The 132,251-nt window shown below is 37.9% G+C and overlaps 6 protein-coding genes and 2 long non-coding RNA genes across 17 annotated transcripts; 3 read left to right on the top strand and 5 right to left on the bottom strand.

Moving 5' to 3' along the window:
• The first annotated feature begins 17,665 nt into the window (after positions 1–17,665).
• glra2 (glycine receptor, alpha 2) lies at positions 17,666–33,113 on the top strand. 7 transcript variants are annotated; one of them, XM_028024188.1, is made up of 10 exons: positions 17,672–18,402; positions 19,040–19,161; positions 22,826–22,853; positions 22,930–22,997; positions 25,521–25,744; positions 27,368–27,450; positions 27,547–27,684; positions 27,808–28,022; positions 29,948–30,097; positions 31,679–33,113. In XM_028024188.1, the coding sequence occupies exons 2-10, from the start codon at positions 19,132–19,134 to the stop codon at positions 31,949–31,951; spliced, it is 1,209 nt and encodes a 402-aa protein (XP_027879989.1). In that variant the 5' UTR covers positions 17,672–18,402; positions 19,040–19,131; the 3' UTR covers positions 31,952–33,113. The 7 variants fall into 7 exon arrangements, with proteins under 7 accessions (XP_027879985.1, XP_027879988.1, XP_027879984.1 ...); XM_028024187.1 differs by lacking the exon at positions 22,930–22,997 and having other exon boundaries at positions 17,671–18,402; positions 22,786–22,853; XM_028024183.1 differs by having other exon boundaries at positions 17,671–18,402; positions 22,786–22,997.
• Positions 33,114–39,084: 5,971 nt separating this feature from the next.
• Positions 39,085–47,880, bottom strand: fancb (FA complementation group B). 2 transcript variants are annotated; one of them, XM_028023964.1, is made up of 9 exons: positions 47,690–47,880; positions 46,577–47,586; positions 46,140–46,295; positions 45,962–46,051; positions 45,204–45,332; positions 41,937–42,109; positions 41,017–41,438; positions 40,696–40,936; positions 39,085–39,810 (listed from the first exon to the last, which is right to left on the bottom strand). In XM_028023964.1, exons 2-9 carry the CDS (start codon positions 47,483–47,485, stop codon positions 39,402–39,404), a joined length of 2,529 nt encoding a protein of 842 aa, XP_027879765.1. In that variant the 5' UTR covers positions 47,486–47,586; positions 47,690–47,880; the 3' UTR covers positions 39,085–39,401. The 2 variants fall into 2 exon arrangements, with proteins under 2 accessions (XP_027879765.1, XP_027879766.1); XM_028023965.1 differs by lacking the exons at positions 45,204–45,332; positions 47,690–47,880 and having other exon boundaries at positions 46,577–47,683.
• Positions 47,881–47,906: 26 nt separating this feature from the next.
• Positions 47,907–69,065, top strand: mospd2 (motile sperm domain containing 2). 2 transcript variants are annotated; one of them, XM_028023966.1, is made up of 16 exons: positions 47,907–47,948; positions 48,099–48,308; positions 48,387–48,444; positions 48,836–48,991; positions 50,382–50,468; positions 51,442–51,596; positions 52,450–52,510; positions 52,662–52,700; positions 52,790–52,914; positions 54,265–54,438; positions 60,917–61,032; positions 66,143–66,236; positions 66,352–66,448; positions 67,006–67,126; positions 67,598–67,700; positions 68,508–68,660. In XM_028023966.1, exons 2-16 carry the CDS (start codon positions 48,276–48,278, stop codon positions 68,658–68,660), a joined length of 1,572 nt encoding a protein of 523 aa, XP_027879767.1. In that variant the 5' UTR covers positions 47,907–47,948; positions 48,099–48,275. The 2 variants fall into 2 exon arrangements, with proteins under 2 accessions (XP_027879767.1, XP_027879768.1); XM_028023967.1 differs by lacking the exon at positions 47,907–47,948 and having other exon boundaries at positions 47,971–48,308; positions 68,508–69,065.
• On the bottom strand, positions 66,834–67,591 carry LOC114148587 (uncharacterized). Its single transcript, XR_003596300.1, has 2 exons — positions 67,260–67,591; positions 66,834–67,153 (listed from the first exon to the last, which is right to left on the bottom strand). It is a non-coding gene; the product is annotated as an uncharacterized LOC114148587 (long non-coding RNA).
• A 2,744-nt stretch (positions 69,066–71,809) lies between the features above and the next one.
• LOC114148586 (ankyrin repeat and SOCS box protein 9-like) lies at positions 71,810–78,353 on the bottom strand. The gene is made up of 7 exons (XM_028023972.1): positions 78,148–78,353; positions 77,983–78,062; positions 76,124–76,231; positions 75,664–75,814; positions 74,969–75,103; positions 74,355–74,546; positions 71,810–74,255 (listed from the first exon to the last, which is right to left on the bottom strand). Exons 1-7 carry the CDS (start codon positions 78,230–78,232, stop codon positions 74,104–74,106), a joined length of 903 nt encoding a protein of 300 aa, XP_027879773.1. The 5' UTR covers positions 78,233–78,353; the 3' UTR covers positions 71,810–74,103.
• Positions 78,354–78,432: 79 nt separating this feature from the next.
• gpr143 (G protein-coupled receptor 143) lies at positions 78,433–92,674 on the top strand. Of its 2 annotated transcripts, XM_028023970.1 has the most exons (11): positions 78,433–78,536; positions 79,689–79,773; positions 82,983–83,244; positions 86,429–86,538; positions 87,608–87,702; positions 88,048–88,140; positions 89,469–89,578; positions 89,681–89,789; positions 90,577–90,694; positions 90,786–91,041; positions 92,111–92,674. In XM_028023970.1, the coding sequence occupies exons 3-11, from the start codon at positions 82,989–82,991 to the stop codon at positions 92,206–92,208; spliced, it is 1,245 nt and encodes a 414-aa protein (XP_027879771.1). In that variant the 5' UTR covers positions 78,433–78,536; positions 79,689–79,773; positions 82,983–82,988; the 3' UTR covers positions 92,209–92,674. The 2 variants fall into 2 exon arrangements, with proteins under 2 accessions (XP_027879771.1, XP_027879770.1); XM_028023969.1 differs by lacking the exons at positions 78,433–78,536; positions 79,689–79,773 and having other exon boundaries at positions 82,868–83,244.
• On the bottom strand, positions 80,457–82,299 carry LOC114148588 (uncharacterized). The gene is made up of 2 exons (XR_003596301.1): positions 82,083–82,299; positions 80,457–81,053 (listed from the first exon to the last, which is right to left on the bottom strand). It is a non-coding gene; the product is annotated as an uncharacterized LOC114148588 (long non-coding RNA).
• A 425-nt stretch (positions 92,675–93,099) lies between the features above and the next one.
• On the bottom strand, positions 93,100–119,543 carry tbl1x (transducin beta like 1 X-linked). The gene is made up of 15 exons (XM_028023968.1): positions 119,047–119,543; positions 101,374–101,488; positions 100,785–100,930; positions 100,072–100,291; positions 98,535–98,667; positions 98,253–98,394; positions 98,096–98,159; positions 97,886–97,983; positions 97,505–97,565; positions 96,716–96,837; positions 96,570–96,644; positions 96,357–96,484; positions 95,947–96,112; positions 95,761–95,862; positions 93,100–95,040 (listed from the first exon to the last, which is right to left on the bottom strand). The coding sequence occupies exons 2-15, from the start codon at positions 101,429–101,431 to the stop codon at positions 95,014–95,016; spliced, it is 1,542 nt and encodes a 513-aa protein (XP_027879769.1). The 5' UTR covers positions 101,432–101,488; positions 119,047–119,543; the 3' UTR covers positions 93,100–95,013.
• Positions 119,544–132,251: the final 12,708 nt, after the last annotated feature.

The following is a 132,251-nucleotide window of genomic DNA, read 5'->3' as shown; positions in this document are numbered from 1 at the left end:
GCTCTGCTTCATGCTTATCAAACTTGCATTTTGTCAAATTGTTTTTGTGAACTTTGATAGTCTTTGAGTAAAAGATTAGTGAGAGTCACATTTCATTTGTTGTAGAAGATGTTTATGGTCAACATCTGTTTGTTGCTCTGCAAATGCATTGCATCCCTTCAGTGGAAGAATTGTGGTGGCCAACTCCAGCAGCTTGAGGGGGGTGATGAGCATGTAAGCAATGGTTGAGATGAGCTAATACAATTTCTTAAACCTTAAAGGTCTGGGCTGATGCCAGGAACAGGATGTAAAGGTAACTCTAGACTATTTTTCTCCCCTGCAGTGCTTACTATTAAATGACCATGGTTTGAGATGCACGAGAAAATTATTTTCACATTCATTTTCAGAATGAAAATCACATTGGAGTAGCATGATTTAAGCTTCACTCTAACACTGGAAAACAAAGCAGCAATGTGACAATGCTGTTGGTGATAATTGGGTCACTGCAACTCATAATAAAAAGAAAAAAAATGTTAGTTATACACAAAACACAAAGGAAAGAAGGGTAGCTTGGGGCATCTATTGAACTGCCATGAAAATATGGACCAGATACAGGTGAAAAATAGTTCTAAAGTTGCCCAACACAGAGAGGACTGTACATTAATTAATGTTAACAGATGCAAGCTGAATATCTGGACACAGGTTTGTGTTTGGCAAAGTTGGTTCTTCTGAAAAATTGATGATTCTCAGGTTGTGTGTGGGCGTGTGGGTGTGTGTGTGTGCGGAAAAACAACTTTTTTGTAGCTATGATAGCAGACTTAGACAATAACGTTATGCTGCCATCTAGTGGAAAATAAAATACTCCCTGTCAGACCTTTTATTGCAGTCCTAAATACATTTAATAATAATAATAACAACAAAAAATAATAACAATAATAATAACAATTATTTTATTATTATAAGACTCTGAGGTAAAATTCTGCACATCGCTGGTTCCTCAATTCCCCAAATTGAAGTAGATACTTGAATTAGAAAATATTTCAAATGTTTTGAGAGAAGTAAATGGATTGGCATTTGTATTTATATGTTGTGTTACCTATATCTAATGTCTTATTTTACCATTTTTAATTGTTGAGCTATATTTAACTACAAATACTGTAATGTTGAGGCTTGTATTTTTTAGTAGTAACTGGAAAATCAGCAGAAAACTGATTCTTACCATGGATTTTTGGATAATTTTTACAGTGATAAGTCATTTTGTTGCAGTTATTATCCATTCATATAGCTTTCTGGGATTGTGACTGAAATATGCTCACAAACAAATTGCACTCAAACTGTTAAGATGTTGTGTTTAGTAACTGACTCATTCTGTATCATGACTGTCAAAGACACATTTTCTATTGTTTTGACATATGCATTATTATATAAATCTTATTACCAAAATAGGATATTACTTTAACCCTAAAAGAATGGCACAGAGTTTAGTCAAACAAAGTGGATTCAGCTCCGAGCAGCAACACTCTTGAATCATCTGAATCAGGAATGAAAGCCCGAAAAAGTGTTTGCAACCGTAATTATTAAGAATCAAACTTTCAACAACTTTAGTTATCCTAGAAGTATTCAGCGGTGTATGATACATTTGCTCATATTGTTTTTATGCCAACAAATTACACTGACAATTGAAATTCAATACAGCTCTTTTAAATGCTTTGTCATTTCTAGCATCAGTTCATGGATAACAGGTTTTTATCCACAAAGTTTGAACAACAAACTTTGTGGATTGTGAACAATTTACAAAGCAAATAGCACAAGTGGTGGTTAAAGATAACGCATAGGTAAAACAAGTGTGAGCAGTTTGAACTCTGTGCTTTGGGTCTCCATTTTTATAGCTTTAAAATCTAACTACGACCTACCAGAAAAATAAATAAAAGACATAAAAGTAACATTATTAGAAATAAAGCCTCACAGCAGTGTTAGCGGTGAGGCGATATTTAAAGTAGGTGGAATTATTCATGACTGTATCAGGGAGGAATTAGCTTTGGGAAATCAGCAAGAGGTTAGCTGCAGATTCACTCAAAGACAAAAAAAGTAGAAAGTGTGTACATAAATATGTACTGAACTAATTTGTGATTAATTGTTAAAAAAGAAAACTGTTCATTCTTAAAAATAAAAGATGGCAGGAATAATTTGAAGCAATAAATTCTTCACAGCCAGAAATAATAAACTATACCTTTTGTTGATGTTTCCTTTCTCTTTTTGGGAAGTCACCAGTCATGCAGGTTGCTCATTGTCTTATTTTACCTTTTTCTCCTACATTATTGTTTCATACAAAGATTTGTTTCCCCATTGAAAGTAATTTGCATGAATCTGAATAACTATTGGAAGATTATCCCCTAAATGCATTCATAACTCTACATTCAAATTCGGGCAAATTGTGTTAGCAGAGAGTCGGCAGTCTATGTGCTTTCAGTGGCTTTGTGAATTAGATGACTGGGTATGCATTTACATAGCGCAAATACAATCAAACAAACTGGGTAAACAGTTTAATAAAGATCTAATAAATTTAATAAAGGAAGCCAATTATATATTATCAAAACATAGGAACTACTAAATAGACAAATAAATCTAAAATTGTATAGATACTGTTGGACTAAAAACAAATTCAATTAAGATTAATTAAAAACTAAATACATTTCTGGCATCAAGAAACAAAATCAACACTATTTTTTTAATCAGAAATTAAAACAACTTCACTCTAATAAAACTAAATCAAATATGAAGAAAAAGAACAGGCAGAGGTCAGTAGAAGTAATAAATAGAGAAAACAAAATTAAAAACTGTGAATATGAGGATGACCCAAATGCAGAAAGACAACAAGCAGCATCAGTGTAAAAAAGTAAATTTATTAGAAACTGAAATCCACTAAAAAAGTGCAAATAGAGGAAAAATCGAGTGAGGAGGGGGTCTCTGGATGTCCCTTTACCAAGAGTCCAGAACAAAGCAGGCTGACCTGAAGGTCATCCTAATGATTCCCAGGCAGATCTACAGGACCCAGACAAGACATTTCAGAGGATGACCTCATCCCACAGGAAGAGATTCTGATGCTTTGGGGCAGCTCTGTAGCTGCTAGATTAAAGAGTTGATATACGGTGTACATGTACCAGTGGAATAATAGAATACAAACCAAAGCATTTCTTACTCAGAAATGAAAAAGCAGATACCACACCAACTCAAGAATCTACTATAAACACAAAATGGGAATGCTGAATAACTGAAATGGTGGATGCAGAGGGTGTAGCCCTCAACAGCAGTTGCCTTGGGGTCAATTCCCAGTCTCAGGCCATTTGCTGATTGTCTATTGTCTCTCTTCACTATTTCCTATCCAGCTACTGTTAAATAAATATCACTAGAGTCTGAAAAATCTGATGCCTCCCTTCCCTCTACTTCCCCCACGAACATGAAACCAACGCCACAAAAATTAATTTCTGACAGATCTTAAATTTGTTTTCTGAAAGATAGCAATTCTGCTCTGTTGCTTTCTATATAAAAATAATAATATTTGAAGAACATTATTAAAATAAAAAGCTTGATCAAAGTGCAAGAACAGAATATATATGAGTAAAATAGTGGGGTAAATTTTTTGGAGTGTGAGCATTTTTCCAGGATTTGTTTCAAATAACACAATACTAGTTGGTTATTATGGAGAGCCACCTGCTGGCAAACCAATTAGATTTTCTAAATAATTCATTACTTTTGTATCTTTCATTATCACTGCAGATTATTTTTCCCTCTGGAAGTGAAACTGCCAGAATCTAATTTCTTCCTGGTTTCCGAGAGCCACACTGTATAGCTGTGTGCTGGCCAAAATCAATGTATTGAACTGCCAACCATAAATATCTGTTATAACAAGAAACCTTTGTTATATTTAAAGACAAGGAAGTCAAAGTGAATTGTAGCACCATTCAGGTTTTATAAATAATAAATCACATCATCCATTTACCAGTATACCTAATTGCACCCACCAGCTTTGGATATAATTGTTGCTGCACAGCAAATACAGGTATTTATTTGTAATTTACATTGGTGATTTCTTTTATTTGTGATTTTGTTTAATGTGGTAGAACAACACAAAGAAGAACAGGCTTGTGTGGGAAGGAGAAAAAAGACATTAATTATTATTATTTTTTTATTATTATTGTACAAGTGTGGCATGAGAAGATGGTGCTGTGGCCAAGCAAGACCAACATATTACTTACTGTCCTGGATTTTAAAAAAAAACTAAAACCACCCTGAACACACAGTTCCCACAGTAAAAGCCAGAGTTTAGGGGAGAGACAGATGGTGCTTAATAAATAATAATTAATAATAAGAGAAATCCTAGAAGAAACCTGTAAAAGGTTGCAAAAGACTTGAGACTGACGGTTTTTCACCCACAAGATAAGGAACCAAAACACACGAATCTACAATGGAATGGTTTATTCATGTGTTAGAATGGTTCAGTCAACTTCTAGATTTAAACCTTGTAAGATTTAAATATTGATGTTTGCAGATATTTTCTGTGATCGAGCTTGAACTATTTTACAAAGATGAATCCTAGAAACATATTCTCGGAAAGACTTGCGTGAAAAAAGTGGTTCTGTTAAGTTTGGGGACTTTAATACATATGTAGGCCACAGTTTTCTGATTTTAATTGTAAAAATACATTGAAAGTCATTATCCTTTCCTTCATTGCTATGTGCTATACATTGTGTCGGTGTATTACATAAACCCCCCCAGAATTTTGTGGTTTTACTGACAAAATAGTGACTATTAAATGCACAATTCAGTTACGAATTATGTCCCTTTCAGCAAGCAAGATGTAATTCCCATTAGTTTTGCACTGGATATTGCCATCAGGCTCTCACTTCTTGTTGTCTCGCTTGGAAAGAGAAACCACCGTGAATTTTATTAACACATTGTGGAGTTTTGCTTTTACACTATTTGTTATTTAGGTTGACGACGCTGTTTATGCATTCTAGCCTGCAGCTCCTTCGCATCGTGGGGAGCTGGGCTCTCACATTCATAACAGTGTGGTAGATTCCCATTTGCTGACCTGGTAGGAGCAAAAAGCCATTAGCAATTTTAATTATTTTACCAGACGCTTTTGAATGCTGCACTGATTACAGTTTTATAGTATATGTGGCTACTTAGAAAACACATTCTAAAAAAAAAAGTCAAATATCACATTTTATTTCTGTTGTCCTGCTTGCTTGGAGGAGTTGGTCATATTCCCAGCTCCACTATATTAAAAATACAGGAGCGCAGCCTACTGACAAACACCCAGGAGGTTCTGTTTCATTAGAAAACAGACCCAACAGAGTTGAATGCAATGAGTTCATCACTGAGGCTCACCCTTATCGATCTACACTCAATACAGCAACACAGTGACAAATGTAGACTTCTCAGGCATGTCAGAGGCTCTCAGATAAAGTGTTAAGTACAAACACAATTTTTTAGGTTTTGTTATTTTTGTTGCAACCTATCATTTCTAAACATCCATAAGTGTAATTTTACCGTCTCTTTCGAATGCATACGCCAGTCACCCCTGTAATGGGCATGATGTTAAATATGCATTATTTTCATTGTTCTGTTTGGGATGGTTTGTTTTTAGGTCAGTGTTCTTATACTTTCTGCAGTGCTCTTCCAGCAAGCTGCAGCGGAGTGATGTTTTGCTGTCAAAGCAGCTCTCAGGATGCCATCAGTGACTCTCTGATCATGTTGTTCGCTCAAGAACAGATGAGGGTTTTGGTTGTAACACTGCAAGACACAGTGCAAACATAGGCTCAGTGAAAATCTTATTTTAGACTTTTTAGATGTATTTGAATCTGTGACTAAAATGGGACACTGAGTATGTACAAAACAATGTGCATCTTTTGATAATCAAATAAATCTCCAAACTACAAATATAGCTCAAAGAATTAGATTAGGTTTACGTAGTTGTAAAACATTTTTTCTGTACGTCGAGCATGACACAACCTCAAGGTGATTTGACAATAAAGGAAATGTTTATAAAGCAGATGATTAAAAAACACAGCTAAGGCCTGAATCTCACATAAAATCTTTTGGAAAGGATTATCTATTGATACCTAATGTGAGAATTACAACAAAGTGAAGCATCACTTTCATATTATGGTTCTCAGTAGTGTAACAATTGTCCTGAAGATGTGAGTTTACACATTCATAAAAGCAAACCAAGATAAATGTATTTGACATTTAGATTAATTTCATTTTATTCATTGTAATAAGTTAAATCTTTGAATTTTACTATTATTAGATGTATTCTCTCTTGTTTTATTGAAATAATTTGAACATTCATGATGCATCTATTTATAATGTATTGTACTTTAGTGTATTGTATTTCGCTCATGGTAGTAATAATATTGGGAGATAATGTTTTAAAATTTTATTCAAAATTGCAATATGTATTTGTTATTATTTTAAGATTTTACTGTATATTTTTGTATGCATTCCATTTTGCTTGCTTATTTTCACATTGAGCCTGTCATTTCTAATAAACAAAAAAATATGTTTTTAGATGTTAAATTTTAAATGTGAAAAATGTTACTGTATTCTCTGAAAAATCCATAATCATTTATAATGTATGCTTTGTCACTTAGAACAAGCTGACAAATATGTTGTTTTTTAATGTTTTGTTTATTTTCATGAACATTGATATTTTTAAACCAGAGAAACACAATGCCCTGGTAAGTACGCATGTAAAACATGTTACATATGAAAAGAGAAAAGGCATGCACTTGTTTATGACATCATTTTCTTAAAGATATTAAGTATGAGAAAGAAGAGGAAAATTTTAAAAGACCTGGGAACAAAAGGTAAAATATTGAGCTCTCTTCTTGGTCTTCTCTTTTTTTTTTGACTTTGTTAGCTGTATTGCTATTTTAATTGACTTCATTTGTTCAAACCTGCATAGTTGGACATTTCAAGCCAACTACATATGCATCTACCTGCAAGAGGACGGCCCTCAAAATAAAACAGAGCAAAATCCTTTTTTTCCTGGTTGACATTTTAATGCAGTGCTGCTGTACATCGCCTGACATTGTGCATTTTGAGATTATCCTCCTTTGAAACCTGCCAGATCCTGGCGGGCTTTAGATTATTGACTCAAGCCAAAGGAAACTGAACCTGATTGCTACTCTGCAGCTTGATGAGAATAGCTCCAGCCAATCAATACGTCCATTTGTAAGGTAAACTCTAATTGGAAATTGTTGCCATTTGCATCTGAACTCAGAGCAGAACCGGCGACTGACACAGCGGAGCCAGAAAGTGCTCATGGCAAAAACCAGATAAGTCATTTGTTATCTCCCTCATAAAGAAAAATCAAACAAATTCCTCAGCTTATGTGTCTCCCTGTTTCCTCAATATATAGCCGGTTTAATTGTGTTCGCCAGCTGAAACGCTCTCAGCTTTTGAGGTTTCGTTCGTCATCAGAGAAATACAGCTGCTCCAATCCGCTTATCAATGTGTGTCTCTGTGATGTTCCCATGGAAACTGTGTTTACTGCCCCACAGTGTTCTAAAAATGGTTCCAAAAATGATAAGAGAGCTGGTGAGAAGACAGGAGCAGAGAGATGTGATGAACAGTGACAATGACTGACACTTTGACAGCTCTAAACCACTGCATATTGTCTTTGTTAAACAAGAGTTTTTACTCGCATTATTTAGACTCAAAATTATTTTCTCATCACAGTCCAACTAATTTTGTAAAGGGTTTAAGAAATTAGTCCACTAGAAATATCTTTTCCACTCGACTTTATAAATCTTATTGGGAACTTGGCTCAATAGGCTTTGTTAGCGGATGAGCACAAGCTAGAACTACAAATTGCAAATCGAAAATGAGATTGACCTCATGTCGGCCTATGCTCAGTATGAAGTCTAAATAATGGGATAAAAAAAAAGTCAGCAAACGTCTTCATTTAAAAAAAATTGTCTTGAACAAGAAAATGCTTTATATGTGTTTCTTTTTTTGTTCCTGTAATTATTGTTACTAAATGACTATGAAAACAATGTGTTAAATGTGTTTGGAATTTTTAAGTATATCTTCTTTTTCAGCAATAAAAACAGATATGTGTATGTAAATCATGCAAATGTAATACAGTAATGAGTTCATAGATGACAGAGTTTCCCATGTTCCCATGGAAATGGCCCTTGGGCTAAATTTATTGAATAATATTAATTCGAACTTTAAAAAAAGAAAATGTGTTTATTTTTTTAATAGCTCTTATCATTTGGTAACAATCGTTATCTGAATTTCTGGATTATACTGCTCCTTAATGTTTTATTAGTCACAAAGCAAAACATTTTTAGATTATAATGGTGGAAATGCTTTTGCTTTTGATAAGAGAAAAGACGGGGGTGTTTTATTTTAAATTGTGTCAATTAAAGCTCTGACCTCTGAATTATAAAGAGGAAAAAATACAACAGATGTGGCAGCTGTTAAATAACCAGGCAATTTAAATGTTTTACAGTTTATACTCTACATTTATCCACAGACGACTTTAAAGGGGAAAACCTTTTAACTTTATTTTGATCAAATGTATACTGTACTGCTGACTGGTACATAATTCCATTTTTACTGTGCTTTGCAAAAGTATTCATGAACTTTGAGAGGCTTTACATTACCTAACATTACAACATATTTAATGTATTCTACTTGGATTGTGTAGGGACTGCATGCGAAAGACTATACAATAGCGCATGATTAATGAAATAGAAAGAAACGGATGTATGGTTTACAGATGTACTTAGATCTGACAAATGTGACATGCATATGTATTTAGCTCCCTTTAATTCACACATTAAAAGAAATAAAATCTGGTGCAATCAATTGCCTGAAAAAGTCAGTTTTGAACATCTCACAGAGCACTTTTCAATATGCCTCATGAAAACGGAACGGCTGAAAACCATGCAGTACATGGCCATCTGCAGACTGACTGACCAAGTAAGGAGAATATTAATCACAGAAGTAAACAAGAGGTTATGTGCTTCAGGAGAGCCCTAGGCGGGTTAACCTGTTAACAGAAAGACTTGTATGGCGGTAAAAAGAAAGTCACTGTTAAAGGGAAACTAGAAGAGGTTCTTTTGACAAAACAAACATGTTGAAGAAGGTCACAACATTGACAATGTAGGGCAAAAATTTAGCTTTTTGGCTTTATGCGAAATGATCTGTGTGGCAGAAAACTACCATGACCGACTGCCCTCAAAGTGACATATGGTGGTGAAAGCATCACACTGTGAGGATGCTCTTCTTCAGCATGAACAGGGAAACTGATCAGAGTAAACAGAAAGGTAGTTGAAGCTCGATGTAGGTCAATACTATTTAAAAACTGTTGGATCCTGACTTGAGACTGTTCACCTTCCAAATACTATTAACATACAGCCAGAATCACACTAGAAGATTTGTTAGACTGACCCAGTCAAAGTCTATTAAGCATTTGTTCATATCTGCTCTCTGTCCAAAATTATGGAACCTAATCTATTTTACAAAGAAGAATTGGGGAGAAATTAGATTTTAGACATGCAAAGCTGGGAGACATACTGTATGCATGTCAAGACTTACAACTCTATAGTGGGTTTATAAATATTCACTCATAGGACATAATAACTTGTAAAAAACGAAAAGAAGAACTAAGGCTGGTCCAATTCCTAAAATATTCATACTGCATCTGCGTCTACATGAGCACTCAAAAGTGTTTCTTTTAAAATCCCAGCATGAATTTGTTACTGGTATTGATTTTTTTTTTACTGAAATCTTATGATCCCTTGTATAACTGTATCAAGAAGAACAAATTACAGCAGCTTGATTTCCAGTTTTATAGATCAAGCCCAGTTTTCCCCTTTGTCAATGTAAATACATCCATTTCATATCTTTGTGCTCCCATCTGATTCTTCCATTTTATACTTGTAAACAAACCATTTTTAATACATTTACTTAATGCATTAAAGTAAATGTAATGCATGTAATGCAACTTATTCAAATAAACTCTGCATGCATAAGTTTATTTCTCTGTGTAGGTAAATACTTTCATGCTGTTATCAAGCTCAACAGTGACAAAAATGCACATTCTGACATGTAATTTAATTTAATTTTACAACATTTTATGAAACCTTTGTATTCCACCCCCAACCTTATAATCAGGATAGCGGCCTCCCTTGCCGCTATTCTAACGTCAGTAATAACAAATATTTGGAGAAGATATTGAATAACATTTTCTTGTGGAAGTCTGAAGTTTAATAATACCAGTTAATTTTAGCAGAGTTTGAGCAACTTTGGGTGGCTAAACTCTGTGATTACACAGTAGAATAATGCCAGTCTTTTCATTGTCAGTGTTCCTATTCTTTTTTAAATACATCACTTTATAAAAAGAAATGGCAACAAAATAATATCCTATGTCCCAAATGCATTTACTAAGTAAAATCAATTGCAACACAGAAGGGCATAAAAGTGTGTAAACTAATTTAGAGTTGAATCATGCCACATATTTAGTCATGAGACACTGATATTCACCACATCTCAGTCAGAAAGCTGAAATATGCCATTTTAAATGTTTAATGAATTTAATGTGTCTAAGACGGATACCAAGTCACTTTCTGTATGAATGGATCAGCTGCTTTCTTAAATTAAACCAGCTTCATTTGATTGCTACAGCCACCTTTAATGTGTCCCTTCATTAGACAAGCAGCACTCTAAATAATTTCATGCAAACATAACATATCATATGTTCAACCTACAAGCTTTTTGACCGGCTCCCTGCACATACTCCACTGTATGATATGAACCATGATGTCCATCAGCTTGTTTTTACACAGCTGTTTGGCTAAGGAACCATTTATATTTGAAAGTATTACTCGTGAGATGATTTTCCTCACCACAGTAATATAGATGTGTAAATTCAACAATTATAAATATTTACCAGCGTACTCTGCATTCTGGAGATTAGTTTTTCCATTAGTATCTTTATTTAAAATAAAATGCTGCACAGCTAGTGTCCCTCTTGCGGGTAATTGGTCCCAAAACACACATCTAAGCTCCTCTGAAAGGGGCAAAATAAATTGATGGAAACCAGTTAAGCAATTGAATTGCATTCAGTCTTCAACGCATTCTTGCATCACTTTGACAGCTGCACAGCGAGACAAGCCTGCAAGCTACAAATAGATAAACTGTTAGCCAGTGTCAACATGGAAGCAGACGCTGGCTGGATATGAAAAAATGATGTGCATTTGTGCTTCTTTTGGGGTTTGGGTGACTGCACAGACACGGCAGCTCAGGGGAGACGTCCCAACATGAAGAAATGTGACAAATTTGCTGTCGCTTGAACAATAATTGCTTAAACAGCTGGACAACATTGTTAAGTGCATAAGGTGATTTTCTTTTTTTGCATTTGTTTTGGCATTGCTTATGTCTTTTTTAAGCTGCAGGAATGTGCAAAGACTGGGTGGATGTGCAGGATGTATGGGAGGTCTAGACAGAGGATCAGTGGTTTTTCAGTGCTCGGTGATGAGGAAAGGCTTTGTGACTGACAGAGCGCTCCCACTGATAAGGGAGAGCTGTGATTGGCAGATGAGCCACAGTGAAGACCACCACAGCTCCCATCCATTTAGCCTCCAGGAGGAACACAGCGAAAAAAGCACCAGCATCCCCATAAGCTTATTGGGTGTGCGTACACCTTGTGCTCTCCATGACCTTACTGCTTCAGTGCTGCATCTAGAAAACAATCAAAAAATATTGAACATATGTCTCTGTTGCAGCTATGATGTAAGAGCTGTATAATCTAACCGAGTTTATCGTTCTCTTGTGTGCCACAGACGCCTGAAAATAGCTTCATTTTGCCTCGACAGAGAGCTTATGATAATTGCATTGGGGGTTTTGGCACTGGGCTGCACAGTGGCGCAGTTGGTAGCACTGTTGCCTTGCAGCAAGAAGGTCCTGGGTTCGGTTCCCGGCCGGGGTCTTTCTGCATGGAGTTTGCATGTTCTCCCTGTGCATGCGTGGGTTCTCTCCGGGTACTCCGGCTTCCTCCCACAGTCCAAACACATGACTGTAAGGTCAATTGGTTTCTCTAAATTCTCCCTAGGTGTGAGTGTGTGTGTGCATGGTTGTTTGTCCTGTATGTCTCTGTGTTGCCCTGCGACAGACTGGCGACCTGTCCGGGGTGTACCCCGCCTCTCGCCCGGAACGTAGCTGGAGATAGGCACCAGCAACCCTCCCGACCCCATTAGGGACAAGGGTGAACAGAAAATGGATGGATGGATGGTTTTGGCACTGGAGGATTCTCAAATCCTCCCCGACTCTTTAAAAATTCCTTCATTAAATCCCGCACATTCATCCATTCCACCTCCACCACATATTACTGCTCTGTATCCCTGCTAGGCCTAGGACCAGTTCCATGAGTTGAGTTATAGAGCAAAAAAAGTCATTAAGTAGGATAAAGATACAAAGAATCGATGGAGCAATGGATTCTCTGCAGCTTTCAATTGTCTCCAGTCCAGTACACAGGAGCATCAGGGTGTTAAAGCCTTCTTATTGTTTCCAGGTGAGCTCTCCGATCCGTCAACAACCTCCCAGTAACTGAGCAGAGATCGATGACTGTTCAGCTGTTTTGTACATACAGCATATGATAAATTTTCTTCAAACAGAAGCTGCTGGGATGACTTCAGCTATGAGAAGTACTTTTTTTTTTTTTATTACGTCACTACAATTACAACTGTAATGCCCTGTCACCTTTAGTATGTTGGCTCTATTCTCAGTCAGGTGTGAGAATCTACTGCAGTCGGACTAAATGCAACAGGTGAACTACTGTAAGTTATTGGCATTCAAAATGTGAATTTTAAATATTTAGAAAAAAACCTCTAAAATGTAACATTTGAAACAGTTCTTTGTGATAGTAACACTCTACTGCAACAAACATGTTTTGTGCAGTGTCTTAAGCATTCTTTCTTTTTTGTTATTTTTATTTTTACCAATGTTTTGAATTATTAATACATTACTTTGTATCCATCAACTAATTTGTACATTAGTTGATGGATTAATTCTTCCACCTGAGCTGTGGCGCTCGGAAGCTTCTCCAGTGTTACCATAGACCTCTGGGTTGCTTCTCTGATTAACTGATCTTGTTATGTCACATCATGCATAATAAGGTTAAGTTACACTTTTATGTTTTCTATTTAACTAGGGGACTTCTGGTAGCTTTGAGTTTTGAATTTTGAGTAAAGGGGTTGAGCACAGGTTGTCACAAACTTCAGATTTTAGTCATTTTGCTCCTGTTTCAAAATTATGCGCAACTTTGTGTTGGCCTATTGCAGAAACCCTAAAAATACAATGAAGTTTGAGGTTGTAACTTGACAAAAAGTTTTCAATGCATGAGCACTTTATCAAGCCACCACATTGTGTAACCAAACTACCTATCCTTTTTTTGTGGTGTGTGGGCAGCTCCATAACATGCTAAGATTTTAATAGCTATGTGAGAATAGACAAGCACTTCCAGTTGAAAGAATAGCTGTGCTTTTATTCCCTCCTTTCACAAAGAAATAGGAAGGCAAGCATCCATCTCTTCCCTCATTAACACACACATTCAACTTGTTCTTCTTTAATTATTTGACCCACCTGGCCCGAAGTCTTTCCTCATGGAAACTAATGGCCAATTGAAGCGCCGGTGGGCTGTCATGACACAAAGATGTGCCAACTGCAGCTGTCTTAGAAAGGAGAATAAGGCACTTGGGTGCAAAGATGACTGTCTCTTATCAGATAGAAATGTATTCATTAGAGAAGATTTCTGGTTTTAAATATGTTATTTTTGCCATCGTCCTGACACCGTGACATTTGAGCCATCTACACATAAAGATGGTGACGGTGCTGCCCCACATAACTGGCAAGATAAGGTTTGTTTTTTTAATCAAAAGCAAAGAATTTGTTGAATAATTAACTTGGGCATTAAGCATTTATGCTTGGGAACATGCCTTAGAAGAAGCAATGCTCACAGCTTCTGTTGACACACAGATGTTATATCCCCATATGAGGTGAAAAAAATCCAACATTTTCAAGCATGAGAGCCATTCTGACACTTGTAATTCTGTCAGAGAGAGGAAGATTACTTCACCTCAGGCAGGGATGATCTGCTAACTGGACAATAACCAAGAATCAGGCTGAAACGTAATGTTGCCCGGGGCATGTGACAGCGGTGAAGCATGAGAGGTGTCAAGAGGAGTCTCACAGCACAATGCTTGTGGTTGGGTAGTTATGAATGAAATTATGATTCCCCCCCCTCAGTTCTCTCTATAAACTGCCAGGTTAAAAACAATTCAACTTGGGTTATGTTGTTTCCTGGGTTGTTTCAACGTCTGTTTAAACACAGCTCAATGTTTTATTTTTTAATACTAAAAGGTAGGTTTGAGGAACTAACATTAAATCAAGCAAAGAGTGGTATGAAAACAAGAACTCATAAGCAAAAAATATTCATTGGTACATCTTCTATTTCTTCTGTGTTCTTGTAGGAGAGTCTCTCTGTATGTGCCAACAACTGTAACTATGCCTCCGCAAAATTCTTTCATTATTTCTATCTAACTTATTATGAACAAACAGTTGTATTTGTAGTGGAAAAATGTTTCCCTATTAAGCCTTTTAAATCATTCTTAAGAACAATTTACTCTTGATTTACTATGCTTCTTCTGAAGAAGTAAAGTTTCTAGTGTAAGCTCACAGTTCCTCCAGGTTTTTGGTAATTGTTGCTGCTGCTAGTCTGAAGGAGCTGACTGCCGAACGTGCGGGGGAGAGATGCTCTGTGAGGTGAAAGAGAGAGTCTCCCTTGGCAATCATTCAGGTTCAAGGATTTCTCAAACAAGCATGAAAGAATCAAAGCAACACTCCACGTATCATTTTGATAAGAGAATAACATTATATCATTGCGCAAAGGTGAAAGAAAAAGTCAATCTTTCATCCCCCTTTTACAAAACCTTATAACGCTAGTAAATTTAAAGACTAGTCAAATGGATCAATTGAGTCAATCAACATTTTACATGTTTACAGACTCAGCAAGACAGAAGCATGTGGCACATATGGGAGTGGAGATTTGATTGTGAAAACATTGAGGAACTTGCAGAACCAAAGGTTAAACAACTAGAAACCACGGGGAGAACAAAAGCAGAATGCAGCGATGAGCAATGAAACCATGGAGATCAAGTAGGTAGGAGGAGTGATAATAGGCAGAGAAACCAGGTGAGAACAGTCAACACAATGCAGAGCAGCTGGAGGAGAATGCAGGGATCTGAGGGGAGGATGACTAATAGGAGAGGCTGAACGGAAACACATCGAACTATTTCAGACTTAAAAGTCAGGCTCACTTTTAAGAGTTAGTTCTGACTCAAAATTCAGAACTAATTCTGACTTAGAATCAGTAACTTAAAAGTCTAAACCAAAATGCACTGAGAATAAGACACAAGAAAGAACATAAAGTTATATATATTATTTTTTAAATATGGTATATTTACTGAATGCTATAATATTGTACATTTTTATACTGACCGACACCTTTAGCTAATAGTTGCTACTAAGCTGAAAGATGCTTTTTTTTGTTGAAAACTGAGAACACTGAGTGTTTGGTGTAAACTACCCAACACCTGTCCAAACAGCCTCAGCGTAACATCAACCTAGAATTTGGGTTGAAGAAATAACCAAGCAGTCATTGTGTGTGTAACTTTAGCTGCTTCCTCCACAGCACATACGTGTTTGTGTGGAGTGACTCATTCACGCCTGTGGTCCAAGAAGCCTCTGAAACCCACTCATATTCCGAAAACTGTCAGCTCTCACACCCAACCTCAGTATTGATACATCAGGTTTGCATGCATACAAACTAGAACTAAAATTACTTAGTCTCTGTGATGGTGGCCCACTAAACCTGAGCTCCTCCAGCCTGAGGCTTCTGCATATTTCCTGTCGTCTGCATCAGTGACAGCCAGTCGGCTCTCCTCCGTCTCACTCTGGGAGGCCAACCTTTTAGCATTTCCAGCGATGTGCCTTGGAAATCTGTTTCCAGGGCAACTGGAGTAGCAAATACTCTCAGAGTGGCTTCTCACTGGTGTGTTCTTTGTTTATACCACACATATATATATCTGTGAGGATGCCTTGAATCATAGCACAAAAAGGGCCACAATCCAAGACATTCATAATCCGACAAATACATATTTCCATGATGGATGAAATAAAACTATTATAAATTCATTAACTAATTTTTTTAAAGTGTCAGTCTTTATAGAAAGGAGCTAAATATGCATGCATGAATGAATGAATGAATGAATGAATGAATGAATGAATGAATGAATTGACTTTCTGTCAAAATCATATATCTTACTTAAGGGCTTAAAGATGTTAAGTTTAAAAAGTCAATTATCAAATAACTCAAAAGGTATGTCAGATAGACTGTGATAAAACTGGCTATACGTTTAAACTAGTCAGCTTGTCTATAACCAGGTTAGCCTTGCTGACAGATTGAACACATTTGCAATGCACCACAAAACTGAATTCATGAAAATTAGCAGGTCTCCTTAAAATGGCTGTGCATTTTGTTTCAATGTTCCCATTGTGTTCCACATGGAAAGCTCAAAAATGTTATTATTACTTCTCCTAAAAAGTAATATGTAACATATTGGTACTATTACAAGATCACTTTATCCTTAAATCTGCCAGAGGTATGAATAATTTTGGTCTTAACTCTGTCTGTGAGGGGTTGGGTGAGATTTTTGTGTGAATTTGCACTGAAGATCTCTTCTGTTATTGTTTTGTGACCCTTAAATTACTCCATCAAGTAAATTGTAATATCACAGAAAGAAAATATAATTTAAATAAATACAAACAATAGTTTTGAATTATTTGCATCTACTGATGCTACTCAAAACAATTTGCCCCAATGTAGAAACGTTATTGCCCCTTATAATAAATCATGAATTGACTATAATTGATTGTGAGTGCACATTGTGTACAGTAAGATACAAAGACATACTTTTCAGTGTTAGCATTTCTGAGTATGAAATCGTTTCTATGACGGTTTTATGTAATGTAAAATATTCTGATAATATGAATTCTTTGTTTTCATTAGTTGTAAACTGTGACAATCTAACTTAAGTTAAATGAAATACATACATCACCCGTGTACAATTAATCTATATAATCTGATTTCTACTTGTTGAATTTAATATTAGTTTTCAATCATTTTCAAGTTTAATGACATAAACCTCGATTAATGTCAGTGTGTGGAGTGAAGATGAGAGTGGGCTCCGAAGTGAAATTCTGTGAAACCTTTTCCAATCTCTGAACACTCTAATATAGGAGTGAAAAAAAATGCATGGTTTGTAGAAAACACAGTCAAGGACGGAGTCAGAGCGGCCAGTCAATCCTCTGTTATAGTGAAAGCCCCTGGGAGCAATAACTCACCATTCAATCTATGCACCTTTGAAATACAAACATTGTAAGTGAAATCGACAAAATCCCCACTCACAATCAGCAAAAATTCTTATCTTTACTTTGACCTGAAAACGCGAAATATTCCCTCAGAAAGACGTTCAGTTCTGATACGCGGATGCGCGCACGGAGTTTCCCTTTCAAAGCAATCACACGAGGAGGGGGGAAGAAATTCAGCATTTAAAAGTGCAAGCGTCAATCACCATGACACACACGCTGGAGGCAATTTCCCATACAGTCCTGGTGATTACCTCGCTCCTTTATTAGATTTATTCGAACTCAACTCACGTTCGTCACTTTTAAATGCCTTGCGCCTGCGCGTAAAGAATCCGGGAGCTGTCCAAGTGCTGAACTGAAAGACGAAAAAGAAAAAAAGAAAGAAAAGGCGTTCCTCTCTCATTCCTTGACAGCCCCTCTCACCTGAAAACGGTTTCACTTCATAGATGCCAGCAAGCCTGGAAGCAGGTCGAAGCTTTTTTAGATCTCAGTCCACCGCCTAAAGAGGAGCTGCAAGTCGACGCATCTTGGAGTTAACATAATTTCGACGGTTCTTTTATTTTTATTATTTTTATTATTATTTTCCCCACCCCAAGGACTGATGTTTCTCCACGCCTTTGCTTCGGGCAGTTTGATTTTGTGCGTTGGAGTTTTTCTGTGAAACTGAACTATGATCTTTGGCCGCTTTGAGGAATGTCTCCCGCGTTTCTGCGTGACCCGAGACAGCCCAAACGCCAACGACTTGGTCAGGAGGAGAACGGCGTTGTTCCCGTCTGGATTATGTGTTTGACTGATGTGAACCATATGGAAGAAATAGAATAGAAAAGTGAAGCACATGGGGAAACCACCGGGAATGAAACAATCCTTCTTTAAGGTTTTTGCAGCTATCTTCACATACTACCTGGAGATGAGCAACTTCAGGTAAGAAATTAGATATTTGTTTTTGTTTGTGTTTTTATTATTTTATTTTGAAGTAAAAAAAAAAAAAGGCGGTAATTATTTGAAATATTTAGAGTAATTTATTTTCTTTAACCTAATTTAGCTAAACTATTTGACGAACTAAAAATGATAAAGCATAATATAATGTTATTTGTTTAGTTTGATTTTAAATTTTTTGAATCTTTAGAATTAAATCTGACTTTTGTGTTGTTTTGTGGGGGCAATTAGAATTGCATGTAAAATTGTAATTCTTTGAGGCTTGTTTTTGTTTGGTTGAAAATGTACACTGAATGTTATTTAAGCACCTAATCGTATTAATTGCTGAGCCATCGCTGCAAAATTCTTGCTGCTTCCACCTGCATGTTTATGCATCTCTGTGGGAATCTCGTGTTATGAACAGATTAGTCCTGTTTTTGAAGGGAAATCACATCTGATAGCTTAATATACGTCTGTGTGCGTGTGTGTCTGCAACTCACATGTTTTCTGTGCGCGCCTCTGACTCCCAGGCAGCTCCTGGGCTACACCGATAAGGTTTAACACCTGCTTTCTGAGCTGCGACTTCTTTCTGATCAAGTGTTTTTTTTTTTTCTCCCTCCCGTTCACCATATGTGCTTTCCAGAGCTGTGGTCGCCAAGGAGTACGATTCCAGGTCCTCCTCCAGCATGTCTCCATCAGATTTTCTGGACTCCTTAATGGGTCGCACGTCCGGGTATGATGCACGAATTAGACCCAATTTCAAAGGTTTGTTCACAATCAAATGAGTCTCCACGCACACACACATTTCACTTCCCACATTTTGAGAACTATAAATAGCCACAGAAATGCCACTGTAAGTGTAAACACTAATCTTTTTAACCAGTGACGTACTGGATGCTATCTGTTGCCAAGGAACTGGGCTACAAGCAACTTGGAAGCAACAATCAATCACTTCAATTAACAGTAACAGGGGGGACCCTGCTTAGATTTAATCACAGTCCACACTGTGCCACTTAATGATGGTTTTCTTATCTGAAAGCTGTCTAAAATTCAATATCCACCTTTATTAAATGTGAGATCAGAATCAGGAGCTGTAAATATCCCAGCAACACAGAAATAAGACAAGTTCTCACTTCAGACAGGGATGCCACCATGACAGGCTAGACAATTGATGGTGCCCCAGTGGCTAGACTGCAGGCTATGCAGACCTCCTCTGCTGTTGTTGTTGCTTTGATGCTGAGGACACACTCAGCTTCTGTCATTAGAATGGTTTTGAGTGAGCAAAGGTTTCACTTAAGGGGCTAAGGCCCACTCTTAGCTTCTGGGGTCACCTGGGAGGTTGCTTGTTACAGTCCATGGACTCCAGTAGGTAAAGCAGCTTGAAAATATAGGAAGGGGAAAAGCACAACAATCCATTGTCTATACCTCAGTTTTCTTGCAAGGTCACAGGGGACTGGTGTTTATCTCCAGCAGTCATTGGGCAAGAGGTAGTGTACCATCTAGACATGTCACCAGTCCATCACAGGGTCACAATATAGTACCTCCCATTTTTCTTGGAATTTTTACGTCACAGATAAACATATAGTAGCAAATTATTGAGGTGGAACTAAAATCATACAAGCCACATAGTGTGGTCCTCTTTTTTAAAATAATTGTCTTTTAATCCAATACCACTTAATACAATTCAGTTCAACCAACTATCTATAGTAAATAGAGTCCACCTGCATACAATTTCATCTCAGCACGGATGCAGTTGTTTTGTGAAGACCTCCGAGGTTATGCAGAGAACATTTGTGAGCAACCAGCATAATGAAGAACAAGGAATATATCCGACTGCTCAGGGATTAAGCTGTTAAAGAAGTTTATAGCTGCAAGCTTTAAAAGTTACAATGGAATAGTTTAAATAAAAGCGTTTTAATATGGCTACTCAAAGGCCAGACTTGCTTCCAATAGAGAATCTCTGTCAAGACTTAAAATTTGTTGATAACACCATCCAACTGAGCCTCAGCTATTATGCTCTGAATATGGTGGAAACATGTTTAGCATTTAAAAGCACTGATCTGTTGATGGTATAACAGAACATATACGCACAGTTGCAAATGCAGTGAAAGTTGGTCTTGCCAAGTAATAACTCAAGTTAGCTAAGCACTTACTAAATGATTTCACACATTTCAGATTTTTAATTGTTTGTTTTTCTTCTTGACTATTATTCACTATATTGTGTTTGTGTATGACATAAACTTTGAATAAAAAGCATCAGTTTTTAACTGAAAAAACGTGAAAGAAAGTATGAATATTTAATTTCTGTATGCCATATATTCTTTGTCTGTTAGAGAAATCTGGCATATGTCAAGATTTCTGTGACACATATTATATTTTTAGGTAGTATTGATACATAAAACATCGACTTTGCTGATTTAACCTGGTTGTTTTAATGCTAAAAGATGAATGGAAGTGAGAGCAGGGATCTCTCTCTGTATTAAACAGATAGAGCTTCACATGTTACAGTCAGAAAACAAACAAATCCACATTAAGCGGCTGTGCTGTAAACAGTTAGTTTTTGCTCATGAACCTACTAGATGTACTTTGCAGAGTGTCGAACTGTGTTTCTAAAAAGGCTGACCTAGATTTCCATGCCGAGTTTGTTATGAGGAGCTGCTGCCAGTTACCTCTTTTTGCTGTAAAAATGTGGAAACTTGACAACAAACAGAGGCAAATATTAATACAGAGAGCCATGAAATATTGATGTGGAAAACACAGGGGAAAGGCAGTAGGAAGAGCTTACAACTTCACTTATCAGCTTGGGGAGAAATATTTGCTGTGACTTGTAATGCAAGTCTTGCAAAGATATTTTAGTTTAGGGAGCTGTAGAGAAAAACTACCCTCACTATAGGAGTACATAAGATAGATTCCCTTATTCTGTTAAAAAGAAAAATGTTTATTTGATGGTTTAGAATTTAAGCATGACCTTTCACTATCAAATATATTTGATTTATTAATTTATTACAAATGAGCCTTTTGATGTGATTTGGACATTCTTGTATATTCTTGGATGTTTTTTTCCTGATCATAACCATCTTATATTTACAGCACCAATGAGTACCTCAAGTATTCACTCCTCTTGCAATTTCTTTTTTATGCTATAACCACAAACTAAATACAATTTATCTGGATGCAACGTGACAGCATGTTGGAAAGAAAACTAGTTCATAGTTAAAAATTTGTTACAGATATACTGTATATATATATATATATATATATAAAAAAATCAAAATCTGGTGTGTATTCTTATTAAGCCCCCTTTCCTCTGATACAAATACGCTGTATAACATACTCTACATTCAATTGCCTTCAGAAGTTACCTCATCAGCAGACAGAGTCCACCTGTTTGCATTTTCATCTCCACATCGTTGGACAAGCCCAACAAGTGAAGCATTATTCAGAGAAGCAGCCATGTGATCCACTGTAATTGTGGAGGAGCTGCAGAGATCCACAGCTCAGGTGGTAAATTCTGTCAACAAGGCAGCTGCTAATCATGCCCTCAGCAAATCTGGGCCTGATGGAGGACAGGCAAGAAGAAAGTCATTGTTTAAAGAAAGTCCTTAGAAGTCCCTTTGAAGTTTTTTAGAAGCCAATAAAGTGGTCAAAGCAAACGTTTGGAAGAGGGTTTGCTTGCGAGATGAGACCAACACTGAACTGTGTGGCCTACATGTATAATATATGTATGCGTGATACAAAACTCTCTCTGCATACCACTTAAAAGAGGCAGTATTGTGTTTTCATAGAAACATTATTTGGACAACCATGTATCAATTTCCTTTTACTTCACAGCTATGTGTTGGTCCATTACATAAAATCCCAACAAAACACATTAATGTTTGAGGTTATAATGTGGCAAAATGTGATAAGGGTGTGAATACTTCTGCAAGCCTCTGTATTATAAGAACAGCTTCTTTTTCATGTCCATGGAAACTTTGCTGATCAGATAATTCACTCCTCAGCTGACACATCACTTTGTGTGTTTGCATGTCTTTGACTCTGTGTGCATGAATCCTCTATTCAATGTGTTACCGACAAATTACCCCTAAAGGATTACCTCCATTAGACATCATTTCAAACATCATTACGCCAATGCTAATAACCAGTCATAATGTTAAGTTTAATTTTAATTGCTCTTGCCAAACATTGAGCCCAAAAAGCAGATGTAGTTTCACATGCAACTTGCCACCACCCAGATAACATACAGAAGACTGCTTGTTGTATTGATGCATGTTTGAATACACAGCAAAGCAGCAGCCCGAAATTCACTCTCACCTCAAAGGCCCTGCTTAAACATGTGTTTAAAGGCTTTGTTTCCCCCTGTCATGTCATTGTCATTCCATTTCACAGGTCCTCCTGTAAACGTTACATGCAATATTTTTATCAACAGCTTCGGCTCTGTCACAGAGACAACGATGGTGAGTTGTTTTGGATTTTATATTGATATCTTCCCTGTCCGATTTGTGAATGTGTTATTTATTCCTCAACCTGCAGGTCCACCAGTTAATGTTACCTGCAACATATTTATCAACAGCTTTGGTTCAATAGCAGAAACTACTATGGTGAGTGGCGTGTTGTGCAAAGCCCTGACCTCTTCTCTGGAATCCAGATTGAATCATTATGTTTTTGCCCAGTGCTCTTTTGTTTTTTACTTCAATTCATGCATCTTTTATGATCATCACTGACCCAATTGACGGGTTAAGTATTGATTTCTGTCCCCATGTGGCCCTTTGTAAACATGTTTGATCAGGCCTGAACTCCAACAAACTCAAACAAGTAATTTAGTTTGAGCGTAATCAATAAATAGCAGCAGGAGGTAGGGGGAATTTTAAACTTTGTACTAAAGCATCCATTTGTCAAATGGGAAAAAAACATAGCATCTATGAGAACATGTAAACTAATCAAGATCAAAGGACACATAATGAGAGATAATAACCACTTAGATAGTAAATGGAAAATGTTAATTTGTGCAGGGAGCGGAAAGACGCGCAACTGCCAGGGAATTACACAGCCTCAGACAGGCATGGCAAATACTTGGAACCGCCAATATGCTGATGAAATGTCAAACAACATAAGGGCTTTTCATCATCATGACATATCAATTACTCTGAGCAACTGAGCTTTCTGACAGTTCATGCTACTTACTGTAGTATCAGAGCTCCACTCATCCAGCTGTACTAATTCATCATTTATTTACCTTCTTTAAATGCTAATTCTGACAAGAAACCAATGAAAAAGGTCAGTTTAGGTCAAATTGTAACACTATCTGATCAAGAGAAGACATGTTAGGATGATTAAGACTCCATTGACACCTCGATGATGGATGTTCTGATGCAAAACATGTTTTTAGAGTTATGCTCACTCATTGATCTTTCCATTAATTGTTCAGTGTTGTGTTCCAATGTTGCAAAATTGTGTTTGATGAGAGGAAAATAGTGTACGTTTTGAAGCTTCACTAAATTAAAACGTGTGCTTCTTAATGTGGAAATTATCTATTTATGATTTATTTTGTTTCTTGATGATGAATGATAAATGATGATTAGTCTGTCAACTTTGCATGAATCTTATGATAATATTGAGCTTTCAGTGAAATGCTTAATCTGCTCTTTATTCTGAATGGGATCATTATCAAAAAAAAACTCTTAAAAAAGTGATTCTTAAAAATAAAAATAATTTGGGTTCACATGTTGAATTTATTGAGGGCTTTGTCTAAGCCATATGATAGACTGAAACATAAATACACACTCATGTTAATATCTGGTAAAATATTGCCCCTCAACAACATGAGTATTGTTGTCATCAACAAGCTCGTATAATTTTATCTGTATCTTTGAATAATTTTGAAGATTAAACTGCAGTCAGATGGACCGGATTTCTAGTAGAAATGGTGAACGTAATTTATTTTGGCTGATATTGTGGCACAGAATAAAGTTTTAAGCATTGTCTGCAAATTGTTAAAAAGATTGAAATTCTGACCATTCCTCAAACATATTGCTATTCCTCTTCACAAATATCTGTTTGTTTGGGACCTTCGTCTTGTTAGAATACCTTATGATGTCCGAAGTTCAACCATCTAGCTGTTCATTTAAAGTCTAGTTGAGGAATCAGGAGATCATTTTCCTCCTTTCCTATTCGATTCACTTTGAATGACGAACAAGTTTCACTGGAAGCAAACCAACCACTCATTTGACCCCAAAACATTTTTTTTCCAGAACGCATCTGTTTTCTTAACGATGGTATAAAACATTTGAGCTTTTTTGATTCATGAGTTATTTCAGAACACCTTAACCATTTTTTTTATATATTTGAGTAATTTTTCAGACTTGGTTCAGGTTGGTGCATCCATATTCCTTGACATGTCCAACTTACAAACAGCTTCCAAAAAGAATTTCCAAATTTTCCTTCATAATTAAGCTATCACTTCTAGAGATTTTCCATTTGTTATTTTTATTCGATTAACCAGTATTTTTTATTGCACTAATGAGAAAATATCTGTGGTTTCCAATCGTGCTCACTAACTAAATAAATATTTTGGTGAATGTACATATACTATATATATATATATATATATATATTAAAATATTTAACCTGGGTAGATTAAAGAAAATGACTTGTAAAACTAAACTTGTGAACCCAAACATTGTTTTTCAGAAATGATTCCACCCTGTAAAATGATCCAAATAAATAATTTTCTATGATAGGATGTAAACTTTCAAACAATATATTGATCTGTGTTTTGAGTATCTGTACATTTTAAATTAAGATAAACAATTTGTGATGTAAATGTGGACAGAGTGTGTTAATGTGCATATTACATAGTTTAAGTGATACATAATCTTTGGTATGATTTCCTGCTTTCCTGATAAATTCCCTTATTTATCAGTGATAGAAACATATTTTCATGTATCTGACCATTTAATCACTGTAACTATTATTATGTTATCATTATTATAATTTTTCTAGATGAAAAAGAGCCACATTAAAACAAGATAATGTGCGACTGGTATTTTCATCGTCAGCATGCATTTCTCTCAGCCCCAAATCGCTCCGCAGCAAATATGCAAAGCTGCTTGTGGTCTCTGCAGGATTACAGAGTGAACATCTTCCTGCGGCAGAAGTGGAATGACCCACGGCTGGCGTATAGTAAATACCCAGACTCCTCGCTCGACCTGGACCCTTCCATGCTGGACTCCATATGGAAGCCAGATCTTTTCTTTGCCAACGAGAAGGGGGCTAACTTCCACGACGTCACCACGGACAACAAGCTGCTGCGCATCTTTAAGGATGGAAATGTGCTTTACAGTATCAGGTGAAGTGGAGTAATTTTAAATATCAGAACTGTAAAAAGTACTCTGCATTGCTTTACAAATGTACACATACATGTAGACTTTCCATATTTCGCTGTGTTTACGCTTCAATGAGTTTTATTTGGATTTTATGTGATAAATCAACCAAAGACTTGAGACTTGGGGAACAGCCCAGTCAAAATCCAAATAATGTGTAGCAAGACATAAACACTGGTGTTCACAGACTCTATCAACTTTGAAAGGCTGGAGTTATTTTGCAAAGGAAGATGTTTCTGAATGTACATAGCTGGTAACGATCCAAATTTGCAAGTTTAACTGATCTGAAAGCTGGGTGTAGAGAGGGAGTCTAAATGTAAATACACAAAATGAATTTTTGATTTTTATTTATGAAAAGATAGAAATCATTATGCATGTTTCTTCCAATGCACATTTATAATGTACTTAATGTGGGCAATCATAATCCTAAAATACCAACGAAATGCATTGAAGTCTGTGGTTTGAATGTAACAAAATGTGGAGAAGTTTAACAAATATAAAAACCTGCAAGCCACATGAAGCCCCCTCCACCTTAGAACAGAATCTAGTGAGTTAAAGTACATAGCTGTTTTACTTGGACATTATTACAGATTTCTGTGTATTTCAACCTACTATTCCCAAGAGTTGATCAACTGTTAGCAGTTACAACTAATTTAAGTTTTAGTTGGAGTTTCAGAGTTCTGAGCAAAATAATGAACGATCCAAACCTTTATAAGCCAAAACCTCCATACGTTTCACCAGAAGACATTCAGTTATTGCTTTTCTTAAATGTCCTCAGACTTCAAAGACTCTAGATGTAAAGCATATCATTTTAAATTGATCTTATCTGTTATGTTCACTTCTTTGAAATACTCTAATATGTTGAACATCAGTCGATTTCTAAGGCAAGACAGTCTGTTTTTATTCATATTATTCTTTCATTGAAAAGAGCTCAGATTGAAAAAGGCAAGTTCCTCTCAGGGGCTTTGAATGAAAATCTAAATGAAAAGAAATGAGTTTTTTTTTCTTTATTTTTGCCTCTATGCACAGAATAGCTTAGAGACTACACTGTGTGTGACATTTAAAGGGTCTCTCGGCTTTAACTGTAAACATAGTCCAGGTACAAGACTTGAAAACAGGTTACCTCTTATTTCAATACAACCTCTGCCACGTGCACCATTCAATTTCTTTCAGCAGAGATGCAATGTAGCATAGATCAATTTTGAGTCCATTTGGAGAGCAGCTCAGGGCTGAGTGATGCACAGGTGCAGCGGTAGAGTAGGTGAATGAGAGAAATGAAAGGTGGTTAACCACACTCTTCAGTCGGGGGGGAGAAATGACAGAGTGGGCAGACTGCCGACCACAATGCATCACTGAAACAATAAGTTGCAGTAATGAAAGTGTGATGGGAACCCGTTGAAGGGAATCCTATGAGATACAACGGAGGTTCTCACCGGACCCAATACAGAGATTGCAAAAAAATGTACGGACAGTAATGTGATTCTTCAATCTATTGTCAAATCATGTGTTGGGGCCCTAGTTCAAGATTTCATAAACACATTCGGCCAGACCCGCCTTGTTATATAATATGTCCTTCTCTTATACAACAGGTTGACTCTCATTCTGTCCTGTCCGATGGATCTGAAAAACTTTCCGATGGATGTTCAAACTTGTACGATGCAGCTGGAAAGTTGTGAGTATTTTATGTTTTTCTTATGTTATTTTCTGGACTCTTCTGATGGAAAATCTGCTCTTTATCTAAACTCCTCCCATCATTTATTACCTTCAGTTGGCTACACCATGAATGACCTGATTTTTGAGTGGCTGGAGAACGGCGCGGTGCAGGTGTCAGAGGGACTCACCCTGCCTCAGTTCATTATGAAGGACGAGAAAGAGCTGGGCTACTGCACTAAGCATTACAACACTGGTCAGAAAACATTTTAAGTTTTTAATTTTAAGACATTTTTTAACTAAACACTCCCTGTCTAATTAACCTAACCTCTCTGAATTGCATTTGTCTAATTGAATTACATTTGTTCCCATGCTGCAGGTAAATTCACCTGCATCGAAGTTAAATTTCACCTGGAAAGACAGATGGGCTACTACCTGATCCAGATGTACATTCCTTCACTTCTCATTGTCATCCTCTCATGGGTGTCGTTTTGGATAAATATGGATGCTGCTCCTGCAAGAGTGGCATTGGGCATCACCACTGTGCTTACGATGACCACTCAAAGCTCTGGCTCGCGAGCTTCTCTTCCAAAGGTACAATTACATTTTTCTCTCTGACCATCTCAAGTAACATGCAGCATGGCAGATCTTATATTTCAGTGCAAAATGTCATTCAGAGGTATATAAAGGTTTCCAGTAGAACATGTAGCTGTAGTACACCATCTTGCTTTCATACTCCTGAAACTCCTTTCCCTGTATTTAGATCCATTCATCTCAAGAAAAGCATCCCCATAACATGCTACTGCCATCACTATGTTTTATGATTGGGATAATGTGTTCACGTTAATGGACAGTGTTTATTTGTCGCCACATTTAAGGCCAAAGGGTTGCGTTTTGATGTCTTTTGACTAGAGCACATTCTACTTGCTTGCTGTTCTTCCTACGTGGCTTGTGGCAGTTGCTTTCTTTTTACCACTTCTCCATGAAAGCCAGTTTTGTGCAGTTCACAAGTGGTAGTTGTTTATGAACTGATTTCTAACCCCCACCCTTGCCCCTCTGAGGTTCTTTGCAGCTCTTCCAGAGTTGGCCTCTTGATTGCTTGTCTGATTAACACTCTCATTGTCTGACTTGTCAATAGAAGAAGCCGAATACATACTCTCGTGGAAATATTTTAACACATCATGAAATAATGGTTGTCTAAAAGAAGGGAGAACAAAAATTGAAGAAATGAAAGTCTAATTTGCTTAGAAATAATAATTGTAATTAATAAAATAATAATCATTGATGTTTTGATCACTGAAAAGTCAAAGTAATGTGACAGTCATGGTCGTGATAAGCATATGGAAACCTTTCCATGGTGTTTATGTCAGATCACTGAATTTTACCAATCAAGCAATACTGATGTTTTATGAGTGTTCTATTTTTACAAAAAATATCTAAGTAAAAAAACACATTTTAAGTACCTTTCAAAACAAACCTCATAAAAGGCTTCAACAAAAAAAAAGCATGGAGTTGCTGCATGTGAACTTAAGCGTGTAATGGATAGATCAATTGCACTCACCATATTTTGTCTTTATTTTAAGTGAATGTTGATGGCACTCAAAACTATGGCAGCAATGTTTCAGAAGAGAAGCTCTCACTAAACTCAAACACAAACACAAATCAAATATCAATGACGAAATAAAATAACTAATAAATGCATATTCTATTCAAATGACATGGCTGTCTTTAATCAGAAACAAGACTATAATGATTGTACTCCTCATTCAATGTACCCTGAAGTCAACATCACAATTGGTTTTGCATGATTGTCACAGAGACCATGTATGCATTACAAACAGCAGAGCAACACTGCAAACGCCTATTTTCAATTATGGAAAGCAGGCACACACTCACTGTGAAGAGTCCTCCAGCACAATGAGTTGGATCTCAACGATCAATCAATCTCATTATTATCAAAGGCTACAGTCAGCGTCATGAAAGACATAAAAAACACAGACATGCTGATAAATATTTCAAGAGGAGCTTTTGAGAGCTTTGACTCATGGAAACAATAACTCAGTGTGCCTTTAAGGGTCCTCGGATTTCTGAGTTGCTTTCTGAACAATCCATTCAGTGTGATGAACAGCAGAGGTCTCAGGGATGGGAAGGAAAAACTACAAACTCCATGCTTAACTTTCCAAAAATTACAGCTCAAAACCAGCATTAAAGGTACAACTGATTATGTTTCTATTGTTATGTGCCAGTCTAACACTGACATTAACAGCAACCAAGCAACTCTTCCAAGCAAACACTTGAGAGATTTACCCTTAATTACATTTATTTGAATGACACATTTAGCTAACAAAATGTGTAATAAACTTTGCAGTGCATCAAGTCAATAAATAAAGGAAACTGATTTAAGTGTCATAGCTGGATTACAGCTTGAAGTGAAATCAAAAATTCATGCTGCATTTGATTTGTGAGTTGATGCTGTCACCTTATTGGGTCTAACAAAGAAAATCTGTTTTGTCTCTCAGGTCTCGTACGTGAAAGCCATTGATATCTGGATGGCTGTGTGTCTGCTCTTTGTATTTGCTGCATTGCTAGAATATGCTGGGGTTAATTTTGTCTCCAGGCAACAGAAAGAGTTCCTCCGCCTGAGGCGAAGACAAAGAAGGAATCACAAGGTAAGGTTTCAAAGATTTCACAAGGCTGCTGTTTGCATAGGACACTTTTAGTGCACACCAGTGCGACTTTGTGGCTCCGTTTTCTTTTCCATCTACATACCAAAATCGCCTTCAAAAAGTAAGAAAAAGTATTTCGAAAGCAGGTGCAACACGACTTCATGGATGTATGTACATCTGAAAGAGCGGGCCAACCCCATTTAAGCTACAAAAAGAAGAGGTCTATGTAGCAAAAAAAGGCACAAATTTACCGGACATTATACCAACAATCAGGTTAATACCCTGGCTCTACATGGCCCAAAGACGTGACTTATGTGCAGATCTTAATCAGACCTTTTGAATAAATCACAAAAGCACCTTGTTGTTTATTTTAAAAACATAATCCTTGAATAAGGCTACACATTTGTTGGTCTAATTAATGGTTTATCTGACAGCCTGTCACTCTATTCAGAAGTTTGTAACTTAAGATAGCAGTTTTAGCTTTAGTTCAGTTAGCACAAACACCTTTAGATTTGGCATCGTTCTTTATTTGGCTTTTTCTGTAAAATCTTTCATATTATTGATTTTTCCAAAGATCCAGAGTTTTATAGATATAGAGTTTTTCACCTGAGAATATTTTTAGAATTCTGTGACACAAAGTATATTAGTAATTATTTATTTGCTTTAATACATCGTGAGTAAATTGTGTTTGAAATTGTGTCTTTCTTTATGAAGTAAATAAAAAGCGATTTGCAAGGTTTGGTAAAGGTTGAGCAATAGGGGGCACTCATAACAGGAAATAAATATAAGCAAAAGCAACATCAAACTTTTTGAGTTAAAAAGTTGGAAACTTCTAAGCCTTAGACATTTTAAAGAGCTTACTGCAAAATAAACTTAAACTGACTTTATGATTAATTTAGCTAAGAACAATTTAAACACTTAGTGGTACTCCTATACCAGAGAGCATATGACATTCAGCCCAAGATAGTTAGGCATTATTAAGCATAAATAAGGGAAAAGGGAGAGTTATGTCAAAGTTTACTTTGCTGTAATGCAGCAGCACTGGGAACTCTATACCTTTCTATACCCTTATGCCACATTCAAAACTTGATAAGTAAGTGATAAATTAAAATCAGTGTCTTTACTGTGAGTGTGTCTAGTTCACACAGCTGTTCAAATATTAATCAAATGACATAAAACTTAATTTCTCTATGAAAGAAGGTTGTTTACCGAAAACATTAAAGTAAACATTGAGCATATGCAATTACTAGAAAGCTGCTGACATGCCCTTCAGCCTCCATTCTGCGCTTTAGTACAACTGTAGAAAGTTGCAGGTAAATGTCAAATGGAAGATGCGTTGCGCTATTATTGTTTGGTTGAAATTAAGATTCAACCCCTGCAGCAGTCATAGTATTGCTTTTTCATTAAAGTGCATCTGGTTATCCTGTGAATTCTAATTAATTTAGAAGAGTTTGTAATATCTAGTGATTAACATTCATGTATAATCACTGTATTACAGAAATGCATGCCTCTGGTCACTGAAACGCAAACATGACACTTGAGCCGTACATACAGTTATCATTCACATATTGACTTGTTTTTCAGGAGGATGAAGGCCGCTTTAATTTAACTGGGTACAACATGAGTCAGTGCATGCCAACAAAGGATGGGTCGGCTGTTAAGAATGCAGTTCCTGCCACGAACCCCCAGCCTTCAACTCCAAAGGACACAGATGCTATGAGGAAAAAGTTTGTGGACAGAGCCAAGCGAATAGACACAATCTCCAGGGCGGCCTTCCCGCTGGCTTTTCTGATCTTCAACGTCTTCTACTGGATCACATATAAGATCATCCGACATGAAGACGTTCACAAACAGTAATGACTTGACCCTCTGCTGATAACGTTTTATCTTTCCATTTCTCAAATTGAGAAATGCTCGGGAAACTGTGTGCCGAGAGGCACCATGGAGTCAATGGAGATGCTTTTTCAGGGATAATGTACAATGTTCATGCGTTATAAAGATCAAATGCTATTGTATCTGGTGAGGTGAAGGTTCTTAAGAAAGAGATGCTTTGTTTGTTCTTGTACTGCTGTGTAATATCTGATGAAGACTTAGTATGCTGCTGGAGAAGATGGACCAAAACCCCCTTGAATCACCCAGCCCTGGCATCTCTACAACAAAGGAAACATTCCACAGGTTTGTGACTGTAGCTAGCTTAGATCTTCAAAGACTTTTTTGATGCAAAATTTCTTATCGACGATGTTCAAACTGTTTTATAGTGTAGTATTGTTTTTGGCACTTCTTCCTCTATGTCTAAAATACGTTCTAAGCAAGCAGAGCATGTATAGATGTATTAAATATTAAGGAGCTGCACATGTCTCAGGTACGGCTGTGAAGGAAGGAGATGGAAATCTGGGAAAGGAGTCTGGAGATTCCATTTTTATGAAATACCTGAAGCCTTAGATATTTGATTTGGTTTGGATGAAGTGCTATGCTCTTGTATTTTTTCACGCTTCTATCTAACAAGTATTCACGGATAACTGATGTCACACAAAGTTGTGAATTTTGTTCACGTGTTTTTAATTTCTGCCTCCCATTTTTGAAGTGATTTATTAACTAAGCTGTCACAGGCTGATTTTTAAACAAATGTATAACTGGGCAAACAAACTCTGATTGTACATTATTCTGTGTTGTCATATGCATATTTATTTATACCCCAGGTAATTACTCCAGGTATATTTCGTACTCTGTTTTGTAGATTTAGTTAAATGAAATATTTATTGTAACGACTCAAAGGTTATGTTTATAAAATTGATATCTTTGTGTAAACCTATTCAGCTTCCACTGCAGACTATTTCCTTCACTTTGAGTATTTATGGATGCAATCAGCAGTGAAGAACAAGTCTTCATTCAACATTCATAGTACAGAGCAGCTAATGGTAATTGCACTCCTGGGAAATATCTTTTCTTAAATGCTATTCATGAAGAAAGATTATTTACTGGCTTGTATATCAATAAAACTGACTGTGCATCATGTTTACCTTATCCTCTCCTGAAATCTATAAGAAAGTAGTAGGGTAGTTCAAAATTTTGAACGTGAAGTTCTGTTAAATGTGGCCAGTTGGTAGCACTGTTGGCTTGTAGCAAGAAGGTTTGAATCCGGATCTGGGGTCTTTCTGCATGGGGTTTTGCAAGCTCATGCATGCATGGGTTCTCTCTGGGTACTCCAGCTTTCTATCACAGTCTAAAAAGATTATTTTTAGGTCAATTGCCCTTAAGTATGAATGTGGGTATGCATGGTTGTTTTTGCTGTGTGTCTCTGTTTTGCCCTACGATGGACTGGTGACATGTCCGGGATGGGTGTACACTACTTCTCGCCCAATGAGAGCTGGAGATAGGCGTTGGTGCTACACTCTCTCTTTTTTGATTTTAGTTAAAATACCAGCTTGGACAAGTCGACATATTAGCACTCAAAGTGGATCAAAGTGACCCTGATAGTAGTTGCTATTTATTGCAGACATGGACCATATTTTCTTACAGAAGACTATGACAAGAATATAGAAAATCACTTTAAATCAACAGTTGGCAAAGTGGGTGCAGAAAGTACAATTTGATGTAGTGTTGATATTAAATGTCCATCAATAGATTTTCCCATTGTGTACTCAAAAAGTCAATTACAAAGCAATCAAAAATGAAAAAGTACAAAATATCAAAGCAAAAATCGCCAACATACTCAGAGAATGTACAGTCAGTGGGAGAAATAATTATTTGATCCCCTAATGAATCTGTAAGTTCCTTACAATTAAATTAACAGTCTATTTATAAAAGAAGATCAGTAGAGATGCACTGCCTCCTATCCTAGTCCATTTCAGTGTAAATAACTGCCCAAAGCAAACAGCAAACATTCACTTAAAAATGTTAACATAAACGGCCATATGTTTAGACTGGAGTTGTTTTAAGATGGTAGAACTTTAGTCATTTTAGTCTGTTGTTTCTGGCCTCCAGGGCCAAATGAAAATGCTGGGAGATTTATGTGGCATGTGAATTATTAACTACTAAACTTAACTCAACTTTAAAAATTAGGAACAAGTTTTATCATTGTTAATGTTTGATCATAAAGGCAAGATAGAGAATCATATCATGGAATATGGTAAACGCTTTCCTCTCCTCTCCGGGCCAATAAGACAGGGTGATGACATGAGTGATGGATCACTGGGTGGCCTTGGGTGACGAAGATGTGATCTGACAGTGGGTTTCCAAAGAATGTGTGACGATAATGGACTTCACACTGTAGTTTAAAGATTCTGTCACTTTGTGTTTGACTACTGCCTGACTGGCAAATCGAGAAAAGAAAACAATGGAGAAATGCCCTCAATGATTCATATTACCCATACCATGTGTTCAGAAAAGGCGTTTGCTCGATCTGAAGGGTGTGAAATAATTCAACTTAGACTCATAAATGTGGTAAATTACTAAACAAAAGAGTAAATATGCATCATGCTTTACTTATTTTTTGGGGTAAACATTAGAAAACAATCATAAAGATAGTGATTCCTTATTTTATTTACAGTGTCTTGCAAAAGTAGTAACACGCCTCAAATTGTTTTACATTTCGTCTCATTGTAGGACAAGCCAAACAACAATGCACACGTACACTAGCACCTAAGAGCAATGTAGAGATACAACTTAACCCAGCAGTCATGATTTTGGACTGTGAAGTCAGAGTACCTGGAGAGCATTACATCAAATCCCAATATAGTATATCAAATTGGTTGGTTGTGAAAAAGGAGCATGAATACTTTTGCAAGGAACTGTACAAGGAGGCCAGTCAAGGATGATGTAATGCTCAATATGTTCAATATGGAACATATTGAATTGGGTTTTCTTTGTTGGAGTCATTCTGATGGAGATCATTTCCATAATGTCTGATTCCCAGGATTAGAACATTATGCTCTAACAGATCCACAGGGCTAGAGTTCAGACTAACCATCCCTGTTCCCTTATGAGCAACAAGCCACAAGATGACTCCTCTGACCATGTCACTCTTGTACATCTGTGTAGACAGGTGATGATGAGTGTGCTCAGATAAACATTCAAATGTGCACTCACCTTTGTAATTAGAGGCGGCTGCACAGCAAATCATGGTAATTTCCTACTCAACATAGCTGTCAATGTGCAATTATTTCCAATAGCCTGATCACTTCATGCACTGACCTTCGGAACTATCTCAGGAAGAGATAGCTTTCCTATTTAGTTTTTTTTATTGCATGCTGCACTGATGCACAAGCACAAAGAGCATTGAGCAATGGTGACCAAAGTTCTGCTTTCTGGTATAAATTCCACAAACCTAAATACATTTGTCACCTTATTCACTACTCCAATGGACTCTACGACCCAGCGATTGTGAGTGAAGTTTCTGTCATCTGTTCCTGAATAATAGCTGCATCAAAACCAAACAGCTCTAAGGACTCTCCAATGTTAAGACCCAGAAGCTCACTGAAGGACAGCAGACTTTTCTTTTTATATTACTCCTAAATAAAGGCTGGTGCATCTAATTACCTTCAGAAGAAGCCTACTTCCACCTATGGGATGCTTAATCTCAGTATAAGTGAAACTGTTCTGTGAATAGAAAACCTCAGAGATTTATTAGAGAACATTGGAGTACTCCAATAAAATCCAAGGAAGCAGCCAAGAAGTCCAAAGCTCAGAAAGTGCAAATAACCCTGTGAAGCAAGGTGGTAGCAGTATGATACTGTGGACTTTCCTTTAATCAGTGGAGACAGGGAAACAACTCATGATTGATGGGAAGATGTACAGAACACAAGTTTGCCTTACAGCAGGACAATAACACTAAACACACTCCCTGAACACAACATTCTCTCTGTGAAGCAAGATACTGGCAGTATTATGCTGCAGGGATGATTTACTTCAACTTTTCCAGCTGCTATTTTAATTATCAAGACGCAAGACTTAAAAATGAGTAACTTACTGTTAGCATGTCACTTGAAACAATCGTCACTCTTGCAGTCTCATTCTACACCAACATTTCAAAGGCAGTTAAAGGCCTTTTAAATGCAGGGCTTAATTTAACAGCCTAAGCAATTTAGAGGAGAAAGAAATTACTTGCACCTCCGCATTTTAACTCCGCTTAACGTGAATCCTATTTATCCTCATTCATAAGGTTTATTAAGAGTGCTTTTTGAGGTGTCGGAGAAGCTAGAAATGAAGGTTGCCATGGTAGCTGCACATTTGCTGATAAGACTGGTGGGAGAGAAATGCTGGAAATTAATGTCATTAAGAGCAGTTTGTGTATGGCTTCATCAGAACTAGCTCTGATGCTTAGACATAAATATTGAACTAAGTAACTTTGTCACTGATTGAATGTAAAATGATTCATTGGTAAAGAACAAAGAAACTGACAGTTTCACTGCAAAGCATTTTAATTAATGGGCTCTAACTGCTCTGTTCAGTTTTTCTTAACATCTAATAAAATCCTGGTGAACGCAGGATATTTTTATAGAATATGTATGTGTGTTGGATAAGAACCGATAATTCTCTCCAAAGAAACAATAAAAAAGCAACTGATTTCAAATTTCATTGATAACAAAATCTGAAGTTTGAAATTGTAGCTGAAATGTAGAGCCGAGTGAATGAAATTATGGCGTAGTATTTAAGCCACAAAATGTCCATTGCTGTTTAATGCCTTTATGTAAATGCACCAGTTTTAATTTTTGTCCTCCTTTTCCACTAGCTCTTAACAATGATTTGCCTTCTTTCAGCAAGTCGTTGCTGAATGAAAGTGCCTGAAAGCTCAGTTTGCAGTTTGCAACAAGTCATGTAGGAAACACAGCAAACATATATAGAAAGCTTTCCAAATAGATTTGACCAAAATTGAACTTTATGGTGTACATCTAACACTCTACATTTGGGTTGGAACTAATTCTGCATGTAAACACTCAATCCACATGGTTAAATGTAGTGGTGGCAGCATCACTCTGTGGTGATGAGTTTCTTAAGCAGAGACAGGGAAACGGGTCAGAGTTGGCAGGAAGGTGGATAGAGCAAAATACAAAGTACAAATTATAACCATTACTTTAAAGCAAAGTTGGGCTTTAGGAACCAGATATGTCGACAACAAAAAAAACGTATATCAACATTAACATCAAGTGCTGCAGAATTGTTCTTGTAATGTGGCAATAATATGCCCAACTCTGACCAGGTTAAGTCTCTGGTCAGAAGTGATCTGTTTCTTCAAGCAGAGGTTATTCAGAGGGCTATTTTTTACAGGTAAGATACTGGCTGCTTGCAACAACTCCCATGAGTCGCACAAAACAATCAAAGACTCTGGCAGGTGGGAGGTTTCAGCAGGTGAAAACCCTGCAGCATCCTCTTACCATTCAGACTGAATACACGTTAACAGACGATAATCAGAAAACAAAGCAAACATTTCATTTGAATGGCAGTCAAGACATAAAGAAAGCACAGATTCAGATAAAATTTCTTCTCCACATGAGATCCATTTCCCCCTGGGCTATTTCTTGGTTTTGTTCACTGCTAAATTTCAACTCTATCTTTTGTTGTGTGAAGTGACAGAGGTGACTATCACACCAAAAAAAGCTGCGAGTGTGTTATTCATATGCGGGGTAAAAGGGGAAAAAGAAGGCATCCACATAGAGACGATGTGGACCAATATATCATGGATTAGCTCTATATAAAGTCTATAAAATATAAACTCATAAAATCTGGATTAAGTAACAGAGCTTTCTTTAAAGTAGGGTGTGTAACTTTTTCAACCCTTATTCTTTTTGAAAAAGTACCATCTAAAAACAAAAATTGCAGTTTCAATGTTGGTAGGCAGCTAAACCTCTTTTGTTTTTAATGCAAATTAATGAAATTATTCTTGGGTTTTCCATCAGTAAATAAAAAAACAGAATAATCAATGAGTTGAACAAATTTTAAGTGGTTATGTGGAAAAGAAAATCAAAGATAGAATGTCAGAGCACTTTATTTAAAAGAAAACTTTCACAGATTCAAAAAGGAAATATGAAAACTATTTGTATTTTTCCTTACTTCTTTCTTTTCCCCATACTAATCCAGATCTGAAAAATAACAGCAATAAAATATGTATCTTAAAAAAAAACCCAATGGAAATAATATTAAAGCAAACAAACTGCAAAAAAAAGAAAAAAAGACATGAAAATGTTTGTCCTTTAAAGCCAAACTGGTCAAGCTGACACTGACCTTATGTATGTAATTCGTGTATTGAGTTGAATATCACTGCGGTGAGGATGGTCTGCACGACATCAAAAGAAAAACAGTTTTTTTATTAAATCAGTGAAGAGTGAAATACTTTGACCATGGGGGTAAAGTACCACTGAAAGCTTTTGGGCAAATACGACCAGCCAGAAAATGTATAAAGATTTTCCCTGCCATGACCTGCTGTCCCTAACTTTAGTCTTTATTCCCTGCAGAATAGCACACAGCAGAGGCAGCAGCTACAGATATTAAAGAAGCCTTTTTAGCACGGAGGGTCTAAAAGGATGTGCAACGAATAAGAAGGGAACGGAATCACGACAGTATCCGATTAGGGCTGTGAGTCCCACGAGGTGATCCAACAGACGTGGACTGAACACTCGGCCAAAGAGAATGACAGATGACAACCTAAAGAGCCTGAGTAAACTAATTTCACAATTTAGTGTTCTTTTTTTATTTACATGTCTATTTTGGTGGATCTGGTTGCCTTAATGTGTGTGAAACATATGCTTTATGAAAGGAGAAAAAGGGGAATTCTCCTGTTGCAAAACTGACTTAATTTAAAGGCACAACAGTTCATCTCCAATTGACTCAAAAGAGGAGTCGAGTCAAGAGAGGAAGGGAATCCAAACAGCAAATGAATGAGAGGAACCACGTAGAAAATAATTAGAGAAGTAGAGTAAAAATATAGATTTGAGATAATGTATAGGCCTAAAATAATTTACATTCGTTGCACATTTAAGTTGAAATTAATGTTGCCTTTTTACCAACACGTTTGTTTTTTTCCCAACTGGATTGACATTAACATTCTGGAGTGGTTCAGCCAGGGTCCCAACTTAAGAATCAGAGGAGAGAGCAGAAGATTAGGGTGATGGCATGGAGGCTTTCCAACCTTAAAGACTTGGAGCTTATCACACAAGTCAAGTAGTCAAGATATCAGTGAAGATTCACAGTAGCTCTGAAGCATCATCTCCTTTTTTAATGACCAGTCCAAGCACAAAAAAATCTGTTATATCTGTGTTTATTAGAGTTGGGGTTTTGAAGTGGACAAAAGGGCAACAACAGGAAACCGTCTCTATGATTGATACAGCTGACGCAGAGCGGCCAAATCTGATTCCATCTTGACTTGTGAAATACTTTGGATCATCTCACGATACCTCCCGGCATCCACCACGGGGTTCAGCCTCAACCGGCTCTTCTCCACGTTCTGCTGCCACACCTCCCTACAACACCTAATGAGATCCTCAGCAGAACCAGAGTCAGGGATTTCACAATGTTCAGTGTGCCCCTTGTTTCTCTCTTCTTCATCTTTGACACACAGAAGTGAGGATAAGCCCTCTCTGAGTGACAGCACCTCTTTCTCTAGAGCAGAAGCTAATTTTTGAGCCGTGCTCTGACTTCTTGCGCGCTTGACAGGTTGGAGGAAGCAGGAATCAGGGAGGTACGACAGCATGGAGTCCAAGAACTGGAGCATTTGTAATTGGCTGCAAAAGAGGGATAGAAACAGATTTTGCATGTTACAACAATGTACACACTGCAATGGATTAAAAAAAAAAGGTGATACAGTCTTTTTATCATTTTTCGTCACGTGTCAGCTGATTCCCAGAGACCTACCTTTCTAGTATTCATTAGTGGGATTTGTAATTTTAAGAGCACTGCTTGCAGGAGCGTCAAAATCTCTTTGATATTCGAGAGAATATCACACATACGTACGCCTCAGCCAACTTCAAAGGCTTGTCAACTTGGAATGTGTTTATGGAAATTCAGCAGAACTACTTTTCTGTATCCATCCACTAAAACGGCATAATTTAATATTCACAGTAGAGATACTGCAGCCGACAACTGAACAAGAAATCTCTATTCCGGATATTTTATAGCTTTAAATCATATTAGCAGGATTTGGTATTTTATACCAATGAATATTCTGAAAATAGTCAATCTTTAAAGATGAAAAAAGGTAAACGTTATAGGACATAAAGGGCAACTATATTAAAATGTATGAGGACACAAGATATATCACACTAATCCTCAGTGCAACTTTTCTTAATGGTGACAGTTTTCTGATTTTATTATATAAGGTTCTCATTTAACTTTTTTATGGTACAACATGCTTCACTGGATATAATATGACAGACAAAAACAAAGTAGCTCAGAATTAGCAAATAAAGAGAAGATATTGATTAAAGCTGGTCAAAATTTACTATAAGATGGATGGAGTTAAATACAGAGCAATCCTGGGACAAAAGGTGTAAGAAGACTTGAGAATGGGGCAAAGGTTAACATTCCAGCAGGACAATGCTACAGTGTGTACAAGTCTGAGGGCAGCAATTTGGCTTTCTTGATTGCATCAATCAGTGGAAATGGTTTACCTGCTGTGGATGGATAAATCCCCTTGGAAAGGGTTTATCTGATGCCAGCGCAGCAGCATTGGAGCTGAAGATCCTGGAGAATCTAAAAGTAGATATTCAGGACTCACGTTTATCTTTTTAAAACCCTCTCTCCTCTTGATCCAGCCATCTATGTCACCTAGGCTATAATCTGGAGAGTCTATGCGCAAAACCCAATTATCCAGAACTGTCAACAGACTCAGAAGGTCTTCTCTAACCTCATCTAAAAATAAAAAAGAGAAAATGATGAGCAATAAATGTTTTATGATTTAAAGATTGAGTTTGCGAGTTATTGGAGTTTACCTGTTTTTATTTGAGGGTTTTGCAGAAGCGGCTTCTGGCAAAGATCATGAATGTCTAATGAAACTTCCCCACAATGGAGTACAGCTGTTGTTGGGCTGCTCCCAGGGAAAACAGCCTCCGCTTTCTCCACGTAATGAAGCATGGCATGGCACTTGACACAGCCAGAGGTCAGAAGAGGTGCCAGCTTGGTCACTGCAGTCACAGCCAGTCTGCATCCACTGAAATCGTCGCTGGCGATGTGCTGCCTGCTTCTTTTGGCTGCGGGCTCAGAGAACGTAAAGCCAGACGATGGGGAGGAGAGTGTTGGTGTCGAGGGGCCGCACGCAGGCAGCCAGAACACTTGGCTCCGGGTCTGGATTACTGCAGGCGTCGAGTTCTGGCCCGGCTCTGTCAGGAGGGATAAGCTCACACCGCTCGCTGGTCTGGAACAAAAATAACACCATCATGAACAATCAGATATCACACAGATAGCCCACGATCAAACTGGAAATTAAACACAAAGTTAGAGTCGGTGTGTGTGTGTGTGTGTTTGTGAATGTAGCACAGATGGTGGACTGATTAAACACCAACAAGCTGGTGAGGTTGCATCAGCTGCAAAGACCAGCGATAAAAACAAAACCACACGAGCGCCGGAGGCAGTCGCATCAAGGGGAGCTTTTCTTCACATCTTCTCAAAGTAACGTATGAACATGTGGATGAAGGTATGAGAGAGTTTCTTGTTTCCACACAAGATGATAACGATCGCACTGCCAACTTTAATCTGACAGGATGCTGGGAAAAACAGTCAACTCAGAAAACGCTATGCAACTACAGGTTAGAGGAAATTATAATCTAGTAGTGCTTTGTACATTTATGCTCTTCCAGTTACAAACAGATCTACACTACCTACAACATCATGAAAAAAAAAAAATCATATTTACATGCCACTGTCAGCGGTTAGTATCAGTCCAACAACCAGCTGCTCCTCAGTGATGCGATGCCACAGCTTGTCAATTTTAGGTCTGGAAGACAGCGCTGGCGATTCATGCGACTTGTCATCCAGAGTCTCATCATTGGACTCTTCATCACTGTCCCACAGGGCAACAAGGCCTTCCTAGACAGAGAGTACAGAGACCGTAACCAAGAATGACACAACTAGCAGCAGCAGCAATTCATGTCAAACATTTCAGTTAGCTTTTTAGGCACAATCAGACAATCGTTTCTCAACCCTATTTGAAATTATAGAGTACTGCTGCCAAACTGAAACAATGTAATACTACAATATTTTTTTATCAGTTAATGTTGACATTTTTTTTTACTAATTATGTTTTATGTTGATGAGTATCTATTGGGAAATGCTAAATGGTTAACACCTTTGAATATGCCGATGTAACAGTACATAATCCGGGAAAACACACTGAGCAGCTGACCAGCAAAGTTTAAGAACTTCATGCTACTTTCAGCATCAGCCAAACATGTCATGCATCTGCTGTTCTGCTCTCCTGCTTCAGCAAAAAAAAAAAAAAACCATGACATGACCATGTGTTAGAAATTGTGGTTCTTTTCCTGATACAGATCAGAATATTGTTTGTGTAAAAGTTTCAAACATCTGACCCAAACTGTCAGCCTCAGATAGAAGGAAATTGGTTGGGTGAATCAGCAACAACGCAGGAACCAGTAACTGCTGGAACCACCAATGCAACTTTTTACTGTAAAGGGAGTTTAACATCAACATGGCTAAAAAGAAAGAAGTCCCTCCTCCAAAAATAAACACCTAGAATATCAGATGTTTATTCTGATATAAACACCTGATATTCTAGGTCAGGTTTGAAAGTTTCAAGTTTCAAACTTGAAACTGAATGTACAAGCAACCTGAATGTCTTCAGGAGAAATGTTTTATGGTCAGATGAGACAATGATTGAGAAAAACATTGTCGACATTGAGAACAATGACAAGAAATAAGTTGAAAGTAGTCAAAGTGCCTCCTTGCAGAGGGGCCGTTTGTTATTGGTGCATTTTACAAAGATAGATCAATAAAGGAGAATTAACTTGAAATGATTCATCTTGACCTCAAATATAAATAGCTATCCAACTGAAACCTGGACGCAACTAGATGCTCCACCAGTACAAAGAGTCCAAACACACATTAAACAGGTTTTAGAATGGTCAAAGCAGGATATTGCTAAGCTGCTGAAAAGGTCCTTATCTGAACCCTCTTAAACAATTCTAAATAATCCTTTAAACCCTGGAAAAGTACTAAATTAAGTGAGCGTTGCCATTTTTAATACAAGAAGATAGGTCAAATATGTAGCCTGATAAGTACCATTACTTCTACTTCTAATTCAATCCAGGAGTGTCACATTAAAATTCTTGAGGGCTGGCGTCCTGTAGCTTTTAAATGTTTCCCAAGTCCAACACACCTGAATCAAAGGACTAAATTACCTTCTCGTGTACTAAGGTTATACAGAGCCATGCTAATTACCAAATTATGTGTTTCAGGCTGGTTGACAAAGAGACACACCTAAAAGTTGAAGGACACTGTCCCTCAAGGACTATAGATTGACAATTGTGCACAGACAAAGGTGGGTACAGACATTCTTACTTCAGTTAGGTCTTCTGGAATAGTGTTCTGAGGAGAATTTCGGAGCAGTCTGCAACATGTACAACACTGGATGGTCTGCAGATCATCCAGAGTTAACGGTCAAGTTAACCGCTGCCAGCTACTACTCCCTTTAACAGCTGCCCAGAAAATGATTTCAAAATATCCAAACTATCCCTTTAATTCAGTCAGTTGAATTAATTGCACTGAAACATTCTTGCTGAAGGGACCAAAACCGTTTGCCAGCTCTTTGTTTCAGTAACACCGTTTTCTTTTATTCATTGAATAGGGCGGACAAGTGACAGAAAGTACTTGTTCAGGCAAGTTTTAATTCAACTTCAACTACCTGTCACCCAGTGAAGAACAAATATTTGTCAGGGTAAATTGCTTATAGAACTGGTAAAAAAAATTATATAATAACAGACATTTTAAAAATTAATTAATTCTATTCCCTGCCTGCAAAAATATATATAAAAGAAAAAAAGAAAAAGGCAACATAATAAATGTATCTGAAAATTTAAGACCATCGTACATCTTCGTCCGCTCATAACATGAACATGACATGAATTACACCTATGGGTTGGGCTGGAAGACTGGTTGTTCAAGAACTACTCTCCCTTTAAGGCTTTGCACCCCAACAAGAAATACCAGTCTCAGAGGGTGGGGAGGATGTCCAAAAGAGAAAACAATGTGCAGGATTTAAAAATATATTTTTCTCACCACTCCTGTCTAGAAACTGACACTGTCCTCATAACTCTACAACATTGCACCACATACATAAAACATCCTCCTTCAACTAATAGCAGATTTATTCTTGAAGCTGGGCCTGAATGAGGATATGGCAAAAGTTTGGAATTAAGATAAAGACTTCAAACAATATTTATAAAAAATAAATAGCAGCTTCAGAATTATGATTTAATATATGGGATAGATGGACAGACGGTCAGACAGACATTAAGAAAGGCATAAAAAAGCAAGCAAAAAGAAAAAGGAAGGAAAAAATAAATGAAATCAGAGCTGCATAATATATTGCAGATGTATCATAATTGCAATATATTAATATTATTCCACAGGCATACATTATACACCAACATGATCACATATTCCAAATTGCACTTTTCCAGTCTTCACAGAAACTCTGCACTACGATCAAGACTTTCTTAATAGCATGTTTCTTGTCATTCCCATTTTGAAGAGTGCCTCAAAGACACAGCCCTTCGTCTTGCATAATTTATACACATTTACACCTCGAGAAACAAATGAAATCCTGGATTCCAAATTAAAATTTCCGTTCAACTCAGCAGATTTAAGCATCTACCAGTTGCATTTAGTCTTTAGGGATTACTAGGGGTGTCGGTTACTGTGACTATAATGTCATTTTCATGCACATTTATTTTCACAATACTGTGGAAATTAAATATTGTTACAAAAAGCTACTTATTTTGGTCAGTTGTCATTCTGAAAGCATTTTACAGAGTACATTATTCCTAACTGACATCATGCATAGCATAACATGAATATACAAGTAGCTGTTAATTGGATGACTGCTAATTAGCGAGCCTGTGTAATCAGCCAGTTTTTAAAAGTTAAACAAGTGCGTGAACAGTACCTGCTCCGGCTGGCTGAGAACAGTCTCCCTTCCTGAAAGCACATCAGTGAGGACTTGGATTGATTGTTGTAGAACTCTGTCCTTCACTCTCACTTCTCTTTCAAGCTCTTGAAGGACAATCAATCCACTCTAAATTACAAATAATATTTGACTGAGAGAAATCCTTACAGACAGCATACATAATGAACCACTGAATGAATGACCAGAGGTCAATGTCAAGATATTCCAACCTCACAAACATACCATAACATGAGTATGATGTACTCTATTTTTCCAATACACAGAACCTAGAAATTGCTTTTAAATTAATTTTAAAAATGCACATACAGAGTCTACTCGTTGAACTTTTCACATATTATTATGTTACAACATCCCATGTCAGAGTATTTGCATTGGGATTTTATTTGATAAACCAGCATTGGGAAGTACATAATAGTGAAGTGGAAGCAACAGGGCAAATGTCTTTCAACATGTTATACATAAAAATAAAATAAATAATTAAATAAATAAATATATTAAACTTTTTGGATCCCCCCCTTGACGCAACTAGGTAAAATCTGTTTATTTTTACATGTGATGGACCAACGATAAAACACAGAAAAGTTCAAGGAGTATCAACACGATTGTCAGGCAGTGCATATGCAGTAATTTCCTGTGAATTATGCATCTAATATGCAAACGTTTGAGTGGTGCAATCAGGCTGTTAACACAAATACTAGATTTTTTGGGTGTTCTTCTATAATGTGTTTCAGTCTCACCTGTAATCTGGATTCCAAAGCCTGAAGAGTGAGAAGTGAGTTTTCCTGAGGAGGTGGACTTGCCTTCGGTACTTCAGAGCCTTGACCACACTAAAACATGTATTTTTTTTATTAGACTTGCACCATCCATAACAGGGAACTTTATTAATATAGCTTAAAGTAACTGCAGAAGCCTTACAGAGTAAGAAATACCACAAAGGTCAGTGATGAGAAATTTTTCCAGTGGCCCGCTGGATATTCCTTTATTTCTAAAGATCAACAGAATCTGTTCTGTTCCACATCCAAGGAAATCATCCACATGTGTGGAGTCGACATCTGACCAACAGGAGGCTATCTGGAAAAGATTTGTTCTTATTTAATAATAATGGATTTCTAGAGATTAATAGATCAAAATGGGCTGAATACATAATATGCAGGCCACACTTTTCAGATTTTTATTTGTAAGTTAATTTGAAAACAAATTTCCACTTTACAGTTAACCAATATTTTGTGTTGATCACACAACATCCCAGTAAAGTACCTTAAACATTTATTTTTTGTTTTTTATAAAATCTGAAAAACCTAAAGGGATGTGAATCCTTTTATGAAACAATGTAGACTCCAGTTTATACATACCTGAAATGTTTCCTTCCATACAGCACAAACATGGCCCTGTTTAAAGGATACAACAAACAGACATCCGTTTCTTCCTGTGTCAACCATCTGAATGTCTTCCACCTGCCCAAAGGGAACCTCGCATGTGTCTTTTACAGTCCCGTTTTCAAAAAGCACAAGCTGCTTACTTGAAGTTGCAGCAATAACAGAACATCTCAGCACGTCATCTACTCTGTCAGCAGTGAGAACCCGCATGCACTGTGTGATGGAAATGTAGGGATGTGGTAAAATCAGAGAGCCATCAAACGCGTGTCCACCCTCAAACAAATAGCCAAGTGTAGGGGAATGATTAGCTAGAAGTGGTTCTGAAAGTCCAAGAGCAAAAAGCTGCCCTTTCTGGATGGGAAGTTCTCCAAAAAGACATTTTGACATTTGAATGGGGATTTTTTGCACGCCTTCTGCCAGAGGGGATGTATAAGACACACTGTTGTCATGGCTCCACAGCACTGTGGGACCCTGAAGGATGCACACCTTACCCTTCATTTGGTAGGGGAGCTTGAACTCAATGCAGGGCTCCAGCCGGTGTGAGCTTCTTAGTGCCAGTAGGCTGTACTTAAAGCTGCCTCCCTTCTCACTCTTCTTTGTCACCAAAACGAACGCAGTTTTAACCCTTTTCTGAACATCTACTGCGCATTTACACGTCACAATGTCCACATGAGCTGACAGTTTCCTACTGATTGCAGTTGCTCCCTCTGTTGCATTCAGGAACGCGTTGCCTTCACGTTCAAAGTAGAAACTGCGGAACGTCAGGCCGCCTCTTTCGCTTACATTCACGGCTGGATCACGTTTGCAGGCGAATAGGATTATCTTGCCACCGTGTGAGAGGCCGTGGACTTTTCGATTCGAATCATCCGATGACAACTTCTCCATTATGTGAGGATTCCTGTCGGGTTCGCTCCCTTCAAGTTGGAGCCGGTTACTTTCGTGGCAGAGCAGCTGAAAATAAAGCAATAACTATATGCTGAATGTATCTGTGAAAGAGAACAGAGACTCAAACTTAACTTTTCACACCGCTGTTAGAAGTACAGTCAACAATGGCCTATCATAGCAGTCAAAATAGCGCGCCATACTCACATTGAAGTTAGCTTCCGACTTGTTAGAGTTAGCAGTCTGAAGTTTTTTTTTTTTAGCCATTTTTATTGTCATTTGTAGATGAGAAGTTTTAGAAATCATGGATGCTAAAATATTTTGGGGATAAAAATCATGTTTTAAGTTAACTTGTGAAATCAGCAGATTTGTAATTGCCCTTTGGCATTATTTTCATTCGGAAGCTGACTTCAGCGTCACCCCCCTCGGTGGAACTAAACTTCCTGTCAATTCAAGTGCATTGTGGGTAAGCTTCTGTAAACACACGATAAAACAGAATTTGCGACTATATGATTGAATGTCTAGCTATGCTTCATCTTTTATAGGAAATCTTTGTAATGTCAGCGTGAAGACAATTTTCCATTCTAACTCTCTTCCGCACGCATAAATAAAACAGCCCTCGGAGGCGTGGCCACAATTGGAGCCAAAATGGCACCGTCCGGATCCCAGCTTCACACTTTAAGCAGTGATTCTTCAGAGCAGCTAGTTTGCTAACTTAGCAGCCTGAACAACAACAACAAAAAAAACCCCAACAACGCGGAACTACCACAGAGCCGCGGAGGGACAGCTGAATATGGCAGAGCTTGAACCGCAGCAAGGAGACCAGGTAGTTGATGACCGTTAGAACCGTTTATTCCGCAACAGCCAAACCTGAATCTAACCCGAACAAACTCTGTTTTGACAGGACCTTGAGAAGAAAATAGTGGAGATCAGGCAGAGATTCAAGAACGAGTTACTCAAAGGTAACACGGTTATTGTGGATAAGTGGATATTAACTCACTCACTGGATATTAATTTTCCTTTAGACGATTTTTTTGGATCTATTACATTGTTACTTTTGTTTTGCATACTTATTCGTATTTGTGCTTATTTGCTCAGCTAAGCTTCAACAAGGACGTGAAGGGCTGCAGTTAGAATTTAACAAAGTTGTTAAATTCTAATTGGAGCCCAGTTCTGTACACCCCAGACATACGACATTTCTGACCTCCCGTGGGACTTTAATATGGTTTATTATGGACTCCAATCAACAATTAAAGTTTTAAAACAGTTAAAGTCAGTGAGTTTTTGAAAGTGAAACCTGCTGCCTGACCTGCTTGAACGTCATGTGATCGAGTACTTGTGCTGTGTTTGTAGACTCAACAGATAAGTATGACCCCAGGGATGTGGAGAGGATTGAGCAGGAGGATGCTCTGGTGGAAGCCTACCTCACATGGAGAATGTATGTTGTTGATGACACCTTGAAGATGATAGATGAAAGTCTACTATGGAGAAAAGAGTTTGGGATAAATGGTAAGAAGCTGGAATAACTGTTTTAATCGTCAAAAGAGTTTTATGTCAAAAGAAACATATTTTTTGTTTTAATGGGCATTGCAATGCTGTTGAAATGGTACACAGATCAATTATGCAGGTACTTTAAAATTTAAAACTGCAACTTAATTCTAAAAGCTTAAATTTAGTGGTAACTTACATCCTTTGTTTTAACATGTCTCTTACAAAAAACTAATTAAAAAGTAAAAAGAAATTTACTTGACTTCAAAGTCTTTCTATTTTGCCATTGGATAATTTCATTTTTTGCCTATTTTCACCTCCTATCTGTACCAATAAACTAAACAGCTGATGTTATAATGCCAAACTTTTTGCTTGGCGCTTAAACCAGAAATCTCAAACTCACTTTTTAGTTTTATATTGAAATGGAGCAAAGTTTGTTTCTGGCACTTATATAATGTTTAAAGTTTGAGCAATGTAAAAGTTCTTTGTTCTAAGTAACCCACTTTTGAGCACTATGAAATTTTTTTTCTAAAAGGAAACTGGACCCAAATCTGGAGATGATAAATTTAGCATTACACATCTGAAATTAATAATGCTCCCAGAAAGTCTCAGCTGAATCAGCTTCACTGGCCAAGATTGTGTGCAAAAGCAAGAAATCTGACATTTCATTCAATAACTCACAGCTTACTGGCATAAAGTATAAATATAGACACTCTAGAGGAAATTAAATAAAGGAGAAAAGGAACAGTAAAGGCAGGTTGTGGTAGACAGCATTCATGCTAGCGCTCAAACGTACTGAAGTTCAACATCCAGCTTTGCTCAAAGTAGAAATGTTGACATTGGCATATGTGTTGCAAGCTCCTAACACAAATCTGTGGTTGCCCTTGTGCTTATCTCAGAAAAACAGAGTCTCTTTGTGTGTTAAACAGCCATATCTCCATGCATAAGTTACCACAGAGAACAATGCGCTCTGTTTCCCCTGAGAAATTTGAAAGACTTGTTGTTTGCTGGCCTTTTAATCCAGCAAATTCTATTTTTCTCCGAGTTGTTTTAGGAAATGTGATTTATTTGAGTCATTAGTGCCTCAGGCCACTGGGATGTGGATGTAGGACTCAGTCGACATGCTGTTAGTTCTTAGCTTCAACTTTTAAAAAGAGCTAATAAATGTGTGGCTTTATGTCTCCGGGATGTTGCGAGGAGTCTGGGGAGCATTTTTTTTAATTTAAATTTCCTTTACATTTGGCACATCCAAATGTAAAGGATGTGCCAAATGTAACACCGAATGCCTCTAAATCTGAATTTTTGGGGAACCAACACCATCCGGACTGCCTCTACTGTTTGCTTGTCATGTTGCATGTATCTCTGTCTGATGATTGCCCCATCCTAAGTAATTTGTTTTTCTTCATTGTAGACGTGAGTGAGAGCACCATTCCCAGGTGGATGTTTGAGAGCGGTGCCATCTTCCTCCATGGCTACGACAGAGAAGGCAACAAACTCTGTATGCACACGTTCTAATACATCCTTACTCACACACACTGGAATGATATGAATTTTCCCATTGTATTTTTTGAGTAGAAGTCCCATGATATTTATGCTATGGCACATAAATACCTTTGCACAAAAGCTGTTTATTTATGCCATAATTTTATATTATATTTTATTATTATTTTAAACACAAAAAAATCAATATCTAATTGATTTCATTTTAAATAGAAGAGCAACAATTACTCCTGTTACAGATAAAATATTCCAACATATTTACACTTAAGACTTAGTTATCTCTTTTTTTTTTTAGTTATTTTGGCTTAAGCAAAAAGCTGGAATAAATTTAATAGTAGTTTTTACATAAACATTTTTATTACTAAGAATTTTGTTTCATGTTATATTAGTGCTCCTCAATAACACTCAATAAGGTAACACTAATGCCTTAGTGTTACATTATTGAGAGTGACAGGTGGTGCTACTTTAGTTTCAATCCCATTCCTGTCAATATTTTACTTTTAGAACACTTTCAAACATCTAACCTTGTCTTTGTTGTAAGTAAAGGAAAATGATAGCATGTTACTTTTAACCACCTCTAACCACCATTGCACAGCAACAGGTGGTTTGTTGTCCAGAAACAATAGATGAAAAATAGCCTTTTGGCTAATTCTGGCGCATTTACAGAAATGTTCATTCCTGTACCAAATCAAATAAATTACTCAAAATTACAAAATTACTTAGCTGTGTGCTGCATGCAGTTAAGAAAAAAATTTGGTCTCTGTATCATTTCCTCTTGCATATCATGAAATGGAATTTAAATCAAGGCACGCGGTGGTGGAAACATCTATAGACTGTAGCTTTTTAAAATCTTGGTTGCCAACACATGCCTAGTGCACTGATGGCTCAGCCATTATGTTGTCATGAAAGAGGTATTTGAGCATTTCTGACTTGTTTTAAGAAATAAAACAGATCCTGTTCTTTGCACACAGTCTGGTTTAAGGTGAAGCTGCACATCAAGGATGCAAAAACAGTCGTGGACAAGAAGAAGTACGTCGCCTTCTGGCTGGAGCAGTATGCAAAGAAGGAGCCCGGGATGCCTCTCACCGTAGTGTTTGATATGACGGAGTCTGGCTTTAGCAATATTGTAAGTCCAGCCTGTTGTGTTTTTATTGTTTTTCAGCTCAGCTGGAGTTTTGTCATGAAAAAGAGCATCTCATATGGTTATATCTCTTGGCATTTGTGAGAGGATGTAGCAAGACGGCAAGCTCTTCAGTGGTTTTTAACACGTTGAAGATTAAAGTAGCCTTTAAATCCTGATGGTCAATTCGAGTTGACTGTCTAATCCTTTCACTTACTTTCTCTCAGTCAGTGACGCTCTGCTGGAGAAAGGACTGTTAAATTTGTCATTACCCAACACAAGCAACTATAGAGACATGACATACAATTATTTGTTTAGAAGAACAGATGAGAAAGACATGAGGTGGGGTTCTTTTGAAGCCCACGATGACCTGCGCTAGATCCAGTCAGTGTGATCTAATTAGGGCTTAGGAGTGAGTCCACTGCAAAAGAGTGAGTATTCTAGCCTATTATGGAGCCTCGCCAAGGCCTTAAGATCCTTCCTGTTGGCCTTTCGGACAGTCAGTTTGATCAACTCAGTTAGCATAGACAGTAGAAGAAGAACCACCATATGAAACTTGTCAAGCTGCAGAAGAAATCTTGAAAATAGTTTTAATATAGTTCAATAAACAGCAGAGACCCAAGATTTCTTTTTTTTTTTTTGTCAATGTTGAAAAGTGTTGAAAATTGTTCAAACAGACTTGCAATAAATTTTTATTTAAACCTTAGTGGGTAACTTCAGATCTAGAGGCGATCAAATGAGAACAAACATCCTCCTGTCAAAATCGTTTTCTTCCGCATATTTTTATGTGCTACTTTATACTTTTGAGGTTGTTTCCTTTGTGAATCTCCTAATTTATAATTATTTTTCTTTGTTTTAGGACATGGACTTTGTAAAGTATGTCATCAATTGCTTCAAAGTATACTATCCAAAGTTTTTATGTAAGTAACATAACACTAAAAGATATTCTGATATACCAAAGATATTATCTTTCAATTACGGATTGCTTGTGATCTTTGCAGCTGCTTTTAAGTCAAATATGCAAAAAGAACACAGTAGTTTTATCAAGGAACTTTGTCTTTTTCTTTTCAGCTAAAATGATCATAGTGGAAATGCCTTGGATCATGAACGGTGAGAAAGGGTCTACTTGACTCTGATGATTTTTGCTGCACTGTGACTTCATTAAAAACATGATTTTTAAACGTATATCCTGGTTACAGCTGCATGGAAGATTGTGAAGTCCTGGTTGGGTCCAGAAGCCATCGCAAAGCTGAAGTTTGCAAGCAAAGCTGAGGTTCACACATATATTGGTGCAGAGTACCTGCCGCCTCACCTGGGTGGATCGGTATGCTCCTGTGTTTTTCTTCACTCCATTATATCAAATGACTATTAATTAGCCTTTCAAAAGTATTCTTACTTAAACCTTTTCACATTTTTAAATGTATCACAATAACAAACCTTAATGTATTTTAGTGGGATGTGGACAGAGAATGAGACAAGGATTTTAAATTTTTTACTAATATCTGTCAAATTTATATCCTGTAGAATCTTTCACTGAAATTACTGCTGCACATCTAGACACTGAAATTCTTTTTGCCAATTCTCCATTGGCAATAAAAGGACAAGTTTCTAACTTGTTCTACAGATATTCAATTGGATTTTGGTTTGACCTTTGACTAGGCCATTTTAGCTCAATAATGTGCTTTCTAAACACTCTGTTGCATCTTTGGCTGTATGTTTTGGTTGTTCTGGTTTGCTGCTTTTCTGATTAACAATAATAACCTGCCTGTCCTGCCAGGTTAGCTTGTTTTCTACCTGTCGTTGGGTTGGCAGATGTGCATCGTCCTTTTCGCTTTTGGATGATGGATTGAACAGTGTTCAGTGAGCTGTTCAGTGCTTGGAGTATTGTTTTGTAATCCAACTCTGCTTTGAACTTCCTCAACTCTCTCCCTGACATTTCCATGTGAAACGTCTCGCTGGACGTTTCACATGGATTATGAAATCCGTTTGTTTCTCATTTTGTACTTTTTATGCTTGATTTGACAACCGAGTTATTTAGCTCGATTGAATAATTTCTACGTCTGACTTGTCTGCTGTGCTCCTTAGTTTTCATATTGCTAATTGTTCTCTGATGTTTTCTAACAAACCTCTGAGGTTTTTCACAGAACAGCTGCTTTTATACTGAGATTAAATGACATATAATTAAAATACAACTGCATGGCATATTTTTGTCCATGGACACTCTTGGAAAACCATGAAGCTCTTTTCTTTAATTTTCCAGTTATGTCCTGCTTCATGTTGCTCTGATGTATGCAATCACACAAAAAGACATGTAGGTTTGTGGTCTTAATGTGACAAAAAGTACAAAAAATTCAATAACTACGACTAATTATGCGGGGTTCTGTATGTTTTGATATGATGTTGAAATATTTTAGAAATTTCTAAAAACTGATGAAGTGTATATTTTTCTCTTGTAAAAATGACAAAATTATGGGTCATGTAGTTTTTGTGAATCTATTAACCTCATTACATCATAAACCTTCCCTTTGCAATTTCTTTTGTCTGACACGTTTAAAGTTAATAACTTTCTGTTTTAATTAGAAATAATATATCATAATTATAAATTAGAATCCATCAGTTGCACTTTACATGCCAGATTTGCAGTAAGCAAAATGATGTGCCCCGTTTCTTCCAGGACCAGTTCAAGTACACATACCCGCCTCTTCCAGACGATGACTTCCAAACCCCGCTGTGTGAGAACGGGCCGATGGCCAGCGATGATGACGCCGAGAGCAAAGAGGGTGAAATGGAGAGCAGAGACACCCTCGAGTCCAGCTTCAACTCCGAGATCGTGGCAAAGCCTAAAAAGGTAAATTGTTTTGTGAATACATCAAGTAAATCTTTTTATTTTTGCTATGAAAAATAAAAAGATTTATTGATGATAAAAAGAAATTCTTTTAGTTTCTTGCAAAATTATAATTGCATAAGTATATGAGACTCATGTGTTTTCTAGAGTTATGCTTTGGACCTCATTGCAAGTATGAATTTGATTTTGGATGAGTCAGAGTTGTATTGTACACTGCCTGGCCAAAAAAAAAGTCGCCACCTGGATTTAACTAAGCAAATGGGTACAAGCCTCCTATTGGATAAGTACTGCATAGGCGATTATCTTTCAGCTGGCAACAAGTTATTTAACCCCAGCTGATGCAATGAGTAACTCCTCATTTCTTAAACAACCATGGCAAAAGACATATCCTGTGGTCGTGGAAAAGACGTTAGTCTGTTTAAGAAGGGTCAAATCATTGGCATGCATCAAGCAGAGAAAACATCTAAGGAGATTGCAGAAACTACTAGAATTGGGTTAAGAACTGTCCAACGCATCATTAAAAACTGGAAGGATGGTGGGGAACCATCGTCTTCCAGGAAGAAATGTGGTCGGAAAAAAATCCTGAATGATCGTGATCGGCGATTACTTAAACGTTTGGTCAAATCAAATCGAAGAAAAACAACAGCAGAACTCAGGAGTATGTTTAATTGTGAACGCAAAAGCATTTCCACACGCACAATGCGAAGGGAACTCAAGGGGTTGGGATTGAACAGCTGTGTAGCCGTAAGAAAACCTCTAATCAGTAAGGCTAACCAGAAAAAAAGGCTTCAGTTTGCTAGGGAGCATAAAGATTGGACTCTGGAGGAATGGAAGAGGGTCATGTGGTCTGATGAGTCCAGATTTACCCTGTTCCAGAGTGATGGGCGCATCAGGGTAAGAAGAGAGGCAGGTGAAGTGATGCACCCATCATGCCTAGTGCCTACTGTACAAGCCTGTGGGGGCAGTGCTATGATCTGGGGTTGCTGCAGTTGGTCAGGTCTAGGTTCAGCAACATTGTGTGCCCAAAGAATGAGGTCAGCTGACTACCTGAATATACTGAATGACCAGGTTATTCCATCAATGGATTTTGTCTTCCCAAATGGAACGGGCATATTCCAAGATGACAATGCCAGGATTCATGGGGCTCACATTGTGAAAGAGTGGTTCAGGGAGCATGAGACATCTTTTTCACACATGGATTGGCCACCACAGAGTCCAGACCTTAATCCCATTGAGAATCTTTGGGATGTGCTGGAGAAGGCTTTGCGCAGTGGTCAGACTCTCCCATCATCAATACAAGATCTTGGTGAAAGATTAATGCAACACTGGATGGAAATAAATCTTGTGACACTGCAGAAGCTTATTGAAACAATGCCACAGCGAATGTGGGCTGTAATCAAAGCTAAAGGCAGTCCAACAAAATATTAGAGTGTGACCATTTTTTAGTGGCGACTTTTTTTGGGGCCAGACAGTGTATTATATGATTGAGAACTAAGTGTGATTATTTGACTCTGACACATTTAGCAGCACCCAGCTTTATTTTTTAGATTGACTAATTTCAGACAGAGGTGACCAGGTTGTGACATTGCACATTTTAAACTCCCCATGTCGTGTTTTTAGTCAGGACCTCCAGATTTCAGAGTGTAATCAGGCCGGCTATGTGATTATCATTAAGCTGTTTTTCATGGTGTCTATTGAGTTTGTTCTTTAGAGGATTTTTTTTGGCTTGCATTAAATCCAGCTAAGCCTTCACAGGCACGCTGCTGCTCTTCAGTTCCTCATGGTGTCCACAGAGGGTCTGTTACTTAAGCTCTTCCATGCTGTCACAAGATTCCTCCTCCCTGCATCATGAAGCGCTATCACTGAGACGGCTTGCACCCTGGAAATGTTAAAGCTGCTGTCGCCTTCCTCTCAGTATGGTTTTTTAGTGCTGCACCCTGGATGTAGACAGCCTGCAGCTCGTGTCATGTATGGCACAGATTCTCTTCTGACTCCCCATCAGGATTACCCAGATCTCCTGCCATGATATTTTTACTCTTCCTTTCTCGTTTTTGTCCTAAAAGATGCTTTATGAAAGCCAGCCGTAAAGTAATAAATGAGATACCGTTAAGGTGGACACATTTACAGGGTCTCTGCGCAATTGTAAAACTCTGGAATATGATTCCAATTTTTCCAATTTTGGATTAGTGTGGAACAAGTATTATGGGAGTATAGGAAAAAAAATATTTTGTTTCCAGACTTTTTCTCTTTTTCTCCGTCACTCTCTTAAGATTTGTCTTCGTGCATCAGTCCGTATTTTTCTCTAGTGATCTTTTATCCAACCATCCATTTGTCCGTCCATCACTCTGCTTATTGTTTATCATTCCTCTTTCTAATTATCATTTTATCCATCCATTTTTACTATGCATCTATCTATGTGTATGTCTTTAGGGACATTTTCCATAAACTCATATGGAAGGTATTTATACTTTACAAATTGGCTAAAATTGCAAGGAACTCTGGAAAATCAAGTCTGGAAAAATCTGGAATTGCAACACACAAGTGAGTACTACAATGTTGTATATACATTGTAGTAATTGAAACAGATTAAACTTATACTTTTTTCATTTTTCTGTAAGTTTTTGACTGCTATATTCAGCTTCATATAGGATTCAAATTACAAAGAGAGAGGCAGGCTTTGTAATATGTCCACAAATATGTGGACAAACAGCAGGTTGAGCTGCAGTCTACATGAGACAAACCATGGTAGCCAGAGCTACACCCACAAAGTTTTACTGAACAAACAATGAACCAATTGTTAAAAAGCTGCCACGCTGATTATTCACAAGAGATTAAGACTTTTAAAACAAGTCACATCAATTACTTGTTATCCTAGGTGTAATCTACAGGCTGAGGTTTGAGCCTCAGCCTGTGTTCTTTGTAGGGGAAAAAATCCTATTTGTTCTTAAAAGTTACATTGCTGTCTTTAAATATATATATATTTTTATTTTATTTGAGTCATCAGTGCTGTTTTGTACTTTTACAGTATTGTTTGATGACTTTTTGGTCCAGAAAGTCGCTGTCTCCCGCGAGACGTTTCACATGGATTATGAAACCCATTTGTTTCTCATTTTGTACTTTTTATGTTTGATTTGACAACCGAGTTATTTGACTGGTAATTTCTACCAGCAGGAGATTGCTTGGAGTTAATCTTTAACTTTTCATAAATTGACTGATACAAACAGGGATCAAAACCACATTTAAAGAAAATGGGATGGAAAACTTTTGAAAAAGAATGCACACAGTATAATGAAATTGTATGAGATTTATTTTTGGCCATTTATTTCCATAATTTATCAGAATTATCAGACTACCGAGAGACAGAAACCAACATGCAACTGTTAAGTACATGGATACACAATAGGAGTACAAGTTGGCAAAAGGATATTTTGAGCTAATTATTTTATGTAAAATCACAATAGCCCTCTACGCATCAGTCAACCAGGCCAGGAAGAGGAAGATGTTTTTCTCGCTAGCTTGTCAAAATATAGTTACACAATCACTTTTAGGAAACTCCTCAGAAACAAAATAATCATTCCCGAGTGCATGTCAGAAGGAAGGCTATAAATAAGGCTGTCAGATGATCTAATAAACGTTCCCTGAATATTCAGGGTGAAAAGTCACTGAGCAGCTTGTCTGAAAACTGGAACCATTTACCGTAGTAGTCTGAGCTGCTTCCATCACCAAATTACAGCCACCCAGTTATTAACAACCTCCTCTTGGTGGAAAGCGTCCTCATTCATAGCTGTAGTATTATCTAGTAATTCCTATTTAGCGGCATTTAGTCAAAGTTTTCAGTTTTTTTTATTCTGGAGAATCATATGCATTTTGTCCTTGCGCTGAATAGAAATAAAGCAAGCTAATAATAGCTTGTTAATTAATGTATCTACTCATTTAGAACATATGTGCTGTTCATTACTTGCAACTGTAGCTTTAAAACAGCTTTACCTCCAATAGCGGAGAAGTCTCCTCTTTAGTTTCCACAGCAGGATTCTGTGCGTTTTTTCAGTACTGAGAGTATTTCCAGACAGGCAGGAAAAACAAGAGAAAAGTGTAGAAGCCTCTTTCAGTCAACTGACCAGCAGTTGGCAACGCGCTGCATTACTCTGGTACTTTATAGGGTCATACCTAAACCCATATTTTATAAATGATATAAGTATTTAAAACAAGGATGACCAGTTAAAGGAAAAGGGTGAAATTAAAGATTTCATGCTGACAGACAGGTCAGGGTTTTAGTTGGTCTTTTTTAGCATAAAAGTGTTAATGTAAAGTGTTGGCTTTTTATTGTTGTTGTTTGTATGTGTTGCCGTAAATGTGACTTAACATGTGGTTCTGTATTGCTACAACAGGCTATTGGCGCTTTGAGCTCGTCTTGGCACATTCCGCACAGCATTTAATTCTTTTCCTTCTAATCCATCTTGCCTAAATAAATAAAAGTCTCTTTCAGTCACTCCTCTACTTTCCCCACATCAACTATCGGTCTGCCCCCTGAGGTCCTCTGAGGTCCAGAAGCACTGAGCTGATAGCTTAATGGCTTCTTTAAGCTAATTTTCTGTCTTTCTTTTTGTTTTGTTTTCCTTTCTGGTTGCGGAAACAAGGGGTGGCTGTGGTAAAGCGCTTTAGGATCACAACCACAGCAGAAGCTCAATGTGTGGAAGATCTCTGCAGACTGGAGAGGCAGGTTGTACTCATTTGACATGAGTACGCCTCCCGCTAATGTCGACCCGAAGTTGCCACCACCACTCCTACACAAGCCCAATCCTTCGCCCATCATGGACCTCACATTTACAATTTGGCCCCAACAAATTTGCGTCTTTGTGATTATCGGATGATGCCTTTTTAATAGGCTGTTTTTTGGGGGGTTTTTTCTTGTTTTTTTTTTTTTTCTTTTTGCACGCCTTTGAAATGCTGATGTAAGCGAGACGTACGTTTAATTAGCTTTTATAAAAGGTCAGCACACTCCCGGATGTCCATAAATATTTCACATTATTTGTCTCATCTAACCTCCCGATTAATAACTACTAAGATAATTACTGTTATATTACAGTAGACCAACTTATTAACCCCTAGCACTTAATCCTTAATCAAACCTGCCATTTGAAGCTGCTTTTTAATGTAAGCCTTGTGTGCCTTACAATCAGATATTATCTCTAGCCAAGTCTGAAACTTGAAAGTTTTTAGCAGTATTGACAATGTTGCTGTGTGCCTTAATTTGTATTGCACAAAGAAGGATATTTGACCATGTGCATTTCAAATACAAGTCAGTTGTCTTTGCATTTCATATATTGTGCAATGTATGGAAGTAGCATTTTAAATGTCTTTCTTTTATAGTGATCTTTAATTTATTCATTCTGCTATAGCCTCTTAATTTGTTTCTCATATTAGATTCCCCTCTATTTTTGTTCCCTATTAATCTATAATGGATTTTTGAAATTGTATTATGGGAGTCAGAAATGGGGCCAATGATTGTTCTCATCACTACATTGTACTTTTAATTCCAGTATCTGTAATAAGGTGCAATCTACTTTAAGCATTTACTTTTCCCTCTAATTTGAAGTTGTTATACATTTCAAATCACTTTATATTTGATTCTGACATAATTGTGTTGAGTTTTCTCTTGAAATTCAATAAATAATCAAACTGGAAGCTGACAATCTCTTGACGTCTTCTTTTTTTTTTGATTAAGTTGCATGAAAGGGAGACACAACCTTGCACATTTTGTAGCTTATGAACTGGGAATACACAGTTCCCCTTTGAGTCAGCAGTGTTTGCTCACGTATTTCCCTCAACTGGCCTCTTCCTTTACTCTCATTTACCGTCTCCTGATGTTTTCACCGTCCCATCAACCGTACATTCTTTGTGGCTCAAGCATCCATATATTTAAAGGCTTAGCCAGTCATGTAACATGTCTGTCTGTCCAGTCAGCCTTTGTGTGGTCTGTGCTCTGACTGGGAAGGATTTGGGTCAAAGTTCAGGAGCCTTTTGCTGCTCCCCCATGTGAGGTATCTCATGACTCTATCCCAAATGACTTACTTTGGTTCATGAGGATGTTTTTTTTTTTTTATGTCAAAAGTCATGAGATTGCGGAGTCACACTGGTTCCTTATTTTCATGGATATGCTTGGTTTTATTTTTCCATTCCCTCTGGATGCTGCCAGGAGCAAAGTTCAGGACTCGGACTGAGAGTGCATCCATAAAATAAAAATAAAATTCCTCTATTAGTATTTCATTCTGGTAACGACATTTCATCATTTTTTTTTTTAAACAGAGTAGCTTATTAATTAAAGTTGACTGTGATTTCTTGTACTAACTCATAGCGACCTACATGGAGGTCAAAGGTCAAACATTTCATTTGAGAAGGGGTGCTAGGCGAGGTTTCGATGATTACATTCTACAGTATGTCTTTTGTGTGTTTTCTAATTATGTGGTCTTTTCCATTTCAGGTGAATTTTCTAGAAGAAAGCTTGAGGTCAGAGGATGGTGAAAGAGACACAAACGTGAGAGTGAAAGGAGTCAGGAAGCCACTCACCACCTTCAAAGGTCTTCTGCTAGATGTTAGGTAGGCCCCGCTTTATCTTCTCACTTTCTGTTGTGACGACTGTGTATATTATTTATAAGATAATTTATTAGTCTCCCATAGGATACATAGCATGGGAAACTAAGAGAGCACATAAACTTGCAGATGTCCTCCCCACCTTGAAACGTGAAGGAGGCAGCATCATGGCTTTTTCTCAGGAGGGATGTGAGGGAACTGGTCAGGGTTTACTGGGAGATGAGTTCAACTAAATACAGGGTTATTCCTTGGGAGTTGGGAGGACATAGAAAATACACTTGAGTTTGTGGTTGTAGCATGAAAAAACATGGATCCAGTGGTGTGAATATTTTTGTAAGGCCTCTAGAACCAGAACTACTCCTTTTTAATATTTTAAACAAACAATATCTTAACTGTAGATTGATTGGATATAATCTTTTCTTTATGATCAGCGGATATAATCCATACGTAATCACTAGGGGTGCAACAATTGCAGTTTTCTGGCTGACCGCCGATTACCGATCTATAAAAAGCCTGACCTTTCAATTCCAATTTTGGGCAATACCATTTTTTTTTTGTTTGTTTGAAATGTTGCTAACTATAGCAAGAATGTCACAGAGATGGCAACAGTGGGGTGACTATTGTTAGCTGCAAACATGCAGACATGACCTGTCAGTCAAACCTCTCTCAAGGAAGAGTGATCAGTTATCAAGGGTGGTTAATGGTTGAGTGCCGTAGATGTTTATAAATATTTTAAATGGATAAAAACCCAGACCAAATGGGACGAACTGCAGCTTTTTTAGTCGTCTTGTTTTACTCTTAAGTTTGGATCTTTAAAGATGGACTAAACGTAGTTCTTGGTGAATATTTATTGTTTTAATGTTAGTCTATTGTAATTTTGATCAACTTCTAAAATCTAAAGTCTACAGTGTATCTTGGATGCTTACTTCAAGATTAGTTTACCTGATCTTTACCTAAGAAAAACCTTTTTTTTCTTTTTTTAGCTTGTGTCCTTTCCGTCTTTGCCCTTCCTTTTAACAAACAGTCCTTTAGGAGAAAGTGTGAAGTCATGCAGACTGACAAGAAACTGATGGATCAGAGAGCGTAGCTGTCTGTCACTCTGAATCATCATGCTATGGACCCATGTGGGAATATAAATATGCTGCTGCTAGTTTTCCAGCAGGTCAATCCAGCATATTTAATCGATATTTCTATACAGTGGATATAAAATATTCTGATTGCTGAAACTGATTGAATAGTTAATTTAAATATTAGTAAAGGATGTGAACACTTTTGCAACCAGTTACTACACTTATTTTCTTCGCTTCTAATAGATTTGTTAGATTTTTCAGTATCAGTATTTACCAGATAAATGTTATATTAAAGACAAAGAAGCTTTGAAATAATTTACTCTGGTGTTCTTGTCCTTTGAGTCCCTAAGACCTGATATTTCAACAGTCGTGGTTACGCTTTTCATATCCGCTGTACATGTAAATGAAATAGAAAGGCTGTTCCATTTATATTTGCGGCAAAGCCAGTTTTGCTCGTGACTCCATGTGCACAACTATCGACACATCAAACTGCTTTCATCACACCTACAAAAGCAGGAAGTCTCACAAAGGCAATTTTCTCTTCTGCGTTTGAGCATGACAATATCAAAACTGTCATGGAAATTTTCCGCCGTTCCTATCCAAATGAAGGTCGCAAATGAAAATGACTGTGCTCATTGTTGATGAATATAACAGTAATTGTAGCAGTAGGTATGAAAGAACTGGAGAGTGAAAAAGAACAAAAGGGGAAGTGCTTTGTTTATAAAAGAAAAGAACAAAATCATCCACACTTCTGCATAGCTTTGGTGAGGTTGATTTTAACTGTGTGAGTCAGTTGGAAGTATGATTGAACTCTGCCCACATTTTAAAAATAAGACCGGGACATATTAATTTATCCAATCTGACCGTGTTGTAGTCATCTTCTGAGAAATGCTTCAGAAGATGACTTCATTATTCTCTGAACATACGGGCTCGCATGCTAAATCTAAACCTGAAACAATACATGCTGAACGCACAATTACTGCACAATCCCTTTGTGAGTTTTAACCTATTTCTGTGTGTTTGTTCTGGCCCCTGCAGAATTTGTCCTTGCAGCTTCATTACAGCACAAATAGGGCAGAACGTATTAGTTTGCTTTTACCTAACAGCACTAACGGTTAGGCACGATAGCACCTATCTGGATCTTATCTCCAGCTGTAATCGGGTTGTGTTGTAATGTGCTTCTATGCTGGATTTAAAACTCATTTGTAAGACCTGAAGCCAAGGTGGCCATCTTAGTTACCATATGATTGTTTTATTCTTTACCCTGGTGCTAATTGTTATTTTAGTAGTTTATGTTTTTTGTTCTTTGCTCACAAAATATGAAGAACAAATTCCCAGTAGCCAAATATTATCATTCTAAAACTACTTGAAGGAAATGTTTATAATAAAATGGATTTACTGGTGCTTTATAGATGGAGTAAAATAGTTGCACAAAACAAATATTTACACTTTTTACTTTCTTTTTTTTTTCTTCTTCTTTTGGTGGCAAAAAGTTTAGTTTTTCACACACCGACTTGACGCTTCAGGTCAGTATTGATGTTTTTCTGCCTTTTTGCCCTGATTGATCTAGTGAGACGTGAGCAGGAATCCAGGATGTTTCCAGTCGATCTTTCATTGATTAAAAATGAGTTGGCGTTGTAAATCAAACACTGAAACCCATTCTACTGAGAAACGCTGGCAAGCAATTAATTACCACTCAACAGGGGAGCCAGGATCCTCTTTTCCTTCACAGCACATAGTCCTTCATAAAAAGCCTTGCAGAAGTAGGCTTACTCTTTGACCTTTTAAAGCATTTTTCACTGTACAACCACAAACTTTAATACGTCTTTTTGTTATTGTCAAGTGGAAGAAAATTATTCCGATTTCAAAATAACAATCTTTTTTGTTTTAATAAAAACATATTTTAATAAAAGCACTCTACCATTTCACAATTATGGGCAACTTGTGTTGCACCAACATGTAATATAGCAAAGACATAAAAAAGAACATTTTCATAGGAATTTGAATATTTTTGCAGCACTTCTTTTGTTTCAATTATTTACCGAATCCAACATTCATTGACATTCAGATCAGTTTGTTCAATTGCTACAACTATTTTTTTTTTTTTTTTACCTCGCACTATATAATGTCATTTTCAAGAATAATGTGAGCCGAATTCTGTTTCCACTGTGTGGCGGCTTTGAAGTGAGGATTTCTGACTCCTCTGAGCTGTGAATTATAGAGATAAACCGATTAAACCGAGCCTTAAATGCAGTTATACTTCGGAGCTCTGTTAGCTTTTAATTCAAGGCTGGGGGCTTCAGAAGAGAGTAGTGGTCTTTGATCTTGTGTTTGCCAGAGGTTCCTAGGCTCGCTCTGAGCGCGTTTCTACAGCTGTTTGAAGGGAGAAAAGAATACACAAGGCCATTAAGAAGAGAGGGAAAAAAGGCTTTATTTTTGGCAGTTTTAGGCCATGGAACATAACTAGGCTGCATTTAAATAAAATATTAAATATTATACTGGTTTTCTTGTTTGCAAAGCTTAGGTTGCCAGTGTTCACTGTGCACTGAAGCCAAGTCGGTCTAATCACATGCCCTGCAAATTGGACTGCTGTAAACTTGATTGGAGGACAAATTAGGTTCTCCTCATCACAAGGAAAGCAAAAAGAACGTCAAGCCTAAATTATAAGCCACTGGGTTTTTGGGGGGTTTTTTTCTCCTCTTGGCCATAAAATTTGTTGCTCTATTCTGTTGACAGTTCATCTCATACCAAATTTTGATTTTCTGCTCCAATAAACAAAAGTATCCATCTGTTAATCAACTCTCCTTTGGGACAAATTCAGAAATTTAAATGGGAACATTTACTTTTGTGTGTGTGTGTGTGGTTTTTGTTGTTGTTGTTTTTTTCATGAAAGTTGCAACAACTATGTAGTTTATTTTAATGTTTAGCTTAATTTTGTTGGTAGATTTTTTAAAACCAACATACAATTATTATTTTTTTCCTGTTAATTTCAACTGGACAACAGCTGAACAACTCATAACCTAAGAGCAGCACTAGAGAAAGCTCATGGACTTATACCCAGCAGTCTTGTTTTGTATTATCTTCATATTTTTTTAGTGAAACAAAAACAGCTTTAAGGCGAATTAATTATTTTTGTCACTGTAGTATAGTTGTACACTGAAAAATTCAGTATTGTAATTTGAGTGGTGGAAAAAACTCTGCAGTGAAAACGCAAATTTACCATTGAGTTTGTTTCTGGCAAGAAAAAAAGATGAATATGTTGAATGACACTTTAGGTACGGTTAAATATTTTATGTCTTGCTTCAGTTTTTTTCTTAACAAGAAAAGAATATAAACCATTTTTAAACGAATCTCTTGTTTTATTTGGCCAAGTATAATAAATGGGTTGTGCTCAAGTTTTTCTTTTTTGTATGATAGTCTTTGGTCCGAAATCTTTGGTACAAAATTTTTAGTGCTGAATTACAGTAGATTGCTCTAATAAAAGATAAATTGTCTGTATGGCTTTTTGAACACTTCAGCCATGGGGCCAATAAGTATGGAGGGTGCTATGAATACCATTTTCATTCAACTGAGTTTAAGATCAAGAATTTTTTTCTTCACATCTTTATTTCTTGAATATTGAATGACACATCAATAGTCAGGAGCCGTTTATTTTTTTCCTCCTTTCACAGTGAGGCAAAATATAGTTTGTAGCCAATATATAAACAAAGAAATTCCATTTTCATTCTTTATAGCACATTTCCACAGAAACTGTCCCTTAGGGAAGGCATGGTGGTTAACAGGAGAAGCTTCATATCCCCAGATAATTAGTCCTCACAGACGCCAAGGAACGAGAAATGCACCAGAACGGAATGTAATAAGATTTAATAACAAAGCGTGTGGAGTAACAAATGAAAACCGATCCTTTTTATTTTTTTGTATTTTTGCCACATTTTCTAAGATATGAGCCTCTGGTTTTGATTCAAATGTTTTTGGGGGGTTTTTTTGTGTGCGCTGTAGTTGCTGTAACTAAACCCCTTTTTTTTCCCATCTCTTTTCTGCTTCAGTCCTTCTGAGGAGCTCAGCTTTGGTTCCGGTGAGAACGAGAAGAAATGCCTTATTATTCTGAGCAATGTCACCAAAAATCAGGTGGCTTTTAAGGTAATTGTGAAATCATTTCACTCTGGCGTTATGAGGGAGTCATCACATTGTCGCATTCGGTAATGAATTAAAACGTTTCATCTAATTAACGAGCCCCGTGCCTCTGCTTGCGCAGGTTCGTACCACGGCGCCCGAGAAGTACCGAGTGAAGCCCAGCAGCAGCAGCTGTGAACCAGGGGCCTCGGTGGACATAGTGGTGTCCTTGCATGGAGGTACAGCACTTAACACTCTGCACGCTATCCGCAGCAGCTGAGCTTTAGAATAATCAAACGCTGCTCTGCGTTACCTTCCCAAAGTGCAGGCAATCACTTTTTCTTTGCCCCACATGCATATTTCAGGTGAGATAAAAGAATCGCTCCCTCCCAAAACAAAACAGTCAGGTAGCTGACAGAGAGTTGAACCACAGTGCAACCTTCAAACGCCGACACGTCGGTTTGAGGTTTGATGTGCTGAGCATATCTGAGGAGAATCAGCAAACCTGGCTGTTACCTTGGTTTTTATGCTGTTGTCTTGAGATTTTTTTTTTTTTTTCCTTACAAAATCTTTTCAAACAGTACGGTAATTTAAGTCAGTTTTATTGCCACTGATTTATATTACTTTCTAGATAATTCTCACATTTAATATCACAGAACAATTCGTTGATATCTTTGGTTTATTAAAAGTTGTATTACCAGCAAAAATCATGGAATTCCAGACCCACTCTCACCACTTTTTACGAAATCAACCATAACAGTTGACTTAAATGGTTTTATTGATGGGTTTTGTGCAGGTTCCCTGGCCTCTCCACAAGACAGATTTTTGATCATGGCTGCAGAAATGGAAAATGCTGGATCACAGGAACTCACTCAGTTCTGGAAGGAAGTCCAAAAAAACAAGATCATGGAGCACCGGTGTGTATCTGTTTCCTTTTATTGCTCCTGTTGATAAAATGTGATGTAGACAGAGTGAAGGACAATTACATAATTGCAAGTTTGCATCAAGAAAAAGAAAAAAAATCAACATGCAAATGAAAACGGTTAATACTTGTATGCTTTCCATCCATCCATAAATGAGCAGCAAGACCTTATCCATTGTGAATTCCTATAATAAATCAACTTTTTCATAACTTTCTAATTTACTAAGCTGTATTTGCATGTCAGAGTAGACTAATTCAGTAGGAATGAATCATACTAAGTCTATATATCAGAGTTAATTTGAATCCAAATTTCTACTTACTGCTCTTATTTCTTGCCTCTGAAAATCCTCGAGAGAAACTTTTATCCAACACATTTTACATGTTTTCATGTCAATCTCTAAGTACCTTTTTGATCAAGTGGAGCTGGTTTTGCACATCTGCTCATTGGACTCTGACCTTCTTGCAGATTGCGTTGTCATGTTCTGGACAGTGTTAAGTCAGCAGCCGTCCCTCATAGGGACAGCCTGGGGGAGCCATCGACCAATGGGCAGCAGGAGTTAAGCACGGCGGTGAGTTCTGATGCCAGGATTTTCAGAATGTCACCACTTTGCCATTACGCATGCATCACTGGGCATAAGTTAAAGGCATAGGTGCCATTACCGTTGCAGTTTACTAAGGACACATGCAGACTTGGGCTCCAGCTCATTCAGATAAGACTCAAAAGTTATTAATGCTAAGTATAGTCGAATGTTGCATGACGCCTGCTGTTTGTTTCATCCCAGAAGTAAGTCAAATTTGATCAAACGAAATGCCTGCAGCCTATTTTATCATAATCATTTAGAATGTTTATTTTTCTAGCCTTTCCTGACAGAGGCAGTCGATTATTTATGTTAAGGGGAAAAGAAAAATTCTGGTTACTATTGAGACAAACTGTATCGACATTTGACACGTACTTTAGCATCATCGGTATTAATATAAGGGTTAATTCACTACATAATATTGATTTTTACCTTAACCTTAACTTTAGTGTTTTAAAAATGCTGCCAAATTTTCTGAATTCAGCATGAGCTCAGTTGGATTAAACTGAGACTTTGCTGTAGACTTCCTGTTATCGGCACACTTCCTGCCTGAAAGAACAGACATGGCTCAGCTGATATGGTGGCAGTAAAACCCCTTGGTTGCATGGCAGCACAGGCTCTTTATGACTTCAGCAGAACACTTTAATTTCCTCTGCGTCCTTAAACAAACACCACCTGCATACAAAGCACAAATGCATTACGACTCATACGCAAGCAATATTTTTTGCTGATAAATTTGTGATATGCAGCCCACCCTAACCCCAGCTGTTTCATGGGTTGTTTTTTTTTTTTTACCAGCTTATGCGAGTGATGGCCTGCAACTCTCGACTGGAGCAGAAAATGAACTCATGTCTGTGGGTGCAGAAGGTTCTCACTGGGCTGGTGCTGGTCCTGCTAGCGCTGAACCTGCTGTGTCTCTACCTGCTGGGTACGGCTCAGCGACCGAGCTGACCTGCCGCCGGCCCCTCCACCTGCGTATGTCAGCCCTCCAGGAGGCGCTGACGGCTCCAGCCGCGCCACAGTTGACCACTTGATGGGACGCTGGTCCTCTGCTAAACCCACCCATGTCCCACTGGCTGCCGCCCTGAAGAGTAGCAGAGCTGACTATCGAGACATGTCGGTCCACGTGGAGCTAAGAGATTGTTCTGCTGCCTACTAGGTTAATGTAACGGATTGATAGATTCTGTTGTGGCTGATCATGAAAACATAATTTAAATTAATAACATTTATTAGAATTTGTTGGAAAGATTAGTCATATTAAGGATTATGTAGAGCTTTTTTTTGTAATTTGTGAATCTACAAAAAATTTATTTAAACCAACATATTATAAAATAAACCCTTTTTATTCAACCTTTACTGTTTTTATTTTTGGTCAAGTCTTTGTTATGAATGTCAAGACGGCATTTAAATACCCTCCTTATTCTTCAGCTCCAGCTATTTCAGCCACTAAAGTTGCCCAGTTATGCAAAATTATTCCCTCTCTTTAATAAGCTCCCATTAAAACGAAGCTTTGTAATTGAAAACATCGCAGCGAATGACCTTACTAAACTTCTCCACGCTCAGACCCAGGAGCCCATGAGAGAACTGCGTCTCCACCACCTCATTTTATTTTAATTACCCCAACACTAAACTCAACTAAAAATACCAAAGCAATTACTGGCAGAGCACAAGGACGTGGCACAACCCACTTGTATCTTAGTGGGAAGCGCTGATATCAGTAACAAGATCCAGCTCGGAGCAATCAGGACGCGAGCCGGAGTATGAGGAGTGAGCTCGTTATTAGATGTTTGCAAACCCGAGAGATGACTGAAATCAACAACCGCCGTTTGTTTGCGGTGGGTGGTTGCCACTTGGAGTGATTTGTGTAACATGAGAAAGCTAATCCTGCTTTGATTGTTAAAAAATTCCATTTTATTTTTTTGTTGGATACCACTGAATGTTTGACTCTTGAAGGCTTCAGCTACAGTACATTGAAAAAGTATTCAGACCCCTTTTACAGCCACAAACATCAATTTATTTATTAGAATTTTATGTAATTGAACAACTTGAAGTTGTATAACTGTGAAGTGGGAAGAAATGCAACTTGGTTTTCAACTTTTTCAGTCATAAAAATCCGAAAAGTGTGGTGTGCAGTTATAGTTAACCCCTTTTGCTCCCCTCCCTAAATTGGTTTGATTAAGGGCAAGAGGGCAGAATGTTTGCAAAGCAGGCAAGAGACCAGTGATAACTCCATAGGAGCTGTAAAGCTGTAAAATTTGGAAAGAGACGAGAGCAAAGCCCTGGTTGATCACAGCAACTTGAATTTGCAGTTTTCTATAAGCCATTTATGGGTAACTGCAAACATAAGGGACACGCTTTGTGTAGAGAAAAACTGCACACTGCACTCCACCCTGATTATCCCCACTGTGAAACACGGTGGAGGCTTCATCATGATATGGGAATGTGTTTAACAGGGATGTGGAAACAGGTTCTAAGACTGATTCACAAGATCACTTTTCAGCAGCACAACTACCAGAACCCCATAGGCGGGGCCACGGGGAGAAGATTTAGATGAAAGTGTGATTTGAACAATCCCCCAAGCAAAGTCCAGGTCAAAATCTAATTGAGAATCAGTGGCACCAATTAAACATTTATGCTGAAATTGATGTTCTCCATCCAGTCTGACTGAGGTTAGGATAGTTTGCAAAGAAGTACAAAATATCCAGTTTCTATGTATGAAGTTAGTGTGAAACACCCCCAAAAGAACTTGTAGTAGAAGTGACAGCTGGTTCTACAAAGCATTAATTTAGGTGGGATGACTACAAATTTTCATTAAAATGCATTAAAGTTTGTAATACAAAATATTTGATGGGATGTGAATGCCTCTGTGATCACGGTTGTTTCTGTGTATGCATGCGGCCTCCTTATCTTCATATTCTTGTTCTCCTGTAGTTTGTCAAAGAAAGATGGAAGTATGATAAAGACTCTTTCACTAGATGCAAACTTGCTCTTTCGTGTGCAAGTTTCTCCTCAATTCCTCACGAAAACGGCCATTTGGAAATTTGTTTGGGGGTAGAAAGTGCCACTGTATATAGAGAAACAGGAAGGAAGGAAAAGGATGGGGGGTTAATGGAGTGTGTTCCTCTGGAGAATACTGGTAAAAGCTTTGGTATCACACATGCATAGGCTGATTTTAAGTGCAGCTGAGTGCTGCGGCGTACCTGGCTAAATGTAGGAAAACATCAGGCTGCACTGCGAGGACGAGGAGCACCCTCCACCGGAAATGCAACCATGACTGAAGTGGATCGTTCTTCAAATGGACACGTGACCGCCATTCCCTGACAGAGTCCTCTCACCAATTTGTCACGATCCAACTAACTACTGAGCCGTGTTTACAATATGTGTTTCCCTACAGCTGCAGGAGTCAGGGGGCTTCTCCACAGAAATTGATTTTTACATTAAACAACCAGTAAAATCGAAACATGCCACAGTGTGTTTCTGACTCCTGGGCACTTGTGCTGCATTTGGAAAGCAGGCGATGATTTAGTTTGGTTGGCAAATTGGAACAAAAGGATCAATACAAACTTAATGAGAGCTGCATTTAAACTAGGAGGATGTGGGCGAGCTGAGTGACTTTCGCTTTGGTCGCCATGTAGACGATGTTAATCTCCATGGAGGAACTAGCTCTGTACACATCACTGTGAATGAACTGGTTAGATCAATGCTTACAATACACAACCTAATTAAATCCATCATTTCAAATTGTGAGAGGATGAATTTACGTGAGGACGTATGAGAGGAAGTCACATTTTCAGTTTACCAGAAGCCATTCAGTGGCAGGAGAAAGTGCTGCAGTGATTTTAGGGCAAAAACAAAACCCTGATTACACCATTCTGACTGTAAAAAGTAGTGACAGCATCATCCTGCGGGGATGCTTTTCGTTGGCAGTACTGGGAAGCTGGTCAGAAATGGAGCCAAATAGAGAGAAATGGCTGGAAGAAATTTACTAAGAGGATTTATAAGAACTGAGATTTGAGAGAAGGTTCAACACTTAAAATATAGCCAGAGATATAATGAAATGGTTTAAATCAAACAACTATGAATGGCCCAATCAAATTCTAGATCTAAATCCCATTGGGAATATGTAATAAATGTTAAAGGTTGTTGTTTACACAACTTCTCCAGATTTTTATTTTAAAAAAGCAAAATTAATCAAATGCTGTGAAACTTATTTCACATTTCAGCCAATCAAGCAAATGTAAATTTTAGACCAAATTAACTAGATAAATTCAAATAAGAGTTTCGAAAGATGCCTTTAATTTTTGAGGTAGGCTATCCAAATAACCCTGGTTCATATGTGAAAAAGCAAGTCCAGCTTGTCATGCCGATCATTGCCAGGGTGCACGACCCAAATGTGCTTGAGTTTAAGGTCACCAACTTCTGCCTGAACATCCTCCTCCTGGATTTTCTGGTTAAGAGCAGATTCCATCAGTTACAGCAACCCCAGACTATCACACTACAACCACCGTGTTTCACTCCCAATAAAATAGTCTTCTCTGAAATGCTGTTAGTAAAACAGCAGATGTAACAGAACACATTTCATTATGCTCCACTTTTTTCCTATTAATTTTGCATCTTTATGTTTTCTCAAAAGTTTTCAAGATTTTTTTGTTTTGTTATTTTTTTGGTGGGGGAGGAGATATGAAGCTTGACCTTTGTGTTCTGTTTGGTCAGAAGTCATTTGTTTTCTTACAATTCCCCCATAGAGTTCCTTATTGCTACATTCTCAACACTGAGCTTAATCCTTCCAGACTGATGAATGATAAACAGAAAATAGACTGGACTCATACAGTGCTTTTCCGACCACTGAAATCACAAAGTTTTAGATGTCAGTGACTTGTTTCCTATCTGTTTGAGAGATTCTTTTGATCAGGCCATGGTGTCTTGCTTTTGAGATCTTTTAGCCTACTCCATGTCAGATTTTCTTTAGAAGAGTTTCTTGATTCTACAGGTCCGATGGAGATCAGACCTTAGTATTGAGGCAGAAATTGATCTGATTGTTGGTCTATTGTACAAAATGCCAACAAAACTTAAGTTAGTGGCTATAATATAGCAAAAATGTGAAAAAGATCAAGAAGGACCAAAAAGCCCAGTTTATTCCAGTGACATCTGCTATGCTGCTAAGCATTGGTGTTTTCTTTCAGTCAAATTATAAACTTGCTTTCTACTTTCAGTCCCTCTGGTATTATGACAAACTCTGATCAGAGGTCAGTGTTTTCGAGTATGAGGAAGGATGTTGTTACAAGCTAGAGAAGACTTCATCAAATCAAGATATTATTTCATTGTATTTTACAGTAAATGTCAACAACTCCACAATGCTGCATTTTGGGAAATTAAGATAACATGAATGCCAGAATAACTCATTGAATCCCATTACTAAGAGCCACACCGAATAAAGTAAAATAGCAGGTGCACAGTACTATCTCAATCCTGTTTTTAAAGCTGATTTCTGTGTCGTTTTGTATATTGATTTGCTGTAGTACGTTATCTTGTGAGCTAAAAACATACAACCTAAACACTTTCATTTTTACAATGAAACAAAAACGAGATTAATCTATTGCCTTATGTAATCAGTGTTCACCCTTACACACACTGATTGCAGGGATGTGTGCAAGGGTGTGTGCACCTGTTGCACCTATGCCAAAGGTGCATTTTGTGTGTCAAAGGCGTTATTTTTTATCAACAGTAGATTAGATTTCAATTCAGTTTATTTGCATAATTCCAATTCACAACAAAGGTCATCTTGAGATACTTTGCAAAGCTAGTCGCATCTTAACGGTTGAAAATGGAAAAAAACAAGCACTACAAATTAAAAGAGAACAGAATTGGAAACATTGCTTTCAAGTAGTTCAATTCAAGCAGCAATGCTTATAGATAAAACATTAAAGATTTTAAATACATTTTTATCCAACTCAGAGGAAACCACCTGAGACATGGGAACTTTTATTCAAGGTATTCTGTGTATTCTGTTTTAATTGTTAGATATTTTTTTTAGCTGGAAAATAAATTACTAGGAACATTTGTCTCTTGTATTTTAATACGTCTATAAAATTCAGCTTTGATTTACAACATGGAAAGAAATGCAGCATTAATCAGGATTTATATGTTGTGTTAAAGTTACTCTTTCAGAGGTTTGTGGGCTTTGATTTTATTTTCATTTGATGTGTGTTATTGCTAATGAATATTTTATAAAAGCATCTTCCAACAAGAAGTTTCTCTATTTACATAATAAATCAGTTCACACTCATCTTGAGTCTCTACTGGTGGAATTGTCCTGCCAGGTTGTGCAAGTTCCCCCCCTGCTGGCCTGAATGTGAAAAGGCTCAGAGTTTGGGGTTGAAAGATGGAGGTGATTTCAGTGTTTGTGAGCGTCCCTCTGCTCTGATTGGTAGAGCAGATACTGTATCAGCTTTGTGGGGAAGTGAAGGTCAGGAATCCCACCCAGCCTGTGCTTCCCCACAGTTTTCCTGATGCATAGCCGGCACAGCTGCTTTAAAGGAGACACTGCTGGGGTCATCAGAGAGAGGGTTTGATTATGTGCTTACAGTCCCATCAGTACAAAGGACGCATCTCTGTTATTTCACTCTGTAACTGTGAACTGAATACCTCCTGTCTCTCTTAGCAGTCGCCCCGCTGGGCTGTCAGGAGAAACCAGGTCCAGAGGCCTCTTGCCCTCTGAGTTCACCAGGAGCCGGTCTGCTCCGTGGTCGAGGAGGGCAGAAACCAACTCAGGGCTGGACAGACGTGCAGCGATGTGCAGAGGGGAGTCACCAGAAGTGCTCTTGTTAGCATCGGCACCTGCAGTGGGAGAGGGAAGGAATTTAAAATAATTCACTGCACTCCATTGTAGCATTTAGATTTTTTTTTTTTCCACGTTTGCAATTTTATACGTTGCAATTTCTCTTATCTTGTGGGGCTGAATATAAATGCACACTACACTTTTGATACTGTCCGTTTCATTTAAACATTTTGTTCTTTTTAGGGAGAGTAATTGTTCATCGATGGTTACATGTCTGATGGAAATTAAGGGAAAGTTACTTGATAACTTTCAAAGAGGTAATTCAGAGTCATTTTGAAACCTTCTAATTCAAATGCAAAAGAAAAAGAAAAACACTTTCTGCCTCATTACAAGTTTGAATTAAGTTATTTCGGTCCATCATCAGTCTAAAGCTGTAATGAATGTTTGTGAGGATAAAAGTTGAAACCTGACGCCTCCTCACCGAGCTGAAGGAGTTTCTTCACTGAGCTCAGTTGCTGATTGGAGCACGCAACATGAAGAGGAGACCCTAATGAATCAATATCCTGATCCACATCTGCTCTGTACTGAACAAGCGCTTCAATGCACTCAGGGTGACCTGAGGAGAGAAACACAGTCACTAAAATGAGAACTGATGCAGCTGAGATCATCCATCCATTTACTAACACCCTTGTCCCTAGTGGGGTTAGGAGGGGTGCTGGTGCCTATCTCCAGCTAACGTTCCGGGCGAGAGGCAAGGTACACCCTGGACAGGTCGCCAGTCTGTCGCAGGGCAACACAGACAACAACCATGCACAACCACGCACACCCCCACCCCCACACACATCTAGGGAGAATTTAGAGAGACCTGACAGTCATGTTTTTGGACTGTGGGAGGAAGCCGGAGTACCCAGAGAGAACCCACGCATGCACAGGGAGAACATGCAAACTCTGTGCAGAAAGACCCCGGGCCAGGATGACGGGAATTGAACCCAGGAGGCAACAGTGCTACCAACTGCGCCACTGTGCAGCCCCAGCTGAAATCATCAGCTTCCTAATATGTTTGACACTCCTGTGTTCATACATCTCTCTCTCTCTTTATTTCTTGCTATTTCTGCTGGCATTGGCTAAGCTCAGCAGAGATTATGCAAGCACATGCTATGGAATGTGACCTCTAACCCTTTGCTGCAGCCGAGTGGATTGGAGAACTGGATGGGCTGGTGCCCCGGGGGGTCGCTCCATGCTGGAGAAGCAGAGAGACGCAGGTCACATGGCCCCTGGCACAAGCTTCTGTTAACGCAGTGTGTCCGTCCACAGTTGTGTTGTTAACCTGAAGTCGAAAAAAACAGCAATGTATTAAAACTTTGAACAGTACACCTGGCCTCTGCTTTGCATTGCACATTTTTGCTTGCTAATAGCTACATTTGCCTGCGTGCTGCCATGTGTATTTGGTTAATTTTTCACTCATTTCAGTCGTCTTCAGGTTAAGCCTGGAAATAATTAAATATCGCTGTTAACATGCAAGAATTACAGACTTTATTGAAGAAATTCTTAAACAAAAATAAAAGGCATGAAGTTTTAATTTGACGGTGCTTTCTGTTTAATGCTTTCTCATTTCTGTGGGTTGTGAATCTCTTACATTTGCTCCGTTTTCCACCAGAAGCTTGGCACAGCTTGTGTGGCCTTGCAGGCATGCTCCATGAAGGGGAAAGACTTGGTCCAGTGTGTTTAGATTGACACATATTCCCTGTGAACGCACCAGGACACATAAATTCACTCCCGAAAAGTGGCTGCACAGACCGTGCCCTGCAAAAGTATTCACACCACTTTTGACACATTAACACAACAAAAGTCAATTTATCTTATTGGAATGTTTTGTGATAGACTAACACAAAGTAGTGCAAAATAGTGGAAAGAAGAATGAGACAAATCAATATAAGCTTGTATTTATCCTCTATACCAGTGGTTCTCAAATGGGGGTACGCATACCCCTGGGGGTACGTGGCGGTACTGCAGGGGGTACGTGAAGCTTTTCAAAATATCTTTAAAAAATCAGTAGGCTCCTCATAATACGTCTTGGGAAAAATTAGTTTGTAAAAAGTTCGATAAAATATAAATGTGTGTTCATGCACTGAATTATTATTTATGTATATATTTAATTTTGTACCATTACAGAGACCAATATAAATTAGCAGCGTTTTGCATATTTCAGTTTTGACTGGTTTTATACCTTCCTGGTGATCACCGTCTTCTGTTTTTCTTTTTTGTTTAACCATGCAATGTTTGCAATATGGATGTATTTGTCAGGTTCACTGATATAAGTTGTTTGGCTTTAATAAATCAGACAGTGATTTTACAGCACTGTACCTCTTTTTAATTCCAAAAATGTTTTGCCCGTGTCAGGGGGTACTTGACTCGAAATATATTTTTAAGGGGGTACATCACTGAAAAACGTTTGAGAACCACTGCTCTATACTTTCATATAGTCAGTGCAATCAACTACATTGAGAAGCCACTTAATTAGTAAATAGTGTCCAAATTTGTAATTTCTTTTTAGTATTACTACAGCTGGTACAGGCCTTTTGCTTGATGGATGTCGTTCAGCTGTGCAGCACCTGATTCGGCCACCGTTTGTTGGAAGATGTGCGCAGTGCCGCAACTTTATTTGTTCTCTAAGTCATGTTATAAAACACTGTCTCAAGCTTCAAAATCCCATCGATGACGGATCAATTTGCCATCTCAAAATGGCTCAACTGTAAATATACAAATGCATTTTTGTCCACCTTGTCTTAGTAGGAAAAGAGGCCTGTGAAAACTCAGGCAAGCATCAAAAAAACACAATTCACATCAGTCTGATCAACAATCCTCACAGGGAAATGTGCTGGTTGCAGGATGGCATTATGGGTCAGTGTTCAGTGTTACTGGAAAGAAATACATCTGCAAGTCTGCAGATGCAGAAGTAAATATCTCAGATACTGGAAATCCAATCAGTGGCAAGACTTGAAAATTAATGATCCATCTAGTGTGTCTGAACAGGAGCTTTTTTACGTAGAAGCAACTACATCTTATAAATGTGGACTAGAGTTTCAATCTGGAGATGTGCAAAGCTAGTAGAGGCATTCCCCAAAATGCATGTATTTGTGTTTACTACAAAACGTGGTTTCACCAAGTGTTAACTCAGAGAGGCAGGATTAAAAAAATGCACACTTTTGTTTCTTTTAATAAAAATGTTAAATAAAAGAAATAGCACTAGTTTCTGTAAGTCCCCATAGAATTCCACAGTTATTTCTGACTGTAACATGAAAAAGTATGCAAAAGATCAAAGGTAAGAAAGCACTTGCGAGGCACTGCAAGTAGTGAAAAACATTAAAGCTTTGCAGCATTATCACAAACTAACGTTTGAAATAGGAACGTGCGTCCCGTTGACACAAATGAGAATCTCATGCAGCAGCACCTGATTAGAATTTTACCATTTTAACTCCAGAAGTTAAACTTTACCTGAGCAATGAGTGTTTGCAGACGCAGAACGCTTCCATTGAAGGCTGCATCGTGAATCGGAGACCAGTCGGCTTCAACGTCTTCATGTGAAAAGCAAAAAGTTGCACAGACTTTGAAGTGATATACATGTCTACTGTAATAACATATTAAAAATATTAAACTCACCACTCATCAAAGGGTTGGAGAAATAAACAGCTGCTGCTCCTGGACATGCTGTGTTTTGCTGTCTCTCTTTGTTTCCAGCAGACATTCTTCACCTGTTTTAATGCCCTGGTTTCCCTTTTATCAGACTGGAATATGTTTTTGTTCTATTGTGAGAGCAGTTCTTGATGTTTTCATGCTATTTCCTTCCTGCAGGAAGGACTGTAATGACTCAGCTCTGACCAATTGGAGGGCAGACGGAGAAGGAGAAGCAAGTTAAGCCCGTTGGTAATATTTTTGTTGAAATTTGACACCGCACATCCACACCCATTATCTCTAGGAAGTAACGTGACTATCTTCTTCTGTTGAGTCTGACTTAAGATTTTAAATTTAGGCAAACTGGATCAGTTTAGGTAAGTAAAAATGTTAAACTATAGTGTTGTTGTTGTTTTATTTTATGTGTGTTTTCTGATTATAAAGTCATTTCCTGTACAGAAATTTCAGTTCTCTAATGTCTTGCTTTAACTTAACGTGCTTTAGCCTCCTGACACTTCAAGTCAAAACATGATATATTTAATGATCAGCATCAACCAGTGATTCTCCAGTTTTGTATTTACATTGTTTTGATAAGGGAACCATGACTGACTTAGCAGTAATGGTTAGGTTAGTGCTTTGTATTTACTGATTAGGACTCACAGTGAAACTAGTTTAACATTAACCTTTAATGGTAGGGAATATTTTAACAATTTATAACCCAATTGAACATCTATTCAACCATCCATGCAGTCATAACAAAATTATCTGAGTTTGTGATGTCATCATATAATTTCCCAAATGGAGGCGCGTCTGATCAGGTGATTGTTGTGGTTGCAAAGTGTAAAATTGAATTTGTTAAATAGCTACAACACTTTAGTAACATGCCATAGATTACACTTAAACTACTTTATTTGCATTTTTGGAAATATCTTCCATACTTTCTTTTTTATTTCTGAGTTCTGAGTCCAAATTTGACTGTACAAGACGATGACAGAGTCAACATTGTTAGCTTAACAAAGAAACATACAAAATTTAGAATTATTCTATAATAACAATATTTCATTTCTGTGTGTTAGCAGTCTAACAAACATAAATCTTGATGTTACTTAAATGTGATATGTTGATTTTTTTTTTCTGTGCTCTACACAAAAAACAAACTGCCAGAGTTCCTCCAGTTGAAGACACAGTAGACTGCAGACTCTGTTTCATTTGTTCTAGCTGTACGTAAAATATTCTCACCATTATTGCCTTGTGTTGTCCACCTAAGAGTTCTTTAGTGCTCCTGTACTATTACAGTGCATGCAGGCCAGCAGAGGGCAGCCACAGAGAGCAAATGTTCAGATTAAGTCAAAAGTCTAACTGTGTTGCCCCTGGGTTTTGTTAATCCCTGGCAGCAGGCTGCAAGCCAGACACACAATTAACTCTGTGGCGTGTCAGGGAAGGCATGGATTAGAATACAATCGTATCAACTGTATGAATGCCCTCTCTGTTTTACTGATTCGTTGAAGGTCCTTGATGCTTTGTTTCAGATCTCCAGCCAAGTGAGCACATCTAGCAGCTGACTTCTGTTGGATCAGGACAGGGTGTGGGGTTGCCTGATGCACACATGCGGGGGTAAGCTGACCTTAGCAGGCAGGGTGAAACTAATGTTCATCCTTACAACAGAAGAACCTAATTTAGCTTTATGGGTTTTTTTTATTCTGGTCAACACTACATGTGTTTTTCATTTTGAGAGTATCACATACTACAGGAACAACTGTTTCCTGATTTTATTATTATTATTATTATTATTTGTAGTTTACTTACAACTTCCCATCAAGTTATAGATTTTTTTTAAGCTCATACTCCCCAAAATAAATTATATGCAGCACTATGCAAAAGTCTAGATTCATCCTTACTTTTCTTATGTGCTCATGTTGATGAAACAAAACCTTGCAATCTTTTCAAATGATTTAAGTCTGTAGTTTGTAAGGATTTTGGACATTTTTCTTTGAGGGACGATGCATATCTCAGGTCATGTTACAGTTAATTTTGGGTTTATTCAAGTTTTTTTTCATTATAAATACATTTTTATGTAAAACATAAAAATGTTTCTTTTAAACAGTCAAAATAAAGTCTATAGAGCTATTGATCTTGAGTGACACGAGGATGGTTGCATTAATGTACAGGCTATAGACCTGCATGTGCACATGATTTCACTGCACATATGACTCATGCACATGACCACAAATCCCCATGCAAAGTGATTATGTGTTGGTCCAGTTCTTATACAATTTTAAGCATGAATCTACAAAACATAAGGGTCCCTTATTTTATTACTGTGATGAAGGAAGTGCCATCTTATTTCAAACTTTTTACATCACGAATATTAATGTTTCAAAACAAACTGGCTTTCTGTATGTGGAGAAAAGCGTACAGACAATAAGTTTCAGACAGCAGAACAACACTTTCTACATTTACAGCTTGCCTGTCACCCCAAATCTTTTGTGATATTTTCATTTAACAGGTTTTGCTTTTCTTTTTAAAAATGGAAACCACACAAACAGAAAAAAATATGATAAGCCCAAGCTTGGGCATGTAGACACTGAAGCCAACAGGAGTGGCAGATTAATTTTCCAGCACACTCTAAAAACTGCTGGGTTATTTCTTTGACCCGAATGCTGGGTTTATGCTGCAGGGACAAAACAAAAAAACTACCAAATGGTTTTCTGAGTGCTGCAGAGGAGGCGCTCTGCTTCGAAACAAAGGAGCTGGTTATTTACTTCAAGTGGAGAAAAGTGGACATCCATTCGGTTGTGATCAACAGGACCTGCGTGGAGTGGCTCTCTCAGTTTTTGGTTTTCTGGAACTGGAGGATGATCGGCTCCGGGAGGGTTAGGGGAAATACCAAGCAGCTGCAGAAAAAAAAAAGAGCAGAGACTTTACCTCCTGAGGGTCTTCAGGAAAAAAAAACCCTGTTCCACAAAAGCTGCTTTTAGCCTTCTACTACACTCCATTGAGAGTGTACTGACATACTGCATAGTTCAGCAGCTTCCCAGCCCCAGAGAGGAAGGAAGAGACACTGATTGGCTACATAAAGTGTTTTTTTCTTTTAATTTCAGTTTATATCTAACTATTAAATTCTGCATTTAATTGCATTTTTTACTGAGCTTAATCGCATAAATCTTGTTGTTACTCAATTGGAATGATAATGACAATACAGACATCCCATCCTGTCTTGAAGCAAATATTGGGTCAGAAATATAAAATTGTCACTTCTACCCCTGATATGACTCTCCTTGGGTTAGAAACCTTACTCAGTATGCTGGGTTAAGACCATAAAACAAACTTTTTGTTTTAAATCAACCTAGATCTGGAACTTATTTGTTTTTAACCCAGCAGTTTTTAGAGTGTATCTACAAAAAACATTCATTTCCCAACTGGAAGTGATGCAGGCGCGTCTGGGCTTGAGATGTACAGTTGTCAGATACCAGGCATGCTTTATTTAGCCAAACACTACAAAACGACACAGAATACATGAGCCTTTACAAAGCATAGGTGAGGAAGGCATTCAGTTAAAATGTACGTCTTCCCACAACAGTATTTATATCCACTAAACAATACACTGTTTTCATCTTAAGATCCTCTAAAAATGTGGCATCACATTCAGCTCTTTTAACTCTAATTGCACTTAAATTAGAACTCACTTAATTGTTATAGAGTACATTTGTGTGTAATTTAATGTAATCGTTATAAAATATGAACTAGAACATTTTCAAGAGCGATGTTCAAGTCGTCATCTGATGACAGAAAGAGTGTTTAACACAACTGCATATCTATTACTTAAAGTGACAACCTTAGCATGGAGAACAAATAATCAGATGCCACAAGCCATTTAGGGCACACAGCAAACTGATCGAATATAGTACAATATGGGGTCATACCTTTGCACTTGGCCAGTGAAACATGGTGGTGCAGTATCATGCTGGGCAGCTGCTTTTCTTGAAAAGGGAGGGGAGGAACTAAAGACTTGAGATTTGGTCAGAGGCCTGTTTACCTTTCAGCAGGTTGGCACTAAACATTCAGCCATGAATACAACCAATCAGGGGTCTCAAACTCCAGTCCTCGAGGGCCGCAGTCCTGCAACTTTTAGATGTGCCTCTGCTGCAACACACCTGAATGGAATAATTAGGTCATTAGTGAGGCTGGGAGAACTGATCTACACAAGGAGGAGATAATTAAACCATTTCATTCCAGTGTTTTGTACCTGTGGCACATCTAAAAACTGTAGGACAGCGGCCCGAGAGGACTGGAGTTTGAGACCCCTGGTAGATTAAGTGTATGGCCCAGTCAAAGTGCGGCCGCCTGGAGAAAATTCAGAATTTGAAGGACACCGTAAACATTGCAGATTCTTGTGACTTATTTATGTTTTTTAATGCGTGCACTGATAAAGTTAGGCTTCACTTTTGTGACTGTTTTAACTCCATTTGAAGTTGATGTTATTATTTGACCTTTACATTTTACCCCTACATTAGTCTGAACGAGCAGAGCGGGGGGGAGGTTAAACGAAGAATTAAAAAGAAAACTTTAAGTCTGCTTCTGCCGACATAATCGGTCTCTTTCATACAACAGCCCTTTGTCGGTGCCTTGCATTGTGCGGCAGACTTAAGCTACAACTTCAGGGATTAAACAGAAGCACATGATGATTCAACCCCGTGATTTGTCGAGGAGAGCTGCCTCATGGACTCAGTCATTTCCTTTTTCTTTTCCTTTCCCCTTCTTCTTCCTCCTCCGAACACCGTCTTCTCCTCTCCCTCCTTCTCCTCCTCCGCATCGCCCCGCAGTCCGCGATGGCCTCCCCGCGGCTGGAGACGTTCTGCTGCCCGAACCGGGACGCTGCCACGGAGTTCGCAGTCTCCTTCCAGCCCGTCCTGTTCGGGGCTCTGAGTCTGGGCAGCGCCGCTCTGAGCCTCATGTTCGCTGTTCTGCAGGTTCTGCCGAAGCGCAAAGGATACAGGAGACTAGGACAGTACCCTCTGCCGAGGCCCGCCTCCTCCTCCAGAATATTGTTCATCATCAGTATATGTGACATACTGGGATGCACAGGTAAACAAATCAATCATCAAAAGCAGCCGATGTAGTTTTCTATCTTTTTATATATTTTTTTTTCTTCTTTTTTTTGTCTGAGGAAAAAAAGGGGTGGTGGTGAAGGAGCTACTTTTTCACAGCGTGGTTCTGGGTTTGATTACGCACATGAAAAGTTTCTTTTAACCCCTTTGTTGCACAACAAAAAAAAGAGTTTGAAAACTTTTGTATATCACCCTTATAATTAAGCTGAAATTTTGACTAATTAGTCACAACCCAGAGGGTCTGAGGATATTTAGGTGTTAAATTTTCCTGATCAGAGATAAGTTATGAAAAATCTGGACAATCTACGGGCGAGAGGCGGGGAACACCCTGGATAGGTCGCTGGTCCATCGAAAATAAACTGAGCAAAAAAAACCCAACAACAATAACAAAAGAAAAAAAATTATTAAAACCGCTGGGGGTTTTTGTTTGTTTGTTTTTTTGGTCAAAAACCGATTAAGTAAATTATATTTTATTTAGGAAGTTAGATTTTTGCCTCTTTTTATTATTTTTAAAAAAAATATGTAGAAAGTTTTTGTTTGCAGCAAATTATATTTGTTTTATGTACAAAAAATTCATTTATTCCAAAATTGGTACCATATTTGTCAACCATCATATATGCCGGCAGGAGGCGCTGTTTTGTCCAAGCACTTCAAAAGCGCTGCACTATCTACATCTTTTAGTTTCCAATACCTTTTCTTAAGAGCACACTTGTTAAGTAAAGAATTTAAAATGGATATAGCAGTTTTTAAGACTTTGATTTTGAAAATCCCCCTCACCAGATATACATCATACACAAATTAAGGCGTGCAGGATTTCAGAACATGAAGCAATTAGAGATTGGTTTCATTTAAGAGCATTTTATTTAGATATTAAGAGGATTCCAAACCAAGTGTGAACTTGGGCTCATCATCCTTTCTGATGACAAGATGTGTTAGACCAGTAAAGACTATTCTTTCCTCTGGAGACAATTTGGCAACATTTGTTAAAAATTACTATATATAATAACACTCCACTTGCCACGTAGGATACAATACAAACTGATCTGGAAGAACATAATATACGAGTGTTGATTGCTGTAAATACTCTTTGAATGAGTCACAGCTTTTATTTTAGGGTGTTTTTTTTTTTTTTTACAACGTTGGTTTGCCACTAATACGTTCAAAATGTTTAGATTTCTGCTGGATTTCACACTTAGGGTACACTGCCTGCCAGGAGGACGCAAATGTGTTTCCAATGTGCATTTAAATACTGAGCGAGTGTAGCAATATTACTTCCTTCAGGAATAAATAATCTGATCCTCAACCCGTATCTCTGATCTCTAGTTATAAAAATTAAATATCCTCTCATTTAGTGCTGCGAGGCTGTGAACTCCATGTTTTTGTAGTAGTTTATATACGTCTGTTAATCATTTCTTTTACAGGCAGCCAAACCCACCTGCTGCTCCCTCTGTATTATGAGTACCTGTTTTGGAAACTCCATTCACATATTGGATGAAGCTGGAAAAGCAGTAAAACTTGGCTTTCCTATTGCCATCATAGACATAAACATTATTAGATTTCCATGAGGTCAGATTTACAGCGAGTCCCTGCAGAGTGGCTGAGGAGCTGCAGATTGCAAAACCCAGCAGAAAAAAAAAATAAAACAGTTAAAGGTAATATGGTGCTGCACTAAAATCCCTTTGGAAATGTTGACAAAATGAAGAGGCAATTCCATTTATCTTGTAAATGAAGAAGGGGCAGTGAAGACTGGCAAATTCCATTATATATTTTTATATATTTTCTTTCCAAATCAAATTTTCTTTTTGCTTCATAAAGACACAAGTAACGGACTTCTAAACAGTAAATAATGTTCAGTTGAAAATATATATTTAATTTTTTTTTTTTTGCTGCAATTGTATTACAAATTTTATGTATTGCTTTTTAACAAAGACTTAAGCAAAAATATATTTAAGTGTATTTTCTCAAATGTGACACATTTTGTCCATTCTTCTCTTTATGCTGCAACAAAAGTATAGCAAGTTGACATTAGCTGGTTAATAAGCTGGATCATCTGCTTTGCTTGCTAGTCTGGAGTTTGCTGCTTAGGCAGCTCGTAGCTTTGCTTTTATAAAAGTGACTGGTGACACTGCTTTCATTTCCGTGCCATGCCTGTCCTTGATTTTTGTGACCACGACTGATCCGAAACAAGCGCACTTAGGCATCTTGTGGACTGCAAACTGTGAGTGTGCATCAGAAAGTTAGGGGCATACATAACTAGTCATTCATGCTTGATCTTGAGATCAAATCCCTCATGTGGTTTTGCCTATGTATTATTACCAAACCTGGTGAAATCCTGGATAAAGTTAACTGTATTTAGAGATCTGGGAAATTTAAATTTTTAGAACCAAATTAAGCCCAATTCCAGTCTAAGCATCCATGTTATTTTAGATTTCTTTTCAGCACAAAAATGTGTGTAACAATCAATTTTTTAGGCTTCCTAGAGAGGAAAAAATAGGTCTCAATCCAATGCTTTCATGCAATAGTCATCATCCTCTCACGTGAGCAATAAAATGATTAATTATATTTGCTTCTTTTTTTTTTTAATACAGCCTTATTCTGGAATCATTTAGGATTTCAAATATCGGTGCTAATACCTTGATTTTTACTAAAGCTTATCACACCAGGAGACTCCGACCCTCATGTCTTCGGTCCAAGCTGTTGCTCAGCATGCAGAGGAAGCATAGCTCTGACACCTGAACTGTTCATTCATCACTTTTCCAGGCAAGAAGTAGAGCAGGTGAAGTCATGTGTTTCCACGTCCGGTGAAATCCAGTCACCGCTGTGGAATTAGAGCAGCACACAGACGAAACATGGAGCGGCATGCCTTCTGCGTTGCGTGAAAGTTCCAGGAGACCTCCTTATTTTTTTTCCAATTTCGCGAAGGAAATGGAAACACCCCAATAAAATACATCCGCTATAAGCTCATATTTCCATGATGTTAAGCTACTATTAAAAGGACTCCCTGACTGACAGTAATTAATTCAAGCAGTAAACCAAAACAGCTAAGAAAAGCAAACACGTGTTGAAATGCTAATTAAAGCCAGGTAAATTCCACATGGCCCCTTTGTGATTACTCCGCTTCTCCTCCAGTTTAAGATTCAATGCGACTCTCTCTGTTTCAGGGATCATTGTCAGATCCTCTGTGTGGCTGGGTCTGCCGAGCATCGTCGAAGGCATCTCAGTGACCAACAACACAGACGTGTCGCCAGAGGCCTTCTGTGTTGGCAGCGCAGTAAGCGTAAAAGATGCTCCTTTAAACACCTTCATGTGGTCAAGCAGCTCAGTTACACTGCAGCCACACATCATGTCTTTTGTTTATGCTTGAAAGATTGCAAGGAAGGTTTTTTTTTTCTTTTTATAATCACGCATGATTCTGGAAAATGTAGTTGTCATGGGAGGTCATTTGCTCGAATCGGAGCTTAGTAAGTAGATGGGAGTAAATTGTCTCAGTTTGTAATTTTGAACAGTTTCCAGCTACCACAAGACTCTTATGGTATGATTATCTCGAGTAAGCATATCACTGTTTTAAAGTATTTACACAAAGAGTTAAAACTAAAATGTACAGAATAGTATAATCTATCAAAATCAATCAGCAGGATGAATTATTGGCGTTCTGATGAGCATTCTCTGTTGCGTATTTAAAGAAACCATGAGATTTCTGTATTTTTATCAGTATTATAATTTATTTAACAAGAGCGCATGGGATTTAGAAAAAAAAAACAATTAGTAATCAATGGCACAAAAATATTATGTTATTATATTCAGGTTAAATGTACCCCAAAAAACTCTTTGATGAATAAATAAAATCTTAAAAAAACAAAGATACCACACCAACATGGCTTTACACACCAATTAAAAGGGGACATTTTAATTTGGGATTAAAAGTATTAATTATAACGATTAATCTAAGAATTACCAGGAGCTTATGAGGTTCTCTTGAATGCCTAAGGGAAGGAATTTTGAACCCAATTTTGACTCCTAATATCCACTTTAATCTGAGATTGGAAAGAAAAAGATACCAGGACCAGGACTGGTTAATCAGCAGAGGGACAATTAACGCAAGGGAAAAAGTGTGTAAGCAACAAGTGGGGGTGGGGCAGTGTTGTGTTTCTAGAGAAAACTATTTTTCAAGCAGACCAAACCTGATAACCTTCATGAGGGGCAGCTTTATCAGTATCTTTTTTAAACATTGGCATGCTCAGGTCTACTTGGTTCATGGCTAGTTGCCACCAAATACAATAGATTTTGTGCTTTATAAACCATGAATTTTGCTGGGAATTATCCATTTCAATGTGTTACAGATGTGGATCCAGCTGTTCTTCAGCGCTTCGTTTTGGTGGACTTTCTGCTACGCCGTGGACGTCTTTCTGGTGGTGAAAACCTCTGCTGGGATCAGGTTCTTTTGTGCTTCGCTTCTCCTTCACGGTTCATTATTACCTCAAACCTTCCTCCTGTAGAAGACAGGACGGAGCAAGTAAAAAAAAAAAAAAAAAAATCCAAAACTGAGAAGCACCCATTTAGTTTCAGCTCTATGTGTAAGATGCTTTTCTGTCCCTTTCTTTCACTCCTGGCTCTGAGTGAGGAGCCAGGATGACATATGTTCCTCTACTCTCTTGTCAAAGCATCATGTTTGTTTCTTTTTTCTATGAGGAGACAAAAAAATACCATTCACAAGAAACAGACCTGCAACTTGTGCTGTGAGTCCAAGTCTCATGACTTTCTCTCCTCCCCCGCCCCTCAGCACCATTGTCCTCTACCACATGATTACGTGGGGTCTGGCTGTGCTGCTGTGTGTTGAAGGAGTGGCCATGCTCTACTACCCATCCATCTCTGAGTAAGATACTTTTCTGTTCTCCCAAAGATAAATCAAAATCCCCTTTCAGTGTTGCAGCTGAAAGCCATGAGAATCGTTTATCAAATAATCTTTCTATCCTGGAGAACAATAAAGTTATTGATTGAATGATCCAGGATATTTTTTCCAAATTTTTTTCCACACGAACTGCTTTGTATAAAATGACTCTGGTGACATTCTGACGTTAGCAGAAGGGAAAGATCTCACAGCTCTGGTTTTGTTGGATTTCTCCTCTGTGCTTTCAGTTCAGTTGATCAGAGTATCCCAACTAACAGACTTAAATCTTACTGGGGATGTTTTTTTAGTGGCTGACATCATAGGATCTAGAAATGGAGCTAAAATTTAGGGTGATGGCAAGAAGGCCTTCCAACGTTGAAGATTTGATGTTCATCACAAAAGATAAATCATCAGTGGAAGAATGCACAATTCTGCTCAGTAATGACAGAAAAAGTGAATTCCCGAAATGTCAATAAATATTTTCCCACTGATTATTGAGGAGCAGAAAAAAAAAAAACATTTTGGCATGCCATTTTCCAATAAAATGTAAATAAAACCAGAAATGTTTTTTTCTTCCCAAGATAAAACTGGTGTAGAATCTCGTTCATGCAGGATTTCTGAAGGAGTCTGTTTGAAAAATGTTTAGTTGCCTGAGGGATAAACTAGGGATTTTTCCAAAAGATATTTTCTCTTTACATTGTTTTATTATCTTTGAAAGATGCCTGATGAAATAAAATACACTTAAATCGAAATCTGACAGGGACTGAATGAAATTAGGCTTGCATACCTCTTTGGAATAGATTATTTCCCTAATAACAAGATTCTTATAAATAAAGAACATCTCAGTTTTTTAGGCAGCTCTTTTGAAACTGGGTAATATTTTTGACCACTCGCCATCACTTCATTTCAAATAGCCGATTTGGAATCGCTCTCATCATTTAGGAAATATTTCTGGGGACAAGTTAGTGGATTACTAGAAATAAGTATAAATTTTTTTTATTGGATTAATATTATGGTTTTTACCTCTTTTTAACAAATCAACTGTAGACTGGCTAGACTGTATAGCCTTGAGTTAGAATCATATATGTTTCTACAGAATTTCTATTTCATTTGATGTGTGGTTTTTGTCCACTTCTTCTTACTTCTCATTCAGATTTTTTTTTAAATTTCTTTTTATCGATATTTTATTTTTCAATTTGTGTTTCTGTGAACATTTTATTATTCTGGAAGCAGCTCATCAGATTAAGTGCAACTTGTCAAAACAAATGATTTATTCCACTGCTGAATAAATCATGTTCCTTCTCCTTGTGCAGCTGTGAACAAGGCCTCCAGCACGCTGTTCCCCACTACATCACCACATATGCCCCCATGCTGCTCGTCCTCATAGCTAACCCCGTGTTCTTTAGCCGGACCGTCTCTGCAGGTCGGTTCACCCCTACCAATTCACTCTCGCACAAGTGGCAGTGCATCGCAGCATATATTTGCAAGACAAAAAAATAAAGGTGACTTTCTGATCTCTCCACAGTGACATCCTTATTAAAAGGACGACAAGGAATCTATACAGAAAATGAGAGACGGCTGGCTAACGAGATTAAAATCCGCTTCTTTAAAATAATGCTTGTGTTCTTTGTTTGGTAAGTTGCCGACCGTTACGGCTCCACTCAGATTTTCACCTCTGTATGTTTAAATGGACATTGTACGATTATCTTCAGATATTCCCCCCAAACCTCCAGCTTAGCTCAGTTTATGTAAATGGCACCAAATTACAACAAATATCTTTTGAAGACTCTTCAATTCCTGTTCGGCTACATAGAAACAGCTACAGCACAGAATTAATTGACATCAGCTCATTTCATTTCAATCCAATCCAGTTATGCAGTTACATTCAGATCTAATAACATACATTCCAAATCCAGCTCTTCCAATTGGAATGAATAGTTTGTTTTTCTGTCAGCAGTTAACATTATGTTGACTCAAAGATACAGTCTTGCTTTGTAATCATGTACCTTTAGTGTTCTAAAGCTTATAAGTGGGAAGAGTTACAATATTAGCACGGTTATTATTAACTGGTATAACTAGCAAAGCCTACTTGCAACTGAAAGTCACCAAACGTTGGTGTGCTGTTTTTCTCTTTCTAGAGAAATTTTAACACAGCACAGTCCTGTTTTCCAAATATTGTTTTCTGCTGTGCTTCAGGACTCTGTCCTGCTTTAATGATGGTTAAAAACTACACATTTTCACAAATACTTTCTGCTGTAAAAAAAAACCCCTGCTGATGTATTTTGAGTTAAAATGATGCAAAATTGTTAAATTAATTAGCACTTCTTCTGTAATCTTTGTTGGTTATTTGTTTTTTGTTGAATGGCTCTTTGTAAGATTGGATCTTCGTTCACGTTGATACATTTTTTAAAATTATTTTAGCTGGGCTCCAAATATCATCAATGAGTGCCTCCTCTTCTACCTGGAGATGCAGCCAGATGTCACTGACAACAGTCTGAGAGACATCAGGAACGCAGCCCTCACCACATGGTTCATCATGGTTGGTTGAACAGCAATACTAGAGACAGATAGCTCATACTTTTCTATGGTCATTTAATTACTTTTATTTATCTTGCATCTTACTTTTTCAGGGCATTCTGAACCCAATGCAGGCTTTCCTCAACACCCTGGCCTTCCACGGCTGGACGGGTTGGGACGTGGACCTCAACCCGCAGCGGAGCAGGGAGCTGGCCTGGGACTCGGGCTCTACCTCGGTGCCTAACACGGCCGGACAAAACCCTGTGGTGGGAACGACTCTGCTGTACCAGAGTCACGTTCAGGAAGTGCAGAAGAACACGATAGGAAATGGACAGCAGCACTCTGACGCCATCAGTGTCCTCTCTGAAGGTAATTGGCTTGCCAGTGGTGCAAGCAGCTCTCCAGTATATCAGAGCTGGTGATGCGCATGAACAGAACGACACATGAGCATCACGTGCATGCCCCTTTACAACATGCATTTGCACCGCAAACGTCTTCGCTTAGAGAAGATAAACGGTTAGACTTTAGCGATCCTCACCAGAACAAAAGACAGTAGTTCATTAATTTTGTTTTTTACCTCAGTGTTGTTGGTGACCTCTGTTATGCATCGTTTATTTTTGACCTCAACATAGTGCAGCTGTAGAATGAAACTACACTCCTCTGGGATTGTATGGATTGTCTGTAAATAACGATCGGAAGTGGATGAAACATTAACGGTCTATTTGGTATGAGGATACACAGCTGAGAGACGTGTTTGTTTATTGTGTAATTTGATCAGTGACTTTGTGGCTTTCCATTCAGGTTTGTTAAGCATCATTATTTACAGATAATCAGATGATTAGCAGAGAGCAATGGGGGCAGAGGGAATGGTAAATACGCACATAAGCTGGAAAATAATTTCCAAATCTGCAACTAATGCGGTCGAATGCAACAATCCTGTGATAAATATTTGTCAAGCTTATATTGTTAACTTTCTGATCGGTTAAAAAGAGAGAAAAGAAATCCTTTAGTGGAGGCAAAATCTGACTGACAGTTAAGTGGTATAAACTGTTAGTTGAGAGATTTTACCTACCACATTCAGGCATGTTTGTTGTATTGGACTGCATCAGTTTTAGCTAGAGGCGTGCCTTGTGAACTTTCACTGTAGTGTATGTAAGTGTGAATCTACTGAAACGATTATTATTTTCATTCCAACACTAAAGTTCTGTGTGTGCGCCTTGTCTTGTCACTAGCACCCCTGACATCTTTTTAAAAATAAAGTTATTCTTCTGAAGGACTTATGGTTTTTATTCATTCGCTGAACATCCAATGCGGTAACAAACTAAAAAAAAAAAAACAATACTTGAATTTTAACTACATTTTATGTAGGGTTTATATTGTGTAATACGTTTTAAGTGTGTGCAGCAACGAGTAATCTGCCCCTATTTTGTCTTGCTAGGTTCAGAGTCTAGTACAGTTGAAATCCACATTTCCAGCGAGCTACAAGGGGACGTAGATGCTGACGGAGAGTCCATGGAGAACTCTGTGAGACACTAGCTGGCCTCATCCACTCCAACTCCCTCCCCTTTTACATCGTATTAGTTTTAAGTTAGACCTTGGTAGTTTTAGTCAAGTGTTACGATGGCAACTGCTTTTGAGAAAGCTGCTCTGACAGAGTAGATTCAATTTTCTGTTTTCAAGACCTTTTTTTTTTTTTTATCTCTAAACATTTTAAACCTTCAGCAGTATTTATAGGGTTTCTTTTGCCGATCAGCTGAACAGCCCCAGCAATATTTTTTTTCTTGTAGCGTAAAACTTGCAAAACAAACTGACATTTGTTTTGTTATCCAATTACAGATTGACCTTTAGTGCTGGAAGAGATTTCTTTTTTTTCCAATGGGCAAATTCTCTGTTTAGTGCACTGATCTTGTAAAATGGATCCCATCAATAAGCTAAGAAGACACTACAAATTCTTTAAGCTTATCAGTGTGTTTTTTTTAATAAAGGCTATTGTATTTCACACCATCAGTCTATGTATTTTTGCACAAATCTATCTTATGTCGTATTAAATACCTTATAGATTTGTTGTTTGCTATGAGTGATTGTGAAAGACTGTATTGTAGAAGAGCTGAACATTTAATTATATTAGTTTATAAACAAATTCAAACCAACCTGGAAGATGGATCCTTGACCTTTCCATTGAGTGTCCACACATTTCCCACAGTCAACGTTTATTTAGAACCAACTACAAAGTATGAAAATAAAAGAAATATATGTATAAATACATATTTTTGAGACTGGAGACAAACTACACAAGTGGCTTGACAGACACAATTTGAAGAAACTTGAGGGGGAAAAAAGTAGTTCTTGTAGGTGAAATGTCAAAAATGTGTTTGTGTGCACTCCAATGTTCATAAGTTAGAAGACAAAAAAAACAGAGGCATGTTGTCAAATATCAAAATATAGTAATTTATTTCAAACAATGAATGACTTCAAAGTTTTGTCTTGGAAACAGGTGACAGCACCCTTGATCAAGGTACAAGAGAGAGAAAATAGCTGTCACCTCATTTTTTGGGCTTCTTGGCATGCCAATAATGGTCACTCCCCCCCACAGACACAGCCCCATTCTCAGTCTGACACAGACAATAATGGCTCTCAGAAAAAAAAAAAAAAAAAAGAAACAACGAAAGCTTTGCAACACCTTGTACAATCCAGCCATTAAAGACATTAAAAAGAAAGAGAAAATAATAAACATTGGAGCACTTTCAACCAAAGCCAAGCAGTTGCTGAATCCACCATCACAAAAAGTGCACTTCATGTCGATGTAGCCGAAAATGCTAACAATGTGAAAGATCAATAACAAGAAGGCAAAAAAGAAGAGGAATATTCTGCGGTATTGAATCGCCATCCACGTCACAGGAATTTCAAATGACCAAACTTAACCAGGTGTAAAATAACAATAATAAAAAGGCTCTTTTGTTTCCAGCAGGACTTCCCCCCCCCATGAACTCTACTCACTGGTGGAAATGTTGTCCAAATAGTCTGTTGCTAAATTCGCTTTAAAGTGCCACTGAGGATCTGTGATGATGCTAATCAAGCCGTCATAACTCATTTAGGTCAGGTCGATTCTCTAGCTAGTTGGATTTATTGGCAATAAGGTGTCAAATAAGCTGAATCAGCAAACCAAGGAGACTGATGACTGTTCCCTCCCTTATTTTGGACAAGTTAACCCTCTGAAGGTAACCAGCAAACAGCAGAAGACAGATTAGGATAATTAATATATCTCACCATATCATTTTTCACCTCATTAAAAAAGAAAAGTCGTTGTATATAGCTGACCGTGTTGAGAAAGACTGTAATAAAAGAGGCTGACATGCACTTTGTTGTCACAAACTGAGAGCGAAGATGCAACGGCTCTCGCCAATAAAGAGCCCCTGTAGAGAACGATAAAGTGTACTGTATATAAACATATATACACAGTATATAAGTCTGTGTTTTCATCTGATTTACACATCTTTACATTCTTGAAATTTACATCCAAAAAGGGAGAAAGATTCTCTTTGTAAACCACAATTTTCACATCTTCTTTTTTCTTTTTTAACAAAATGAAAATCTATCCATTTCAAGAGAACAGGCCGTTTTAGGGCGTCAGGATGATTACTTGGCAAGTTTTCCTCTTGTTGACCTGCTGTTAAAAACGAACTAGGATCTACCTCGTAACGGCACATTCAATCTGACTCTCAAACGTCCGTCTGTGGATAATGTCAAACAAGCAACAGGTATTGTGGAAACTTCCTCCTCCGAGAGGAGAAGTTAGGCACCCCGTCACCTGACAGTGGCAGCATTGCAGTGATGATAATCGGTAACTCTCATCCTTCTTGCCTGCTCGATTATCTGGACATAGAGTTATATTTCCTAAAAGGAATTATTAGCCCAACGCCTTCCCTTCGCATTTTGTTGCTTCTCCCAGCCCAAACACCTGCCTCTCATTTTCCCTTCTTTCTGTAGAAAACTTGACTCATCTTTGTGTTTCCACCCAGCCTGCAGGGACCCCAGCACGTCCTCGTTAAAAACCTTTTAATATATGGATTCACCCCGGAGGGAGTCAGATCCACGTTGAGGGTTTCCTAAGCCAGTTTCCATCCTCTCTCAGGCTCATTGGAAAAAACACGCATCAACAAACATTAAGGTGCAACGAATTTAGTTGGTGTTTGAGCTGCTGCTGTCATCTGGTTAAGGTCCTGTGAGGGTTTCTTTTCAGTCCACCTTTACAGCCCTTCTTGAGCGAGGAGAGTGCATTTGCTGATGTCCGAAGAAGGCAAATCTCAGCGGTTTCCAGGATTCTTCGTCCTAGTAGGAGGGCTATTTTCGGAGATCGAGAACACAAACCTGAAAAGGGGAAGAATTGGATACAATGAAAATTGTGTTGAAGAAATATTTTATTTGCAAAGACCGAACCAAAGCCTGGATGGCTGCCTAAAAGGATATTTTGTTATACACAATGAAGAAATTCTTGTTGTTTTTTTTATTAGTTTTGAGGATTATGAGATGCAGCTAACAGAAACCCAAGTATTTTTTTTTGTTTTAGAAATGTAGACTATTCTAAATGTATTGTTATGTTCATGCTGTAGTCTACATATAGTGTTGACAGCTGTCCAGCAGTGAGACTGTAAATTCCAAGTATATTCATGGGAAGTTGAGTGGAAGAAAACAAGCTTGGTAGAGAAAATATAAAGTTTCCACAGTTAGCAATGACTGATCACATTTTTGTACCTTTTCTTGCACTTTTTTCTTTCAATTAATTTTACTTGGATAAAGCAATCCACTTTTGCAATTACCTTTTAGATTTTAACCTTCTTGTGGAGGGTGTTAGTGAATGTGTGCTAGGCAGCTGTGAGTTCAAACTCATCACAAAGAAGTGTGTAGGTCATAAAAAGGTAGAAACAGAACATTTCTCTTTTAAAAGATCCTTATTACACTAAAAAATGAACTTTGTATGTGTAATGAATGTTGCATCAGTTTCACTTTTGAATTGAATTACTGACAAATTAAGGCTTCAATAACACTGAATTTCATTGACAAGCCCCCTTAAATAAAACCGAAGCTTACCGAGCCGTCTGATGCGCTGGCTCCAACTTTATCTCCGGTGCTGTTCCAGCACACCTCAAAAATGCCACCAGTTCCCCTGTAGCTGTGGACCAGGGCTCCAGTCTGAAACAGAAGCATTGTGAATAAGAGCAAACCAGTTTGATATAAAACTCGTTTCAGCTGCCGTCTTACCACAATCTGTCTTACCGTGGTGTTCCAAATGTGGACGCACTTATCGAAGGAGCCGCTGGCGAGGTGTTTGCCATCAGGGCTGAAGGCCACGCTGTAGACAGGCTCCTGGTGCTTGGTCAGGGTGTGTATACAAGCCCCTCGCTCGACATCCCAGAGTCGCACTGTTGAGTCAAAAGATGCACTGTGTGTGGGGGAAAGAATAAAACATAAACGTCTGAGAACAGAATTAAAGTTTCTTAATTTTTCTTGTGACAACACCTCGATTTTTGATGTTTATGTTTCCTTACAATTTAATAAAGCCAATGCGGAAGCTTGGCTTTATTAAATTGTGCTTAAAGCTGTGGCAAAATGCTAATATGTTGAATTCCTACAAAATAAAAATATATATATATACATACTGTATATGTGCAGGTGTTCTAGGTTACCTGGCAAGCATGATGTTGGAGTTGGGGTTATTTGTGCCCGGCCCGGTGGGGCTCCACTTGATTGTGTAGATTTCTTTACTGTGAGCTTGGAGGTCATGGACACAGGACTCCTGCTTCATACTCCAGATCTGTGTGTGGCGGCAATAACATATGAATACAAATTATCTCTCAAGTTTGTTGCCTGCAGCTACTAACATGGGAAACTGGATTTACCTTTAAGGTCATGTCATCTGAGCAGGAGGCAAGCAGCATACCTGATGGATCCCACTTAATGGCGTTGACCTCATTCTGGAAAACACAACGCTCATTAGGAAAGGCGGAGATAAGGTCAGAAAAGTAACATGGGGAATGCTGCTCACCGAGTGACCCTGGAAGGTCTTGAGAGGCCGGTCGCTGCCGAGGCGACACACGTGGATGCACATGTCTGTGCTGCAGGAGGCAAACGTGGTGTTGTTCTGCCAGTCAACATCCAGCGCAGGGGCTGTGAAGCATTTGTGAGCATAATTGTTAGAGTTTGGCATGTTGGTGCTCTCACGCTATGGTAGAGAGTGAAACAGTTTGCATCTTGCCCACAGGCACATCTCTATAAAACTGAGTGAAATCGGTGAAAAGTTAGTTTATTTCAGTAATTAAATTCAAGTATACGACACTCAGACTGATATATTTAAGTGTTTGTTTCAGTTAATTCTTAAAGCACTGACTCCAAACACAAACTCGCCTTGTGAATCTCCCTCAACCATTTCGGTAGAGTTTACTTCTCAATCTCCCCCAAGCCTGTGGTTATTCTTGTTGCTTGTGCCCCCTTTCATTAGCCTCACTTTGTCCTTCCACTTAGCTTTCCAGTGATGTGCTTGGATAACAGTAAGCTGCAACGTTCTTGTGAAGGGTGCCAAAACCCATCTGCTGGACAAGTCAGACTATTGACTTTAAATGTTATGTTGACATAAAATAGCATTTCTGTATATAAAATTTTCTAAATTAACAGAAAGAAATGCTTTAAATATGTCAATCTGAGTGTACTGACGCTAACCCCTCAGTTTCGCTTTTTTTTTCGTATTTCAGTTAAATTACTTGAATCTACTCCTGTATTCAGATTAATTTGTATTATTTATGTTGGAAAGATTTTAATGTTTTGAATTTACACTGACCTGAGTGAAAAGGAAACTGCTGCTTGGCTTCTCCTGTATTTGCATCCCAAATGATTGTCGTCTGGAAAAGTAAAGATCAAATTTAAAAGTCAGGGGAAAAAATCTACAGCAACAAATTCTTTAGAATTAGACAGAAAATAGACTTATTGTCCAACTCGACGCAGATTTATTGCTGAATCTCAGATTTGAGTGACTAACCATGTCCGTTTATAAACCTAAAAATGTGTGTAGTCGTAAAATGCATCAGGTTTTATTATCTAAACTCAACTTTGTGTAAGTATTTGTAAAGTAGATTATATATAAAACAGAAGTGAACCACAAAATTTGGAAGGCTCTTGTTACTAAAATGCACAAACCACTGCTGTGGGATTTTAAAAGTACCTTATCTACGCCAGCACTGAGAATACAGTTCCCCTTCTTGTTCCATTTGAGTGCAAATATGGGCCCTTTGTGCTGCCCCAAGGTGCTGGCTAGATTTCCTGCAGGATAAAAGGTACCTTTAAAATTTCTGAAACTGGATTGTTCACAAAAATGATTCAATAAACCAAAAGTCCAGAGAAACACAGTGTGTGACAGTGATGGAGGACGCACCGTCCTTTGTCCATATCCTGGCAAATCCATCATACGAGCCAGTCGCCAGGAGAGTCCCCTCGCTCTGTTGGACAGACAGAAAACAACTGTTACTCGTCTGTGTAGCATATGACAGGGAAGCGAGAGAGACGATGAGGATAACCGATCTGAAACCTACATTCCAGTCCAGTGAAGTGACGTCTTTGTTGCTGGGGACATCCTGGCCACCTTCTCGGATGCAGTGGCGGAGAACCAACTGGGTGGAGCTGGAGCTGTTGTTCTCGTTCAGGTTCCAGATCCGAGCCGTGGAGTCGCCCGAGCTAAACAGGACACACACACACGCACCCCAGACAGTTCAATGGAAAGATGTGCATTTTATAAATACACGGCAGTGTATACACACTGTGGACTCATCTTTCCCAGCTCCGCTCAGGATCCATGTCAGGAGAAATATGCTTACCCTGAAGCCAGCAGGTCACTGACAGGGTTCCAGGCACAGATGAACACTTCGGACTCGTGGCCTCGGAGAACTGTGGACTTACTGGCTGGTATCTCAACGTCCCCGTCCACCTCCATGGGCTCACTGTGGTTATCTGGCAAGACCAGGCGAGCAGAAAATGCTATCAGATACACACACATACTATAATAACTATTACTACAATCAATGAGATTTTGAAGTTTCACTAGATAAAAAGATGCATCTCAAAAAATTAAGAATATTGAGTAAAAGTTGTGTATTTTTGAAAAAATTATATAGATAAAATGGCGTGATCTATTCCTAGCCTTTATTTGTTGTCATTTTGATTATGGCTCAATGTTCTTGAAAACTCAAATTTCAGCATCCTGTAAAATTAGAATATTAAGATCAATGAAGAACAAAATTAAAACACAAATCTCAGGTTTCTGATAGACATGTTTACTTATGGTACAACTGGCTTCACTATGGAAGGAGACACTGCTGGTCCAACTTTTTCAAGTTTTTGGTAAGCTTTAACTTTCAGTGGTTCATGGGTTCTTCTTGAATATCAAATGTGCATTTATATCTGACTGTGACAGTTTGGGTCAGATGGTTGAAACTTGGACACAATTGCCCAGAATGAGGGTTCTGAAACAGATTCCTCACAGTTCCAACCTGAGGTCCGTTGACAATATGTAGGTAATGCTTTAAACGCAAGAGGATGATGACAAACTGAAACATTTAAATGAATAATTCTGATAAGAACAGTGATCAAATATCATATCAAAATTAAGCAAGAAGTTTGTTGATGGCTGAAAAAACCCATGTGGTTTCACAGCAAATGTCTATAGAAATATTAAGTATGTGATGTATGCATGTATTTGAGCGTGTGTGTATAACTTTGGACCTGAGTGAATAATAAAAAAAAATATCCACAATAAAACCTCTTAAGCTGCATGTTGTAAAATGATCCCATCCTTCACACAACTAATTAAAAGCCCTGAATGACACTGGAGCCTCCTCTGCCCACAAGTGTAACATTAGTCACAACACAGTTGTGTTCCTATCAACACCTGCAAATTAATTTCCAAGGGGATCCAAACATTATCTTCTTATTCTACTTGTCCACCTGATCTCCAACTATCTGGTTTCTCTCACAAAAGAACTAAACAGAAACTACTTATTATTAAGGTGATCTATGACAAGCTCAAATGTTTGTTCTTTTTTGTTACATGGACCAAAAATGTTCAGTGATGGCAGGTTTTCATTCAACAGCTGGCTAAAGTGCTTTATTAATTTCTGTCATATACTACATCTGATCAGGACATTAATTAGACTCCATTATAATTTTGCAACCCTTAAATAGTTCAGGTAGGATATTTATGGGAAATGTCCCTCAAACAACATATGACTAAATAACATGAGGATGCCATTTTTAATCTTTATTATTAGCTCTGCATCTTTATGGGCTTTCAGAATGCCTCTTTATTGGCGTAAATCCAGAACCATCCAATCACCCTAATTCTTTGATTCAACTTACTCATGTTGTGAGTGCAGTTCTCCTCTCCATTAATGGTGGCTTCTCCGTTCTTTGGTGCATTAGACTGGTTTCCTGAGGTTGAAGCAGAGACAGTGCAGGTGGCGTGTTGCTGGGCGAGCTTGTCACGGAAGGCCTGCTGCCGCGTCTGCACCACGTCAGGCATCACTGCATCGATAAGCGACAGGGACTCGATCGGCCGACCGTCGAAGACAGTACCATCCTGTCAGGAAGAAAAGGACATTCAATACTATATTCGTGTACTCTGGAGTAGAAGAGACGTTTTCCCATAATTAATGCTCTGCAGGCAGAAGTTAGATATTTGCCCATATAATATACAGTAGATGATGGACAATGTGATATTCCTCACACTTTTTGTGCAAATCTGTTTATTTGATGCGAGTACAAATTTTGAAAACGAACGCCTTATCCGTATTTAAAGGTAACCTCACATAGAGACATTTACAATGTCACAGGTATGTAATATACCTGTAATATAACTGATAGAAAATAAGACATGACAAGTTTAAGTTATGGAAGAAATACTACAAGACCTTCACTAATGCACCTAACACAACAGCATCTGCTAGTACGCAATTTTCAATAAATGTTCACAAAACCATGATAATATTGACCTTTATTGAATTTCAATAACCATGAAAATAAAAAAAAAATACCCATTTCCATTCTGTTACATTCCAGGTCCCTGCACTAACCTCATTAATGCTGATTTCTGCCTCAACGTACTGAAGCCCTTTCTGCAGGATGGAGATGAGGGCTGCAGGGGGCACTAGTGTTCCATTGATGTTTGACTGACTGATGTGGCTCTCAATGCCAAAGGTGAATGCTGAATGGGTAAAACCTAAAAAAAAAAAAAAAAAAAAGAAAGAATGAATGAAAAAAAACCACAAGATAAACACAGCACAAAGACTCAAGGACAAACACTTTAACTGAACAGAAATGTGAACTTACATGTTATGTAATTTAGGAAAGTAAAGAGGCCCGAAAGACCTGGTGTTGAATTCATACATTTCTTTTTCACTGATAGTATGTGAACATATTTGCACACAACTGCTTGGTCTCAGTCACTGTAAACACTAATTAAACATCAGCAAGGATTTCAATCATTTATTTAATACCTCTTAAAGAGTACGCTCAGTAGACATTTTATGTGCTTTGTCTTAACTGCACAATTTTTTTACTGAATATACACCTTGCAGGTTATTGCTATGGAAATATTCTATATATTAATAAATTTTCAGCATAAACTGTTCACTGTGTAAACAAGACTTTTGTGAGACAAACCTGACTCTTGGAGGTATCTGTAGACCAAGAAATTCACTTCGTCACTGGTAATACTCATCTTAGCCCAGCGAGAGGGAGGAAGGGGGGGGGGTTTGTTGGAAGGCTGAGCTCACTCCTACAATAACGAAAGAAAACACACAGTTTAATATGTGAATGGGCAAATGGTGGTTACAGACGTGCTTAGATATTATCTTATATGGCATTAAACAACTAATCTCTATCAAAATGAAATAAAACATAACCACATTCTGCAGAGGGCAGCTTGTCCTGACTTGTGCTCAGTGATGCAACATGTTCGCTCCAGTTTTTGTCTTGGTGCACATTTTCTGCTTTAATTTAACAATCTTTGTCAATTCAGAGATGCTTCTAATTGACCTAGTTAAATACAGCAGGGGGGGGGGGGGGGAGAGCTCTTATAACACAAGCAGGATAATAAAAACAAACATTTTTTCCAATAGACAGAGAGCTGCTGCAAACACTAAAAATTACAAAAAGAAAAAAAAAAAACACCCAAATGTACATCCAGCTGGGAACAGCTTGCCAAGAACAAAGCAAAAACTGAGACAGGAGAATGAGTTGAGACATGCAGGTGTAAAACTGTTTCCCTGTCTCTCGCATTAGGAACAAATGGCAACACTATTATGCAGAGAAGAAGTGTGGAGATGCAAAGGGGTTGTGTCAGGTATGAAAATCACATGGCTGTCATTCCAAGCACTATACAGGCCCACTCAAGGTTTCCTCTGGTAGCATAGCAACAGGAGAGATCGAGCTAAATAGACGTGGAACGGTGTTGTCCCAATTACCAGTGGGCATTTAGCCAGAGGGTCTGAACATGTTGCACATAATGAATTATTCACTCTTTCACCTTGGTATGTTCTTTCAAATGGAGTTAACCTTGACTGTGCTATGAAAACCATGTGAAGGATAACAGTAGTAGATAAAAGCTTACAAAAGACACAGCGTAAGAACAAAAACATCTACAGTAGTCATTTTCCAAAACTTAAAATAATAAAAAAAGACATCCGTTATTGTTCTAACTAGAGTGAGTACTGCTTGCCTGCTTAGTTAGTTAGATCTCACAGGGAAATAGGAAAGGCTAGCCACATCAAAGCTAAAGCGGTGGCTGCTACATAACATACAGCTGGAAATGTAATTAACAGGCAGCCTGAAGGGGCTCAGGTCCCATCAGTGTGGGACAGCAGCAATAATCCCTCTATCACATGAATGCATGTGAATGCACCCATTGCACAACCACTGCCATGACAATATCAGGTGCAACATAAGTTTACTTACCCCTTGTTCTCATCTATACTGCCATCACTCTGACTTTTAGTATTTTTGGCGGTGTTATTTGTGTCTGGTGTGAGCATCAGCTGCCGTTAGACTGCCCAACTCGCTAAATATTGTATCAGCAGAAAAAATGCAAGTTCATGACCCTTGAGTTTTAAATAGTCCTTTGCAATATAAATACAAAAGCATTTTGAAAGTTTGAACCAAGTCATAGTTGTTTTTCAGCAAGAATTTTGGGTATGCAATATAGAAAAAAGTGAGAGGGAGATAAGACAAATGTTTTGTGGTAACACCACAACTGGACTAATACCACCTGTTAATGGCACAAAAAATTTAAAAAACAGTAGAGTTTGCTTGATAGAACCCTACCAGTACCAACTCTAAAGATTATTTCATTATTATTAAATAACTATGGACTGTATGCGATCTTTCATAGTTCTAAATCTAGCATACTTTCATTATCGAACACATTGGGCATTTAAGTTACCAGTATCAAAGAATACCAAAGTTTTAAAAAGTTACAAGAACCACAAAAATGTTCCATCATATTGCTGTAAGAACTTGTAAGCAGATGACAGAGAAGTGAAGAAGGGACTTAAAATCCTCTTGCTGTTTTCAGCATAGAGTAACTCGGTGTTTCCCCGGCCCATCTGGTTCTACCCTCATCCGACCTCTAGTTGGGGGTAGAACCCATTACTTAAATTAAGTTAACATTATTTTAAAACATCCGGTTGGCATGTCTGATAGGCAGCCAGTTGCAGCCTTGCTATCCGACCCAATTAGTCCAGCTAATAACCAGATATTATCCCACTATTGTACTTAAGCTTTATCAAATTAAATAGTGTTTGTTTTCCTTTGTCTGTTTCAACATAAAATCTACATTAGTATAAACTACATTAGTATAACTGTAATAATGTATGATGTTATCTTTACAGTAGTAGAAGTAACAGGTTTGATAATAGTAAGCTTTTCACATTATTACCTTACGTTAACTTTTTTTATTTTCTATGCAAATACTATGGTACTATAATATTTTTATTGAAGGTTATCATGCCAATACAAACTCGTACTGGCACATGCTAATGCTACACTGAGCAAAGATCCTTTCAATAGTTTGAGACTCATGAAACTGTTGTTACCCCTTTTAAAATATATTTGAGGCAAGATTATATCCCTATCCCTGTTTGTTTCTTCAAATGATCTTAAAATAGCCAAATTTGCTATTTGATGGTAGTGAAACTTGTTATGACAACAAAGCATGGCAAAGAATTAAGAATTACATTTTCAAAGTTGTTACTGACAAGAGGTGTAGTTGATATCTATCCATCCATCCATCTTCTTCCGCTTATCCGAGGTCGGGTCGCGGGGGTAGCAGCTTCAGAAGGGAGGCCCAGACTTCCCTCTCCCCAGCCACTTCTTCCAGCTCCTCCGGGGGAATCCCGAGGCGTTCCCAGGCCAGCCGAGAGACATAGTCCCTCCAGCGTGTCCTGGGTCTTCCCCGGGGCCTCCTCCCGGTGGGACGTGCCCGGAACACCTCACCAGGGAGGCGTCCAGGAGGCATCCTGACCAGATGCCCAAGCCACCTCAACTGGCTCCTCTCGATGTGAAGGAGCAGCGGCTCTACTCTGAGTCCCTCCCGGATGACTGAGCTTCTCACCCTATCTCTAAGGGAGAGCCCAGCCACCCTACGGAGAAAACCCATTTCGGCCGCTTGTATCCGCGATCTCGTTCTTTCGGTCATGACCCAAAGCTCATGACCATAGATGAGGGTGGGAACGTAGATCGACCGGTAAATCGAGAGCTTCGCTTTTTGGCTCAGCTCTCTCTTCACCACGACGGACCGGTACAGCGCCCGCTTGACAGCAGACGCTGCGCCAATCCGCCTGTCGATCTCCCGCTCCCTTCTTCCCCCATTCGTGAACAAGATCCCGAGATACTTAAACTCCTCCACTTGGGGCAGGACACCCCCCCTGACCCGGAGAAGGCACTCTACCCTTTTCCGGCTCAAGACCATGGCCTCGGATTTGGAGGCACTGATCCCCATCCCGGCCGCTTCACACTCGGCTGCGCACCGATCCAGCGAGAGCTGCAGATCACGATCTGATGAAGCCAAAAGGACCACATCGTCTGCGAAAAGCAGAGATGAGATCCTGAGGCCACCAAATCGGATCCCCTCAACACCTTGGCTGCGCCTAGAAATTCTGTCCATGAAAGTGATGAACAGAATCGGTGACAAAGGGCAGCCCTGGCGGAGTCCAACTCTCACCGGAAACGAGCCCTCCTCCATGGGCTGCCACCTTATCGTGGTGGAGGGGTTTGAGTGCCCCAATGATCCTAGGAGCTATGCTGTCTGGGGCTTCATGCCCCTGGTAGGGTCACCCAAGGCAGACAGGTCCTAGGTGAGGGACCAGACAAAGTGCAGCCCGAAGACCCCAATGATGAAGGAAAACCTTGGACTTGGTGTTCCCTCGCCCGGACGCGGGTCACCGGGGCCCCACTCTGGAGCCAGGCCTGGAGGGGGGGCACGATGGCGAGCGTCTGGTGGCCGGGCTTTTACCCATGGAGCCCGGCCGGGCTCAGCCCGAAGAGGAAACATGGGCCCCCCCTCCCATGGGCCCACCACCCGTGGGAGGGGCCAAAGGGGTCGGGTGCACTGTGTGATGGGTGGCGGCCAAGGGAGGGGACCCTGGCGGTCCGATCCTCGGTTGCAGAAACTGGCTCTTGGGACGTGTAGTTGATAAGGATTAACATTTCAGTCTGACTAAATATCAAGAGCATTGGGCATATGGCAGACAACCTGAATGGCCTGAATTAGACATAATCCTCATAAGCTTGGGTTGCTATAGCAATATGAATTGTACGAGACACAGCAGGTAAAGAAATCCAAAGCCATACAACTTTGAAATATCAAGCAGCTTCACTGCATGCAGTCAACTAAGACAGGTACAGAACCAGCATAGATAACAGAGTCACAAAACTATGTATTATGGACCTTAAATAAATTCAAAATAATTTCAAAGTACCAATCGATTAGAATCTAGGACAAAATAATAAACTGACTCCTGTTTTTAGTCAGTAATGAGAATTACTTCTATGTAAGGACATATAATGTCACAAGATTTCACAAGACTAAAGAAAACCCCTATATTCATAATAGTATTAATACTGCTTAACAGAAAGGCCGCCTCAGAAAGGAAAGACAATAGCCAGAACTGACAAAACACCTAATGGGTCAATGATGAGAATGCCTGCTGGGAATATAGGGCTCATTAAGAGGTTTATTGCACTTTCATGGCAATTACTTTACAATGGCCACCCCTTCTCTGCAAGAACACTGGACAAAAAGAATGGCCCTGTAAAATATTTGTGTGTGTGCTCAATGGTCACAGCTGCAAACAAAATGTAATCCCATGTTACAACCAATTGGGGGCAGTCTAAAATGTGAGGAGTAATTTAGGATGTGGGCTGTCCTTGCTTTGTTTGGGGATGCTGATAGCGGTTAGATTTGCGTCGATGCGAAAAAGACCGAACTTAAAATGGACAACGATCTATTTTAAGGTCACTCCAACCATATAATGTGTTAGAGAGCTATGTTTTTTCAGGTTTAAATTTTTCATGCTTACATTTTTTTTCTGGAGGAAAAACTAGAGATGCATCTCTCAGACTTTTGCCAGCTATCTGATTTTTTTTCCTATGCAGTTTTTGTCATCTGATACTGACATTAGATGATTCAAACTCCTGTTCAATAAATATAATAAAACAGCAGCAACAATAAAATATTCCTGTTGTGATCTATTTCAGTAACACAGGCAACAGCAAAACCATGTTAATGTAGCAGATGTTTTTAATATGTCTTTAGTATCTTACATTAGAAGTTAACAAAACTAGCACTGCAATTGCAATTTTTGTGGGACAAAAATTATATTTCTATTATTTTCTATTGTAATGCAAAGCTGTTTTTGCACCTAATAGCCCAATCCAACTTTCAACAAATTAACTTTTGTCATGCTTAGTGTATCATTTCTTAAAGCTTACTGCATTAGGTTTTATATTACTGCATTAGGCCAGTAGTATTATATACACATCTTTATTGGCCAAATGCTCAAAACATTCAAATGGAAATAACAAATAACTATGGTGCAGGCCTAACAGCTTTCAGACTTGAAGCCACTTCAGGAGAACATTTTCAAGGCAGGAATTAGACGTGTTCTGCACACATCTGTCCATGTTACGCAATGACCGATACTGACCGGTCAAAGTTAACCCACCTTTGTTACATTTCTGAACAATCAAGGGAGGTAGTCACAAAGCAGTTCTGGGATGTTGTCCAGTCAATAATACTAAACTAACCAAATAATTGGATTCAGCAATTCTTAAGAGAAAAGATTTCAACACATCCTCTATAATCCTGACTAATGTCAACACCTTGGAGAATCCTTAGGTTACAAAGCTCATCTTCTGGGAGGTTTCAGTTGACTTTGGCTGTAACTATATGTTTTAACTCACACAAAAAAGAAAGGAAATATTTAGTATGATGGAAAGGCAAAACAATTGTTAAAATCATGCAACAGTTATCTTGTCAGAGCATAGTCCATTTGTGGCCAAAAAAAGAAAGATCTTCAGACTGCAACTAATGGGGACTGTGACTGTGCTATAAAGAAATGTCTTTTCTTTGCTATAAAGCATTTCTTTCTGCAACTAAACTCGACAATAGCTGAGTAGTTTGAATTATATTTTTTGGCCTTAAACCACAATTGCACCCGAGGAAGACTTTTATTCTCACCATGTAAGAAGATTCTGTATTTAATAGAGAAAGAAGCATTTCCAAGGCAATCTTGGCAGTGGTACGGACTAAACCTGCAAACTGAAGGCAGTTTAAGAGGAAAGTAAGTTTGACCTGAAGGTCACAGCATGACTTGGGTAAAACTGGACAGACGCGCTCTAAACTACATTTGCAGGTTAGGTGTAGGGGCATTGCAACAGGCGCAGGTCATTCCACCTCTTCGCCATTTGTCATTTTGGTCTTTTCATATCTGTCTTTTTCAAAAAAGAATAGAATGTCTCATGTGAATTTTTTACCAACCCAGTGTTACCAAGGGGACATTTCATACCAGCTCTGAAAAAATGAATTAAGTTTCTAGCATCTAGTCATTGTACTCTTAAGAAAATTTTGTTTTATGAGCAATTGATTCTGTTATTTATCATTAGCAATTCTCAAGAGGGGATGGCTGAGAATAACAAAAAACATGTAAATTAAGATCAAGTACTTATGTGTGACATTTAGAGGAAGTCTTGTATAACTGTACATTAAAACTACAACATCGAGTAGACTAAAGAAATTAAAATGTGTTAAAAAAAAAACATCTGATGAGATGATCAGGGCATAAACTAGTCTAAACATGTATTTGAGTTTAATAATTTCATAGAATGTAGCGAAAACAAAACAGAGAACAGCATCAGCTTTTCTAATCATATTTAATACATTGAAGATAATTTTAGATTCAGAACTCAAATCCATAAGCCTGACATTCTCAAAACACGATTTAAAAACCCTTGCTACAACGGATAAGCAGGGTTATCATGGAAAGCATTTATACTTTACAAGAATCCAAATAAAATTCCTTCTGCATACACTTGGCTGCAGAAATCACACAAGCAAGGAGAACCAACCAAACCGTAGTCTCCTACGCATGCAGTTTTGAGTACAATGATGTTAAAAAAAAACAAAAAACTGCATACCACAGATCCCATTTTCTCCTGAACGGTCACCTCCTGACAGATGTGCAAACAAGACCTGGAAACAGCAGCCATTTTCTCTTGAACTGCTCTGCTGAGTAAAACCCGCCTTTGAAGCCTCTGGTTGGGCTGCAGTCTTGAGGGGGAGGGAGGGAAGTGTGTGTAAGAGACAGAAAGAGTGAGTGAGTGTGGGGGAGGGGAATAAGTGGTGGGAGGTAGTAAGTGGGGGGGGGAGCTTGGGGGTCTGGGTGATAAATAATAATTTCCACACAGGTAATCACAACAACTATTTGTGTATTGTCTTCTGTCTTTGTCGGTGAGGCGGTAAATGACAGTCAATGTAGGTCAGCGAGCGGTGGGGGATGGGAAGCCTTTTCAGTTGCGAGGGGAAACACTTCTCCCACGGCTCCTTTGGGTGGCAACACTTAGTGTTTACCAGCAGAGGCAAGCTGTGCCCCACAGATACAATAGTATGCAGGTTTCCACTTCAACCTAAAGCTCCACCCCCAGACCAATATCCTTTCAGAGTACAATAACTCACACGTGAAATTACCCATTTAGTTAATCCGCTGAAATGAAAACCTGGTGAGTGAATGGCATAAAACTGGACCTTGCAGGCCTGATCTATTGGCTCCATCAACAGCTAATGAAAAGCTATGCATGTGGAGAGGTCTTGTGGTTTGAGGAGCTGCCCTGCATTCAGTCAAACAAAGCTCAGTTCCTAACCCTTCTGTATTTTCTCATACTTTTTGCACACAAATTCCTTTCCCATTTCCTAAAAATCAGTATGTAAGCAAAAACACGGTGGGGGTATTTTATTTTTATGCTCTTGAAACAATGAAACAACACAATGATCAAGTTGTTTTACGATTTGGCGCTGTGGTACAAAGAGCTCCAGGTCAACGGGGTCGACCACTGTGACGCAGAGTAGCACGTCACATAAAGCTAATACCAATCCAACATAAAGAATTTGGTTAATAATCATTTAAAATACTTGACCTTAAATGATTATCCCTGATAATGCTGATTTTGTTTAAGATTTAACCGTTTGAATTCTGTAATTTTTTGGAAATACATTTTCATTAAAAGTCAAACGTCTCATGTGTAGCTAATTCCCTCGTATATCAATATCTGAAATTTTTTTTATTAATCTATTTGATCGGTTTTGATTGAGCCTGTTCACTCTGTGAAAAATAAGAGATTATGACAATTTTTGGTTGTGAAAGCAGGCACTAAACCCCTGACTGGCAAGTTCAAATTGGTGCGTGGTTATTTCAAAATGTCCCATGGTAGGTGGCACCATTTTGTACCAGAACAAGGCTGCGCAAAACAAATCAAACTGGTGGGATTTTTGGATTTTAGTATTCATTTTTCAGTGGGCTCACACCATAGTCTTAAACACCTAATCGGACAGTAAAAGGTCAGGACAATAACAAAATTTTCCATACTTATCCGGAAATGGAAATGGATAAAAGCAAATTCCCTGCTTTTCCAGACAGGCATACAAATATAGAGAGCAGACATTTCCTCACAGACGTTTCTCAGGTTCCTCCTAGTTAGCTGCAAACTGTGTCTCCAGAGAAACAGCCGCTTGATAGGTCGTGTGCAAACATGACACTGAGACGTCACACCTCTGATATTTCTGCCTTGCCAGAAATACCCTTTACACAAGAAAGCTGCTTCCGTTTTTTGACTTCCTGCACAGCAACCCTAAATGCACCTTTAATATAAAATAATCACAACAATCCCAGCATGAGCAAACATATAAGAGACTAATGGACCAGACGGGTTTTTTTAGTTAACTTACAACTACCCTTGCACAGTTTTATTTCAATTTAGTAAGATTATACAATAAAAGTAGATGCCAGTAAGTGCATATTTATCTCAGAGGGGATGATGACATGTTTCAAACATCAAGCATCTCATGTTCTCATGCTGAACCCACTGACCTCAAATAAAAGTACAAACTCCCTCCAGACTATTGTTGCCAAGGTAGAAACTGAAGTACAGCAGCCGTCAGATACTGTGCAAACATATATTTCCAAATATTTGTAAATATTACAAATATTTAATCTGAGTGTCATTATCAAAATAAATATATCAATCCATAGTTTATATTAATCTGGCTACAGATAATACACACACATGTTCCCTCTTAATTCTATTATTTTGTCACATCACAAAAACAAATTTCAAAAAGTTTTACTGGGTTTTTATGTGATAGATCAACTCAAACTAAAGTTCACAGAAACTTCGCAATGTAAAATAATGCAACAATTTCTAATAAATTACACACCATTTTCTTTCATAAAGCTACCCAAAAAGTAAAAGTTTGTTATCAACATGATAACAAACAAAATGTGAGAAAGCTTAATAGTTCTGCAAGACTCTACATTAAAGGACAGTGACTGCCAAAGATGAGCCGCAGAAATGGGGACAATCAATCCATCTAACTCACTACAAATTCATTAACTCTAGGTGGCTCAGGTTTCATGTATTATTTAAACTGCTGTTCCTGGAGGGCTTTCTATCTGTGCGTAAAGCAACTTGCCTTTATCAAAATGAAAAACCTTGTGTTTCAGGTCTCAACATCAGATGACTTTAAAAACAAACACCACAAAAAATACAGCATGAGACAGCATAGAGGCTATGAAGCAGTGAACCATTTTGTCTTTTTGAAATATTTATTACACCTCCTTAAATAATAGGATACATGCATAAGATTAAAGCTACTCCAGGCAAGGGGAATTAATCTGACTGATGAAAAAGCTAAATGTAGAAGCGTAATGATCAAGCATGTTATTGTGGGGCAACACTTTGTCAGGCATTATGTCTCTATCTGGTTTCTCCAAATGACTTGACTGGTTTTTAGGTCAAGGGCGGCACAAATATCTCAGCCGTTCTTGATGCTCTAGTAAAAAGAAAACACTGTCAAGCCGCTCGGTGTGTCATTCATCGCTTCAGGCTTAGCTTGACCTATTACAGATATGACATTTAATCTAAAACCTTGTGCTTGCTCTTGTAATAAGCTAAAATATTAGCAACTATTAACTAATAATGATACCTTTAGGTAGGAGGTGGATTACTAAAAGACCAAATGTATATTTTTTAGAGAATCAAAAGTATATTTCTACATTTATTCAGCAAGAATTAAAAAACTCCAGTGTTTTTCAGCAAGGCCCTTTTTTCTCCTTTCATAATGAGATGAGAATTGTACAAATAAGCTGTACACACAGTCAGACCAGTGTGGGCAATACAACGGTTGCTATGGTGAGCAGAAAATCTTGCTTTTCCATCAACAGCTGCTCATGCCACCTTAAATACCCCACACTCATCTCTTGGCGCTTTCCCTGCATCTGACATAAGGGTCAAACAAACAAGGCAGACCAGTGCGACGAAACACTGATCCTTTTTCTGAGTCACTATAGCCGTGTCTCTAGCCAGCATTTACACAGAGAGGCACAAATACCACAAGCAATATACACAGTGCACATATGTGCTATAAACAGAAAATTCGATTTTTTTGTTTTTGTTTTGTTTTACGCTTAAAAGGAGGGTATCCATGTGCATACTATGTAACAATTATTGTATTTTGCAGTCCACTTTGGGCCAATACAGGCCATGTCTTCATTGTCAACAAAAGATACAGTTGCCTTGGTAATCTCTTTCAAAGCTCATCTTTAAAACACCTGGATTACATTCATGCATTGCACTCCAGTTTAGCACGGTTAGGGCAAGTGTGTACTTGGATCAGTTTCTACACCTAAAAACGCAGGAAAACAGAAAAATGGTGCAGCTGTAACCATAAAACTTTCACTTCCACTTCCACTTCCATAATCAACGTTTTTTTTTTGAGCGCATAGTGTTCAGAGCAGCAATCTATGAGTAAAATAAAAGACACAATCCAGATAACAAATGAGCAGATTAAGACTAAAAATTACATTTAACCCCCGTTGAAGGTTTGACATCTTACTTCTTGCTTCAAAGGGTAAAATTACACAAAGTTGCTACAGTCATGCTTAATGATAAAAAGAAGTGAATGAGTTAATTCAGACATATAGCAGATCAATGAGCTAATAATCTACACAGTGTGAATAGGACTAAGATATATTAGGGATGTGACATACAGGTAATAGTTTATTAATGTGTGGGACTGAGACAATTAAGGCATAGCCACAAGCTTCTCATTTACACATCATCTAAACAAGAGTATAAAGAAAAACTTACTCTGGGTTTGTATTTCAGCCATGTTTCAAACCAACAGCTCATTATAAATATTTTGTACAGGGCACAGTTTCACCTTTTCCTAGCCCATATCAAATAAGCATATAATTTAAAAAGCATGCAGTAGTGTACATTATTTTATAATAAAAAACTGAACTATCCGAGCCTTTTATTATTGATGGCACCATGTTTACCTGTGGTAGATTGCAAAATTTCATCACGAAGAAAAGGAGATGGATTCAAACGTATTCCTAAAATAATTGGTGTTCTACTAATCATATGGTCAATCACTAAAATACTGAAATGTTATATTTATCTTCAAGTGTATTAATTGCATTAAAACTTTAAACTAACCAAGAGTGTGTTCTTTGAATGTTAGGAACATATGCATGAGTTGGGAAAATTCTGTAATCTCTTTTAATAGTCTACTTTTCAGTGAAATTTAACACTATTAATCAGTGAACCTGTAGCAAATTTCACTTCTAATGTCAATAATTATATTTAAATGATAAAATAATAAAAGGGTTAACATAATTGAATTGGCAGTCCAAAAAGTTCCCCAAATCAGAAAATTGGTATCAGACTGACAACAAACTTTAAAATCCAGTCTTTTTTACGTTCATTTGCCAAGAGTTAGTAGGTCATGCTGACAACATTCTTTAGACGCTTTTAAAGAAAACGCTAAATAGTTACTTTCACAATCAGTGAGGTATAAGATTAAGTCAGAGGAAGCACAGAGATGTAAAACATACCTAAAAAAAATTGTATTTTCCAACACTTTGCAACATCTCACCAAATTACAAAGGCTGCAAAAGGGCGAGGGAGAGCAAGACTTCCGCAGATATCTGGAGGCTGAATGAAGTTCAAAAACTAAAACAAAAAGCACTGGTTTTATTATGTAGCTCTAATAAACTTTGACTAACTGGGTGTGGAAATGTCAGTCTTTTGGAAATTTCTGAGTACAGGGTTAAAAATCTAAGTAAAAATAAACATACTGTCCTGTATAAAATCTAAGTAAAAATAGCCACATTAATCCCTTGGAGATGAAAAAGACCACTTAAAATGTCTTCATGATCACTTTGTCTGTTTTAAAATATTAATAAAACTGTTTTACAGTGACTGCTCTATAGCAATGTTGTGACATTGCCTCTACTTCCAAAACAAATAATTAATGACCTCTCAGGGCAAAAAGGCAAGAATAAATATCCTCTTTGACGAAAAGCAGATCAGTATTGGCAAGTTTCTAACTAAATAATTTCCTGCAAAAGAATTTGTCTGCATATTGACACAAAATAAACATGAATGGAATCCAGTTGCAGCACAACCAGTGACTAATTTCTACCAATGTCACCTGATGACATCAGAGCCAACCACACCCTGCGAAACATGTTTATATTTGTTTCAAATAGGCAGTCTTCAGGATGGTGAGAACAGACTCCAACATGAGGTGAGACCAGATAACGATTTACGTGTCAACAGCCTTCTGCGTCTTCTAAGAGCAGTGTTGTAAAATGGAAACCCTGAAATAAAACTCATTCTCAGCCAGTTCAGCTCTCAGACTACATGCCAAAATTTTCAAATGCTGCAAGTATTAATGCTTGAGTAGATGCCACAACTGACATCTACTCAAGCAATGCTCTTCTATCAGATTACAGCAACCTTGTTTAGTTTCACATAGCAACAACTCATAAGAAAAACTGGGTAGTCCTAGTGCTAACAAGCCGCCTTCACGCAAGAATGTACTGCAGTGTTGTTTTATTGGAATGTCATTTAAATGTTTCTCCTCTTTAAACTGACTATAACAACCTAAGTCAAAACACCTCCAAATGTGTCTGGAGGTGTTAAAATTAAAAGAAAAGAAAAATCACCGTATCATTTTCTCTCAGATTTATTTCAGTCTTGTTTGTACCATCAGAAACATGTCCATACCGATAGCAAAGCATTCACTTTTAGCCACATCCCTTTGAAATGTTGCCTTTAAGAAAGTCCTGTCAATTTCCCACTGAAGTCATTTAGCTTGTTCATCTTATGGTAATCTCACAGTGCTCAGCAAGATAAGAATGAGTTTCAACACGTTTTGTTCCATTAACATCAGTGCTCAGTCCAAACATCTCAGTTCCTGCATCTCTACATTTTTCATTGGACTACAAGTATAAATCCACTCATATCCTCTCCATTGAATTCAATTCAGAACCACTTCATTGCTTCCAAAGGGCTACTAGATCTAGTAATAACTCACTTTCTAAGTTTCATTTAGAGTCATGAACGCAAGTGAGTTCAAGAAAATCTGGAATTTATAATCCTGTAAGGCAAAGTCAATGTTGGTGAAACAGAGAAGTTTAAACACTGATGGTATCTGGAGGTTTGAAAATAATTAGAAGAAAGTTATTGAATTTTTTATTTTTATTTAAAACTGCAACAAAAAAAAAAAACAATAAGTGTTTTTCTAAAGATGTGAAGCACAGTAATGTCCACTTATGACCCTACCTCCCCTTTTGAAATATTTCACCAATTACTCCACTGCTGGTCAATTGACTGAAAGAAAGCTCATGTACTACTTCATTGTTTAAAAATATATAAAATTAAGCTGCTGGGAAATAACTTTATAAAGTAAAGTAGGACCACTAATCCCTCTTAGGTTAAAGCTAAGGTAAAATGTTACAGATAGCATTATTACAACTGTTTTATTTTTACAACCTTTAGCTGTAGTATAGAAATTTATGGTTTTCTTATCTAGATGAAAAGAATTTCATCATCCTGTGATATTTTTTGAGTAAATCTCACAACACCGTGGCATTTCTAACTCAAGGATATCCTACAGTGAGAATCTCATACCGGCTCATTGCCAGTACAGTTTGTAGCCGTATAGGTTTAATTTGTCTTAAGAGCAATACAAGGTAAACCAAAATGGCAGAATCTATACTGGTGTGTATAATGATGAAAAATCAAGTCATTTTCATAACTGAAAAATCAGTTATTGCTTATGTTAAAAGTCCAAGATAAACAATAACTAAACAGGTTTCTCAATCTGGCATGCACGTTCTTTCACAATTTCCTGAACAGTTACCACGAGCGTTATCAGTTACAGTGCACTCCTTTTCGTTTCTGAAAATCTATTTTTAAACACTTGGCACATCAGCTTAGATGCCTGCAGTCTTGATCAGTTTATAAAATTCATAAAACATGTGAACAAAAATTGCAAGGCACAAATGAGCCAGACATGCTTAGCACTTAAACAGCTGAATATTAATATGTTTTTTTTTTTTACATGTGGATCCATTTCAAATCAAATACCTACAAAGAAATACACAAAACTTAACACAATAATAAACTGCCAAAAGAAATCTAAAATCTAACCAAATACATAAATACAGACGTTAATAAGCCAATACTGCTTTGGGTATAATCTCAGAGTAACCACTGGTGAGCCAGTTGGCTGGTAGCCCGTGAACATTGCATGTCTCTCTAGGGGTAAAAAATGGCTTACCTTCTCCCACAGCCTATCATAAATAAATACTGCTACAGAAATATTTGGATAGCTCGAAACAGAGAAGTGTTGCACCACAAGACTGACAAAGCTCTTCTCGGGGACTTCCTTGCCCTACTTTTTAGCAGAGGATGCCTTTCTGCTTTAAACTCAACCCACCCCAGAGGCTCAGCTCTGTTGCCTCACACTCAACAGATTTGAATCTTGCTTTTCAAAATAGATTTAAGGAACGGCTAGGAGGACAAGGCAAAGTAGGTTTTTGGTTCTTTATTTCACTCAAATCAAAGACAGTGTCCTTATGGCATTACTGTCATTGAGCAAGACGATCAGAAGACTAGCTACTTTAACAATAAACTGGAAGATAGTTTTAAAGTATCTGTAATACCTCGCTTACTACAGCTTCTTTGACACTCGATTAAAGGCCTGCTAGCAGAACTATTAAAGGCCATTTGACTTTAACACATGAAGGTACTATCGACATAACACCTGGGTCAAATGACTCAGAAGTAGCAAAAGCATTCATCATCTCCCACTCTGTCTTGCAGCAACTGAAACCTGACACCTAGACAGACATCTCAGTCATCTCAACCACAAATCTCATCTGCTTCCATTGAAGCAGGCGTTGTATACAATTAAGCAATAAGTATGAAAAAGCTGACGTTAATGTGGGTGTACACTGTGCTGTTGTTTTTGGGTATTCCCAGACAATTTCAACCTGCATTTAAGAAAGTAGTTATATCCCACATTATAACTAGATAAAGCATTTCACTCTAATCAAGTTCACTATAAAATAAAAGAAGATGGGGGATAACTGAGATCTCTGTTCACGTCACCAAAAGTCAAGTTTAAACGGGATCAGATCTACATGTAATCTCTTGAATCTACCCAGTTCAGCAGTTTAAGTTATCATTTTCATTCAGCATACAACAATTTCATTGGTTACCATTGCTGACCAGTTAATTTATCTTGTATTTAATGTTATGAGAAATTATGGTGATAAAAATAACAGAAACACATAAATATTGCTTACAACATAGTGAATTTGTAAATTATAACAAGCAATATCTAAAATAAACCCCATTTTCTTAAATAAGTGTGAAACCTTCCCTCACAGCTGCTAAACAACAGAGTGGTGAAGCATGCAGCTTCTTTAAGTGTTAATTGTCAACCTTGTGTCTGGTGCATCAATAACACTTCAAACATGATAAATAAAGAGAAAAACATGCTACTGGCAATAAATTAGGGATTCTTATGTTAGGGGGCAAAATCCCCTCTAGAACTACACATGTCATATAATGTGTCATATAAATTAGAGACAATGTGAGTCCTTATCCTTTAACAATCAACAGCCATAAAAGAGGAATTAGAGGGAGAAAAGATCACTTAATGTAAAAGAAGTATTAGTCCAACTTGTGCTCTCCCAATAAAGGAATTCTAATGAAATACCTTAAGTGAAATTCTCAGGACCTTTAGTTAAGAAAACAACTTAACTGAACTCAGACAAAGAAATGTAAAACAAGTATTGACTATACAATGTAGCATTATTGTAATATTTTAACCTTGATACACAGGCACAAACCAAACCGCACTAAACACTTGCTAAATTCAGTAGAAGATTTTATATGCCTATGTCACAGAATATTATATCTATTTGCGGTCTGCTCTGTATAGACTAGAGCAACGCAAGTCTAAAAAGCTGATGTAAGCGGGTTTATTATTCAGGCTATCAGCTCTGGTAGCAAAGTCTGCAGGCTTGAGCTTTACAAACATGCTGCTCGTACCAAAGCGCCTTTAGAATTAAAGTGACTACAGTGATGGGTGGCACTCATTTATCTTCCAACCCATGATCGTCTCTGTTGACCACAAACATTTTCAAAGTGGTTTCAGTGTGATCTTGTGGAATATGCATTAGCCAGCATTAGCGTCACACATGCACCCCATCGGCTCCATTAAGATTGGGAGCATTTGAGGTGAATTTGCGACAATGATCTACAGGGGATTAAGCCAGCTAAGTGGCAGTGCATAGCAACATGTGGGGGAGGGGAGATGTGGCACTACTATGCACTTCACACCGTTTACAAAATCTCTGATTACTTTCACATCTCAAAATAGGACACCTAGATGTAGGAATGAATTCTAGAAGATTTTAACCCGCAACTTTTGGACCTGACAACAAGTAACCAGGCCATACTTGACAACGTAACAACAATTACTGTACGTGAATTTAGTTTGGCATTTGGAATTTGGGTCACTGACTTGAAGCAATCAAACATAGGGTGTTCTAATGTCTTAATTAACATTTTTACGGTTTAATGCCAGGTCAGACATGTTAATAGTGTATTTTGTTTGCCATCTTCCATGAATTATGATAACCAGGGTATATAATTTAGACCTGTCAATCACACTTCAGTAGGTTGGCAACCACAGCTTTAGATTGCACTTATACAATAACACAAACTGTCCCTTGAAACTGGTGGCAGTCTCTTGTACAGTTGAAAGTATTCCCCTCCCCCACACATGCGCTTCATAACTCTGGATGCCAATATGATATTATAACTACTGATATATAATCTTTAATTAAACAATAGAGTGTATATTCAAATGGGGGAGGGCTTTTAAGGGGGTATAGTTATTTAGTCACAAATTATGAAACAACCTTTAATCCTTAAAAACTTACTGTAAATAAGCAAGATAACATGCGGAATGAAAACATAAAAAATGTAGAGCCATAAATTTGGCTTATTTTGGATAAGCAGTAATAATTAAAAGACTTAAACAGGAATTTCACAACACACGTGTGGAGTGACTGGGTTGACTGAAAGCTAAGAAACACCGGCAAGCTCCTGCTTGAACGCCGTATAATCTATTTCTGAGAGTCTTTGTAAAAGCCAGGCAGAAAGAGCCGAGCAGTCAGCGCATCCTGAGCCTTTACCCACCTTTAACTGTGAGAGTGAACTCGTGGTGTCCGCCGCCACCTCTCTCTTCCTCTTCCACAAGGAGAACCTCCAACAACTTCAGTAAGCGGGCAAACACTTTCCTCCCATTTCGCCTGCCCTCATATTTCAGCGCGCTTTAAGAGTCAGTCACAGTCGGCCGGTTCGGCAGGGGAGCGAACCGGGAAGCTTCTGTCTTCTGGCGGTAAAAGTTGGAACAAGCCCGAGTTTCAGTGCGGCTGTGGCTGCAGGCTGGCTGCTCCGCTGGAGTTTCACCGTTCACTGAGAAACAGGAGCGCAGAGACAGCAAGCAGAGAGCAGGAGAGACGTAGACACCGCGGAGGGGGGAGGAGGAGGGCTGCCTGACCTTAAACCTGAATACTCTAAACACCTTTAAGCGTATACAATCAATTAATCTCTGTTAACACGCCTAAAGTAAAAACATAGTTTAAAGTCTCACCTCACCACACAGCAAGTACGTTTAAAACCATGCTCTTGTTATGTGAAAACAGATTACATTTGAGCTATAGAGACATTTGTTTGAAATAAAATTAAGTGTTTTGATCAAAATATTTCTTCAGCTTATCATTATTATTTATTTTTGTTTAGGCAGAATACGGTTCTGCATGTTGCCTATCTGGGCCTGCTTTCAGCGAGCTCCCTTCCCCCACTCCCCGGCTATTTTTCGCCTGCCTGGTCAACCAGTGGCTGATTAATTCTCCTTTCGCCTTGCTCAGTCATTCAGATTTGGAAAGTAAATAACAAGTTGACATCAGTGTGACACATTCCTTCAGTTACCGTAAAAACTGCTGCAGCGGCGCAGCACACATTTTTGTGCTACTGCTACCATATTGTCCTTGTATCAAGCTTTTATTTGAGTAGCCTAAAACCACACCAAGCGTGTGTAAGCAAATTAATGGACTAACTGAGAACTCTCTAAAATAAATTGTTATAAATAAACACAATTAAATAACATTTTCTTTTATGTACAATACTCTCTGTTTAAATGTTTTATTGTAAGTGGAAGTGTATTGTGAGCACATTGGTCAGTGCTAGAGCAGTTCAAGCTCATGTCACTGTGAGATGTTTTAATAATTGGTATGTCAGGTGTGTTGACTGCAAACTTTAAACTCATGGTATATTTCAGTTTTTGTTCCACCATCAAAATACAAGCCTTGCATGGTTACTTAAGAACTAGGGACCACCTCAAAAAAAAATCTGCACTTATGTGCAAAACGCAAAAATATTATGTATCCACCACTATCAATTGTTTTTATTCATAATATAAACTTGTCTGGGTAGAACACTCAGAAGTGGCTGTGACCCAGGGGCCCATATTTTTCTATAACTAGCCTCAGTCAAGGGTGTGGAACTCAAAGTGTTCAGCTGTGTCAGGAGAGCAGTTACTTTTGCTCTGACCATTTCCTTCCATCTTTATGGAACTGGGCATATAGGAAATGCATTTAAATTCTCTCTGGGTGTTTTAAAGTGATCAAATAATCATTAACAAAAATAATCAGACAGTAGCTAATACCTTCAGTTTTACATTAGGATTCTAACATCCAGCGTCTGTTTATATAAGTAAATCTTCATATGCACAGACAGAGCATTTGCATAGTGTAATATGAGAATAAGTAAATATTGTTAATTTAATACTCATTACTGAGTATTGTGTCCACACTACTGTTGCAGTGGCATAGGTATGCATTATACAAAAGTCATGTGAGAGCAAATCATTTATAGTGTGTAGTAAACAGCATTAAATTTGGATTTTAGCCTTTGTAGTCATAAAAATATGAGGAAACCACATTCCATATGCAGTTCTATGTTATAAGTTTTTCACATATCGATGTCCAGGCAATTTGTTTTTATCTCTGAAAAATAAATAATTGCATTGTACTTAATATGTTTATATATACTCAATAAACAAAATCATGTTAATGAGTTAAAGATCTTGGTTGTGCCTCAACCCAGTGCTCTCAGTTTTTCGATTTACATCCTATCCTGCATGAATCAGTGGATTTTCTTCTGATATATAGTAAAATTTATGGTACTCCCAAATGGTATGGTACTCCCTGACAGCAGGGTTGTACTATAGTAAGATGTTCTTTTTAAAGAATGTTATATTTTTTTTAAGTTGAATTTGACCTGTTTTGTTGTCCAAGTAACTCAAAATTGGTCTCATTTGCCTATAGAAAGTCATTCCAGAAATCCTTCTCTTTATCTATGTTTCTTTGGGCAAACTTTAACCTGCACTTCATCTTTATCTTAGAGAGTAAAGGTCTTCTTTTTGCTAACCACCATTGAAAGTTAAAGTTGTGCAGTTTCTTTGTGTTTGTACTAGCCACACTCACAACAACAATAGCAATGACAAAAACAGTGTCATCTTTAAATTAACTGTGCCTTTCTGTTGAGCTTATCAAGGTCAATTACCAAATAAAACATTGTGAGACATCATGTTTGAAACCAGATAGTTAGTTTTTCTTTTGAAATGGTTCAGTAAAGACAAAACAGATGATAGTAAACATGAACTAATGTATAATACCCGCACATGTGTCATTCCAGTGTCATTCCATTGTAAGCTCATTGTTCTTTTTTACTATCGCCAATCACAATGCAGCCAATGCATTGCATAGAGTTGCAGTCATCATGATACTAAGAAAAGTCTTACATAAATATTTTAACTCAATCTGTAATGACAGAGTAGAGATTCACAAATAAGCAGAATGTAAGTAAACGTAGAGTAAAATGGTGTGTTTGACTTGTCATATCCATTAGTAAAGTCTATTGCATAAACTGATAGACTTTACAAATTAGATTCAGTCAGATAAAAGCAGAAATAAAAAGACAAAAAAAATGATTTGTATTTAACTGCCTAACTGTATTCTGATGCTCAACAAATATTAAGCAGACAGTAGAAGTTAAATATGTCATTTACGTCAGAGCTGTGAAAAATGGCTAGAAGAGATTACATACTGCAAGATATCTGATACACAACAACACAGGTTGGACACCTTAGAGCAGGGGTCCCCAAACTTTCTCCTGTGAGGGCCACATAACTTGTCCCTTCTCTGATGGGGGGCCGGGGTCATTTTGTAACAGAAAAATTGTGACGATTGTAAGAGTGCTAAACATAAAAATGTATTGCTTTTCAGAAAGCACAATCAAATAACCTTTTCTGGATTCTTCAGAGAACAAAAGTCAGGAAATAACACTATTTATGAAATAAATAATAACCAAATAACACTGGGTTCTCCACATAAAAAAAGGGTTAGGGTCAATTATATGCATGTATAAAATAGTTACTAACTAATAGTTAATAATAAATAAAGTTCATTACTAAGGAACATTTTATTGCAAAAGTCCAACTTATCAAATAAAAATGCACATATATGAAAATACTCTGGTATTGTTCAGGGGGCCGGACCAAATGTGGAGGCGGGCCGCATCTGGCCCGCGGGCCGTAGTTTGGGGACCACTGCCTTAGAGAGTTTATAAGATTGCAACGTCACACCATGGAAATCAAGAAGTTGTGTTACAGCATACTGCTGTGTTATTGTTGCCTTAACTCTCAGTCAGATCTGACAAAAATAGCACGAGATATGTGCACATGATGCACAAGCCATGCAACGATTCACAAGTGGTATGAACGTAGCATAGACCTTAAAAATATGCACTTTGTCATCTGTCAGTTTTAGTGTTTTTATTCCCCCAAAAATGTGGGATTCTTGGCTTTCTAAATTTCAGCAGAAGCTTTAGTGCACATTTCACGCTTTACTTGGTATTCTCGAGCAACAGAATGACATGTATTATGCTTGCCAGAACTTCCTCTAAGATCAACAGAACTGATATTAGATATAGTTTGTCAGCTTATTATACATTTTGTTGTTATTCTGAGCAAAAGTAGGTAAGTAAAAATGCACTTCTGGATATTCTCTTTAAAAAAAACATTGCGTGTAGAACATCATCATATCTCTAGATGATTCCTCTGTGCTCAGGATTAGCAAATGTTTGATAATTTTGTCTTGATAGCTTTCTCCCAAGACAGTTGCAGGGGAAACAATGAAAACAAACAGAGTGTGACATGTAGATGTCAGTTAGCCAGTGTTTCCTGTCAGATGGATTCTCTGAAGCCTACGATGGGATGTGTGCAATCATCTCTTCTGTCTTGGATTCACAATTTTTCAGTCAACCACAAACTGTTTGCAGCTACTACCTGTTCCTGCTACTTCAAGTTGTCTTCACGCCTCAGTAAGATCAGGGAATTTTTCCACTTGGGGCAGTTTTTCTTTTTCATCCTACCATACATATATATATTTTCTAGAAAGCAACCTTTCTCTGGGACTTTAAAAGGTTCTCACTTTCACACTAGCCACATACCAACATACCTGCATACCAGTCTTGTCACACTTTACTGAAAAACGTCTGAGCTCACTGTCTGGTCCAACTGGAACCACATCTGCAAACGCACTTAACGTTCTGCTGTCTAATCCTATCAATAATCCCGACAGATTAGAATTATATTTAAGTGCCCAAACATTCTTGTCTCCTTGTCCTTCTATTACATGCAGTGTGGTAGAATAGCTTCCTGCCACACTGCCGGGACTGACCTCCCTAACAAAGAACAGGTTCAGTCTGCCTTCCCTCCCCCAACTGGGGAAGCTGATGAGGGTCACATGGCCTTTCTAGACAGCACTGAGAAGCATTGGTAATATGTAGGGGTGGGGGAGGGTCGCTGGCAGTCACACGCCTCTTGTTGTGTCATTTACCACAGGGATAGATCACTCTGCATTGGGGGAATATACAGTGGAGTGTCTGGGGTGAGGTTTTACTTTTTTTTTTGCTGTAAACCAGCAGTTTAGAGACCAGGGGAAAAAGAAGAAGCTTTGGTGAGATTTTGTGTGTGTAAATAAAGCTTGTGGCATCAGATGAAAATAAGTAAGCCTTTTGTGTGTGTGAGTACACTATGTAACACCTCCCCCACTATCTCCCTCCCCTCCCCCTCTGCAGCCATCTAAAGCAGTTAGAAAAGCAGAAGGCTTTCTGTGGCGCACTGTTATGTCATAGCCTAAAGACCTATTTTTCAGACAAAGCAGACTACACAAACAAAGAGGTCTATTTTCAGCTGCAAATGCCTTGATCTCTCATAATGTATGGTGTATATGTACATGGCGCATTTATCACACTGAGCAGCCATCATTTAAACAACAGTGTTTGATCTTTGTATAATATCTGCGGTGCATCAGGAAGCCACATTTCTACCCTTTGACACTTCTGAATTCCTGTTACGGAACAAGGCGGGGCAGGGAAGGCGGGAAAGCAGGACAGATGTCAGAGATTGAAGGGTTGGGGACAAAGGTCAAGGGTTGGTGACCTGAGCAGCCAAAAGACTTGCCATTCCTGCCCCCCCGACTCCCTCCTGCGTAATAGCAGACAGAATTACTTTACAATCCTTTCTTACAGTGACATCTAAATCTAGACTTTTAAGATGGAGGCCAATCTTACTTTGGTCCAAAGTCTTCCTTTCGATATGGTGGAAGTTAACCAAACTGTATATTACGTAGTAAATGTAGCACAATACCAGTAGTGTAGCAATATTTTTTGTCCTTATTGTTACCAGTTTTTTTTTTTTTTGTCTTTTTGGATGAGGAGTATATCACTGCATGTACTTGGCAAAATTAGTGCTTTGTGAACATTTTCACATGACATTTATAAGCATGATAGTATTTTGTTGAGATTTTATGTGATAACAAAATTAAAAAGTGGAAGCAGAAGGAAAATCTAAATTTTGTACAAATGAAAAATTTTAAAGTGTGTCATCCATTTGTTTGTAGAATATATGATTCAGTACTTCAGTATTGTGAGATGTCCAAAGCCTGGGTTGTTGTTGTTGTTTAACATAACCCTGTGCTAAACCTTTCTACAACTTTGTCTCTGACCTGTCTGCTGTGTTTCGTGGTCTTTATTTTGTTCACTATTGTTCCATAACAAAGAATTCACAAGAAATATTGAAATTAAATTACACAGATGATGGACTGTATTTGCCAGACTGTTTATTTGTGATGGTAGATTATGCTGCTTTTATTTAAGGCATCAAAGTCATTTGGGTAAATAATGGACTCTACCATTTTCAAATGTCACTTCCTTGTTCACTCCTGTTTTTAGAGACCTCTCTGAGACAATGTAAGTGTAGGTGGAATCTGCTGTCAACAAATGCTGAGTTAATTTTATCTCAGAAGTGAGAAAGACCTCATGCCTGGTTCAGAGCCTTCTAATAAAAAAAACACCAGAACTTTCATCTCTATTTCCTTTCATAAGACATAAAAGGAACATGTTCAGGCATATATCTTAAAGAACTGATGAGGGCTGCTGCTTTAAAGTGATACCATCAGAAGTCCTAATGCATAGCTATAATCAGCCTCATTTTCTACATTGTACATGTGCAGCAGCCATTTTGGATGCTAACTTTGACTAAATACTGCTCTGCAATGGTATATTATGAATGATGTAGTCCATAAAAGCAGCTCAACTATCGTTATAAACAAAACAGTAATGACAGAATGTGGGTTGGCAAACTGACTAATGTAGACTGACTAATAAATATTTCAATAAATGAAATACAATAATGTAAAAAAATATTAATAAAAAAAATGTAATGCTAAGTATCACTTTCCTGCCATTTTATGTGACACCCAAATTTATTTTGCTCTTTTTCTAAAAAATGCCATTGAATATACTGAAGTTGTAACATGAAAAATGTGCAAAGATTTAAGGAATATGAATACATTATATTGTGGCTTAAAATAGCACTCTTGTGATGATATTTTTTTAATCAAAGATAAATAGATAGCAATTCCCAACAGTGTTGTTTGCATGTGGCAGCTTTTCTTGTGGATTTAACCTTTTTTTTTAAAGTAAATAACTAAAATTTTAGACACATCAGACCAGCTAAAATAATTTTATCTGTGGAGAGGTAACACATTTTTTGGTACCCCCCAGCCCTCTTCCTGTTTACTAGTGTGCATATTGTGAAGCAGGACAAACAGAGGGCTAATTGTGAATCCTGTAAAGTTACAGTTTTGTTTTTGCAGAGAGACAAACTCAGCAGTGTTAGTTTTGACTGGAGGAGTTTCTCATGGGCTTTACTCTTTTTTGTGTCAAAACGGTTCTATTGTTTATATTTTGACTCCCCAGCTTCCCTCTGTCCACAACAGGCGGTGATTTGGGTTCACAGTGTGTCTTGGTAAGAAATGTGGATTAAACAAAATTTTAACACTGCAGCTATTTTCATTTTCTTTATGATTCCAAAAAACATGTACTTTGTGAGATTGAGGAGAGAAGAAGCCAATTTCTATTAAAGTTTTCACAATGTCTGCAGTAGTTTACTAAAGAACACCTGTTGTAACATATTGTCTATTTCATCCGGATTTTACATGTAGTGCATTACGATGAAGATAACGGAAAAGGATACATGGGATTCAATTTATTCTGTGAAAAACCTCAGAAGTTTGCATGAGAAGAACGCTAGAGAACAAATAGCAAAGGAACAGATTTGACAGGTCAGGAATAAAGTTGCTGAGAACTTTAACACTGGGTTAAATTATAAGCTGTAAATATCTTACCTGAGTCCGTCATGTTAAGACAGAAAGAGTCTGAAACAGCTGCGCACCTCCACTTCTGAACAGAGGTGTCCAAACATTTTGTCACATGGGACAAAATTGTCAATTTAAAAGTACTCATGGGAGCAAAACAAAATGCTATTTGAGAGCTAAAATCACAAAGGATCATATCTGTGTTTACATAATGTTTTGTATCTGCTAAACAATAATCCGAGCATGCGATATTAAATGAAGTAGTCGAATACTTCGTAGAAGAGGCTTGCAAACTGAAAGGCATCTAATTTGCAAATTACTTTGAACTGGACTGAAAAATATTGAGAAAAAATTGTCTATATATAAGCAGTAAGAATATGATTTGGCCTTTCTATTTATGTGTAACACAGCATAAAAAGAAATGTGGGTGCATCAATGTACTTTGGATTAAAAGTCATTGGATAAATGTAATGCTATTAAATATGAAATCAAATAGAAAGCCAAACTCATTGGTTATTAAAAGATGAATACTTTGTGTTGTTCCATAGTAAGATTTCAATATTACCCGTCATAAAAATAAAACATCTCCATCTGCATCATTTGCTGGCGGGGACAAATTTATAACATTCTTGAATTGCACAAAATCAGTCCAGAGACTGCAAATGGTCCTGGGGTCATACTGTGGACACCCCTGAACCAAACTGACCGGCTAGTCAAGGGCAACATTTATTGGCAAAGCAGCCAGGAGGCACATGGAAGATTCTGAAGAAGTTACAGAAAATACTTGTGAACGGATAGACTTCAAATGCTTTTTCATTACCCAATAATGACAAATTCAGTAGGAACGCTCTTCACAACCTTGTGACTTGTCACACTGCATTACTACCTTCCTGGCTCACAGTTGTGAGGGGTTATGGGGCAATATGGCCGCTGTCTTTTGGTGTCTTCACCCCTTTGGATACGATCAGAATGAGAAGCAGAGAGATTTACATGCTGTCTGAGAGTGACGGCATTGTTATAAAAACAAAGGAAGCATTTATCACTCTTCCTGATAAATGTCATTCATATGGAGATGTTGGTCACCTCGGGAGACGATAAGGAAATTAAAATGAGCTCAGAGAGCACCACCATCAGTTAATATTTCCCTTCCAAATTAGGTTGTTAAACTTAGATAAATCCCTCCCTAATCTGCATTAAGTGTGTGCATGCATTTGCGTGAAAGCATTTGACAAAGTAAATGTAAGAGAGATTTCGAAAATGTGTTATATCTAAATACTGTTTGCCTCAGTCAAGAAAAGAAAATCTGCCCTGATAAATTCCCCATAGCTGGATATTAAGTCTGGATCATCTTCTGGAAAATATTGTGTGAGAGAGACGGGGAGAGAAAGAGACGAGGAGACACTGTCTACACTTGAAACTTATCTGTGGCCACATTGCCATCTAGTGGTAAAGTAGTGGAACAATGTGCTAGAAACCCTTTAAATATCGCCCCAGCTTCAGGGTTCTGTCTTCCTCTCTTCTTTTCTTGTCAGTTTTCACACTGACTATAATGCATAGCGGCTTATTTGTCGCCAGCAATCCTACCCACCCCACCCTGCTAACGGTCGCAGAGGGAGACTCAGCAGCCAGTCAACCTTCAGTTTCTTTAACTTTGAGTGGGTGGTTTTTATGTGCAATAACAGTGTGTCTCTTTAGCATCCACCCTCTTTCTTTGCTCAAAGCTGCATTGTTTTTGAATGTGGTGAGAGAAAAGGAAAAATGTCAGATGCAAGCTTGTACTTAGATTTTCTCGCGTACAAGACTACTATTTTCACAGTGAGAAGAAAGTCAGAAGAAATCTTTTTGAACTCATCATTGAATAGACAAAAGGTTGACTATGTAGCTGAGGTAAGAGGACGTTTAAGAGAGATGTTTTCCACCTTATAAATGTTATTGCTTCACCTGAAAGAAAATCAGTGCAGACTATTAAACAAGTATGCAATTCTGAGAAACAATGCATACAATTTTTCATCAGTCAGTCCTGTCTGCATGATGTGTCCACGACACAAACATCTATCAAAGTATAATGAAATAAAAGTAACAGGATATGTAATGTTTGGAATACCATGTCCTGGCATTAAATGTTAATGGTTAGTTAACAAAATAAATTCTATTTAGCTGTACTGAGAGTATGTCACAAAGGACTTGCTTACAGTGGCTTCCAAAAGTATTCACACAGTTTAAGAGTTTTGCCGTTTCCTGTGTCACAACCCCTAGTTTAAGTGTATCTTGCTGTTACGTTATTTGATGCTACTGCCACAAAGTGTTGCATATTTGTACAGCAGAGGGAAACTGATTAATCGTTTTCAGAATTTGTTGCAAATAAGGATTTGAAAAGCGTGTTGTGTGTTTGAATTTAGGAACAGCACATTATAGAATCAACCTTCATTGCAATTAGAGCTGAGAGGATTTTAGCGGATGTGTCTGTCAGCTGTGCACATACAGGCTGTCATTTTTGTCAATTCGTCTTTGCAAAATAGCTAAAACTGTGCCACATTATCTCTTCTTCGATAATCTATTCCCTCCATAGACTCTCAGTAGGGCTGCACTTTGATGGAGCCATTGTATAAGATGACTCCTTTATCTTATACAATATAAATGATTGAATTTTATCTCTGGCTGTACGCATAGGGACATTGTCCTGTTTTAAAGGTTAATCTCTGCTCCATGCTTTCTTCCAGGATTTATAGTCCAATCTGTGTTAACATCAACATGAGCAACATCCGTATCACTATTTAAAGAAAGCATTCCCACACCATGATGCTGCTACCACCATCTTTGACTTAAGACATGGGGTGTTGTGCTGGGCCAGTCTTCAAAAGCAAATAGATAAATAAATAAATAAATAAATACATTTGGTCTTTTCTGATCAGACTTCTTTGTGAAGTGTGTTTGCTGTGTGACTTACTTGGCTGCAATTTGTACTTTCTAAAGAAAAACACCTCTATTCTGGCCCCGTTTTTATAAAGGTCAGGTTTGTGGAGTGAGTGACTAAGAGTTGTCATGCCAACAGATTCTCCCACCTGAGCTGTAGATTTCTGCAGCTTTTCCAGACTCACTATATATCTCGTTGCAGCTTTTCTGATTATTGCTCCCCTTGCCTGACATGACCTTTAAACTGCCTGTATTGGTAGTTCTGTGCTTACTTTATTTTCAGATAACTTACTGAAGAGTGATCTAGGATATTGTTTAAAAACTTCACCCTACCTTCACCTTTCTGCTGGTCTTCATGTGCTGGTTTGTTCTCTAATATTTTCCAACAAATCTCAGGGGCCTTCACAAATTACTGGATTTATATTGAAATTAAACTAAACACATCTCTGTTTAGTAATTAGGTAACTTCTCAATGACATATTATTCAGGGGCTAAATATTTTCTGTAAACATTAACATTGTCTTTAATTTTTTGTCCACTTCTCATCTAAGTAATCATTTATTTTGACCTGTTGCATAAAAGCACAATGAATTTATAAAAAACGTTTGGTTGTAATGTGACAAAAATGTGAAAAAGCTCAAGGGAACTGAAAACTATCAGCATTGAGTCTTATTATACATTTAAAAGTATTAAAGCAACTGCTGCACTGCAATTTTTTGTTGGTGTTTTTTATCTCTTCGAATCAGATTATATGTTTGATAACCCCTGTTGCAATGATGTGAGATCTTTTCCAATATTTAATTTTCCATGATGGTCCAATATACACTGATCAAAAAGTGATGGTTTCAGTGTAGAAAAACTACACTCATGACCATTTGGCTTTGAAGAAACTGGAGGTTTTCTTTGTTCATCTCACAGAGTTAAATAAAAAAATAGAGTTTCCCCATTTTGTCTCATGTTCCCTTTAAAGCTGGAATTGAAACATCTAAAAAGTGCCTCAAGAAGATAGAAAAATGACTTATAGTAAAATTCAGGCAGAACATGCAGACCAGTTTGATGTGAGGGTATGCTAACATTAATAGCGTCACAACACTTTGGCTTTATCTTCAAATGTCACCTTAATCTGAACTAATCTCTTATTTTTCTTTGTTTTTTTCCAGAGCTCCCAGCAAAAGCCGGTGGTCTGATCTGATCCAAGCGGTTCCCCTCATCAAAGTGGGAGTCCACCCACACCTTTAAGCATCAAAGATGCATGAGTGTTTGATCGTCTTGCATCCTCTTTGTCAAGGGTATGCGGGCTGAAATCTGATACCGGCGGGTTATCTTTTGAAATGCTTTCGTGAGATCATGTGTCAGAAAGCTCCCCCAGTTCTGGGAGTGAATCCAGTCGGCCGCCACACTAGCACATTCAGTCATCTGTCTGAGTTATATCTGAAGTAGGAGCAGCAAGGTCTCTTTGTTGCCCAGCATGTTTCTGAACTAACAGCTTAGCAGAAAACAGATGAATTGCATTGTGAGGTAATTGGATTGGATGTGAACCAAAAATATTCAGTCAAAGCCTGTTTTGTAGTTCTGAGCCTCGGGATATCGACTGGCTCCGCACCTTTGATAATGTTGATGTTATTTTAGGAGAAAGGACAGACTGAGCCTGAAGGGAAGCACAGAAAGATGGCTCGTTATTAAAATAATTGGTTAAAGAGGAGAATGTAATGGTGGATTACCAGAAATGTGAGTTTAAACAGTAGATTTTATGCATCTCAAAAGAAGAAATTCCAGTACAGTGCCTTGCAAAAGCATTTAGATCCCTTTAACTTTACCTGGTACAACCACGTACCATCATAAGTGATGCAAGCAAAAACATGTATTAAATTTTTTATATATATAGATAAACAACTGAGGTGTGCAGCCTGTAATTGCATGCACCAAATAAGGCTGCATCTATTTGCTAATTAGATGAGACGTCATCTAATTAGTTGACTTCTCGTTATTAGTGTAATTTAACCTCAGTATAAAGTCAACAGTTCTGTGAAGGCCTCAGATGTTTTTAGAATTAGTGAACAAACAACACAATGGAAATAATTCCGTTCATTTCAATTCAATTTATTTACAAAGCGCTAATTAACAAGAAATGCCATCTTAAGGCAGAGCCAATGTAATCAATTAAATCCTGCCATATAGATAAATTGAAATTCTGTGACATACATTCAAATTTGACCATACTTATAACTCTGTGTAAAGCAGTGAAGTTCGGTTTGTTATGCTAATTGGTTAGAAAAAGGTTTTTCCATCTGAATAAAACAACAACCCGGTGTCGAGTTATAACTTTGCCGCAGTCCCTCCTCCTGAGCAAGCATGTAGTGACAGTGGACAGTTTATTTTGAGTCATTAACTGTGACTTATACTGTGCATAAGTAAGGAAACAGTGGAAAGGAAAATTCCCTCACAGCATAACGAACCTGGCTCAGCATGAGTGGGCATCTGCCGTGACCGACTGGAGGTTTAAGAACACAGAGTGGACACACAAAGAACGAGCGAGCTCTGGTTCAGGACTGCTCTCTGTAATAATGGCAGCTGTGGTTCTTTCACTGACTCTATGCCTGTGGGATGAAAAACACACTATCCATAGTTAGTGGCAGCAGTATGGGAGAAAAAGCAAGAAGAAAGCCATTATTGAAAGAAAACCAAAATGAGTCCCATTTGCAG

The sequence above is a fragment of the Xiphophorus couchianus genome, chromosome 7 (assembly GCF_001444195.1).
Source record: "Xiphophorus couchianus chromosome 7, X_couchianus-1.0, whole genome shotgun sequence".
Classification (NCBI taxonomy): domain Eukaryota; kingdom Metazoa; phylum Chordata; class Actinopteri; order Cyprinodontiformes; family Poeciliidae; genus Xiphophorus; species Xiphophorus couchianus.
This window is presented reverse-complemented; position numbering and strand designations above follow the sequence as displayed.

Coding starts and splice junctions, on each gene's coding strand:
- tbl1x (XM_028023968.1), bottom strand. CDS start 101,431: ATGAGTATTACCAGTGACGAAGTGAATTTCTTGGTCTACAGATACCTC. Junction 100,931..101,373: donor CAGATACCTCCAAGAGTCAG/GTTTGTCTCACA, acceptor TTTTTTTTTTAG/GTTTTACCCATTCAGCATTC. Junction 95,041..95,760: donor CCAGCGCATCAGACGGCTCG/GTAAGCTTCGGT, acceptor TCCCCTTTTCAG/GTTTGTGTTCTCGATCTCCG.
- mospd2 (XM_028023967.1), top strand. CDS start 48,276: ATGGCAGAGCTTGAACCGCAGCAAGGAGACCAG. Junction 52,511..52,661: donor ATACTATCCAAAGTTTTTAT/GTAAGTAACATA, acceptor TTTTCTTTTCAG/CTAAAATGATCATAGTGGAA. Junction 66,449..67,005: donor AGTGGTGTCCTTGCATGGAG/GTACAGCACTTA, acceptor GGTTTTGTGCAG/GTTCCCTGGCCTCTCCACAA.
- LOC114148586 (XM_028023972.1), bottom strand. CDS start 78,232: ATGTCTGCTGGAAACAAAGAGAGACAGCAAAACACAGCATGTCCAGGA. Junction 75,815..76,123: donor TGGTGGAAAACGGAGCAAAT/GTAAGAGATTCA, acceptor TTTCGACTTCAG/GTTAACAACACAACTGTGGA. Junction 75,104..75,663: donor CCACTCGGCTGCAGCAAAGG/GTTAGAGGTCAC, acceptor TTCTCTCCTCAG/GTCACCCTGAGTGCATTGAA.
- fancb (XM_028023964.1), bottom strand. CDS start 47,485: ATGGAGAAGTTGTCATCGGATGATTCGAATCGAAAAGTCCACGGCCTC. Junction 41,439..41,936: donor CTAACCGCTGACAGTGGCAT/GTAAATATGATT, acceptor TTTTTGTTCCAG/ACCAGCGAGCGGTGTGAGCT. Junction 40,937..41,016: donor AAACCCTCAAATAAAAACAG/GTAAACTCCAAT, acceptor TTTTATTTTTAG/ATGAGGTTAGAGAAGACCTT.
- gpr143 (XM_028023970.1), top strand. CDS start 82,989: ATGGCCTCCCCGCGGCTGGAGACGTTCTGCTGCCCGAACCGGGACGCT. Junction 89,579..89,680: donor TAGCCGGACCGTCTCTGCAG/GTCGGTTCACCC, acceptor ATCTCTCCACAG/TGACATCCTTATTAAAAGGA. Junction 91,042..92,110: donor CATCAGTGTCCTCTCTGAAG/GTAATTGGCTTG, acceptor TTGTCTTGCTAG/GTTCAGAGTCTAGTACAGTT.
- glra2 (XM_028024183.1), top strand. CDS start 18,317: ATGGGGAAACCACCGGGAATGAAACAATCCTTCTTTAAGGTTTTTGCA. Junction 19,162..22,785: donor AATTAGACCCAATTTCAAAG/GTTTGTTCACAA, acceptor TCCATTTCACAG/GTCCTCCTGTAAACGTTACA. Junction 30,098..31,678: donor GACAAAGAAGGAATCACAAG/GTAAGGTTTCAA, acceptor CTTGTTTTTCAG/GAGGATGAAGGCCGCTTTAA.